The sequence below is a fragment of the Arachis stenosperma genome, chromosome 8 (genome assembly GCF_014773155.1).
Source record: "Arachis stenosperma cultivar V10309 chromosome 8, arast.V10309.gnm1.PFL2, whole genome shotgun sequence".
NCBI lineage: Eukaryota > Viridiplantae > Streptophyta > Magnoliopsida > Fabales > Fabaceae > Arachis > Arachis stenosperma.
The window spans coordinates 2512458-2656636 of record NC_080384.1 but is presented as its reverse complement, the minus strand read 5'-3'; the positions used below and the strand labels follow the sequence as shown (position 1 = coordinate 2656636).

The window sequence follows — 144179 nt, the reverse complement described above, 5'->3', positions numbered from 1 at the left end:
CAATTCATCACTGCTAATGAGAACCCATGCACGCCCTCTACCCCAGCCCTTCATCTTCATCACCGCCGAGAACCATCACACCCAGCCCTCTCTCGTAGCCCTCTATCGCACCCTCTCTCGCACCTAAACGGCAAGCCTCCTCCTCGGATTCCCAACCCTCGCACCCTCTCTTGCAACCTTCTATCGGCGCTTCTCCGTCGGCGCACCCTGCCTCGGCGTGCTCCCTCAGCGATCTCTCTCTCTCGCAAACCCTAAACACTAAAGACGCTGCCTCTCTCTCGCTCCTCCCTCAATCATCGCTTCCTCTCCCCCAATCGGCGCTTCCTCTCCCTCAATCGACGCTCAACCCTCACCATCTCCATCGTTCATCGTTCATCGTTCATCACCCATGCCTTCGAACCCTAAATCTAAAATCACCCTCCCCTCACTGGAACCCTAACTCCCTAAGTCTCTTCTCTCGCTCTCTTCTGTCCCTCGCACACGCCAGAACCGCCGTCGCACAGAATCCCCTTCGCACACGCCATCGCAGACTCGGACGTCTCGCGGTCTCGGTCCAAGGCGTGTTCTCCTCGTCGTGTCGTCTCCATCCCGTGAATGTCTGCGTCCTACTCTCCCGTCCTGTGAGCGTCGCTGTCCTCCGCGTCCCGTGAACGTTGCTGTCCTCCCCGTCCTGAACGCCGCCGTCGTTCTTCCTGATTCCTGGTTTGTGAAATTCTCCTTTTAACTACTCTGTTTTTTAAATCTTCCAGACCTCTCTTCTCTCTGTTAATCTTCTATTTGTTCTGGTTCTATTATTAAATTGGTTTTGCTGTGTTTAATTTGCTATTAATCTTCTATTTGTTCCCCAACTAGTCGCTCATCCCTCGCGCCGTTGGCTTCGGTGGCCGCCATTTTGCTTGCGTAGCTTTAGCCAACTTCATCTCCGACCGCCGTTGGACGAAGAAGAAACCGATTATGAAGAAAAGCAGAGGAGTGGTTGCTCTTCAAATTATCCAAGAGGTACAAATCCTACTATTTTTTAGGGTTTTAATTGATCATATTCATATTTGAAGTCTGAATGAATAAAATTTTTAGATAAATTCATAGTTTGTGACAAATTACACTACAAGAAAAAAACCCCTGGCTTCAGTGGGATCTGCATGGAAAACTATCAAGTCACTACTGGTATATGAATTGTACTGATTTCTTATATTGGAGTATATGAAATTTATTTCAACTTGGATAATGAGATTCATTCACTGGTATTCTTTTAATCTTAGTATATGAATTATACTTTATTATGACACACATGCATTTGTTCGAATAGTACAGATACTTGATACAAGGTTTGAGTGATATGATCGTTTGTTATTTTGTTTGGTTATGATGAAAATTGCTTATTGGAATGGTTTCTGATTTTTGTCTTTAATTTTTTTGGTAAAGAAATACTAAATGGGGGTTTCTTGAGGGTGTGAGTATGTCTGATGCACCGTCACCTAGAACGGTCTTGGTGCAGCAGTGTATCCGTGATAGAGGTGTATTGGAAGTTCTATGCAACTATGATGCTATCAGTCTACTAAAATTAAGGTCTCTTCTATAGTGCCTAACATTTACTGGTGGCAACGTATGAAGAAGCGAGAGATTATATGGCACAAGTGCAAGAAGCATTTCAAGATAAGAAAGAAGACTATCATTGCTTTATGCAACTTCTCCAACTTCTCGAAGATCATTTCTTCTTGCGTGTTTTGTGTTTTGTGTGTGTGTGCAACTGTTCTTTTCCTTTTACTAAATTACTAATCATGCAGTAATGTTTGTTGCCACTTTGCTTTCTTAATTAGTTAATTCTTTCCTTGCCTCTTTTATTAGATAATGGTTACTGTCAGTTGGCAGTTTATAAACTAGCTTCTCTACCGTAGGTAGATGGTGGATGAAAATCTGAGAGTGCACTCAAGACATATTCTAAACTTTCACCATGTGAATGACAGTTCAAAACTCATTTAAAAATTCAAACCAGATTTATTTGTTACTTACCCTTCTGTCTGTTTGCTTGTCCTTCTTTCTTTGCAAAGGTTTGGTCTGAATTTAGTTCTTCATGTGTCTGATAATCCTGTATTTGATTCTTCCATACAGATATTTTCTGAGAAAAGAGGACAATGGAAGGCTGCAACTCAATCACGGGAGTATATTCGATCCTTTCAGCGTTATTATAGCAACACGTACTTGGATGGCAATAAACAAAAAGCAATTAACTTGTAAGAAACAGGGTCATTTGTTGTCATTAACCCGTTTGGAAATTCTAAGCAATAATTTAAATAACCTTATTGTTAAGGAAACTTAGATTTAGAAAATTATCCTTACTAAATTCTCTTTCTTCCTAAATTATTTCTACCCACTTACACTCGTCTATTTAATCGGGAATAAGATTGAAATAAATTTATTAATATTACTTAGATTTCCTAAATAGAAAATTCTTTTTTAAAGAAAAATGGATTTTGCTAAGTGGCCAGAGAATTATTTCCAGTAGGAGGGATTACGTCCAGATAATTGTTTCCATAAGAAGTGATATATAGTTATATACTTATCCTAGTTGCATTATAGTGGAAGATTAAACTGTGTTGCTTGATTTTATATTTGGTTAGGTTCTTGGGCCATTTTCAGCCACAACAGGGAAAACCAGCACTCTGGGAGCTAGATTCAGATCAGTATTGCACTGTTGGGAAACACGGCCCTTCTTCAGTTGATAGCAATGTTAGGTATGATGACTAGTATCTACCAACCAAACTTTCGTTAGCCAATTTTGATCTTTCCTGCGTAATTTCATTTATACTTTCCTATTTAAATCAGCTTTCATTCTCAACTTATTCTCAAATTGAAATAGAAGTTAAGCATATGAAGTTATACATCAACCTTGCTGAATTTGTGATGCAAGGAATTCAGAATTCCTTTGTAGTGATGTTTGTCCAGAATTCCTGTTTGGCATATATTTCACTTAAATTTTTTTTTCAATTTGAGCTAGATGGTTTGATTTCTTTTGTTTCCCTTCTTTGTTTTTTGTTATTTCATTGTGCAATTTCTGATTTATAACTTGATTATTATATTTTATTTGCTCTTTCTACAGTCGTTTGAGAAAAATTAAAAGTGAGTTTTGTTTGTAGTGAAAGAATTTTTTTCTTTTATCAAAGTGTTTGGAAAATAAAAGGAATTATCATTGACTTCATCATCCTCACTTGAGAAGAATCCACTTGTTTTCTTGTTTGTTAATTAAGTATGAATTTGGTGATTATTTGATTAAGGAATGCACAGTTGGTGGCTCTTGGTGGCTATTTAGTTAAGTATGAATTTGGTGACTACTTGATTCCTTTCTTTAATATTTATCATGGCAAGATGCTTTATAATTTGCTTACCTTCTGTTTTTTCGTTATTCATATGATCATAATTGCAGATTATTCTTGAAGTGTATTGTGGAGCTTTCCATTTGATTCCTTTATCCGAGGAAGGCCTAGTACAAGCTTGGGGTGATTCAATGACATTTCTTAATTTCCTTCCTAGAAATTCATTTTTGTTTATGTTTGTAAATTTCATGTACACTGTGGTTGCATGTATAGAGATGACATGGCTAATTTGGTTTGAATTCTATTAATGTAATATTATTTTTTATTGATTAATTTTTTTAAATGACATTTACATATTTTTGTTAATGTTTTTTTAATTATTTTTGGAGTGTATTAGAGTGTGTAAAAAAGCTTATACTAATTTTTTAAATTTGCTAAGGATATAGCCACGCTTTTAAAACGTGGCAGTAGTTTTTTCTTTATCGGCACGCTTTTGAAGTGTATCCAAAACCAACTTTCTGGGCACGTTTTAAAAGTGTGGCGATATGTACACTTATAGGTACGCTTCTCAAGTGTACCTATAGGTTAAGACCTATGGCCACGCTTAAAAAGCGTGGCAAGAGATGAAAGCGTGGCAACAAAAAAAGCGTGCCAATAGATCTACAAAAGCGTGCCGATAGAGCAATCGGCACGCTGGCAGATGTGACCCTTTTAAAAGTGTGCCGATAGCTCAAAAAGCGTGGCGAATAGCTATCGGCACGCTTTTTTGTACTTTTCGGTACGCTTTAAAAGTGTGGCAGAAAGCTTATTTTCTTGTAGTGATAGGACATCTTTTGATTATATTAAATACAAAAATATCAAATAGTTTTAACCTTGAATTTCTTGTAAAATAATTTCTAATAATTTTATTATTATTATTATTATTATTATTATTATTATTATTATTATTATTGAGTGAGTATATATATATATATATATATAATGAATAAATTTATCATTATATTTGTCTAAAAAATACAAAAAATAGTACAATATTATTGTGTAATTAACAATAATAATTATTTTATTTTATTTTATTTTTGGACGGAGGACTATTATGTCTAATAGAGAGAAACGTTGGGGATTGATTTGTACATTAGTTTTTCTTGGGGACTAAAATGTCTGTTTTTAAAATCTTCGAGAACTGATTTGGGTAATTTCTCTGTTGAAAAAGGAACTGGAGACTGATTTGTGTGCCGGAGTAAAATTTTGGGGATTTATTTATATTAATTTTCTTTAGGGACTAAAATATCCGATTTTAAAATCTTTGGAGATCGATTTGGATAATTACTCTACATATTTCATTTATTAATTTAATAATAATATTATTATTGTCACTTATAACAGGCACAGTTGCACAAAGATATTGTTATATAAAGTCTTGGAGTTTGTAATATAGAAGAGTCTATATTAATTAGGAATAATATTTTTACTCTCTTTATATATATATATATATATATATATATATATATATATATATATATATAGGTATTTGTGTGAAATAATGAGAGGGCCGTATAAAAATATTAATTAAAGCCAATATTAAATAGAACAAAAATTCAGCAAACATGACAATAATAAAAAAAATCAGCAACCAAACTGTTTGCTTTAATGTACATGATCTCAAATAATTTAAATCAACTTACATGATATTAAATAATATAACATCAGATTGCATGACAATGACATCAAAAAATATAAGATTCATAACAATAACAAAAAAATAGATTATATCAATTGAACTCAACAAACCAAATTATATAATAATAATAATGAAATTAACATAAGTACTCATTTATATGAATTAAACTCAACAATTCAAATTATATAACAGTAATAAAAAATAGTAAATCAGTACTCACTTACGTTAATTGAACTCAACAACTCAGCTTACATGACAATAATTAGTAATCAACAAATTACAATACAATTAAATCAATTGAATTCAACAATTCAAATTATATAATAATAAAAAAATTCAAAAAATCAAGGTATATGACATCAAATGAATTAACTTAAAGCAGAATCTATGTATATATTAACAAAAAATATAAGTTAGATATTTTGTTAATCCGATATGAAATTCAAGCCAAGTTCAGTGCATTCTCCTAGATCTTGTTGGAGTAGTGTGAGGAACCACTTCCATGTATTTTTACACTCATTGAGAACTACAGCATACGTGATAACAAAAAAGTGGTTGTTGGCGTCTTAACCCATAGCAAATAATAGCTAATCACCGTAGTAACCTTTTAGAAAATACCCATCTAACCCAATTAGAGGTCTGCACTTATCTCTAAATTCTTTTTTACATGCATCCAAACTTATGTATCATTTATCAAAAAGTGGCAGCGACTCCGACTGAGGTATGATTTCCATCAAAGCTGTACTCCCAGGATTATTCTGATGCAGTTCTTGCAGATAGTCACGAATCTTTTCATATTGAGCTTGTTCATTACCTATAACTATCTCTTTAGCAGCCTTCAGTATCCTACTTACCATTTTACCACTCAGATGCACATTGTAATCGTCAATCATGTATTCCATAGCCTGTTTAAGCTTCAAATCAGGCTGAGTAAGTAGCCTCTTCTTCAATTTTGATATTACCCAATGCCTATCAGCTAGGTTGAAACCATAATTTCTAACACAATTGTGTTCATTAACCAGGATTTTCACTTGATAACTACCTTCTGCACTATTTCAAGAAGTCAGGATCAACCAAGGGCACTGCTTACCTGCACATTCTATCCTAACTCTCTTCTTTTCATTCTTGAGATATACTACATCCTTTCCCTCAAACACAAAATAGTCTTTCAGGGCATTCTTAAAACTCTCCATTGTAACGAATGTCTGTCCAACCTTAAATTTAACATCTCCATATCCTGTCTCCTCATTGAATGCATCAAATGCAGTCATTTCTTCATCATCATCCGACATTGAATTGTTAAATGCCTCTTTCATCCTCATATGCCTTCTCATAATCAGAATCTAACTCAACTCTATTTCCATCATTTGTTGCTCCCACCAAATTTTTTCCTAAAGCATTTTCAGGTCCATTACCACCCTCGGTGTCAAGCGTATCAACCCCATCTAAATTCACACTACCTCCTTCATTCTTTTCAACTCTAAGAACATGTGTCCTCCTCCTTTCAGAATACTTTTTTGAAGTCTTTTTTTTGGTTGTCCTAGGAGAAAAAGTTGGGTCACTCTTACTTGGGCCAGCATGATCATTTTTTTTACTTGGGCCAGTTTTATTTACAACTTTTGGGACAGCTTTATCATCTTTCATCTCAACATTTAGGTCTTGAGTAGCTTTTTTTTCTTGCAGCACCCATCCTTCTCTTCTTCTTCAACCTCTTATTCTTTTTTTGTTCTCCACTGTCTTCACTACTACCTGCATCTTCATATCCAGGAGGAAGAGGCTTGTAAGGCTCATCTTTCGTTGTTTCATATCCATCATTTTAAGATGATGAGTCACTCAGAATAACATTCTCAACTTGCTCCTCATTATCCACAACTTCAGGTACATTAATTAGATGATCAAAGTAGATGTGAATTTCATTAGTTTCTTTATTTCTACTCTTGTTATTACTTATTTCATTTATCTCAGCATCACCCTTTATTACATGCAAACCAAACTCAAAGTTAGGGACCATACTATCAAACCAATACATGGTCTTGTAATTTGTGTAACCAAGCTCCCTCAGTAAAGCTTTTAGATAGAAGAGGTTTACCAAATCAATATCAAGAGGTGACCATTTCTTCACTTTTCCATTAACATAATCCATTTCATCTTGTAAATTTCTCTTAAAATTTTCTCTATGATGAAAAATAAAAACTACTTCAAACTCATTCATATGCAAATATGTACATCTAATCAATTTTTACTTTAACACACTAATTATCCAATTATGACAGTGATCTAAACCAATCACAAGCAACATTATTTAGGTAAAAAATTAATTAACCAGCTTTAGAAAAGAGCACATTCAGTGAACACGCCAACATCAACATGCAATTGGAAAAAAAGAGTGAATAATGCTAAACTTTGAAACTATAAAATATTACACTAACCTGGATGGTGACAACAGCTGCCTCCACTCAATGTCGTCAATGACACCATCAATTGTGTAGTTACAATTGTTGTTTGGGACCCAGTCAGCAGCCTTGTTAGCAACGCACTCAACACAATCGACAGGTGCTCTGTCAAACGTTTCTTGTTTTAGGTGAAAAAGAAAACAAGGGTTTGGTATTTCTGTAAATAAGGGTTAGGGCTTGGGAGTTATATGTGACCTTATTAGGTTTTGTTTCAATAGAGAACTAGAAACGATGTTGTTTTTGAAGAATGGAAGGGGACAAATCGACCTCTATCAATTTTTCCTAAGCCAACGTGGCACTTAACTTTGAGTAACCTTCTACATCGGCATCGGTGAATGCCACGTAAGACTTTTCCGTCAACTTTGGTGAGGGGTTATAACGGAGGAGCCGCCTTGTCTCACTTTTATCAGGGACAAGGGTTGGGACAGGTGTAATTTATTGACAGGGATCGCCTTATCCTATTTTAAAATGGACAGGGAGCGAGTTGGGTGTTTGCTCTAAATTAAAACTATCAAGTTTTAAGCATGAAAATGTATGCTTAAATTTTGGGTCAACAAGATGTTATTTGTGAGACGGATTATATGGAAGCGTTTAATTTTGTTACTAATTACCAAGATGTTTTTGGGTTTATTGATCTGTTGGTGCTCAAAATAAGAGATATCATGTATTAAAATTGGCGTGTTGACTTTCGTTTGATTATGTGAGATGCAAACATGGTGGCAGACACTATGACAAAGATAGCGATGAGGTTACAACTTCATCAAGTGAAACTTCTCTTTCCTTGAGAGGAGTTTAAGAGTAGTCTTAAATAGGATTATTCCTCTATTTAAGCAATTCTTTTATTTTTCTTAATTTTTTTTGTTTAACTTATTTAAGTCATAAAAAAATATGAAAATGTATAACTTTTAATAATATTTATAAAAATATTATCAAAATATAATTTCTAAAATTTTTAAAAATATATATTTAATATTTAATTATTTTTCTCACATTTTTTAATTTTTCAAAAATTTACTTGTTATTAATATATTTTAAAATATTTTTCAGCAATATAAACTGATACCATTTGAGGAGTTTATGTTTTTTTTTTGATATTTTGACTAGTTTATGTTTAAATTAATGAAAAAATATTAGTTGTTTTTTAACTTTTAATTTTTAATTAATTTTTTAAAATTTATTATTAATTAATTAATTTAAATATCTACTTTTATATATTAATTGTTAAAAAATTAAAAGGTTTACTTATTTTTTTTTTTTTCTATAAAGACGGAATGAAAGAACAATATTTAAAAGATATTTAGTTGTAGTGTAATTAATGTATTCGTTTATGGTTTGTAAATTTCTATATGATGAATCCGGTAATAGAAATACCAAATACAGTATCATATGATTTAAATAATTATTTCTGTAGTACGGGAAAAAAGTAATTTCATAGCCAGGACATTAGTCACTATTAGCTGCCTTAATTTCAAGAGAGAGTAAAACCTACTTAACTACTACACATAAATTTCGAAGCTGTACTAATCTCTTACATTTTGATCCGACTGTGGTGATGAAGACAAACTTTCGAGAATCCAATCGAGGCGTTGCAGTTTTCTCATCTGTTTAGTTAACCCGTACTGTTAGTGCTAAACGATAACGATCCTAAATTCCCAATCCAGAAAAAGGCAAACCTACTTCACCCTCCATCATCATAAAACCAACCATCTTCAACACGAGATTTTCACTTTTTACCATACTCGTCTAATTTCTCGCGAGTTCCAAGTCTTCTCTCTATCCTCATTCCTCAAAAGTTAAAATTTCAAAGCAATGACCACCGGATAACATCATTGCTTCAAAGAAAAAGAAAAAGAAGATTAAATTAAATTAAAACACGAGTCATAGGAACGGAACGCGGACTCCAATGCAAAAAACAAAGTAGATTTAAAATGTGTTGAGGTCCGATTCATAAATAAAATTTTAGTTAGTATTATTTTTTCAATTTCCAATATTGTAACAGGAAAGCAAAGCGGTATGGTTTGTTTTATTTTCTCCAGTGAGTGAAGTAGGAAGTGTGAAGTGAGTGAGAGAGATAGAGAGAGAAGCAAGCAGCATGGGAAGACCGGCCTCCTGCTTCAAGCTAATTATATGCGGCGGCGATGCGGCGGAGAAGGACGGTTACCGAGTAGCTCAGGTGAGCTTAACCTCTTCATTCGCTTCATCTCCATTGTGCTTTATGCATGTGCATTATTGTGCTCACGAATGAGTAGAATCAGTCAACAATAAATTAAAGTAAATGCTTCAATCTAAAATGTCTCAATTATATTATGAAATTGCAGATCAAGGATTCTAATGATAAACCGGGTTGGAGTTTCCGCAAGAAATCTGTAACTGCAAAGCAACGTGTGCTTAGCAATACTGTGACTGCAGATTCCTCATCTGCAAATAAGGAGAGTTCACAATGTAATAGTTTTAATTTTGAACCTAACGTTGTTGACAAGGTTTACACAACAAATAACTCTGATAAGAAGCCCAATTTATCCTCCATTGAAAGTTCAGAAACGAATGTCATTGAAGCAGAGAGTAAAAAGGACGTGAATCCCCCAGAATCTGCTGTTATCACTATCCAGGCTGCCATCAGAGGGTTGCTGGTATATTTTCCTTTCGAATTTTGGTAACCATGAAACTCCCATGAAGGAACCAACTGTAATTAAAATGTTATGTGTGTTTTGTTGTTTGGTTGTGATCAGGCTCAGAGAGATTTAATGCAGATTAAGAATTTAGTGAAATTGCAAGCTGCTGTTCGTGGGCACTTGGTCCGGAGCCATGCTGTAGGAACCCTTCGCTGTGTTCAAGCCATTGCTAAAATGCAGCTTCTCGTTCGAGCTCGTCGGGCTCAGCAATCACAGGTTCTTCTTTTCAATGGTGTATATTTTAGTTTGCATATAGTTTTGTCCGTCTGGATTTATGAGTGTAGTCATTCAGAGCAATTTTCCCCTTCATAAGTATTGTTACAGCTACTTGATCTTAGGATACTAATTGTAGTTTGTTGACTGTTGCTTGTGAGATATCAATAAAAGGTTTCAATACAGAAGAGCATTATTGCAGTTAATTAATATGCTCTAGGTCCTTCTCGGATATTGATCCTTAATTTTGCCTTGATTTAGGAAAATCAAAGCCACATGAGCAAGTCAAATGTGATGGATGCATCCATTGAGAAGCTGCTTAGCAGTAGGTTTGCTCGCCAGGTATCATAGTTATGGGTTGCTTTAGTTGGGTATTTTTGCATTTACATGTATCTTATTTATATTTATTTTATTTCCACTAATTGTAACCTCCTTTTTTAAACGCATTAAAGCTATTGGAATCAACACCAAAAAATAAACCTATACATGTCAAGTGTGATCCTTCTAAAGCTGATTCTGCATGGAAATGGTTGGAGAGGTGGATGTCTATGTCTTCAAAGTATACTTCAGATGACAAAAAAACAAGTTCCCTGACAGAGGAATCAGAAGTTTATCCACAGACAGCTGACACAAAGCCCAGTGTGGAGGATTCAATTCTACCTTCTAGGGATGAAAAGAAGCCAATTACTCATGATGCTAATAACTTCAGCTTTCAAGCAATCCGCTCTCCATCACCTTCTAAAAAGGCAGTTGAATTTGGTGCTAAAGTAGCCTCAGCAGAAATCGGTTCCTTTAAAGATGAAAAATCAGCATCAGATGTAAGTGCCCGACCAGAGGTTAAATCCCTTCCTCAGAAGCCTGAAATTGATGGTGAGCCTCGCAAACGATCAATGAAAAGATATGCATCAGACCAACTAGAAGCTGAACGAAATAAATCTGGACATGGATCAAGAAAGGTCAGTAATCCTGCATTTATTGCTGCACAGTCAAAATTTGAAGAGCTGAGTTCAATGATAAATTCAGGTAGGACAAGCAGTTTTTCTGATCAAACTGCAGCAGTTGAATCAGAAGCAGACACCTCTTCTGTCAACATGGATATGGCATATAGATCAAAAGAGTTATCTGAGAATTCTGGTCCCTTTTTTTCTAAGCTTGGTGGTTCTCAATGTGGTACTAAACTATCTATTTCTTCCACTCTTGATACACCCAATGTATCCGAGGTTGGTCCTATTGAAGATGACCAAGATGCCAAAGATTTAGAAGGGGTTGGAAATCTTGACAAGAAAACAAACCTTGATGTTGATACCGATATTCCAGGTGCTATTCCATCTTCTCACTTAGCCACTGCTGTTATGGATCAGACAGAAACTGTTGACGAAATCAATGGCATTATGGTTCACTCATCAGTTGCAGTGGACTCTGAAGAGCCTGTTAGCAAGACTGAGAAAAATGCATCTGATGTACAGAGAGATCAAAATGAGGATCCTCTGCAAGGTTTCAGATCATCTCGAGAAGCATCACCTAAAACACACACAAAGGTCCCTGAATCACAAGAAACACCTTCGAGTCAGTTATCTATGAAACCCAAAGACGGCAAAGACAAGTTTAGATCCAACAGTAAACTTGGGACCCCACCAGTGGTTAACAAATCACCTGTAAATGGAAATCATGATTCGAGCTCTAGAGGTCAGCCGAGTGGGAAGCGACGCAATTCATTTGGCTCAGTTAAAGCTGATCACATTGATCAAGAACCTACAGGTAACACAAATAACAATAGTCCTCTTCCCCGTTTCATGCAAGCAACAGAATCAGCTAAGGCCAAAACCAGTGCAAATAACACACCAAGGTCAAGTCCAGATGTGCATGAACGAGATGTTCAAGTTACGAAGAGACACTCGTTACCAGGTGCCACCGGTAGGCAGGTTTCTCCACGCATCCAACAATCGATGTCTCAACCACAGCAGAACCCGAAGGGATATTGTGTACAGCCTCAGCCTACACAAGGTAACTTCTAAAGCATAAGGAATCTTGTAGTTCTGAATCATTGAGGATTTATTCATTTTCTATATCATCTCGTAGATGCATGCACGCACGTATTGTTCTCACATTTCAGAGGAAACCTTTTAAGCAATAGGAGAAAAAATAAAAAAGAAAGATAATAGTGCTTCTTTATATGTTTAATGCTAATCCTTTGAGTTGTTCTTTCAGAGAGAAAATGGGTGAGGTGAATTGACAGCTCAAGTGTGCTGAGTGCTGACATACTTCTACAGTAGTTGATGATCAGCAATGGCGTGGCAATTTAGAATATCTAATTTCGTTTCTTCATTCTCTTTTGAAGGAAAGGAATGCCGCTTCCCTATACCCTGTAACTGCTGCAATCTCCTTTTGAGTCTTTCTTTTTTCTTAGTGTTGTTTTTCCCTTTATCTTTGACTCTCTATTCTTTGCCTCCCCTCTCTGCCTCCCCATATTTGAAGGTGCCCTGTTTTGGTCGGTTCGTAAAAGTGAGTGAGGCTTTTATATGTATATTAACCACTCGATCTGTTTACTTTCCGACAGTGTTTCTAAGAATATATTAATGTTTGTTAAATATATTCTGCTTGAGACAACTTCAGGATTATAATCTAGTGGTACTTTGCCCTGCATTATTCTATTGATTTGAATCGTTTTATCTTCATGAACGTTGCACTACTCTGCAACAAAAAACTCTGGTGCGGTATACATTAATAGACATATTTTACTCAATATTATAAAAGATCGATTTTTTTATTTGTGTCTAAAAGTAAATGAAAGAAAAGAAAAACAAGGGAGAAGAACAAGCCAAATCAACTAGCTGGAACCATATCAAGATTCAAGACTTGTATGATTTTGAAGCGCACTCTAAGGATTCAACCATTCCTAATAGGATGGAAGAGAAAAAAAAATCGATTGAATTTAATCTTGCCGATACACCAAAGAAGGCGTTTTTTTGTATTTTCTTGTTATTAATATTATGGTTAATATTTGCATGCATTTGTCTTTATATGTAATTGATACTTGATAGTTAAGAAGCATCGTAAGATTTGATAAATTTGACTAAATTGTTATCTAATATCAACTTTAGAGTTAAATCTCAATTTGGTCCGATATTCAGAATAATCCCACAATTTTTTTGGTCCCAATTAGAACCCCCAAACTTGCAATCGTGGCTCCGCCTTGCCCCTGCGATCATCTCCATCACTGAAATTGACGCAATTGCATGACATGGTGGACACTACTTAAACGACGGCGCATTGATTTCGCTCCCAAACCTTTTGGAAACCACATAGTGTAAGAGTTTTCTTGATATTTTGCAACTTATGATCGTTGTCGTAAAAAAAAAAGAGAGTTTTAACTCCCAAAAAACTGAAATGACGTAGTTTCCAAAGGGTTTGGGTGCGAAAACAATGCATCGTCGTTTAAGTAGTGTCCACCGTGTCATGCAATTGCGTCAGATTAGCATTCCGATGATGGAGATGATCGCATGAGTAAGTTGGAGCCACGATTGTAAATTTGGAGGTTCTAATTGGAGCCAACAAAATTGTGAGGGTCATTCTGAGCATCGAACTAAATTTTAGGGGTCAAATTGAGATTTAACTCATCAACTTTACATAAAGACAACTGTATATAAATTTTTACCTAATATTAATTATAAAAAATATTAAAGCCATGAGTTAATAATAATTATATAAAATATAATATTGTAGTACCACCATAATTGAATATTAAGATTTTTTACTAATTTGAGTTAGTTGAGTAGGTAGTTTTATTTTTTATATGTTGCAATTAATTAGTTAGTAATTAATTTTTAAATAAAATTTAGATATATGACACAAATAAAAAATAATAAATTTAGATTTTAATTTGACTAATTAATAACTTAAGAAGAATTTTAAGTATACCAAATACATCAGTGTTTTAATAATTTTAATCGTTAATCTCAATTACAAAAATTATATAAAATATATATTAATTAAAATCAACGGTTAAATTACTGAAGCACCAGTAATTGGGTTACATTTAAAAACTTTTCAATGACTTAAATAATTAACTTTAGTTTGAAATTTTAGAATAGAGCTAAAAATATTGGAAAATTCAATGTCACAATTAGAGGTGGAAGTGGGACGGGCTACTCAATGAAACTCGTGGCTTAGGTTTGTTTTATTAAACAGGCTAGACTTAAATGTTTTGTAAAATCTATTAGTTAAAAAGGTTAGATCATATACTTAAAAAAAAGCCTAAGAAGTTCGTTGGTTTAGCTCGTCAAAATATTTTATTTTTGTAAAATAAGTTATTTTTAGTCTAAACTTTCAACTATTCACTTGTATTAAATATAAAACAAAACTAAAAAGAATCAATAATCAATATTAATTTAGATCGTAATTTTTTTATCCAAAAAGAATTATGAATTGTAAGTATGATTATGATATATGACTAAGGATTGATATATAAATAATTTTTTTACAAATTATAAATTATAATTTTAGAATTCATTTAATTTTAATTTAGATTTTTAAGTTTTTTTTTATGAGTTATAATTCATGAAACATACTTTTTTTAATAGGCTCGTGAACTTGTTTGACTTTAAATAAAATGAGCTCAAGTCTGAAAAAAGTCTATAAGAAGTAGTAGGTCTAAATAGAACTGACAATATATACTCTACCTGTGGGTATCCAACCCGAACCAACCTGTTTGGGTAGGGTTGTCTATCCTACCCGCTGCGGACAGGGGAGGATAGTGTGCAAATTTACTTGCGGGTAGAGTAGGGTACGGGTTTAGGGTATATCCTACCCTGCCCTACATGCACCCATAATATATTATATAATATATATGTAAAAATTATGTATGTAGAAAGAAAGTGAGTCTTGTATTCATAATCTTTTTCTTATAAAAACTTGAAATAATTACTAAGTTAGTTGGTGATTATATTATTTATAATTTTATGTTGAATTTCTTTAATATTTTAATTTTAATTTGAACTTAGTTTTTTATTTTCTATTTTATTAATATATATGAAATTTAGAATGGTTGAATTTTATATTTATTTGAATTTTTTTTGTTTCTGCGGGTAGGGTTGGCCGGTCGGGTAGGATAGGGTTTAGAACTTTAGGGTGCAAGTAGGGTTAGGGTTGAGAGATTCTCAATTCACAAGTAGAGTATGATAAAATTTTAAGAAAGTTTTCAATACGCGAATAGAGTTAGGGTAGAATATAAATCCTACCGTATCTTATCAATTGCCAATTCTAAGTATAAACTTAGGTGGTCTATTTACAACATGGGACATGCTTATCAAAATTCATTTTTAACCGTTGTTTTTACTAACGAGATATAGTTCAAATGATATAGTCTTTCCATCTTCATCTAAAGTTTCGGATTCGAATTTTACTCCTAATTTAAAAAAAAATCTCACATCTATTTTAACTATTCACACTATCAATGTGAAAAGTGTTATTTTTATTAGTATTATTGCATAATTGGATGCACATATAAAATTGTTTATATCAAAATTAAATTTATATATTTTTTATTTTCTAAAAATAAGAAAAAATAAATAAAGAGGACGTGACTACGTGAGACGTGAGTAGTGACGAGCTGACGACAATTTAGGTTTGAGAATCATCGTATTATGAAGCTGGCATTTTGGGAATTTTCTCATTAGGAGTGACGATAATTTTGGGGTGAGTTGTTAAGGTTAAGGAGACTAGGACTCTAGGAGTCTAGGAGAGACTAGTGGAAAGGGCAACTTGTTAAAGCAAAGGGATGCATAGGTGGAAATGTGGAATTCTATTTCCAAGCATGTGAATTTTAACACCCAATAACTGCGATACATAGGAGGCTGCTGCAGAGCCCTATTCTTTCTTTCTTTCTTATAACTTAAAAGATATTATATTATTTATATCCTCTCGTCTTACCTTCCAGTCTTTCTCTGCCTTCGTCTTCGTCTTCGAGTGTGTCTGACTAGGGTTTACTCTCTCATCTTCATTCCTTACCCTTAACTATGCGTGGATTACACAAATCGAAAAGAGTTTCATGGGCCTCCGATTTAGATCTTTGTCAGGTAAAAACTAATTACTATCCCTTCAATTCAGTTGCCCACTCCCAATCCGTCAAATTAACAATCCTGTAATCCCTAATTCTGTTTTTTCTCTGTGCGTGCGTGCCTTACCCTTCTCTATTCATGATTGAATGATACTGCCACCACGGCGAGTTCTACCTCGTGTTGATCAAAATCTGATCTTGCTTGAATCTCATAGAAACATGCACTTAATTGAAGTTCTCGTATGGCAGGCGTTAATCATCAATTTATGAATGCTGGTGGACTTCCTAATTGATTTTCAATCAAGCTGTACAACTTTTGATTAAACAAAATAAATCCAATAACCGATTATAGTTTCAAACTTCATCGGAAAAATATAATTAGAAGAAGAGTAAGTGATGTGTTGTTGTTGTATAGGAACAAACACAAAACAGGGCTTTGAGAGATCATTTTTACTGTAACTGAAACTCTTCATAAAGTAATCTTGATAAATTTGCTTTTGAAGTTACTAGTAAGGTCATGAAACAGTGCCAAAAGAGAGAGGGAAAAGAAAAGATCTGTTTTCGTAGAGTGTATTCATAATTGTTGATATGAGACTATGCCACTATGGCGATGCTATATTTGACCATGGCTGCAAAATGTATCCTTATAACCTGTAGGAGAATTACATACCAGATACATGAACTACAAATCAAATTTGCATGATAATGTTATCATTTCCATCAGTACTATACTAGAGCTCTTTTGCAATTTTTCTTGCACCATGGTGGCTTGATGATTAATCATATGGATGTTTAAGATAGAGTACCAGTACAAGTTCCTGTTTCACTTTTATATTGGGGTACCAGTAGGGACAGACATTATATATTTGAGTTGTAGGTAGTTGTGATGTGACTAGGAACAACCTGTAGCAATTGCAATCTTTCATTCTTGCAAAGTAAGTTTGATGGAAGAATTCTATGCAGGGCAATTCAATTTCTGCAGCTTATACCTAAGTAAATCTTACTTTTGATGCTCCGCTAAGTTTTCTTTTTAGTTCTGTCCCTATGATCTTTCATGGTTTGTGTCAATTACAATGATTTTAAATCTTTTATGATGCATTGGAGAGTGATTGCTCGATACCAGGTCCCTTTGTTTCAAGATGTTGCTATCTTTCTTACTATGCCAATTTGTGCTTTCATTTGTTGGACATAGAAAAGGAAAACTTTATTTTGATAAACTAGATCTTTAGTGGTTTGGTGGTTTGAATGTAAATTTTGATTGTATATGGTATAGGTATGCTGCACATGGGGATTGTGTCTCCAAAAACTACTGAATAAGTCTGGGCATTAGATTGCTTTGTTAACTGTTATTGTTCTTTGAATTTGTTTATATTGCTCATTTTAACATTATGTCTAGTTTTCATTGGAGTAAATCCTTTCGAAGCTTGCCACTGTTGTTCAAGAAGATGTGACATAAATATTGGTTTTGAATAAATATTAGAATGAAGTATTTGGGCTAACTAATGGGTTTCGTTTAACAGATTAGGTTATTCTTATCAGAGGAATCTCCTTCTCAAGTTGGTTTAAATTCTCAAGATCACCTCCAAGCAAAGACATCATTGCTATTACCTCCAGGAGGAACAAGTTCTGATGACTTTCTACCTCCTGGATTCGAGGGAACCCAAGCGTCGACCCATTTTGAGGTTGATCTGTCTCAAATACCAGTGTCTAGGTGGACTACACCATGCAAGGTAGTTTTGTTTTTAGGTCGCATGTTAAATATTCTTTTTAAATACTTTCCAATATTCAATGCATGAGTTGGGTTATGGTGTTATTATGATTCTTAATAATCTTGTGATTCTCACAGATTATACTTAATTTAGCGTGGCAAGTGGTGGCTGGGGAAGAAAGCAAGGAGGTAGAAGATCAATGTCAGAGGGAGATGAGAGTACTTGAAGCAATTTATCCCCGCCCATCCTCTATTCCTCCAAAGTTTGAATCTCTTAAAACTCGTACAGTAATTTTTATTTAATTCCCCATTAGTGATGTAACTGTTATTCTTTCTTCTTGCAGCCCATCTGTTTCAGCGGATGTCGAGGCTTCCCAGTGCATTGATAGCCAAACTACCTTGATACCAATTACACCTATGGAAGATGAAGATGCTGCAACTGATTCTATCTCACAATCTAATTCTTTTGAATTACCTCCTGGCATACCAAATGGTCCAAACCCCCATACAAGTGTGCAGTTAGCTCATGGCTCATTATCTGATGCATTAACTAGTGTGATGAAGAATAATGAACATGGGAATTTGATTGATCCTGAATTATTCAATAATATTCTCAAAAACCCAGAAGTGATTGAGAAACTGGTTAGAGATTATGGAGCCTCTAACAGTTTGCAGAGTGCAAATAATCCGGGGTCATCTTCAGTGACATTTTCACATCCATCTCTTCCTAGTCATCAAGTAGAAGCCAGTGCACCAGCATCAGTTACATTTTCGTCTCCTAACTATCCTTCTTCAGGTGGAAATCAAGTAGGACCTGTTTCTACCCAATGGCTTCCTAGGCCTCCGATGAGTCAAGCTACAATTTCTTCTGCCTCAGACGTCTCTCTACCAAAGGATGTAAATTATTACAAGAGCTTAATTCAACAACATGGAGAAGAGAGACAAGAAACCCACCCTTACACTGCTAACCGTCAAATCCAGAGACCGATGGTGAACCATGAGACACCACAACACAATTCTAGATCAAGGGAAACTAAATCCAAGATAATGAAACCTTGTATATTCTTTAACAGTTCTAGAGGATGTCGAAATGGTGCTAATTGTGCATACCAACATGATGTAACATTCCAATCACGAGGTAGTGCCGTGCCTTCGGTACAAAGTTCAAAGAGAATGAAAATGGATAGTGAGATCAGCAGTTAGATGAACTCGGTTATCATTTTGATGGTGTTGGATGCATGTAATGCAACTTTTACGGTCATTTGATAAGTGATTGTGAGCCTTGTTTCTCACTAGTATTAAAGTTAATACATACGTTATTTTTTAATGGAAGGTTCCTTTACACTTTCCCCTTTTTTTAATAATTTTTTGTTGTTTTCGTCATAATTTTAATTACCTTTAAGGCTTTGGTGTTGTAATTTGTTTTAGGGACATGTATCTGCTTTCAATTTCTTGATGCTATAACACTTCAATTACTTAGGCTGTGTTTGGTTTAGCGTTAAAAAGTTAGAAAAAAGAGAAGCACGAGAAGATGTTTTTTTGTTTTAAATGCTAAAGTGATTTTACATCAGATCAGATTCGATCCGCACTATGGTAGGATCGAATTGCAGATTTAGCAGTGATATCCGTTGATCTGATCCGTATAAAAAGTAAACTCTAATGTGATATGAATTTTAGTGCATTGTTTTATGAATTTTATGATATTTTGTTCTTAATTTTTTATGTTGTACTGATCAGATTCGAGCCGCACTATGGTAGGATCGAATTGCAGATTTAGCAGTGATATCCGTTGATCTGATCCGGCAGTGATATCCGTTGATCTGATGATCTGATCCGTATAAAAAGTAAACTCTAATGTGATATGAATTTTAGTGCATTGTTTTATGAATTTTATGATATTTTGTTCTTAATTTTTTTATGTTGTACTTCAAATCAGAATAATTAAACTTAGATCTTGTGTTATTATATATATATTTTTTGTTATTTAAGAGAACTTTATTGATAATATTTTAGGAGTAAATAGGTTTAATCAGGTGAAAAAATGGTAAAACAACAAAATAGCATCTTAAAACAGTTTTTTTTTGAATTATGCGAATATCGTATCCGATCTAATCCGATGAGTGTAGTGTGGATCGAATAGAATCATAGACTATATCCGATCCGATCCGTGTGCAGTCCTAGAAATTGTAGTTTCTGCGTTTAGAAAATTAGGTTAGGATTGAATTTATTTTTTTCTTATTAATTCTGCTCTTTATTTCCTTACTTGTAGTTTCTTTAGTATTCAAATATTTTAAATATATAAGTATATTTTTTTATAAATTTTTATTTTTAGTTTTGAATAAAAAAATTTATTTTTTATTTAACTCTGTTAAAATTTTTAAGTGTAATTTTTGTATATTAATTTATTATTATAATTTTGTTATAATATAAATTATTGATCTAATTAAAAAATAAAGTAAATAAAAAATTAATTATAACTAATAATAAAGTTATAAATAATTAAAATTTATAGATTAAAATAATATTAAATAAAAGAGTACTGATAGTACTAAAAAAATTATAAGTAATATAATTTAATAAAGTATATTTTGATATATTTTTCATATATTATTTTTGTTTTTGATATAAAAATATATTTTGCTAATTTATATATATATTTTTTATTTTAGTAAGTAAATATTAATTTTATTATAAAATTTAATTAATAAGATCCATTTAAATATTTAAATTAAAATGATAGGATAATATACAAATTTTATTTAAGTTGATGTCTATTTTAATAATTTTTTATCTAAAAATAATTTTGAGTTGTGTAATCCAAACGACATTTACTTTATTATAATCTATTATTATATAAAAATTACTAAATATAAATTACTTTAATATAAACTTATTTTTCATTAAAATTAAATTTATAAAATTAATTATCATTTATAAACTCTAATCCAAACACACACTTAATATTTGCTTCACCCTTAAGTTTCGTAATTAGGCTTAAGACTTAAGAGCATGTGCAGAAATTTTTCAAAAATGAGATTGTATGCTTTGTAAATATTAAAGGAAGAACATATCTTTGACTCACAACTATAGCAGGGCAATCTTTGACTTAGATATAAACTTCAATCTTATAGTTAATAGGAGAAGAAAAATTTGGTAAAGTAGTACTTTTTAATTAACTTTTAATTAAGTTTCGAAACATAATTTTTTTTATAATTAATACAAAAATTTTAAAACGGAATACAAAACTTAAAAAAAAGACAATTTTTGGATAAAGATATAAAAATTAAAAAATGAAAAAAAAGAAAAATTATTCTATATTTAGGATTCTTTTGAGGTATTTAATTAGTAGTTAAACAATGACTTAGTATTAGCAAAAATATATATAATTTGTCTTGAGACATATTTTATAATATATATAAAAATAAGAATAAATTACTCAAATAAAATATTTAGGCGAAATATAACTTTTGTAAATTACATACAAAAATACAATTTTTCAGTAAATTATATAAACTGCGAGAGGAGTTTTACGGATTCGAAATATACATAAATTGTGGTAAGGCTCTCGCAGTTTATGTTGAAGAGCAAAATGGCCAAAAACAGTGATAGGAGTCTCACGATTTCTGTGTAAAGTGGAAACGTGCATAAACCGCGAAGGGTCCAGCGGTTTATGCTCTAATATAAATAGGGAGTCTCGGATTATTCAGTTTGAGCCACTTTGAAATTGTTAGCGAGGGAAAGAGACGTGCTAGAGAGAGGGGAAGAGGAAAGTGTGGTGAAGAAGACATTCTAACTTTTTTCGGGCCGAGACCATGGCGGACGAACACAGTCTTTACCGGCTCAACGACGTTGCGCACATAGCCGGCAGCATCAACGAAGAGGTAAGTTTGTTTTCTTTTATTTATTGTATTTCATATAACATTAAATATAGTATTCAGGTTTGGTGGTTTGAACACATAATTTAGGATTGACCAGTTTTAGATTTCAAAGTAATGATGTAAAATTTAGAGAAAGGACCAAAAGTTTAAGTAGAATGATGATCCTCTTGTGTTTGAGATACAGGGTTCAAATTGCAAAGATTGTAGGGTTGTTGTTTAAGTATCATGTTTGAAAACTAAGTTTTAAAATTCTAACTTTTAAATATGTAAATTTAAATTCAAGTATTATAATTTTAGTTGTTAAGGTTTTAAAACTTACGGATTAAATTTTGTAAATTGAACCTAATGCTTGTATTCTGCATTCTTAAATTTTAAGATTATAAATTTTGTAGTTTAGCTTTTTAAATTTAAGATTTAAATTGTAAAATTATAAGTTTAGTATTTGTTTATTTTAAATTAAAGATTTGAGTATTATATTTAATCTTTATTAATTTGAATTTAAAATGATAAGTTTAGTATTTGTTTCGGAACTTGTTTAGTATCTATGGGTTAAAGTTATTAGTGATGGAATTTCATTTGGTTTTAGTTATTTCTCTCACATGCTAGTATTTATAGTATCCGGAGACAACAGAACATGCCTCTGCATGACAGGATCATATCATATCTGGAGAGGACAAGTTTAGACCACCTAGTGAGGCTCAACACGAGGTGGTTTTGGTTGGATGAGCCACTCGTCAGCGTATTCATTGAGAGGTGGCGTCCTGAGACGCACACCTTGCACATGCCATTCGGGGAGTGCACCATCACGTTGCAGGATGTTGCATACCAGTTAGGGTTGCCCGTGGATGATTTATCTGTATCCGGGTGCCTTACATATTTCGAGAAGTTGATATATGATGGCAGACCCGCTTGGGAGTTGTTTCAAGAACTATTTGGCGAGCTTGCCCCACCAAATAAGGTAAAGTTTTTACAGTCCACTTCACCTGGTTCTATGAGAGATTTAGGGTGCTGCCGTAGGATGCTATTGAGGACACCGTATGGATATATGCATGGGCTTACATTATGATGCTGCTATCCACTCAATTGTTCGGTGACAAGAGTGGAAATCGGGTTCATATTCGGTGGTTGCCCTTTGTGGCGAGGTTTGACGAGATGGACAGTTATAATTGGGCTTTGGCAGCATTGGCCTGGCTATATTGATGCATGTGTCGGGTTGTCAACAGAAATGTGATGAACTTGGCCGGCTCGCTCCAACTATTGCAGTCTTGGATTTTCTGGCGGTTCCTTAGTCTCAGCCTGTGGGGATTCGACGATTTTTCTTTTTCATTGGCTTCCAGGTATCGATATATGGGCACTTAGACTTTCAGTTTTAGTTTTTAGGGTTCTAGTTATTAACTAAGTTATTCCCAGTTTATATATTCATATAGGGTTACGCTATGTGTACACCAAAATCAGCCACCAGTATAAAATACATGCTGGAATATAAATATACATTGAAAATAAATTAAACCACACATGTATTTATACATAAATACATTAGTGGCTAATTTTAGTGTTCAAATAGCATTTTCCATTCATATAACATTCTCTTCGTTCAGGTGGGCTACGTATTTACAGACATCCGACCGCAGGGAGAAGAGAGTTATCCAGTGTCGCCTTATTTATGGTTATTTATATTTACAAACATGTACTCGTGTGTGCCTTGTTTATTTTCATGGACTTTTGTATGTCTTATGTATGGTTATTTATGTTTATGAAGATGTACTCTTGTGTGAGAATGACTATGTTCATGAATTTTTGTATGCCGAATCATAGGTTGATAGTTTGATTTAATGAAGTTAGTTTCTTGTACTCAACATAATCATGAACAAAATGAAATCAACTTTACTCAAAAGAATCACAACTAACATAGAGAAACACAAATGATAACCACATTACAGTAAAATGAAATCAACAACATGGGCTAAACATTCATACCAACAACATAATACACTAAAACAGGACAACAAAACAAATAAAGAAAGAACATAAAACTTAATCACAACGACTTGATGCTGATGCTCCGGAACTGTCGACACCATCTTTCAACTTGGCATACAGCTCGTGTATTTTCACCTCCAGAAAACTGTGCCAACAATGAAACAAAACCTCCATGTCTTCGTCCGACCCTATCACAAATGTTTCATACTGCACACCAGTTGATACAACCGCAAGTGAAATCTTGTTGAACACCTTCTTCACCCACTTGGCCCCACACAACCCTACCTTTTGCAATATACTCATCTTTAGCTCTGACAAAGTATTTGTTAAATGGATAAAAACGCTCACCGGTTCTTTATCAGTGAACTTATCACCGTGCCTTTTGCTTTTTTTGATTTTACTAGAGCAGTGGACTAGAACTAAAAGACTCTCCTTATTATCCATCTGTGAAGGTATGAAAATGATTCTCTACTATCACACCACTCCCCCTTGGTTGGTATATATAGGTGAATTTGATGCAAGTATAAACCGCTGGACCCTTGTCGCAGTTTATGCATATTTCGTATTTACACAGAAGCCGCAAGATCCCTACTGTGGTTTCTAGCCATTTAGCATCCCAACATAAACCGCTGGAGGGGTCTAGCGGTTTACGTTCATTTAGAATCTGTGGGACCCCTCTAACGGTTTACATAGTTTTGTGAAAAATTATATTTTTGTATATAATTTGTAAAAGTTGTATTTCGATAAATTTAAAGGCCAAATATTTTATTTTGGTCATTTTTCCTAAAAATAATTTGGCATTTGGTTATGTTTAATTTTTTAGCCAATTTTTTTTACTTTAAGATTTAAAGTTTAACCAAAATAATTATATCTTTATTTATGTCTATAGTTCCTAAAAACCTAGACAAATATCTAAGAATATGTTGAGCTACAATATGTGAAACAAATATGTAAAAATATTATTGTTGAAGCCATATTATCAAAGTGAGTAACAGTATTTTGGGGATGAGACTATATTGTTGTTATTATTTTTTTTTTCAGTCATCACTTAAGAGTCATATATAGAAAAGTAGATTTTTTTTAAACTAATCACCTTAAATAATGGTTAATGTTAAACCTACGCAAAAAATAAATGAATACATTTATTATATAATATACTAAATTAAAGGGTAATTTATATAAATAAATAGTTTAAGACTCAAATTTACGCAGATGTCTTAATTCTATTTTGCATACATGTGTGTTCTATTCATATTTAATTTTATGTATATCGTAGGTGACAAATTCGATTTGGTAGTAAAGGAGAGAATGCTTCGATTTTGGTTTTGCACCTTAGTAAATTAGTACACTAAAAACCGATTTAGCCACAACTATGGGACAAGGTAAATCGAAGTAGGGCAATTCGATTTACTAATAGTAATTCACATTATAAATCGAAGTAAGCAGCAAAACTGCTAAATTAAATCGAAGTAGGATCTATTATACCTTCTAATATAAATCTGACTTAAATCCTAAATTTTAAACCCTAAATTCTATATGTGTGAGGTCTATTATATCTTCTGACTTCCCAAGTATCTTTTCACTATCAAGAATGATCTGAATCAACCAATGTAACCTTTTACAAATTCTTTACACTTTCTATGTTACTTGATGTGATCTGACTCTAGCACTCTATATTCAAGCCTACGATGAATGCTATAACTCTTGACTCTAAGCACACTTTCCTCTTTACTTTGAAGTTGTTGTCCAACTTAAAACTCACTTGGAGCCGATATATCATACGAATCTATTCTTCCAAATCCAAATTTTACGTCCGAAAAACCTTGTTACGCTATGGCCTCCAAGTTTAAAGTAAAAAAATGCAGTGGATACTGTTGCGCTCTGGAACTCAAGGGGTCACCTTGACCGATTGGAATGCTCCCTAAATTCTCATCGCTATCTTCATCTATCATGGCAAACTCCACATCCTCATCATCTCGCAGTGCATCTTCCATAGAATCTGGTTTTTAACCCCTTGTTGAAACTGGGATCATCACAAGAGAAGCAGCCATTGCATTCGTAAGCTCATTGAAGGAACGATTGTCACCAATGTCACAAGCATCATCATTAACATAATTTAAATCAACTATAAATTATAAAGGTTAAAGATGCTATGAACGCTTCTTCAAGTACAACTATAGGCATAGAGCTAAAGGCCATTCCAGGCATTGAGCTAGTTGACTGATGAATCCATATTTGATGGTAATTTTTGGTTGGAATTGAGTGAATTTCATCATGCAAACCTACATTTATTCTCTTAAATAGCATGCTTTTAAGTTTCCTCCTGAATTGTGTTTGATTGTGAAAACATTCTCTTTTGTGCTTAATTTAATCAATTTTTGTTTTATTTGCATTTCATTCGATACCTTGATATTTTTGGTGAGTGATTTAAGATGTAATATGTAAGAATGACTTGGCAAGAATGGAAGAGAAGCATGCAAGAAGGAGGAAATATGAAAAAAACAAAGGAGAAAAGCTTTGCGAAGTGTGTGTGTGCATAGCCTCTTGTGCGTACGCACAGGTACCAGCGCGTACCTTCATTAAAAAGTCACGTGACTCGCATTTGAAAGGCTTTGGAAGCCCAAATCTGATGGCCTAGAGCTCATATGGAGGGGGCAACACTTGAGAAAACATGGCATATCATTAGGAGTAGTATTAGATAGCTTTAGGAGGCTTTAGGTTTAGTTTTTCTCTAAGTTTTCTCTCAACTTTCTTAGGATTTTTATTAAGGTTTATATTCCAAGTGCTATTTTCATTTTTGATCTTGGATTTTTACTAACTTCCATTGTAAGTATTTCTTAATTGCTCTCTTTTATTGCTATAATTTTGTTACTCTTTCTTGTAGTTAAAGATATATTGTTAATATATATACTTTTTGTAATTTTGATTTCTTGTTGATGAATTTGATGATTGATGATTATTATATGCTTGGTTAAATTAATATTGTTACTTTTAATCATTTGTTGCTCATAGTTTCAAGCATTTTTTCAATTTTGTCTTGTTTTATGATTATGCCCACCAAATATTTGTGGAAATGTCAATTTTGATTATGAAGTAAATTTTTACCTCTTGGCTTGGGAGAAATGAGCATATGAGGTACTAGAGTTGTAATGTCCAATATTTAGTGATAATTTTTGGGTTGTTAATTGTTCTTGTTTCCACTAACACTAGCTTTTTGCTAAGGCAATTAGTAAGTTAAAAATTAAAATTAAATAACATTAGTACTTTTTGGTTTAATAAAATTAAAATAAAGTACAAAAATAAGGATAAAAACTAAAAAAATAGATAACTCTAGAGAAGGATAATGTTAAATTTTATGTCATTATGTATGAAAACAATGATTTATTTTACTATATTTATTTTTGTACCAAATAAAAAAAAGTTAAATTTTATGTCCTTTTTTATTACTTATTTTACTTATCTATAGTTGTTTATATTAGATTTTATAATTATTGAGTTATGTTTCAATCCAAAAAAAAGTTATGAAATTATTTTCATTTTTTTATTGGAGTACATCTATTATATCATGATTTTAATAATTGATGTAAAATTTAAAAAATTAAATAAGCATATATTTATTTTTATTAAATTCAAGAGTGAATTATATATATTTCTATAGTAAAGAATAGACTTAACTTTTTTTATAATAATTTGTTTTTCAATCATCTAATTTATAAAAAAAGTCCCATCTTTTTATGTATCCTAAAGGTTAAATATTAAAACTAATGTTAATATTTTTTATTAATGAAACTAAAATAAAACATAAAAATAAACCTTGAATAAAAATAAAAATACAAAATTTTGAATCCCAAAATATAAAATGATTATAAGATAAAAAAATTACTTAACTTTTTTCAGGCAAATTATATTAAGTTTTATGGTATATTTAAGTAAAATGAGAATGATGTAAGAGAAATGGATAAGAAAAAAAAGTTTTTTTTTATTATGCAATAACAATAATCAAAGATGATAGATAGTAAAGGAGGTAAGAGATAATGATAGAAGTTCTGTAAATGTGAATTAATGAGATAAGAGAGAACGTAAATGTATGTGATAAGAGAGAAGATGAAATAGTGGAAGTTTTTTAATGTAAAATAACTGACATATAGTGGGGTAGATTATTAGAAAAGACAAAATTAAAAAAAAATTGGACACCAAAACAGATTTTGCCATTATATACTGTTATAGATATTGACATGATCTTATTTATATCATATTTTCTTAAAATTAAAACTACTATTAAAAAAATTTTACAATGTTAAATTATAAAAATACACAATAAAAAAGTATATATATATATATATATATATATATATATATATATATATAAACCAAAATACATATTAATTATTACAAAAGATATTTTTTACTTAAATGTCATATATATTTATATTTGTCTTCATATTTTTTAAGTGGTAGGCCAAAATATAGATATAAATCTAAAAAGGTCTTCATTTTTCTATAAATAATGAAAAAACAGAAAAAATGAGAATGCTTATTTTTTTTCATTTTTAAATATCAAACTATAAGAATAATTAATAAACAAAATAGGAGAATATAAAAATTGTGTACCTGACAAAAATTTTTGTATTTCATCGTATATATCCTTATTAATAACTTTTTGAGTCTTAAAAAATTGTTAGATTTATTTATTATAAAAATAACTATATAAACGCTTCAAGATTATTCAATTAAATTGATTCCTTAATATAGTAGAAAAAATTTAATTAATTCAATTAATTATAGATTTGATAAAATAATTTAAAAATTAAAAAAATATATTTAAAAATAAATATAGAAATTTTATTAGTTATTTAACTTTTAGGACGTTCAAAAATTATAAATTTAAATTAAATAAGATATTAAAAAATTTATTATATTATTATTATGTGTAATAAAATCAAGATAAATATTTATAAAATAATTATTTATAAATATTATAAAGTTTATTTATTTATTTTTTTAACAGTATTTAATTTAAAGTAAAGATAAAAATTTATATTCAAAGTATTTTTTTATCTTTATTCATAATTCTAATAGATAAAAAAATATTTTTTAATTTTATATTCATATTTCTAATAGATAAAAAATATTTTGTTTTTTAAATTTTATATTCAATTTATTAAATTATCTTTAATTTTATTATTTTTTTAAATTATTAATGTATACTTTTATTATATCTTCTTATTGTATCACACACTATTATTTTCTATCACACACTATTATTGCCTTTTTCTCCTTTCTAATTTTCTTCTTCTCCTCGCACCTTCTCTTCACCCGATCGTAATTAATTATCAGCAAGTACCATTATCGCAACTTTCAATCTTGTCTATCACTTTGATCTATAATCATTTATTGTGTTAACTTTTATGAGTCGTTGAAGTGTTGTTAAAAGAATTGGTTTTTGTGTCTTTTGAATATTTAAATGTATAAATGTAACACCTTAACTATCAAAGCTCACGCTTCTAGCTGCCGACTCTGATAGCTCGAACATTACGACGACTCTTATACTATTTAATACTAAAATATAAGCCTGTTTAAAACTTTAAACCGCAATACCACTCCAAAATACTTTTGTTATGTAACGTACATCCATACATACAATACAACTTACAAAAACTCACCAAGAGTACATACATATATATATAAATAATTTTACAAGCGTTAACCAATACAATTCCTATCCCTCTTACAGAATATATAAAGGTAAAGGCGAGGGAACAATAAGCAATAACTAAAGCAATACAAAATATTATGACAACAACTATATAAACTCATCGTGACTTTTGCGTCCATATCTTGAAAAGGAAAATTTGTAGGAGAGTGAGAACATCATCCTCGAAAGGGTTCTCACTATAGGGTTGCAATATGCGAGATAAAATCGTTACAGTGATTGATAACCAATGTATGTATCTTTTCAAAAAACAACGGTTTACTATAAAAGAGAAATATGAAACCTTTTCTAAAAGAGGAACTGTTCAATTCTTAAAAACTCAAAAGCCTTTTAAAAGGTTTAGCTATACTGAACCAGATTAGTTTTTCATACTTTTCTAAACCAGAAACAGCAACCAACATGGCCTTCGGCCCATCTCATGATCAACCACGGCTCTAGGTCTAAACAACCCAAACAACAACCAATCACCACAGTCTAACAGAGTCTCAGTCGCAAACACAAATAGGAAAGTTCAAGCACAAACATATAGTTACTGCAAGTAGAACAGTTAGCAGATAATCACAAGTAATCACAAAGGCAAACCAAGTACAATATGTACACCCAAACTATGTCACATAGATGCATATGATGCATGCCTGTCCTTGTGGCTGATGATATCATTTGTCGGTTATAAAACCAACCCGACAAGTCCTGGTAGCTAAACATTGGACTATCCCTCTGTCGTGCATCCCCAACTCGAGTTATTCACAAGAGATAATCATAATTCACATCCAACACCCTCACTGGTGTATATTCACGGGGGCGAGCTCATCCAAAACTTTCAGTGTCTGGCCACACTTACGACATAGGGTCAGTAGAGTATCAAGTCTCAACCTGGAGCACGTGGTGGCTAGCCACTGCTTCTACCTAGGAAAACTCGTATCTCAGATAGTTGGAAGTGCAAAATTACAATATCAATAACTCAGCATATATGTATTTATTGTCAGCCATAAATCAACATTCATTTCAGTCATTCAGCTCAAATTCATGACTCATAGTCAGCCATCCAGCTCATAACATATTTCGCAATCAGCCACAATTCATTATCATATACAGCTATTCCGGCTCATAACAAAATAGCACTTCCACCATCCAACATCATCAAATTCATAAAATCATTATTCAAAGCCATAAATCACTTGTTCTTAATTCACTTCACTTTGAAATCAAATTTCAACTCTTTTTAGCCTTGGCTTTAAAGTTCCCATTCCTCAAATCATCTCAGGCTCATAAGCCACTCTTACTCAAAGTAAGTTCCCTTTTTAAAAACAAAGCCACCCTCGACATTCTCTTTTCAAAACTTCCAAAAACCATGACAATTTAAAAGATTTATTTTGAAATGTTCAAAATCATCCATCCAATAACGGGATTTTATAACCAAAGTCCCTCGGTAGAGTCTCAAGTCTTTAGGGAAGGACAACCTATCTCAATTCCTTAAAAACTCATTGAAACTCTTAAAATTATAGATTCTTGGTTCAAGTAAATAAAAACTGAATTTATTATGAAACCTAGTCATACAAAATCACAAGTTCCAACCCAATCCAAAATCAGTTCACTTGAAATGGAACCGGTCCATTCGAATCAAACCACTTTCAAATTTCTTCTTGAAACCAATTCTCTAACCTCTTCCAAAATGTCTCAAACGTAATTATTCAATCAAAAGTCCAATTTTCTTTAAAATCACTAAAATCTCCTCTGAACGAAATCTTTAAGTCCAACCAAGAGCAAAAGTCCTTTTTTATATTAAAATCAATATTAGAACATAATTCTTTCCTTCAGTGGTTCAAATGGTAAAATAATTCATTTCTAAATAAGTCAAACTCAAGACATATAGTTTTCTTAAATAAATTATGCTTGAAAACATAAATATTTTCTTAATAAATCAAATAATACAATTTCTCAAATCCAAACTTTTCTAAATAACTTTTCAAAAGAAGTCTAGGATTTTTATAGAAATTTCGACAGCACCTCCCCTAAAACTTGGACTTTGTCACCCGATTTGGGTCCCAACTAAACCGTTCCACAATCCTTTTCAACGGTCTAAATCTAAAATCAGTTCAAGAGCAAGCTAAATCCAACAGTCACCTCATTTTCATATCTCAAGAAAACCATTTCAAAATCAAATCATTATCAACCGATTAAACTTATTTCCAAAACTTTAAAGAAACAGTTCAGCAACAATTCATTTATCAAAACCAAATCAATTAAAGCAAATCCGGCTGAATCTAAAAGTGTATTCTATTTTTCACATTATCAAGAAAATCAACTCAACTCAAATCAATTCCCAACGGATTAAACTCGATCTCAAATCTTTAAAAGGATCAACTTAAAAAACATTCCATTTCACAAAGCCGCACAACAATCCAGTCAAACAAACATTCATAATCATTCAAGACAATCAAACAATACATAAGACTGATACAATCACCAAATATACATTGTCTCACATCAGTATCTATATGTAATAATTCCAATATATAAAACATAGTTTTCGAAAAAAGCCCCTACTTTAATACGCAAAACCATAACCCAAACGCGTCACAGGAACCCTCTCTCTCAACCCAAAATCACTGACAACCGCAATCCTCAGCTCCAAGCCACTTTCGCAGTAACCACAGCAACTCTAATCGCGATATACAACAATCGAAACTCAATCTTATAGCAATTAACGCCGCAAAACCTCGGCGTATGATAACAGAATAGTAACTAAAGAGCTTTCAAATCGAAAATGCTTACCAAAACGAAGAAGGAATGGTGAACCGAACAGCGGCAGTCTCCGAACCGGTTCGGCGGCAGCCCAGCACCCACCTCAAGCGGCAGTGGTGACCTAAACAACATGTAGTGAGAATGAGGTTCCCAGAGACTCAACGGGAAGGAGAACCAACTTAAAACCCTCACCGACGGAATTTTCCAGCGACGGCAGTGGCGTTTTCTGGCGGCAGAAGCTTCGGCGGTGGTTCCGGTGGCCACAGGACTGCTCCCGGCGGCCCGAACAGTGGCAAGGCTGTCTCCTCCTTCGGCAGCAATAGCAGCGGTGTCTTTCAGCAACCACAAATCTCTGGAAACATTGCAGAAACTTCAGCTAAGCACCGCAGAGCAGCAGATCAGCAGTGACGGAGGCAGACGGCAGTAACATGAACTATCTCAGCCTCGGACCTCTCCCCTTCTTCTTCACACATGTCGAGCTCCTCCTTGTGCGTCTCCTCTCTCCTGGCAGAACCCCATTGACGGCGACGGCGGAATGGTGGCGGTTAGTGGCACGACAGCGACGACTGGACGCAGCTCCTCCAGCTCGTGTCTTCTACTCTCCCAGCGTCGCTCAGTCTCGGCCTTCCTCCTCGACGAGATGTGGCAGCGACTGGGCGAAGCTCGTGGCTCCATGGGTGATGGCGATGAGGCACGAGCTCCCTCTTTCCCTATTTGCTTCTCTGTGTATATCGGTTCGACGGCGACGGCGGTGGCGAAGCCCACCAGTGCCAGCCCCCCTCCCTCTTCTCTTCTCCTCCCTGCCGCAACTCAATCTCCCTTTCCCTTTTTCTGCTTCATTTTTCTTTCGTTCAAGAAGAAGGGGAAAGCTGTGTGTGCTACTGCTACTGGGTGAGGGAAACATTGTGTGCTACAGCAGGGTCTTGGGGGAAAACGAGTAACCGGGTTAGGGTTTCAGGGTTTGGATTTGTTTCAATTTGGAAATTAGGGTTGTGGTAAAATTAGGTTTAGGGGTAGTTTTGTAATTTCAAATAAAAATAGGAATAATATAGTAATTATAAATAAATTATAATCCAACAATAATAATATATAAAATACTATTTATTCATCAATTTCACAAATTATTTTCAATAAAATGTTCAAATCCAATAATTAGAAATAATATCATTAATTTTTCTATTTTCCAAAACAGCAGTATTAATATATTAAAATATTAATTATTCTAATATTACCTCAGCTTCTATATAAGTTGCTGCCTGGAGTGATGCAATGTGCATTTTTGTCAAAATGTATTTATCTTGGGCCATTAGAGTGCACATGTTCTCATACTCGTTAGTTGTGCCATTCGCGTATGTCTTCACTCGCGTCCCCCAGATGTAGCACTTCTGTTTCATATCATCCGTATTCTCATTTATTCCCACAGGAGTTTCAAACTTCCCAGAACTTTCTCCCCCAGTCTTCCTTTGAATTTGTGGACTTTTACTTTCTTCTTTCGCTGCACTTTTTGCTATTTTTTCTACCAAATTCTCTAATTGTTCTAGCAAATTTGCAGCTTCTGGAGATTTTGCCCTTTCTGCCTCCTGCGTTGACGCTCCCTCCTGTATTGATGCTTCTTCTTGGCTTGAATCAGTGAGGCCAAGGCTGAATGATGGCATCTGATCTGTTCTAGGAACATACGATGTTGTCCGTGCCATCATCAATAGGGCAGCAGCGTCTTCTGCGGCTGGATAACTGCGTCATCATGTACAACGTATTATAAGAATAAGAATATATGGATGATAAGCAAAGATTGATTTCAGTCTGATGAACTTACATTTTAGTTGGAGCTGGGGGGGGAGCATGGGTGTGCTTTCTTCAAGTTGTTGGGGGGTTCAGGAGTGCTGCACAGTTACACACAAATTAATCATGGCGTAAAAAAAACTATTCAGGAACAATATACACCCAAACTATTACCAAATATACACCCGAACTGTAACCCAATATACACCCAAACTCTAAACAAATAATACTATTTCTTACGTTTTTGTAGTTCCTTCAATTTGTAGAAGAGGGGTTGGTTCAAAATCTATCTCAGGTGTTTCTTGAAATTTCGGCACAATGGTTGTTTGGGACACTGGCACAAAAACTTGAATCGGAACTCTAAACAAGAAGAAAAATGAAAGGTTAACAACGCCTTTGAAAATAATAAGGTTATAAGGTTGAAATATTCTTGAAAAACTCACATTGCAAGTGCTTCCGACAGTGTCTGTTCTCTCACAACCATCATATTCGAATCAGCCGGCTCACTGGCTGACTGTTGAACCAGACTCAACCTAAAATACACCCAAAGAAAGTCAATAAATACACCCGAACAATTCAAAAGGAAGACAGGATTTGTTTTTTGAGAACTTACATACTTGCAGTTTTTGCTTTTTTTTTCCTCCCTTTTTTTTCTCGAATAAAATAATAAAGGGCTTTTTTTTCTAAAAAAAATATATACAGAATTAGAAGTAGAAGGTAATATAAGAACAAAAGTAACGGTTATTTGAAAGAAAAATTACATGCTCTCTGCCTGCTTGTTTACACTACTTTGTTCTGTGCGTCCTTGAGAGGAAGGATCATCACTTCCTAAGTTCACATCCGGTATTCTAAACAGATTTCATGTTATTCAGAAAAAATATGATACAGGTATAAAATAGACCCAAATGAATGCACAAGATACAACCAACTGAATGGACAATATACACCCAACACAACAAACGAAATACACCCAATTTAATAAACAACATACACCCAACTTGATCAACAAAATACACCCAAATCATGATAACAAGATTTTATTAAATAAAGCTTCTTACGTTTCAGAGGAGACATAGCGACCTTCTGTCAATCGCAGGTCTACTTCGTTCTGCCTGCGATAACAAGAAACAATTATTAGCAAAGAAAACACACTAAAATCTGAAATATACACCCCAACAAGACATACCCCTCTGCAGTAGATTTTTCATCGATTCCCCTTAACAATTCATCTAGATCTTCACTTCCTATTTCATATCTCTCACTACATTTATAAAAGAAGATGTTAACAAAAATAATTATGATGATAAATGGTAATATAGCTTACGAGGTACTGTACCCATCATAGTATTGATCTTCTTCAGGAGATGAATGCTCAACAACAACCTTTTTCTTTTTAGATTGTGTTCTGGGTGGAAAAAACAAGTATGAAATAGAAATAAAAAATTAATTTTATTACAGAATATTATCCAAAGAAGTGCTTACTTTTTTGGTGTTCTTTGTGTCTTTTTCTTTTTCTTTTGCTTCTCCACCGGTGATGATTCTTCGCTTCTATAAGTTAATAAGAGACACTCCAGTTAATACACAAAATCTTTATAATGAGGCCAAAAGAAAGGAGTAATAATTTTAGAACATTACTCATCAGTTGATTCAGATTCTGAATCAGAATCTGAATCCTCTTGACTCTTCTTTCTTTTTCTGGAGTCCATTCTGGAAGGCAAACAATCATTATTTAGAACATACTAAAGATATAAAATACACCCAAATGAATGCACAAGATACAACCAACTTAATCGATAATATACACCCAACTTAGTCAACAACATACACCCAACTTGATAAACAAAATACACCCAAATGGTTCCACAAAATACACCCAACTCGACAAAGAAATTACACCCAAGTATGGTACTTACTTTTTTTCTTTTTTGCTGGATTGTTTTCTTGGTGAATCCTCTGAGTCTTCTTGAGTCTCAGACTCAGAGGTAGAACTGTCACTGTCAGTTGTTTCTGTCTCCGAAGACGATGTTGAACTCGACTTCCTTTTTTGTTTTTTTTTTATTTCTTGTTTTTTTCTTTTTTCTCTATTTTTTTCATTTTCTCTCTTGTTTCCGCCATCTTTACAATCCCCTGAAACATTAGATATTTTAGTTAGCAGCATTCAGGTAAATAAAATACACCCAACATATTACGTTCACTTACCAAAAATTTCCTCTGTTTCTGCACTCATTCTTTCGACCAACTGCTCCTTACTCCAGTTGGCAATACAGGGTTTTGGCGGTCTTTTAGCCTTCTTCTTGCCCTTGTTTTTAGAAAGATGAAAGTAAATTATCATTAGGGCAAAGAGGCAGCCATCAATTGCCTTATTCTTTTTCTCCTTGTAGTTGGTTATGCCCTTGACCATAAAGGTCAAAACATGCCCCCCCAGTTTCGCTCCATTATGCTGTCCATCTTAAAAATTGGGGCCAGGTGCACAGGCGAGATTTTGTTTATTGTTGTTGGTAAAAGGAACACCATTTGTATATAGAGGATGAAAATCCTCTTCATTACCAACGCCAATATCCATCATCTCATCTGTAAGACTTTTGAGGGTCTTACCCTGGAATCTTCTAAAAATTACTTTCTCATCCTCAGAAAGTTTCTTATAATCGACTTTCTGAGGAAATAGATCTCCTACAAAAAGGAAAACAACAAAGTATCAAAGTCGGTTCAAATACACCCAAGCATCAACTTAAATACGCCTAAGCATAAATTAATATACACCTATAGTTTTTAGCGAGTTACCTGTTGCATTGATGCCAAGCGCATCACCTATTTTTCTTGGTGTTATTTTAAAAGAACCGTATCCCGTTTCCAGTCTGTTCTCCCCTAGTTTGAAGTTGTTAGCCAGCTCCCTTAACACTTGGTGATGCACCCTTAGTGGTGGGATGTGCATCAAGCCACCGAATCCCCAATCCCTCACAATTGTTTTCTTTTCCTCACTCATATTTCTGAATTTATCACTTAAGAGATGTGTTGCACACTTAAGGTCTTTTGTTTGATGTAAACAAAAATAAAATTATTGTCAGATATAATTCAATTATATAAAACTGATTTCATGTAAGACATATATTTGTTCTTATATTTCTTCCAGGTTGGTTTCTCGCTGCCATTTTCTCTGAAATGAAAAATACACCCAAAGATATCAGTAAGATACACCCATATATATGAGTCAGATACACCCATTGATAACAGTAAGATACATCCATAAATATGATTCAGATACACCCATATATATCAGTCAGATACACCCATAGATATGAATCAGATACAACCATATATATCAGTCAGGTGTCACTCAAACATGCATCAATATCAAGCAACATTACAAGGTCAACCAATATACACTTGGTGGACGAAATTGTGATTCCTTTGTTATTGTATTTTGTAAAATTCATTGCTTTTTCAACTATGTGTGGACACAACTCCGTTCAACTTAACCAGCAAGTGTACTGGGTCATCCAAGTAATACCTTACGTGAGTAAGGGTCGATCCCACAGAGATTGTTGGTATGAAGCAAGCTATGGTTACCTTGTAAATCTCAGTTAGGCAGATTAAATAGTTTTGGGTTTCGAAAATTAATAATAAAAAGAAAATAAAAGGGATAGAAATACTTATGTAAATTAATAGTGAGAATTTCAGATAAGTGTATGGAGATGCTGTGCTCCTCTTGAATCTCTACTTTTCTATTACATTCATCCAATCCTTCTTACTCCTTTCCATGGCAAGCTGTATGTAGGGCATCACCGTTGTCAATGGCTACATCCCATCCTCTCAGTGAAAACGTTCCTATGCTCTGTCACAGCACGGCTAATCATCTGTCAGTTCTCAATCAGGTTGGAATAGAATCCCTTGATTCTTTTGCGCTTGTCATCACGCCCAGCCTTCAGGAGTTTGAAGCTCGTTACAGTCATTCAATCCCAGAATCCTACTCGGAATACCACAGACAAGGTTTAGACTTTCCGGATCCTCATGAATGCCGCCATCTATCTAGCTTATACCACGAAGATTCTGTTGGGGAATCTAAGAGATATGCGCCCGGCCTAAGGTAGAACGGAAGTGGTTGTCAGTCACGCACGTTCATAGGTGAGAATGATGATGAGTGTCACGGATCATCATATTCATCAAAGTGTTGTGCAACGTATATCTTGGAATAAGAATAAAAGAGAATATAATAGAAAGTAATAGTAATTGTATTAAAACTTGAGGTACAGTAGAGCTCCACACCCTTAATCTATGGTGTGCAGAAACTCCACCGTTGAAAATACATAAGTGAAAGGTTCAGGCATGGCCGAATGGCCAGCCCCCTAAAACGTGATCAATAGCCTCTTAAGATGAAGAATAAAACAAAACTGAGACCAAAGATGTCTAATACAATAGTAACTTATCCTATTTATACTAGACTAGCTACTAGGGTTTACATGAGTAAGTAATTGATGCATAAATTCACTTCCGGGGCCCACTTGGTGTATGTTTGGGCTGAGCTTGATCTATCCACGAGCTGAGGCTTCTCTTGGAGTTGAACGCCAGGTTATAACGTGTTTTGGGCGTTCAACTCCGGGTCGTGACGTGTTTCTGGCGTTTAACTCCAGACAGCAGCATGTACTTGGCGTTCAACGCCAAGTTACGTCGTCAATTTCCGAATAAAGTATAGATTATTATATATTGCTGGAAAGCTCTGGATGTCTACTTTCCAACGCTGTTAAGAGCGCGCCATTTGGAGTTCTGTAGCTCCAGAAAATCCATTTTGAGTGCAGGGAGGTCAGATTCCAACAGCATCAGCAGTCCTTTTGTCAGCCTTTTTCAGAGTTTTGCTCAAGTCCCTCAATTTCAGCCAGAAATTACCTGAAATTACAGAAAAACACACAAACTCATAGTAAAGTCCAGAAATATGAATTTAACATAAAAACTAATGAAAACATCCCTAAAAGTAACTAGATCATACTAAAAACTACCTAAAAACAATGCCAAAAAGCGTATAAATTATCCGCTCATCACAACACCAAACTTAAATTGTTGCTTGTTCCCAAGCAACTGAAAATCAAATAGGATAAAAAGAAGAGAATATACTATAAATTCCAAAATATCAATGAATATTAATTCTAATTAGATGAGCGGGACTTGTAGCTTTTTGCTTCTGAACAGTTTTGGCATCTCACTTTTTCCTTTGAAGTTTAGAGTGATTGGCGTCTCTAGGAACTCAGAGTTCAGATAGTGTTATTGACTTTCCTAGTTAAGCATGTTGATTCTTGAACACAGCTACTTATGAGTCTTGGCCGTGGCCCTAAGCACTTTGTTTTCCAGTATTACCACCGGATACACAAATGCCACAGACACATAACTGGGTGAACATTTTCAGATTGTGACTCAGCTTTGCTAGAGTCCCCAATTAGTGGTGTCCAGAGCTCTTAAGCACACTCTTTTTACTTTGGATCACGACTTTAACCACTCAATCTCAAGCTTTTCACTTGGACCTGCATGCCACAAGCACATGGTTAGGGACAGCTTGATTTAGCCGCTTAGGCCTGGATTTTATTTCCTTGGGCCCTCCTATCCATTGATGCTCAAAGCCTTGGATCCTTTTTACCCTTGCCTTTTGGTTTTAAGGGCTATTGGCTTTTTCTGCTTGCTTTTTCTTTCTTTCTTTCTATTTTTTTTGCCAATTATTTTTATTTTTATTTTTTTTTCACCATTCACTGCTTTTTCTTGCTTCAAGAATCAATTTCATGATTTTTCAGATCATCAATAACATTTTTCTTTGTTCATCATTCTTTCAAGAGCCAACAGTTTTAACATTCATAAACAACAAGATCAAAATTATGCACTGTTCAAGCATTCATTCAGAAAACAAAAAGTATTGTCACCACATCAATATAATTAAATTAAATTCAAGGATAAGTTCGAAATTCATGTACTTCTTGTTCTTTTGAATTAAAACATATTTCATTTAAGAGAGGTGAAGGATTCATGGAATTATTCATAACTTTAAGACATAGTTACTAACTGCTAATGATCATGAAGTAGAGACACAAAACATAAATAAACATGAAGCATAAAAATCGAAAAACAGAGAAGTAAGAATAAGGAATGAATCCACCTTTAGTGGCGTCTTCTTCTTGAAGGACCAACAATGTTCTTAAGCTCTTCTATGTCCCTTCCTTGCCTTTGTTGCTCCTCCCTCATTGCTCTTTGATCTTCTCTTATTTCGTGGAGAATGATGGAGTGCTCATGATGTTCCACCCTTAATTGTTCAACATTGTGGCTCAAATCTTCTAAGGAAGTGTTGAGTTGTTCCCAATAGTTGTTGGGAGGAAAGTGCATCCCTTGAGGCATCTCAGAGATTTCTTGATGATGAGCTTCCTCATGCATCTCTTGAGAACCGTGAGAGGGTCTCTCTTGCTTGCTCCATCCTCTTCTTGGTGATGGGCTTATCCTCTTCAATGGATATGTCTCCTTCTATGATAACTCCAGCTGAGTAACATAGATGGCAAATAAGGTGAGGAAAAGCTAGCCTTACCATGGTGGAGGGCTTTTCGGCTATTTTGTAGAATTCATTGGAGATGACTTCATGAACTTCTACTTCCTCTCCAATCATGATGCTATGAATCATGATGGCCCGATCCACAGTAACTTCAGATCGGTTGCTAGTGGGAATGATGGAGCGTTGTATGAACTCCAACCATCCTCTAGCCACAGGCTTGAGGTCCAGTCTTCTTAGTTGGACTGGCTTGCCTTTGGAGTCTCTCTTCCATTGAGCTCCTTCTACACATATGTCCATAAGGACTTGGTCCAACCTTTGATTAAAGTTGACCCTTCTAGTGTAGGGGCGTTCATCTCCTTGCATCATGGGCAGGTGAAACGCCAACCTCACATTTTTCGGACTAAAATCTAAGTATTTCCCCCGAACCATTGTGAGATAATTCTTTGGATTCGGGTTCATACTTTGATCATGGTTCCTAGTGATCCATGCATTGGCATAGAACTCTTGAACCATTAAGATTCCGACTTGTTGCATGGGGTTGGTTAGGACTTCCCAACCTCTTCTTCGGATCTCATGTCGGATCTCCGGATACTTGATAAACGAATTTTTGCCGGTATAGAAATTATCGAGTAATCAATTGCAGTATAGTCTAAACCGACGCAAAATCCATTATCAAAGTAATTCTATAATCTATAACCGAGAGTATTAGTCCCGAGTCGTTCTTCCCTAGGAATGCTACAAGGATGCATGTTATTGGTTAAGTGGTCTTTTGTGGCTTGAAGAGTGTGGCCTAAAAGTGCTAATAAAAGAAAACAACAATCAATCAATATTAAAAGCCTTGGCCAAGGTTGAACATTGGAAGTTCCATTACTATAGCTTCCTTCAATTGTGATGACAAAGGAGCGTTGCTTTACTTAGTTAACCCCTAATTATAGAGGAAAGTCAAGTAAAAGTAACTAACTTGAGTCACAAGTCCTAGTCTTACCCTAGGGAAGTCTAGCTTTAGTGCACTCTAAGTCAAGTAGCAATTCTCAATTCTTAATCAACAATTGACATCCATTATTCAAGTGTCTCCAATGACTCAACCACTAGGCCAAGTGAGGGGATGCTACTCCATATCTAAAGTTGGCATTTTCTCAAACACTTGGAGAGCAAGAATGAAAGACATAGTAAAATTGAGAAAAGGTTTAGAATCAAAGCAATTCAACACAAGAGACTAACAACAATCAACAATGAACAACAATGAAAATGAGATCTTCAATGAATTAATGGAATCCAAAACAACAAAGTTAGACCTAAGATCTATAAGAATTGAACAACTACAAACACTAATTGAGATTAGAGAAGAGGATCTACAACATGAACAAAGTGAATTGAGAGTTGCAATAGATCTCACCAAGGAATGGTTGAGAATTGAGAAAATGAAGATGAATCCTAGAGAGAAGTTGGAGTTTCTCTCTCTACAAATGTAACTAACTAAAAATATCTACAAAAGATGTAAAATGAGTCTATGGATGTGAATGTGTGTTAATCCCCTTTAATCCTTGGCTCTTATATGCATTTTGGCGCCAAAGTTGGTTGCTGAAACCTTCCAAAATCGCCAGGCACGTGTTGCATTAATGAAGTCATGTGCGATCATCGACGCGTGTGCGCACGGGACGCGCCCCGTGCGCGTCCCTGGCCGATTCCGCAATGTGCGCGCGAGCGCCTTGTGCGCGTACGCGTGCATGGCTGACTTTGCTTCTTTGACTTTTTATGCTTCTCTCCACTTGCATGCTTCCTTCCTTGCTTCCTTTGATCCATGCCTAGCCTATTCCAATCCTGGAATTACTAGCAAACATATCAAGGCATCTTATGGAATCAAAGAGAAACTAGAATTCATCAAAATAAGGCTTAAAAAGCATGTTTTTACACTTAGGCACAAATACGGGAGAGATAACAAAACCATGCTAATTCATAGGCTAAATGTGACAAAAGGTTATCAAAATACTCTAAATTCAATACAAGATAAACCGTCAAATTGGGATTTATCAACCTCCCCACACTTAGACCTTAGCATGTCCTCATGCTAAAATAAGAAGGAGCTAAGGGTTATGACATTTATTGAATGCAACTAGACTATATGAATCCTATCTAAATGCAATTATCTAAGCAAATGGAAATGCTTATTTCAAACAAATCAATTCCCAAGAGAGCATGTGTAAGCACAAGAGCTAGGCAATAGGAATTAAGTCCAAACCACAATTGTATTAAATTGTCAAAAAGAGTTCAAACTTGCAAGAATATAGATAATATGGGTGAATACATGTAATTGAACTTTTGAACCCTCACCGGATGTGTATCCGCTCTATTCACTCAAGTGTTTAAGGGTTAATTCACTCACTTCTCTTCTAATCATGCTTTCCAAAATTCGATTTTCTTCTAACAATCAACATTTATCCAATGCATGCATACATTCATCATGAGGTCTTTTGTTTAGGTTGTAATGGGGTTAGGGTCAAGGTAGGATCATTTATGGTTAAGTGGACTAGAGTTTAGATCTTTAATTAGCATAGACTTTCCCACTAACCTACATAATGACCTATACAAATTCAAACTGCTCTAACCACCCATTCTTCACTTTTTCTTACATACTCATGCATTCTTATTTGATTCATAACACCTATGCATTGATTCCTTTTCATTGACTTCACTTTGGGGCATTTTGTCCCCTCTTTATTATTTTTCTTTCTTTTTCTATATACAATTTTTTTCTTTTCTTTTCTCTTTTTTTTTCTTTTATTTCCTTTTCTTTTCATTTTTTTTCTTTTTTTTTCTTTCAAACTATATACAAGAACATCAATGCATAAGGTCTATACATTTAATCAATACATGAATATGTACCCAATTCCTAAACATGAAAGTGTACTACCCCTTTTATCCCATCCAATGTTCCCAAGCCTCACCAACCTTGAATAATAAACACTCTCACTAGCCTAGGCTAATCAAAAGATCCAAACAAGGACTTTCATTGGTTTTCCGCCTTGGGCTTGTAATGTGCTAAATTGAGAATAAGTTGGTTAAGCATAGGCTCAAAATTGGCTAACAATGGAGAGTAAAAGGTAAGCTATTTGGGTAAGTGGGCTAATGAAATAATGGCCTTAATCATACAAATGCATGAATACAAGAGATAAATTGACATATAGAATCAAGCAAATCAAGGATCACAATCATAGAAAGAGAGAAATTTCACACAAGAATGGAAGATAAGTGGTTATAAAATGTAACCACATCAATAGGCTCAAGTCTCACAAGCTTGTGTTCTTAATTCAATACATGCTTCACAAGGTATGAAATTCAAGCAAGTTTCACCAAAGATTTTCTTTCAATCAATTGGGTTAGTGCCCTATAATTAAACTTCTTGAAAAATCTCAATGTTTGACTAAGCATTGTTGTGATTGAAAAATCCAAAAATTTCTTTAGTTTACCCTTTCCTTTTACTTAAAACCAATTTCTTATGCAAAAAGGGTGACTAAGTTTGTAATTCAAAGTATGATTTCTAATCACAACCACAACTAAAAAGAAAGATAAGCAAAAAATGCATAAAGAAAAATCCAACTAAAAGTATGAAAGCTATCATCTAAAACATCTAAAGATATCCATAAGCATCAAAATATCTAAAATCCAAAATAAGCAGTAAAGATATCCAAAAGTAAACTCAAAATACATCAAATATATACAAAGGGTATGCAAAGTAAGATAGCTAGAAAAAGTGGCCAAAATGTTCACCGGTATCTAATGATGCCACCGGCTACCTCCCCACACTTAAGATCAAGCATCGTCCTCGATGCTAAACCGGAGGATCAGTGGAAGGTACAACGGTGGGCTCTGGCTCTGGCTCCTCATGGGTCTGTGGTGGCTCTGTAGTGTCAGGGGCAACTGGAGGTGCATCCTGCTGAGTCGATGCCTCCACATCCTCCTCCTGATGATCCTGCTCATCGGAGGCCGGAGAGTCTGGTAGCGGAAGTAACTCAGCGCCAAGAGAGATGAGCGCCTGATCCATCCGATCCAGTCGGCGTCTGACATGGAGCCTCTCGCGCTCTAAAAACCGAAACAACCGCTGGACCAGTAGGTAAGTAGGCTCAGGTACTGAAGGTGGGACTGTAGATGAAGATGGAGCTGCTGCCGTGGAAGAGGATGGGACTGCTGAAGGTCCGGCTGTTCCTACCACCGCTCTATCTCTAGATCGGCGTCTAGCCGGGGGTCTCTCAGTCACCCAAGTGCCCCAAGGAAGAGTGACCTCCTTAGCACCGGCCTCTGGCGGCGGTGGTATCACATCATCATCGTGGCTAGGAACATCCGCCAGTGATGCCATACTGGTAATCAGGACAGGAAAAGGCAGGAGGCCACGAATATGGGCTCGTCACATGCTCTGTCGGATCAATCGGGGAAAATAAACTTCCTTTCCCTCCATAACACAGCCAATCAAGAGTAGCATCTCCATAGGGATCTCAGAAAAGTGAGTGGTGGGCAAGACGTAGTGGGCAAAAATCTTCTGCCAAGTCTTGGCCTCTTTAGTCAAGTGAGCAAACAGCATCCCTTTAGGCTTGGTGTTGGTTGCATCCATGACCCAAGTAGCATCTTGTAACCCAATCACGTGCCTAAGCGCCTCATAGTCAAAGGTCATGGTATGGATAGCTATCTCTGCCTGCTGATGGGCACACATGTCATCAGTAATGTGCCGACACTGTAATGCCTCATCTATCGCAGTCTCAGTGATCATAACCTCTCTACCCCTCACCTGAACTGAATCCAAAGTCGGACGGAAGAAGTTGTAGTAGAATTCCTTCACCCAAGATATATTGATATCCCCCAAATCTCGGTCAACAAAGTCTATGCCCAACTCAAGGATCCGACTAGTAATGGACCGTCGGACATCATTGGGGAGGAGCAATTTCTTCTCCGTATTCAACTTTGTTATTCGATATTTGGAAAATCGAAGCTCACAGTAGAGGTTGGAAAACTTAGTCGGATCGGTAGAAGGTAACTGCTGATTTTCTTTTTCTTCGTCATTTAAAGGATTCTTAGCATAATGCTTGTAGATGGAGGGGATAGAAGGTGCAGAGTGTTTTCTTTTCTTGGAAGAGGTGGCTATAGCCTTTCCTTTATCCGACATCCTGAAAAATATGATAGAATATAAGCAATTAAAACACTTAGCATGTAACAAAGAAGGCATGTTCAGGATACAATTGGCTAATAACAAGCATGATGTTGAAATGAACTTGAAAAGACTTGGTAAACAAGTAAGCATAAGTGAACAAGTAAACCAAGAATGTAATCTTCATTAAAGGCAACAACTCTTATTCAAAAGGCAATAATATCATCATATTTTTGAAAGAATTGTTAAAGAGGGTTAAGGGTGAGTGGAAGTTAAATGGTGAAAGAAATTGGTGAGTTAGAAAGGTGGATTAGTGCTATGATGATATTTAGGCTTAAAGAAAAGAGAGTTGCGGTTCATGTTCACAATGAATGATGCAAATCCGGGAAGTGGAAGGGCAACGGAAATTATCCCAAAATTGAAATAAAGACCAAAATGAAACTAATTTTTTTGAAAATCGGGCAGCATTCCGGCTTGAAATTGGACGTTCCCGGATAGCAAAACAGCACAAATAGCATGATCACAACATCAATCAAGTACAGCAGCAATCAGATAGCATTTAGCAACACACATTGCAGAGAGGAGCAACCCAAAATCAATCATACAGCACCCAAGGAAACAAATAGCAAATTATGCACAAACAGAGCACTTATCAGGCCTAGAATCCTTTATCCAACCCTAGCTACCTAACCGCAATTATTTCTAACTAACCTAACATGCAAAATATCAGTTCTAACTAATGACAGAAAATTAACAGTAGCTAACGGAATCAAAATTTACAGGAGTTGGAGCAGAAACCTGGAGCAGAGCAAAAATCAAAGAATGGGGCAGGGGTGTTCACGGCGGCGTGTGAGAGACAGGGCGGAAGGGATGAGTGAGAGAGAGAGAGGCCGTGTGACGGTGGTGGCCGGCGGAGGTTGCGACCGGTGGCGGTGAAAATGGCGGCTGCGGTGGTTTGACCGAAAGGAAGAGGAGAGAGTGCGTGGAGGAGAGAGAGATGGTGAGGTGAATGGTCGAGAGAGAGAGAGAGAATGAGTGGGTTACGGTGGCTGTTGGTGGTGGTGACGCTGCTACGCGGCGGTTATGGGAGAGAATAGGAAGAAGATGAAAATGAGGGAGGAGAGGAATGCGCGACTGCGCAGTGCGCGTCGCGTGTTAGGGTTGTCATCTTTTTGAATCGACGCGGGCGCGCACCTTGCGCGTCCGCGTGCATTGATGCAACTAGGGACCTACGCGTGCGCGTACAACGCGCTTAAGCACGGCTGATCAAAATAGGTAAGGACGCGTGCGCGTACCGTGCGTGCACGCATGCTTGGAGTTGGGCTAGGGGCTTAGAGTTGGCCCAGATCAGGCCTAACTCTCTGGAAAATGGCCTGGAGGTTGCGCTACTAGACCTGCGCGCACGCGGCATGTACGCGTCCACGTATATGTGGCAGTTTACCATAAGGTGCGCAAGCGCGATGCGTGCGCTCGCGTCCTTTTCTTCTCTTGACGTATGGACGCGCACGCGGCATGTACGCGTCCGCGCGAGTTGAGTTGGGCCAGGGGCTTAATGTTTGCCCAGAGCCGGCTCAACTCTTTGGGGCTTGGCTCAAAAATTTGCAGCAGCAAATCGACGCGGACGCGGCAGGTGCGCGTCCGCGTGCATTTCCCTATTCTCATGATCGGCACGCACGCACATAGTGCGCGTCAGCGCGGGTCATGTTGGGCTCAGGGCATAATAGGTGCCCAAGAGAAGCCCAACTCTCTGGAATGTGGCTCGTGGTGCGTCTGCACAGGGATGCGTGCGCGTACATAGTGCGCGCGCGTCCACCCTCCTCTTCTTTTTTTTTTTTCTTATGAAAATGCCTAAAAGCTCTAAATTGCCCAAGGACTCCTCATGGTGCCTACAACTCCTTATTTAGTCAAAACCACACACTTTCTAAAATGCAAGTTGGTTTTGAGATTTATTCTATTTCTACTAAACACAACATACATGTTAATATGCTAGCAACCACTGTACATAAACAAGCTAATGATGAGATGAAAAACTACCTACAATGGTAACTCAAATCACTTATTAAACAAAATTAGAAGAGAGTGGAAAGAGTTTACCATGGTGGGGTGTCTCCCACCTAGCACTTTTAGTTTAAGTCCTTAAGTTGGACATTTTGATGGAGTCCTTGCTAGGGTAGCTTATGCTTGAACTCTTCTTCGAATCCCCACCATTTTTTGCACTTCCAATAGCCTCCGGGGTCCCAACTTAAACGTACAAGGCTTCCAAGGGGGCCTAAGCAAGTAACAAGGCCCCTAAGTTGATAGTGGTCTATGTATGTTCCGGGGTCCCATACTTTATTTGTCAACTCCTTTTCTTCTTGATCTTCATGTTTCCAATAGGGTGACAAACCTATTGAATTCTCCTTGTAACTCATACTCATCATCCTAATCCCATTGAATTTGGCTTCACTCAACTTTTGAAACTCAAAGTTTGATCTTCCATCCTTTATGCACCTTGATTCAAATTGTCCACCAACATCTAATCCGTTCTTACTCTCTAGTCCATAAAGAGTTCTAAGTTGACCGTCCGTTTCTAACAACGCATATTGATATGGGCCCAAAAAATTAAAGGATGAGATGATTACCCACTCAATTTGTAATTGGGACGGCGACTTAGCAAGGAAGATATCCAATGGTCTTGACATTGTAGGTTCCACTTCCTTTGGCTCCTCCATGATGATTTCCATCTTTTGATAACTTTCTTTAAATTCTTCTTGTTTGCTAACTTCCTCCAAACCTTTATCATTGATCAAGTCATGTGTTGGAGGTTGCACAACCTCCTCAACATCGGTTTCACATTCGATGGGAGAAGCTTCAACAAGATCACCATTGTCACTTGATATGAAGTTATTTTCGTTGATGGAACTTCCTTCTTGTTCAACCTCCTCTAGGTCTTCTTCCACTTCTTTATCTTCAACAATCTTCATTTCCTCCGCTTGTTGCAACACACACTCCATTTTCTTACACTCAACTTGAGACTCTAAAGTCTCCCTCATACCACCCTCTTTGGTTGCTTTTTCACAATCATCCGTGAACTCATTTTGCTTGTGATATGAATCCCAAGAATCTATCTTTTGACGGATGGTTGCTTGAAGTTGATCCATTTCTTCCTTGAAACGATCCCTTAATTCTTGTTCCGCTTTACTAACATAAGTAGGATCATATTGCTCTTGGATTAATGGACATTGATATGCTTCCATGGAGGTTTGTGGCGGACAAGGGATATCATGATATAGTTGGAAAGGAGATTCATCAAAGCTTTGAGGTGGGAAGTTATTTTGGTTATTGGTAGAGGGTGGAATTATACGGGACGTAAATTCTTAGAGGGTAGAGGTGAAACTAGTGAATGCGGTTTGGAGCTCTTCTTACTCTTGAAGAATGATATCAAGTGTATCATTCATGGGGACTTGGGTTGGAAGGTAAAGATGTTAGAGTGGTGGTGGATCAAGGGTTGCTTGTTCATAATCGTCATAAGGGTATGCATAGGGGGAATATAGATTTGGATCATATGTAGGCAATTGGTGGGAATAAGATGTGGGTTGAGAATATGATGTATAGAATGATGGTGGTTGAGTGGTATAACCATGATAAGAGTCATCATATCCATAGAAATGATATGCATTATAGGAGGGATTACCATCGTAGTAACTTGAGGGGGAAGGTTGCCATGATGATTGCTCATATGGATATGGCTCCCTTCCTAAGAATTCATCTATCCCATACTGTGAGCCATCATTCAAGTTTTCATCGCCTACAAAATAGTCATAGTCATATCCAAAACCACAAGGACGAGAATTCATAGTGGCAAATAGGAACAAAACTAATAGAGATCTAAAGCTAACAAAAACTAACAAACAAACAAAAGACAAACATATTCACAATATTCACATATTTACATTAACCAAAAACATGGCACTCATGCGCATTCCCCGGCAACGGCGCCATTTTGATAAACGAATTTTTGCCGGTATAGAAATTATCGAGTAATCAATAGCAGTATAGTCTAAACCGACACAAAATCCATTATCAAAGTAATTCTATAATCTATAACCGAGAGTATTAGTCCCGAGTCGTTCTTCCCTAGGAATGCTACAAGGATGCATGTTATTGGTTAAGTGGTCTTTTGTGGCTTGAAGAGTGTGGCCTAAAAGTGCTAATAAAAGAAAACAACAATCAATCAATATTAAAAGCCTTGGCCAAGGTTGAACATTGGAAGTTCCATCACTATAGCTTCCTTCAATTGTGATGACAAAGGAGCGTTGCTTTACTTAGTTAACCCCTAATTATAGAGTAAAGTCAAGTAAAAGTAACTAACTTGAGTCACAAGTCCTAGTCTTACCCTAGGGAAGTCTAGCTTTAGTGCACTCTAAGTCAATTAGCAATTCTCAATTCTTAATCAACAATTGACATCCATTATTCAAGTGTCTCCAATGACTCAACCACTAGGCCAAGTGAGGGAATGCTACTCCATATCTAAAGTTGGCATTTTCTCAAACACTTGGAGAGCAAGAATGAAAGACATAGTAAAATTGAGAAAAGGTTTAGAATCAAAGCAATTCAACACAAGAGACTAACAACAATCAACAATGAACAACAATGAAAATGAGATCTTCAATGAATTAATGGAATCCAAAACAACAAAGTTAGACCTAAGATCTATAAGAATTGAACAACTACAAACACTAATTGAGATTAGAGAAGAGGATCTACAACATGAACAAAGTGAATTGAGAGTTGCAATAGATCTCACCAAGGAATGGTTGAGAATTGAGAAAATGAAGATGAATCCTAGAGAGAAGTTGGAGTTTCTCTCTCTACAAATGTAACTAACTAAAAATATCTACAAAAGATGTAAAATGAGTCTATGGATGTGAATGTATGTTAATCCCCTTTAATCCTTGGCTCTTATATGCATTTTGGCGCCAAAGTTGGTTGTTGAAACCTTCCAAAATCGCCAGGCACGTGTTGCATTAATGAAGTCATGTGCGATCATCGACGCGTACGCGCACGGGACGCGTGCGTGTCCCTGGCCGATTCCGCAATGTGCGTGCGAGCGCCTTGTGCGCGTACGCGTGCATGGTTGACTTTGCTTCTTTGACTTTTTATGCTTCTCTCCACTTGCATGCTTCCTTCCTTGCTTCCTTTGATCCATGCCTAGCCTATTCCAATCCTGGAATTACTAGCAAACATATCAAGGCATCTTATGGAATCAAAGAGAAACTAGAATTCATCAAAATAAGGCTTAAAAAGCATGATTTTTTACACTTAGGCACAAATACGGGAGAGATAACAAAACCATGCTAATTCATAGGCTAAATGTGACAAAAGGTTATCAAAATACTCTAAATTCAATACATGATAAACTGTCAAATTGGGGTTTATCAATACTCATTCTTTTTGAGCTTGAAAGGGACCTCGGGGATCACCTTCTTCTTTGCCACAACATCATAGATGTGGTCTTGATGGCTTTTGGAGATGAATCTTTCCATCTCCCATGACTCGGAGGTGGAAGCTTTTGTCTTCCCTTTTCTTTTTTTAGAGGATTCTCCGGCCTTAGGTGCCATTGATGGTAGTGGAAAACAAAAAAGATTGTGCTTTGACCACACTAAACTTAAAATATTGCTCGTCCTCAAGCAATAGAAGAAAGAAGAGAAGAAGAAGAAGAAGAGAATATGGTAGAGAGGGAGAGATATAGGTTCGGCCAAGGTGAAGAAGAGAGGGTTGTGTTGTGTGAAAATGAAGTGGAATGGAAGGGTATATATAGGGAGAGGGGAGAGGGTATGTTCGGCCATTTAGGGTGGGAATGGGTGGGAAAATGTTTTTGAATTTTTGAAGGTAGGTGGGGTGTATGGGGAAGAGTGGATGGATGTGAGTGGTGAGGGATGTGATTGGGAAGAGGGATTGAGGTGATTGGTGAAGAGTGTTGGGAAGTGTGATATGGAAAAGAGTGATTGAGGTGGGAATATAGTAGGTGGGGATCCTGTGGGGTCCACAGATCCTGAGGTGATCCTGTGGGGTCCACAGATCCTGAAGTGTCAAGGAATTCCATCCCTGCACCAAATAGGCATGTAAAATGCCTTTGCACACCATTCTGGCGTTTAAACGTCGTGTGTTGCACATTCTGGGCGTTCAACGCCCATGTAAAGCATGTTTCTGGCGTTGAACGCCAGTTTCATGCTTGTTACTGGCGTTCAGCGCCAACTTTTCTTCTCTAGGCACATTCCTGGCATTCAGCGCCAGAATGTTGCTTGTTTCTGGCGTTCAGCGCCAGAATGATGCTCTGTTCTGGCGTTGAACACCGGCCAAATGCATCTTACTGGCGTTGAACGCCAGCCTGTGCTTCCTCCAGGGTGTGATTTTTTTCTTCTGCTGTTTTTTATTCTGTTTTTAATTTTTATGATTTTTTTCGTAACTCCTCATGATCATGTACCTAATAAAACACAAAATAACAATAAAATAAAATAAAAATTAGATAAATAAAATTGGGTTGCCTCCCAACAAGCGCTTCTTTAATGTCAATAGCTTGACAGTGGCTCTCATGGAGCCATAAGGTGATCAGGTCAATGTTGTATAGTGCCAACACCAAACTTAGAGTTTGGATATGGGGTCTTAACACCAAACTTAGAGTTTGGTTGTGGCCTCCCAACACCAAACTTAGAGTTTGACTGTGGGGGCTCTTCTTGACTCTGAACTGAGAGAAGCTCTTCATGCTTACTCTCTTTTGTCACAGAGGGATGGCCATGTGCCTTAAACACAAGGTAGTCCCCATTTAATTGAAGGACTAATTCACCTCTGTTGACATCTATCACAGCTCCTGCTGTGGCTAGGAAAGGTCTTCCAAGGATGATGCAATCATCCTCTTCCTTCCTAGTGTCTAAGATTATGAAATCAGCAGGGATGTAAAGGCCTTCAACCTTTACTAGCACGTCCTCCACTATTCCATAAGCTTGTCTCAATGACTTGTTTGCCAATTGTAATGAGAACAAGGCAGGTTGTACCTCAATGATCCCCAGCTTCTCCATTACAGAGAGTGGCATAAGATTTATCCCTGACCCTAGATCACATAGAGCCTTTTCAAAGGTCATGGTGCCTATGGTACAAGGTATTAAGAACTTGCCAGGATCTTGTTTCTTTTGAGGTAGAGTTTGCTGAATCCAGGTATCTAGTTCATTAATGAGCAAGGGAGGTTCACTTTCCCAAGTCTCATTACCAAACAACTTGGCATTCAGCTTCATGATAGCTCCTAAATATTGAGCAACTTGCTCTCTAGTCACATCTTCATCCTCTTCAGAGGAAGAATAGTCTTCAGAGCTCATGAATGGCAAAAGGAGATTTAATGGAATCTCTATGGTCTCTATATGAGCCTCTGATTCCTTTGGATCCTTAATAGGAAACTCCTTCTTGCTTGAGGGACGTCCCAGGAGGTCTTCCTCACTAGGATTTTCGTCCCCCTCCTCCCTTGTGCATTCGGCCATATTGATTATATCAATGGCCTTGCACTCTCCTTTTGGATTCTCTTCTGTATTGCTTGGGAGAATACTGGGAGGAGTTTCAATGACTTTCTTACTCAGCTGGCCCACTTGTGCCTCCAGATTTCTAATGGAAGATCTTGTTTCACTCATGAAACTGAAAGTGGCATTTGACAGATCAGAGACTGTATTGGCTAAATTAGAAGTGTTTTGTTCAAAATTCTTTGTCTGTTGCTGAGAAGATGATGGAAAAGGCTTGCTATTGCTCAGCCTATTGCGTCCACCATTGTTAAAGCCTTGTTGAGGCTTTTGTTGATCCTTCCATGAGAAATTTGGATGATTTCTCCATGATGAGTTATAGGTGTTTCCATAAGGCTCACCCATGTAATTAACCTCTGCCATGGCAGGGTTCTCAGGATCATAAGCTTCTTCAGAAGCTGCCTCTTTAGCACTGTTGGATGCATGTTGCCATCCATTCAGATTTTGAGAGATCATGTTGACCTGTTGAGTCAACACTTTGTTCTGAGCCAATATGGCATTCAGAGCATCAATTTCAAGAACTCCTTTCTTCTGAGGTATCCCATTATTCACTGAATTCCTCTCAGAAGTGTACATGAATTGGTTGTTTGCAACCATATCAATGAGTTCTTGATCCTCTTCTGGCATTTTCTTTAGGTGAATAGATCCACCTGCAGAATGGTCCAATGACATTTTCGAAAATTCAGATAGACCATAATAGAATATATCTAATATGGTCCATGCTGAAAACATGTCAGATGGACATCTTTTGGTCAGCTGCTTGTATCTTTCCCAAGCTTCATAGAGGGATTCACCATCTTTTTGTTTGAAGGTTTGAACATCCACTCTCAGCTTGCTTAGCTTTTGAGGAGGAAAGAATTTATCCAAGAAGGCTGTGACCAGCTTATCCCAGGAGTCCAGACTATCCTTAGGTTGTGAATCCAACCATATTCTAGCTCTGTCTCTTACAGCAAAAGGGAAAAGCATGAGTCTGTAGACTTCAGGATCAACTTCATTCGTCTTTACAGTCTCACAGATCTGCAAGAACTCAGTTAAAAACTGATAAGGATCTTTAGATGGAAGTCCATAAAACCTGCAGTTTTGTTGCATTAAAGCAACTAGTTGAGGCTTAAGCTCAAAATTATTGGCTCCAATGGCAGGAATGGAGATGCTTCTTCCATCAAATTTGGACGTTGGCTTTGTGAAGTCACCAAGCATTCTCCTTGCATTATTATTATTTTCGGCTGCCATCTCCTTCTCTTGTTCGAAAATTTCTGAAATGTTGTTTCTGGATTGTTGTAATTTAGTTTCTCTTAGTTTCCTTTTCAAAGTCCTTTCAGGTTCAGGATCAATTTCAACAAGAGTGCCTTTTTCCCTGTTCCTGCTCATATGAAAGAGAAGAAAACAAGAAAAGAAAGAGGAATCCTCTATGCCACAGTATAGAGATTCCTTTATGTTAGTAGAAAAAGAGAGGGGAGAAGAGTGAAGAAGAATGGTTCGAATTTTTAGATGAAGAGAGGTGAAGAGAAGTGTTAGTAAATAAATAATTAAATAGAAGAAGAGAAGAGGAAGAGAATTCGAAAATAATTTTTAAAAAAAGGGGTTAGTGATTTTCGAAAATTAGAGATAAATTGTAATTAAAATTAAAATTATTAATTAATTAAAAAGAATTTTTGAAAAAGAGAGAGGTATTTTCGAAAATTAGAGAAGGAAAAGTAGTTATGTGGTTTTGAAAAAGATAAGAAACAAACAAAAAGTTAGTTAGTTGATTGAAAAAGATTTGAAATCAAATTTTAAAAAGATAAGAAGATAAGAAGTTAGATAAGATATTTTGAAATCAAATTTTGAAAAAGATAAAGTTTTGAGAAGGATAAGATAAAAAGATAAGATAAAAAATTTTAAGAAAAAGATATTTTGAAAAAGATTTAATTTTTTAAAATGACTTAACTAACAAGAAACTACAAGATAAGATTCTAGAATTTAAAGATTGAATCTTTCTTAACAAGAAAGTAACAAACTTCAAATTTTTGAATCAATCACATTAATTGTTAGCATATTTTCGAAAATATGATATAAAAGATAAGAAAAATATTTTGAAAAATATTTTGAAAAAAAATATTTTTGAAATTTTCGAAAAAGAGGAAAAATTGGAAAAGATATGATTTTTGAAAAGATAAGATTTTTAAAATTGAAAATTTGACTTGACTTGTAAGAAACAACTAATTTTGAAAATTTTTGACTAAGTCAACTCAAATTTTCGAAAATTATGAGAAAAATAAGGAAAAGATATTTTTTTGATTTTTTTGAATATTTTAATGAGGAAAGAGAAAAACACAAACATGACCCAAAACATAAAAATTTTGGATCAAAACACAAGATGCATGCAAGAACACTATGAATGTCAAGATGAACAACAAGAACACCTTGAAGATCATGATGAACATCAAGAACATAATTTTGAAAAATTTTTTATGCAAAGAAAACATGCAAGACACCAAACTTAGAAATCTTTAATGCATGGACTCTAACAAACGAAAAATGCACATGAAAAATAACAAACAACTCAAAACAAGAAAACATCAAGATCAAACAAGAGGACTTATCAAGAACAACTTGAAGATCATGAAGAACACTATGAATGCATGGGATTTTCGAAAAATGCAAGAAAAAATTTTTTTTAAAGTATGCAATTGACACCAAACTTAAAAATTGACTCAAGACTCAAACAAGAAACACAAAATATTTTTGATTTTTATGATTTTCTAATTTTTTTTGGATTATTATTATTTTTTTTCAAAAATATTTTTAGAAAAACGAAAAAGAAAAGAGAAGTTTTGAAAAAGATTTTGAAAAGAAAATTACCTAATCTGAGCAACAAGATGAACCGTCAGTTGTCCATACTCGAACAATCCCCGGCAACGGCGCCAAAAACTTGGTGGACGAAATTGTGATTCCTTTGTTATTGTATTTTGTAAAATTCATTGCTTTTTCAACTATGTGTGGACACAACTTCGTTCAACTTAACCAGCAAGTGTACTGGGTCATCCAAGTAATACCTTACATGAGTAAGGGTCGATCCCACAGAGATTGTTGGTATGAAGCAAGCTATGGTTACCTTGTAAATCTCAGTTAGGCAGATTAAATAGTTTTGGGTTTCGAAAATTAATAATAAAAAGAAAATAAAAGGGATAGAAATACTTATGTAAATTAATAGTGGGAATTTCAGATAAGTGTATGGAGATGCTGTGCTCCTCTTGAATCTCTACTTTCCTATTACATTCATCCAATCCTTCTTACTCCTTTCCATGGCAAGCTGTATGTAGGGCATCACCGTTGTCAATGGCTACATCCCATCCTCTCAGTGAAAATGTTCCTATGCTCTGTCACAGCACGGCTAATCATCTGTCGGTTCTCAATCAGATTGGAATAGAATCCCTTGATTCTTTTGCGCTTGTCATCACGCCCAGCCTTCAGGAGTTTGAAGCTCGTCACAGTCATTCAATCCCAGAATCCTACTCGGAATACCACAGATAAGGTTTAGACTTTCTGGATCATCATGAATGCCGCCATCTATCTAGCTTATACCACGAAGATTATGTTGGGGAATCTAAGAGATATGCGCCCGGCCTAAGGTAGAACGGAAGTGGTTGTCAGTCACGCACGTTCATAGGTGAGAATGATGATGAGTGTCACGGATCATCATATTCATCAAAGTGTTGTGCAACGTATATCTTGGAATAAGAATAAAAGAGAATTGAATAGAAAGTAATAGTAATTGTATTGAAACTTGAGGTACAGCAGAGCTCCACACCCTTAATCTATGGTGTGCAGAAACTCCACCGTTGAAAATACATAAGTGAAAGGTTCAGGCATGGCCGAATGGCCAGCCCCCTAAAACGTGATCAATAGCCTCTTAAGATGAAGAATAAAACAAAACTGAGACCAAAGATGTCTAATACAATAGTAACTTATCCTATTTATACTAGACTAGCTACTAGGGTTTACATGAGTAAGTAATTGATGCATAAATCCACTTCCGGGGTCCACTTGGTGTATGTTTGGGCTGAGCTTGATCTATCCACGAGCTGAGGCTTCTCTTGGAGTTGAACGCCAGGTTATAACGTGTTTTGGGCGTTCAACTCCGGGTCGTGACGTGTTTCTGGCGTTTAACTCCAGACAGCAGCATGTATTTGGCGTTCAACGCCAAGTTACGTCGTCAATTTCCGAATAAAGTATGGACTATTATATATTGCTGGAAAGCTCTGGATGTCTACTTTCCAACGCCATTGAGAGCGCGCCATTTAGAGTTCTGTAGCTCCAGAAAATCCATTTTGAGTGCAGGGAGGTCAGATTCCAACAGCATCAGCAGTTCTTTTGTCAGTCATTTTCAGAGTTTTGCTCAAGTCCCTCAATTTCAGTCAGAAATTACCTGAAATTACAGAAAAACACACAAACTCATAGTAAAGTCCAGAAATGTGAATTTAACATAAAAACTAATGAAAACATCCCTAAAAGTAACTAGATCATACTAAAAACTACCTAAAAACAATGCCAAAAAGCGTATAAATTATCCGCTCATCAACACCCAACAAATTAATCCATATACACCCATAGATATGATTCAGATACACCCATATATATCAGTTCAGAAATATACACCCAATATTTTATGCCATATACACCCAACAAATTACTGCATATATACCCACCAAACTACGGAATATACCCCCAAAAATGAGTTACAAGAACAATAACACCTACAAAAATGAAGAAGAACAGTGTAACATAGAAGCAAGAATAACAGTAAAACCTAGAACATTAAAAACTATAAAATGAGACGTAGAGCAAAAAGAACAGTAAAAACTAGAAGAACGTAGAAGAACAGTAAAACCTAGTTCGAAATCTGGAAAATATACAGGAATGGTAATGTAACGTACCTTGAGTATTATACGTTTATTTACTCTGGAGATTCTTGATCGAGAGTTTTATGGTGTGTTGATGGAGTTTTCGAATGTTAGCGACGAGTTGTATATCTTGAGTTTCGAATGTTGCTCGAAAATGGAAGGGTTGCGTTTTCTCTGAATGGCTTTGAGAAGTGGAAGAAGTGGAAGAGTCTTTCATTAAGGGGCGGTTTACGCGAAGAGAAGCGTAACCGTTTGAGTGGGAGTGCGTGATGTTACGCTCCATTCAATATCAATACACGCGCGTATAGAATATTTGTGGGCTGGGGGCTTGTAACACTTGTAAGGCCTTATTGCTTGTATGTGTAGCACGCCCCTTTAAAAAATTATTAACTAATTAAAAATATAAAATATTTTTTATTTTTTAAAATACAAAATATCTGATTTTTTCTTAAGAATCTATTTACTTTGTATATTTTAGATAAAAAGAATTAGATGTCCTATAAAATATAATGAATATTTTGAGATTTATTTTTTTTCATTTTGTTATTGACTTATTTATACTAGTGTATCAGTAAACATTGATTTATTTTTTATTTATTAAATAAAATTTAATTTTAATACACTGTTATAAGTCTAAAATAATAATAATAATTTTTTATATTGATTGTAATAATTATCATCTAAAAAAGTGAACGGGATTAAAAGATTTTGTAAGGTATTTTACATGTATCAAATAAATAAAAATAATAAAGTAAGATTTATTGAAATAGTAAATCGTTTATAATTGAATTAAAAGATTTTGGGTTTAAGCTATGGTAAAATAATTCTTTTATAAATTATATATAATAAAAAATATTTTAAAAAAAGAAAAATAATCAAACACCAAACCTTCTCATATTCTCGTTATATAAGTATAAATAGATAGATATATATATATTTTCTTACTATTTATCTTCTTAGTTGACAAATTGTATGATAACATATATTTATGATTATGTATGATAACATATATTTATTATTTTTAAATATTTGTGAGAAATTATTAAAAAATATAAAAAAAACCAATTTAAATACTAATCAAATTCTCAATTTTTTCTTTGGCGTACTAGCAGTCCTGATAATAAAATATATTATATGTATCAACTATCCTTTTTTCTTAGTTTTTTTTTTATGTTATTTTAATTTTTTTCGCTTTTAAAATGGATATTTCTATCAAAAAGATATATTTTCATATGATATCCACCTTCTTATATATAACCCGAGAAAAAAAGAAAAAACTACAGGATTTCCCTGGTAAAAATATGATTAACCTAAAGAGAATTGCGTGAAAACGAATTAAATATTAACAAAAAGAGAAGTTGACAAACAGATAAACGAACGTGTGTGTATATATATATATATATATATATATATATATATATATATATATATATATATATATATCTAGAGAGAGATAGAGGACGAAGGAAGGCAAGAACGAAATGTTCACATTATAGGTTTGTTATGAATCCTAATATCTACCATAAAAGAAAGGGAAAATATGCAGAGCAGAAGAATGGAATTTCAGAATGAAACAAAAGAAATTAAAACAAACTAATTAATTAATAATTATTAAGCACGTTCGCCACGGATACGCCTGGCAAGCTGAAGGTCCTTGGGCATAATGGTAACTCTCTTGGCGTGGATCGCACACAAGTTTGTGTCCTCAAAGAGTCCCACTAGATAAGCCTCCACTGCCTCCTGAAGTGCAAGAACCGCATGGCTCTGAAACCTCAGGTCCGCCTGTAATGTTAAACAATTTAGTTAAATATATCGAATTATTTAATAATTTTTTGCTGTCATCACCATGTGAAAATAGAAACTTTGAAAAAAAAATGAAGACCTTGAAGTTCTGAGCGATTTCACGAACGAAACGCTGGAATGGCAACTTGCGAATCAGAAGCTCGGTACTCTTTTGGTATTTTCGTATCTCACTGAAACAAAAAAGGTAGAACTGTTCCATTAGAAACTGATGAAATCAAATAACTTGAGAGATAGGAGAACGTCGTTAATGCACGCAGTAGTGTTACCGTAGGGCAACAGTTCCGGGGCGAAAACGATGCGGCTTCTTCACTCCATATGTTGTTGGAGCAGATTTCTTCGCAGCCTAAAGAGGATTATATCACTTGAAATCACAATCGTAAAACGAAAACAGAAAGGAATAGTTATGAAAACCCTAGGTAGCAGGAAAGTGTATTTACCTTCCTAGCGAGTTCCTTTCTAGGGGCCTTGCCACCGGTGGACTTGCGAGCAGTTTGCTTCGTGCGAGCCATGGGAGATGAAAACGGGAGAAAACTGAATTTGGAATAATGCGAAAAGAAGAATGATTAAAGGGGGTTTATATAATGCAAGTGAATGATGTGATTACATTGTTGGGTCCTTATGATTTGTGAACGTGGGCTCCGATCCAAGATTTCAACGGTTATTAACGGAAGTTTATTAATTAAAAAAAAAGATATCTTAAAAATTAGTAAACTTAAGATGGATATTAATAATTTTAATCTGTGTACTTATTCCTCATTGGTTGCTTCTGACCAGACAATATTTTTCATTGGTTGCTTTGTGAACGTATGGATTATTACTTGAAAAAACACAAATTAAATGTTTTTTTTCTTTCTTTTGGTTAAGATCTTTTTGGCAATTAAAAATTTAAAATGCATCTTATCTAACATGTCACGAAGAAACAAGGTAATATATAAAAAAAACCATGTAATTGATCAAGTAAAATTATTATTATTATTACTATTTTACCAAACATAGGTAGATTTAAATATTATTATTATTATTATTATTATTATTATTATTATTATTGGCTATCTAAGTTATCTTAGACAATAAAATAATCATTATCTTTTAAATTTTTATATAATTCTCAATTCTTTATTTACCACAAATTATAATGAATCAGGATTAATTAATCTAAAATTAAAATCTTCAATAATCTAATAATCAAATTATTCTAAAATAAGATTTCATTTTACACATTATTTTATTTTTATTATTTGGATATTTACTCTCGGAGATTATTCTCTTAATTTGTTTATAATCACCATCCATATTGATACGAAGAAGAGTTCAATTTTTCTTTTGGTAAATGTTTTTCGGCATCATATGAAAAGGAAAGGGAACATCTTTATTTCACTTCATGGATATTGAAAAGGACAATAGATTATTTGACATGATTCATCATATGTTTATTTTTCGATAAGGTAGGTAGATTTTTTATTTAAATAAATCCTTTGCGCCTCTCATCCGTTAAAATTACATTAACTTTTTAATTAATTTTATCTTTTACAAAATCCTTTTTTTTTTCTAAAAGACACTTTTACGTGTTTTTATATTGTATAAAATTATAAATGTTTTTATACTGTCATTCAATTAGATTTACGTATTTAGATTATTTTTTAATTTAATAATAAATTTAAAAATTAATTATTTTTATTAATATAATAATATATGCTTAAATAAATTTATAATATAAGTGTACAAAAAATTAAATTTATTATTATTTTTTATAGCTACCAAAACTAATTAGTTACATAGTACTTTTTTAACAAATCTGACCTAAAATCAATAGTGAGAATAATGATTTAAAAGCAATATCCTTGAGCATGAGATCAGATCAAATTTTTTTGAATACCATGAACAAACCAAGTCACATTACTACCGACACACATGGTTGGTTTAGAATTTAAATATTCGTTTTATATTTCATTAATCAGTGATTTTACATTTAAGTAGTCTTTTAGATTGAAAACGTATGATGTACGGATATTAACAGTTTGACATAAGACACAACATAATACGGGGATATCTGATACATAAATTTTAAAATTTTATAAGATATAAAAACACAATATATATATATATATATATATATATATATATATATAATATTTTTTAATAAATTATAATAAATTTTTTATATTTTATTATTATTTGTTACGGATCCGACCCACGGATCCCGGACCCATGTCCGAACCCGAACCCGGCTTACCGGGTCAACCCATTTTCATCTCTCTAGAGCTCCTAACCAACTTTTGAATTTAAACGCCCCTCTTATCTTAGCCAGATAAGATAAAGATAAGATATTCACCATCACCTATAAATAAGAGGACCCAGATCCCTCTAGGTAATCATTCATTCCTCACACCTTATACCTCTTAGATCCATTCTGACTTGAGCGTCGGAGTGTCTTTGCAGGTACCTCCCCTCCGCTCCATCTGGGCCATCCAACATCCGATCCAACTCGCAGGTTCCCGATCCTCCTCTCAACTCGTATCAGAAGCATTCTGTACATTGGCGCCGTCTGTGGGGACCTGCTACAATCCGACCGGATGGAGGACATCCCGGAGGATAACCCATCAAGCCAGGACGACTCCCAACCGCGTCGTCCGGTCTCAGAACACCGTGAAGCCACAAACCAAGCAAAAATAGCAAGCACCATCCACCACGCAAACGAACACGTCACGACGGACCCACAACATCCCGAGAAAGCCAGGGACAAAGCGGCACAAATCATCCAGGATCTCTGTCTCCGGGTCCAAGAACTTGAAGGCAAACTAAACAACAGAGAAAAACACAATAACGAGCATGGAAGCCATGCAACTTCCAGGTCAAGATCCCACCAAGGCAGATCGCCAATTCGGCAACACAGTAGGAGAGATGATCGCAGCACCTCACGCAACCGCAGACGCGAGAAATCACCCGAGCGAAGATACGACAAGAAACACCATCGCAGCGCTTCTCGGGATCTAAATCGTCAACATGATTCAGATGAAGACCGGAGATACCGAAGCACCAAGCGCACGAGAAGCGACCATACCATAATGGGAGCTACACCCTTCACGGAAGAAATCTTAAGAGCAAAACTCCCCAGAGGTTTTGACAAACCCACCGACATGAAGTACGACGGAACCAAAGACCCTCAAGAGCACCTAACGGCCTTCGAGGCCAGAATGAACTTAGAAGGAGCATCCGACGCAGTCCGATGCAGAGCCTTCCCAGTAACCCTTGCTGGCCCAGCGATCAAATGGTTCAACGCCCTCCCGAACGGATCCATAACTAGCTTCCACGACATCACAAGAAAATTCATGGCCCAGTTCACAACCCGAATCACCAAAGCCAAACACCCCATCAGCCTGTTAGGGGTCACACAAAGGCAAGAAGAATCCACAAGAAAATACCTCGACCGCTTCAACGACGAATGCCTGACGGTCGACGGGCTCACGGACTCCGTTGCCAGCCTCTGCCTAACTAACGGACTCATGAATGAAGACTTTTGCAAACATCTCACCACCAAACCAGTGTGGACCATGCACGAAATCCAGAACGTCGCCAAAGATTACATCAACGACGAGGAAGTCAGCCAGGTCGTCGCTGCCAACAAACGGCAGCACGTCGCCACCCAACACGGCAACCCGACTCCCCGTCATAACGCACCACCCAAAGAGAACCAACGAGACCACCTTAAACCGACCCACCGACCACCAAGAATAGGAAAATTCTCCAACTACACTCCCCTAACAGCACCAATTACTGAGGTATACCACCAAATAGCAGATCGAGGCATCATCCCCAGAGCCCGACCACTCAAGGAAAGGACAGGAGGAAACAAAACCCTCTACTGCGACTATCACCGCGGATACGGCCACAAAACACAAGATTGTTACGATCTTAAAGACGCTCTTGAGCAGGCCATACGAGACGGCAAACTCCCCGAGTTCGTCAAAATCATCAGAGAACCAAGGCGCGCCGACAGAGACAAATCACCAGAAAGAGAAGGACGCAACCCAAGAACCCAAAAACCACCCAGGGAAAACACCGAAGAAGATCCGACCATCATAGTGAACGTCATCACGGGCAAGGACGTGCCAAATAAGTCAAAACTAACAATGAAAAAAGACCTCAAGATAATGGCCGTCAAAAACCACGACCCAGTCACCTTTGCCGACAGCACGATAACCTTCCTGCCCGAGGACTGCCAGCACGGCACCTCGGCCGGAGACGCCCCCTTCGTCATATCAGCCCGAATCGGAACAGGACTAGTAAGAAGAATACTCGTGGACACGGGTGCCGACTCCAACATCCTCTTCCGAGGAGCCTTCGACAAACTCGGGCTCCACAACGACAACCTCCAAACTCATCGCCACGGCGTCACGGGCCTCGGAGATAACTTCCTCAAACCAGACGGCTCGATTACTCTCCCCATCACCATAGGAACAAGCAACCAGAGAAAGACGATCCTATCCGAATTCGTCGTCCTAAAAGACTCCACAGCCTATAACGTCATTCTCGGGAGAAAAACAATCAACGACTTCTCGGCAGTCATCTTCACCAAATACCTTCTCATGAAATTCAAAGCCGAAGACGGCACCATTGGAACTATTCACGGAGACCGAGAAATTGCAGCCGAATGCGACAACAATAGCTTAGCCCTAAGGAAAAAATCCCAAGACGCGGCCGGAATATTCCTTGCCGACCTAGACGCACGGCTTGACGGCCAACCTAGACCGGAACCAGAAGGGGACATGGAAAAACTACAAATAGGGCCAACCAAAGATGAGTACACGTTCATCAACAGAAACCTCCCACACGACCTCAAAGAAGAACTCTCGCAACTTCTGAGACAAAACAGAGACCTATTCGCATTCACACCAGCCGATATGCCGGGAATAAGTCCCGACCTGATGTCTTACCACCTGGCAGTAGACCCCCTAGCCAAACCCGTGGCGCAAAGAAGACGGAAAATGTCACCAGACCGAGCCGCCGAGGTCCAAAAACAAGTAAAAGCCCTACTCGAAGCCAACTTCATCCGAGAACTCCCTTACACGACCTGGCTAGCCAACGTCGTACTAGTTAAAAAGTCTAACGGGAAGTGGCGAATGTGCGTTGATTACACAGATCTCAACAAAGCATGCCCAAAAGATGCCTTCCCCCTACCAAACATCGACGGACTAGTAGATGCAGCATCCGGACACCGGTACCTCAGCTTCATGGACGCATATTCCGGCTACAACCAGATCCCGATGCACCGACCAGACGAAGAAAAGACAGCATTCATCACCCCAGACGGAACCTACTGCTATAAAGTAATGCCCTTCGGCTTGAAAAACGCCGGAGCCACCTACCAGCGACTCGTTAACAAGATATTTCGCAACTTAACCGGAAACAAAATAGAAGTCTACATCGATGATATGCTCGCCAAAACGGAATCCGGTGAACAACTAACCGACGATCTAAAGGTCATAATGAACACCTTGCGAAAGCACCAAATGCGACTCAACCCAACAAAGTGCGCCTTCGGAATGGAAGCAGGAAAATTCCTCGGATTCATGATCACACAACGCGGAGTTGAGGCAAACCCGGAAAAATGCCGTGCCGTCCTCGAGATGACAAGTCCCAAGAACCTCAAAGATATCCAAAAGCTCACCGGCCGACTAACCACACTATCCCGGTTCCTCGGAGCCTCGGCACAAAAGGCAATCCCTTTTTTCAAACTTATGAAAAAAGGGATTCCGTTCAAATGGGAGAAAGAATGCGAAGAAGCTTTCCAACACTTCAAAAAGGTCCTAACAGAACCTCCAATCCTCGCAAAACCTCAAACAGGGGAAACACTATACTTGTACCTCTCCATAACGGAAGAAACAATCGCAGCAGCACTCGTCCGGGAAAACGAGAAAAAGGAACAAAAGCCCATATACTTCATAAGCAAGGTGCTACAAGACACGGAAGCCCGTTATTCACGACTAGAAAAACTGGCTTTCGCACTCCTCTCGGCATCCCGACGACTACGACAATACTTCCAGGCCCACCCCATAACGGTCCGAACCGACCAAACGGTCAAACAAGTATTACAAAAACCCGACCTAGCAGGAAGAATGCTAGCATGATCCATCGAGTTATCCCAATTCCAGATCAGGTTCGAGCCCCGAAACGCCATCAAAGCACAAGCCTTGACCGACTTCATCGCCGAAATGACTCCGACCAAGCTGACACCCGAACCATGGAAACTGCACGTTGATGGCTCATCAAACTCCACTCACGGAGGCGCCGGAATTATACTCGAAAACCAAAATGGGATCACAATTGAACAATCAATAAGATACGACTTTCCAGTATCAAATAACCAAGCAGAATACGAGGCCCTTTTGGCAGGCCTAAACCTAGCTCGGGAAGTCGGCGCCAAGGTACTCGAAGTTAACACTGATTCCCAGGTGGTATGCTCCCAAATCAACGGGAGCTACCAAACCCGGGACCCCCTGCTCCAACAATACCTCAAAAAAGTAAGTGAAACAAAAGAAGGATTCGAAAACATCTCCATACATCACGTCCCCAGGGAGCGAAACGCCAGGGCGGATCTACTTTCCAAGCTAGCCAGCACGAAGTCAGGACACGGCAACAGATCGCTAATACAGGAGGTCGTTAAGTCGCCTTCCGTATCAACGGAAATCAACGCACACCTAACATCATCAAATCGGGAATCTTGGACATACCCGATCTTGCAATATCTCCGCGACGGAATCCTACCACCAGATCCGAAAGAAGAGAGGAAAATAAAAAGAGAAGCCGCTAACTACACCATCATAGCAGGACAACTATACAAACGCGGATTCTCGCAGCCCCTACTTAAATGTGTAGAACCCGAGGACACGGAATACATACTCCGCGAGATCCACGAAGGCTGCTGCGGTCACCACATCGGAGGAAAAACGCTAGCCCAAAAAATCATCAGGGCCGGCTATTTCTGGCCCACAATCATTCGAGATTCCATACAACTCACAAAAAGCTGCGACAAATGCCAAAAGCATGCCAATATCCACCAAGCCGCCCCACACCAACTCAGCGTTATATCGGCTGAACGGCCATTCGGCAGTTGGGGAATCGACCTCGTCGGGCCCTTCCCCACGGCACCCGGCCAACTTAGATATCTCATCGTCGCCATAGATTACTACACCAAATGGATTGAAGCCGAACCCCTGGCCTCCATCACGGCAACCCAATGCCGGAAATTCGTCTGGCGACAGATCATTACTCGGTTCGGAATTCCCGAAGTCATCATCTCCGACAACGGAACCCAATTCACGGACAAAAAATTCAGAGAACTCTTAGAAGGATTGCACGTATCCCATCGCTTCAGCTCGGTAGAACATCCCCAAACAAACGGACAGGTGGAATCCGCCAACAAAGTTATCGTCAAAGGACTTAAGAAACGACTTGACGAAGTCAAAGGATTATGGGCAGACGAGTTGGGATCAGTCCTATGGTCATACCGAACAACACCCCAAACGAGCACGGGAGAAACGCCCTTCCGACTAACATACGGCGTAGAAGTTGTCATCCCAGTAGAAATCGGGGACCCCAGCCCCAGAAAAACGGTTGGAGGTAACGACGAAGAAGCAGAATGAGACCTCATAGACGAAGCAAGAAGCATAGCCCACGTCAAAGAATTAGCACTCAAACAAAGGATCAGCCTAAGGTATAATCACGGCGTCATCCGACGAGAATTCGCGGACAACGACCTCGTCCTACGACGAAACGATATCGGCCTCCCGACCCCAGGAGAAGGAAAGCTCGCACCCAACTGGGAAGGACCAAACAGAGTCAAGGCCGTAATAAGAAAAGGAGCATATAAACTCGAACGACTAGACGGCAGCGAAATACCAAGAACTTGGAACGCAGCCAACCTACGAAGATACTATACTTAAATGAGTCCCCCATCACTTTTTAAGACACCATTTGTTTTTTTGTTTTTCCTTTATTTTATCTTTTAGAAACTCGGGTACTCTTTCCCTCACGAAGGGTTTTAACGAGGCCCAACCATTTAAATAAACTTTTTTTCAAGTAACTATCACTTCATCCCCATTACAAGCCATTACTGTCCCTCAAAAGCACGGAACAAGAATACGGCCATCGCTGGAGGACTGATCACCCTCCAGCCCGAACACACGGGTACCCAAAAAACCGACCAAACGAACGGTTATGATAAGCGAAACACCTAAGGCCCGAACGGCTAAACAAAACATCCCAAAAACGGATCATACGAAGACCCAAAAAACGGTCATAAATTCCACACAAAACAAAGTTACGGCTCTCAAGCCACTAGAAACAAATCTACACAAAGTTCAAAACTAAATACAAAGCAACTATTCAAATATCAACAATCCGCCCATCACGGACGGTCTTGAATGCTCCCGTCACAGACACATCCACACCAGGGGCCAACACCCGAAATTGCGCCTTCATCGTCTCCTCGGTTGCAGCAACGGCATCCCCAGCATCAGCCAACAAAGCCGCTTTCTCCTTCTTCAGGGCTTCGACCTCAGCCTTCAGAGTTTCCGACTCGGCGAGAAGCAAGGCAGCTTGAGAACTCGCATCCGAGGAACGTTTTCGCTCTTCAGCCAGTTGAGAAAGAAGCGAAGTCTCAACACCGGCAAGACGGAGTATCTCCGCCCCGGCATCCTCCGACGACTTCTCCGCCTTCTCCTTTGCAGTCTTTGCAGTCTCAAGCTCTTCCTTCAACTTGCTCACATCGGTTTGGGCCTGCCGAAGCTTCTTTTCCAACAAACCCACTTGAGCCATCACAGGCTCGGCCTTCCGAACAACCGCGGCAGAACGAAGAAGAGCACGATAAACCGACTCAGCCTGAAACGAGACGTCACAACCATCAAAAAATGACTCCGTTCCAGGCATTAAGTGCTGATCAATGAAACCCGTAGCATCAAAACGCCGGTCCATCACACTAGGGACCAAGCCCTCCTCTTCAAAAGTCTCACTACCCGGCTCCTCCGTCCTACTCCTCTTCCGAGAAGCCTCGGTAGCCGCCAGCACAACGACTTCCGGCGATCCGGGATGAGCTTCAACGCCAGTGTGCACCCCTGAGGAAACCACCTCCTGAGGAACAGCCTGAGAATCTGCGGCCGGAGTCGGAGCCGGAGAAGGAGACGACGACCCCTCCTCCCGAGCCAACGCTGCCTTCAACCTCGCCAATGTAGTCAGCCCACCAGCCATCTCAACTAAAAAGAAGAAACAAGAAAGGAGTTTAAAAAAAAAAAAAAGGGGAGCGAAACACACCAATATATGTCCGACACGCCTCAGGATCCCCCATAACGTCTCGAGGATTTAACGGGCGTTCACCAAACAAATGCCACAAAACTTTGGCGATATCCTTATCCTCCCGAGACAAATCATCGTAGGAGATCTTAGTTAAAACCGACGGCCCGGCACCAAAATTCCAATAGGTCGGAAACCGGCGCTCGCCCTCCAAAGTAAGCCAAAACGGGTGGTGCCCCCGAACGGGGCGCACCTTAAAGTACTCCCATTTAAACCCATGAAACGAATCTTCAAACAACCCGAAGATCCGGCGATGGGGCTGAGCACGAAAAGACATATATCCTTTCTTGTGCTTCCCCTCCTTAGTTGGAAGAGTGCACAAGAAAAGAAAGAGGAAAACGGGAACCGAAGCCGGGAGCTCGAGGTACTGGCACACCAACTCAAAACACCGAACAGCCGCCCAGCTGTTCGGATGAAGCTGAGACGGTGCCACGGAACACCGGCTAAGCAAACCCTGAACAAAAGGCGAGAACGGGAACCGCACACCGAGCCGAGTAAACATGGACTCATAAACCCACATCCAGTCCGGCACGGTGGGTGAACGGAGGTTCAAGTAGCAAACGCGCTCGTCGGCATCAGGAAGGACGAGCTCGTATCGCCCCTCCTCTTCACCACCGCCACAAATCGCCCCCTGATCGCGGAGCCGTTGGAGATCATCCTCCGTCATCCGCGACGAAACGCCCCATACATCACTGGTCACCCAACCGTAGCGATTGGGGACGCCCCTGGAAGGGGCTACCGGGGCACCCACACTCTCATTTCGCCGACGCTGCATACCTAAAACAAGGGATGAGCACCACCATCAGCCTACCAACTCCGCACAATATCAAAAAACAAAAACCTAAACACCACTACAGTCAAAGTAGGAAACGGCGGTGCTCAGCCCCTTCCCCAAACTCGACAGAAATACCAAAACACAGCAAAATAAAAAGGAAGCAGATAAAACAAAGCATGGCAAGAACAGAAAAAAGCACACACAGACAAGCGTACGAAAGGAAAAGCAAAAACAGAATATACCAACCTGGTAAATTCAGAAGAAAAACTCGAAGGAAAATAGGAAAATGAGGCAGAGCAGAGCAGCACCAGGAAGCAAAAATCACCAAGGAGTTTTTTAGAAAATGAAGAGTTCCCTTTTTGAAAAAAACGGACGAGGGAATAAAAACCAAAACGGTTTCAAAAAGCAAAAAGACACAAATAACCCTGGGCACAATGAATAACTCACGGGGGCAAAAGAGGGAAAACCCCCCACCATAAATGCCCCCTCGGAAACGTAAACTAATCAATTACGCCTCGAAGAACGCAACAGGCGCAACAGGCATGGTAAGGTCACGTCAAAGACCAAAGATACGGTCAGAACGAAATCCTTTACCAAAACAAAATCGAGGAACCGGTCTCATCACCAAACGAGCACCCGACCAGCGCCAAAGACGCAGAGGAACGCCTCGAACTCTTAGCGACACACCGAAGTCATTCGCTCCGTCGCTACGGGGGCAACTGTTACGGATCCGACCCACGGATCCCGGACCCATGTCCGAACCCGAACCCGGCTTACCGGGTCAACCCATTTTCATCTCTCTAGAGCTCCTAACCAACTTTTGAATTTAAACGCCCCTCTTATCTTAGCCAGATAAGATAAAGATAAGATATTCACCATCACCTATAAATAAGAGGACCCAGATCCCTCCAGGTAATCATTCATTCCTCACACCTTATACCTCTTAGATCCATTCTGACTTGAGCGTCGGAGTGTCTTTGCAGGTACCTCCCCTCCGCTCCATCTGGGCCATCCAACATCCGATCCAACTCGCAGGTTCCCGATCCTCCTCTCAACTCGTATCAGAAGCATTCTGTACATTATTAAAATATAAAATAATTTTTTAATTATATAAAAGTATTTGAAATAATTTTTGTTTTAATAAATAATAATATATATTATTTTTAAACTTATTTTAATAATACATATTAAAAATAAAGCTGGACATATTGACACATGATGATATTTACGTGTATTTAAACATGTTTAAAGAATAATTTTTTATTTTTTATCAAGATACAATTAGACACAACAAATACGTATATCGAACGAATATCAATAAGTGTCGTATTTAAAATATGTTCAATATACAAACATGATAACTCAATAGAATATCCGTGTTTCATAGTTAAAAACCATTTGTGTAAAGAGTTATACACACTATCAAGTTTTTAATGCTCAAACGTAACAAATAAATTATTAAAACTTCATTTCAAACATTTAGGCACCATACAAAAATTTTTAAAAGATGAAAACGACAAAAATATTCTTGAAATATTAAAAGAGTTCGACAAATATAATAAATCATCGAGTAACTCAGTTCTTGGTTTTGCCAATTTCTTTTTAAAAATTATCTTTTTATATTTTGAGATTTTTTTCTTAATATTTAATTTTTAAAATATATTTTTAGTAGCTTATTCCAAATATTCTTATAGCTATTAGAAGATATAAGTAATTTGGGAGTAAAAAAATAAAGCAAACAAATAAAGAAACTTGGCACATTAGTCATATTCTTTGGAAGGATATATTAGATTTTTGTTTCCAGTATAGCATATTAATAATCAAATAGAGTTAGAAAGTGTATTGAAACATAATATAAAGAGGAGGAGTTAAGTATGATTTTGGTATTTTTTTACATATAAAATTGTTTTTAAAATTTAATTTGATTTTAAAATTATTCTTATTTTAAAGACTAAAATTGTATAGAGGTGATGGTAAAAGCAGAGATAGATGTAGATCGTGGACAGCTTCTTCTTCTTCTCTTCTCTCTTCTTCTTCTTTTCTTTCTGGAGCAAAAACACTTTTTTTTATAATTTTTTTTATTATAAATAATTTGGTCTAAAATTTTAATATTTAAGTAAAAATAATGATTTTAAAATTTGATTTTAAACATTACGGACAATTTTATATAAAAAAAGCTTAGGAATAATAATAATAATAATAATAATAATAATATATAAATATATTATTATTATTATTATTATTATTATTATTATTATTATTATTATTTGAATGAGTTTTTGTGATTTTTTGAATTAGATAATGACTATACCAAATGTTGATTTTCGACGTCATGTATGAAAAGAGGAAAAAAAATAATTAGGAGTGATAAATAATTTTTTATAGATCTTATCATTTTGTTTTAGATATATTCTTTATATAAATACTTTATACCAGATCTCATTATTCTATTATAAATTTTTTTATCTCATTATTCTTATTGTTGCTATCATTCTCCTATCTTCAACATCGTGATTATATGTTTCCATCTTTTTCTTACTTTTATTCACTACAATTACAAATTTTATAGCGTTTCACTGCTGTTATTAATTTCAGCATAATTTTCACCTTCATTTTTCTTTTTTTTTTTTTAGTTTACTTACCAAACTGTATTCATTCTTATATATTTTTAATTTGTGTTTCACATATAAAATTTTGTCTCAACAGGTTAATTTAAAAAAAAATATTTTTTTATTTAATTATTTTTAATTTTTTTTATATGTATGTATCTATCAATAATGAACGAAAAAATTCTCATAAATTATTTTGTTAACTCATTTTTATTTTTTAAATGATTTTGTACGAGATAAAATTATTTTTAAATTTTTTAAATTATTGATTAGGTAGAATAATTTTGTTAAATTTGAGTACATCAATATTTACCTTTTAGTTAAATCTTATTTTTTTTTAAATTATTTTGTATTTAATGATGTTATTTTTTTAATCTTTTAAATTATTGATTATGTAAAATATTGTAATTAAAATTTGAGTACATAAATATTTATTTTTAAATTAAATTAAATAAATTATACAAAAAAAATTTGGTAATTTTATATTCCACAATATTATTTGTTTGGCCTATAGCCCTGATTTTTTTATGAGTTTAATTTGATGACATTGCGCAATTAGATACATGTGTAAAACTATTTTACATTCATAGGACATTAAAATAAAATTCTTATTTGATTGACATAAAAAATACGCAAAAAAGAAAATATATGCAACTACCAATGATTTGTTAAAATATTAAAATGTTTATTTCCTAAATTATTAACGATGTAGAGTTCTGACATTTAAGTACATGCAAATTTGTTTATAATTAAATTAAAATAATTAATTTATATTACAAAAAATTAATTTAATATTATTTATTTGACATATAATATTGATTATTTGATTGGCATATAAAAGATATAAAAAATCTGTATAAAGTAAAAAAGCTCTCATGAATATTTTGCTAATTATTTTTTGAATTTTTAATCAATTTTATATTGATTAATATTTTTTTTACTGAATATTAGATTGACATATAACATTAAAGATGTGATAGGATAATAACATCTATTAATTAGTTTTGTTAAATAACCTGATAACATAATAAACATTTAAATTTTCTGTTATATATTTTTTAAGAGTTTCAACCTTCACAATATTATACAGGCTAATTTAGATAGCCAAAATAAAATAAAACAAGTAACAGCAAGAAGATATAGAATTCTACTATTTGTTATATGGTACAAAAATAATATAATAATATAATAAACTGTAATAAAAATAAAGTAAAATAAGTAATAACAACAAGATATAAAATTTTACTTTTTGTTCAGTAGTACAAAGATAATATAATAATCTCATAAATTGTAATATTCTGTTACAAAAGAACATAAAATTTAATCAAAAATACTATTTGTACACTAAATAAAATAAGCCACTAATATATTTGTGTATAAATATATGTGTAGTTTAATTTATTTTCAATGTGTATTTGTATTTTAGCATGTATTTTATACTGATAGCTGACTTTAGTGGTTGATTTTGGTATACACGTAGCATAACTCAAACTAAATATTATCCTTTACATACATCCCACCTTCGGAGGCCAAGGATTACACGAGGGAAATCCTTCTAAGGAATTTCAAATTGGCCAATCTTTCTAGACTAAGGAGGAAGTTGTGTTGAGTGTTAAGGATTATAGCATCCGTCGTGGAGTTCAGTATCGGGTGATGGAGTCAGATCATCTTAAGTATCATGGGAGATGCAAGGAGTTTGGAAACGGCTGTACGTGGTTGATCCGCATCACACTTCAGCAACGTAAGGATAATTGGGAGGTTAGTATATGTACAACGGACCTCACACTTTCTTGGCCACTTCGATTTCGAGCGACCACTGACAGCTCGATCACCACATCATTTGTGTGAGGATCTTTCCGTTGGATAGGGCAGATGCAGCGGTTACGATAAAGGTGTTGTAATAAGGTACTGAGGGAACCTATGGATTCAGACCTAGTTATAGGAAGGTGTAGATAGCAAAATAGAAGGTATTTGCACAGATATACGGAAATTGAGAAGAGTCATATGCCGAGTTACCCCGTTGGATCCTTGGGCTGCAAGCCACGATGGACGGAACCTGGCATTGTTGAAGACTTCTCCGGTGTGTGTTGGTGATCAAGTTGATGAGTCTACGAGGTACTTTCATCGTCTTTTTAGGACATTCCCTCCGTGCATTGAGGCATTTAGACATTGCAAGCCACTACTCAGTATTGACGGGACTCATCTGTATGTGAAGTATGGCGAGACTTTGCTCCTGGCTATCGCGCAAGATGAAAACTTGAATATCTTTCCTGTTGCCTTTGCACTTGTGGAAGGGGAGAATGTGAAGTCTTAAGCTTTTTTCTTATCCCATTTACGTCAACATGTGATCTCACAAGAAGGCATTCTAGTGATCTCTGACCGGAAAAATGGCATTAAGGCTGCACTTGAGGCACCTGACAGTGGTTGGCTACCACCTCATGCATATCGAGCGTATTGAATTCAACATGTTACAGCTAATTTTGCCCTCAGTTTCAAGGATCATGATGTGAGGCGACTGCTTGTGAATGCAGCGTATGTCAAGACTGAGGCAGAGTTTGACTATTAATTTGATATTATGAGGACCGACAATGGCCTTTTTTCTATCAGGCAATTCTACAAGATCCCAAACTTGGTTATCCGCCATAGAATTCATTTCATCCTTTATAGCATCTAGTCATAAATTGGAATTACAAATTTTCATTGCTTGTGAAAACGTTGTTGGGTTCTTTTCATCACAAACATCATAGTCAGACTCAACAAGATACTCTACATAGTCACTAGAAATTGCAGACTTTCTTATTCTTGTTGATCTTCTTAATGCTGCAACATTAACCTCTTGTAAAGGTAGTGGCATAACAGGTTCTCCCTCTTCTTGAAGTTGCTCTTGAACAACATTTTCATTATGAAGAGTTTGATCCTCTACTATATGATCTACTTGAACATTATCTTCATTATGTGGAATATCAATAATAGGTTGTTCTACATTAACCCTATCTGTATGGGCATTGTATTGAATAATCACTCTTGTACATAGAGAGGTTTGACAAACATTATCATTCTCAACAACTTTAAGAGGATGATTTCTCATACTTTCTACATCATGCTCTAAAAATCTTGCATTTCTAAATTCAACTATTTTACTTGAATGGGAGGGACAATAAAATCTGTAACCCTTAGAATTCTTTGCATAGCCAATAAAAGAGGCACTTATCGTCCTTGGGTCCAACTTTCTTTCTTGTGGATTATAAACCCGAACTTCAGCAGGACAACCTCAAATGTGTATATGATTCAAACTAGGTTTCCAACCTTTTCATAGCTCAAATGACATTTTAGAAATTGCCTTTGTTGAAATTCTATTTAATATATATGTAGCTGTCTTAATGGCTTCACTCCACAAGGATAAAGGAAGATTGGAGTTGCTAAGCATACTCCTCACCATATCCAGCAAAGTCCTATTTCTTCTTTCAGCTACACCATTTTAATCTGGTGTGCCAGCCTGCCAGGCATGGTGTATTGTGCCACAATACCACGCTCTTGAAGATACTTTACAAATGGACCAGGTGCTTATCCACTTCCAATATATCTCTCGTAGAATTCTCCACCTCTATCTGATCTCACGATCTTAATTTGTTTTTCGCATTGTTTCTCTACTTCAACTTTATAAACTTTAAAAGCGTCCAATGCCTCATATTTATTTTGAAGCATATAGAGATACATATATCGTGAATAATCATCAATAGAGGTGATGAAGTATTTCTAACCACTTAAGGACATATCAGGACAACATATGTCAGTGTGAATTATTTTTAATATGTCAGAACTCCTCTTAGTACCTTTTTGAGAACTTTTGGTTTGCTTCCCCTTAATGCAATCCACAAGGATTAAAATTAGTAAAGTCTAAAGGTTCAAAAACTCCATCACTTACTAATTTCTTCATTCTCTCAATAGAGATGTGTCCCAACCTTCGGTGCCACAACATGAAGAATTTTCATTCATATCATTACCATGCATAACCATAAAACTAGATGGAACATTATTAGCTAAATAGATTTTAAATAAATCACCAATTAAAGTACTACGTCGAATAATATTAAAATTTTTAATAATGTCAATAGAATCATCATAAAAATTTATACATAATCCTTATTTTATAAGCTTAGATAAAGAAATCAAAATTTTAAAAAAATATGGAATATAATTTTTTTTCTAAATCTTTAATACAACCAGTACTTAATACAAGCTTAAATATTCTGACAGCTTCCACACGTGAACGCATCCGATTGCCCATATAGATGCTCAGTTCACTTTTTATCGGTTTCCTTTTCCTTATGAAACCCTGCATGGTATTTGAAATATGAATTTCAGCACCAGAACCAATCCACAAAGTACCATGACATATTTCAACAAAATTAGATTCAAAACACACTGAAAGAATAAGTTCACAAAGGTTAGTACCTTTCTTTTCAAGCCAAACTGTAAATTTTGGACACTCCTTCTTCATGTGTCCTTTCTTTTTATAAAAGAAACACCGTGCACCTTCTTTCTTCGTAGGATAGGATGCAATACCCTTTTCTTTTTTCTTATGAGCTTGCTTTTTACCACCCTTATTTGTCACTAATAGTACACTTTTACCAAGTTTCTGAATTAGCCTTCCTTCTTCTTGCACACACATCACCAGTAATTCATTAATGGACCATTTTTTCTTATGTGTGTTATAATCTTAAATGGTCTTTACTGGGCAGGAAGAGAATTCAGAATAAGATGCACTAGAAATGAGTCAGAGATCTCAATCTCTAAACTTTCAGTTGTGCTGCAATGTCTCTCAACCTCATGATGTGTTCACGCACACCTCTGATGCCGGTAAGCCTCATGGATGACAATTATGCCATTAGGATGCTTGCAAGTATCTTACTAGAAGACTCAAACTATTCATCAATAGTCTTCATGTAATCCTTGACATTTCCACAATCAGAAATTGAACCTCGGATGCTAGCTGAGATACGAGACTTAATGAACATCATACCTAAATGGTTCGATTTCTCCCACCGTTCGTATAATGCTACCTCGACTCGAGAACTAGCATCAGTAGGTGCCGGAGGCTCTTCCCTACGAAGAGTATAGTCAAGGTTTGTACACCCTAAGTGAAAGAGAACCTTATCTTTCCATTCTTTATAGTTGTCATAACTTAACAAATGAACTTCAGATACAATTTCAGATATCATTACTGCTACAAATAATAGATCATGCTAACATTACTCAACTTTAAATAGGCACATCAAAATCTATAACATATGATAACACATGATAATGCAATTCATATCAAAATAATATGAATCATAGTGTCACTAAAATCTACCTGTAGGCAAAGATTTTAATACACATAATATTCACTATATTAACTAAAGTATTGAAACTAGAAAGTAAAATACTACTTCTTAATACCTGTAGACTAGTTAAGAAGTAAAAATATTTTCTATTTCAACCAAATTATATGTTAATAATATAATAAATTCCTGTGAATAAGTTTATTATATAATTCACAACAATTATAAATATATCATATTAATATTTATATAATTTTTTTAAATATAATTATTATCAAAAATGTTGTGGCTACTTCTCAATAAATCATATATTAATCACATGATATGCAATAAAAAAATTTATATGGCATGCAAATATAATTATCATTATTGAATGAATAAATGCAGTGACATAAGCAATGATAAAAATGAAAATGATCTAATGGTCAAATATTTTGACAATATTTAAAAGATTCAAGTTCAAATCTCACTCAACACAAATTTTACAATTTTATAGCAATTCAAATGAAACCCAATATAAAAATCAAAAGAAATAAAATCAAAAGAAATGGTTCAAGGAACTTACAAAACCATATATAAACATGGTAGAGAACCATATATAAATATAGTAGAGAAAAGCCATTAAAACAAAAAGTGACACACGCTGTATACGTTCTTCTTTACTTTTTCGTTTCCCATTTCATTTTTTTTATTCAAAATGAGAAAACCAAGCGGAATCATAACGGAATCATGCCATTATGAAGAACAACTACAAAACAAATTTGGAGAATTCCTTTTAGGAGTATTTTCTATTATTCCCTCTTCTTATGGTGCATCAATTTCAATTTCAATGGTTTTTCTTATTTGTTTCAAAATTCATACTATGCATTTTTTTTTAAAAACAATTAATCAAAATAATGCATAATAATTAAATTTTGAAATGGCCAAACAGAGACAATTTTGCTCTGATAGCACATGTTATATATTTTATAATAAACATCTAAACTTTGTGATAATTGGTGCACGAAATTGTGATCATCAACAATGGCGCCAATAGACTCGGAGCTCTCAAACGTGAATCACACTTTGTCACAACTTCGCACAACTAACCAGCAAGTGCACTGGGTCGTCCAAGTAATACCTTACGTGAGTAAGAATCGATTCCACGGAGATTGTTGGTATGAAGCAAGCTATGGTCATCTTGTAAATCTCAGTCAGGCGGATTTAAATGGTTATAATGGTTTTCGAATATAAAGATAAATAAAACATAAAATAAAGATAGAGATACTTATGTAAATCATTGGTGGAAATTCCAGATAAGTGCATAGAGATGCTGTGTTCCTGTTGAATCTCTGCTTTCCTACTGCCTTCATCCAATTCTTCATACTCCTTTCCATGGCAAGCTGTATGTAGGGCATCACCGTTGTCAATAGCTACTTTCCATCCTCTCAGTAAAAATGGTCCAAATACTCTGTCACAGCACGGCTAATCATCTATCGGTTCTCGATCATGTCGGAATAGAATCTAGTGATTCTTTTGCGTCTGTCACTACGCCCAACAATCGCGAGTTTGAAGCTCGTCACAGTCATTCAATCCCTGAATCCTACTCGAAATACCACAGACAAGGTTTAGACTTTCCGGATTCTCAAGAATGCTGCCAATAGGTTCTAGCTTATACCATGAAGACTCTGATTAAGGAATCCAAGAGATACTAATTCAATCGAAAGTAGAACGGAGGTGGTTGTCAGGCACGCGTTCATAGGTTGAGAATGGTGATGAGTGTCACGGATCATCACATTCATCAGGTTGAAGTGCGAATGAATATCTTAGAACAAGAATAAGTATGAATTGAATAGAAAATAGTAGTAATTGCATTAATACTCGAGATACAACAGAGCTCCACACCTTAATCTATGGTGTGTAGAAACTCCACCGTTGAAAATACATAAGTGATGGTCCAGGCATGACCGAATGGCCAGTCTCCAAACGTGATCAATAGTCTCCCCAAAAATGATCTAAGGAAAGCTAAAGATAAGACGCAGTCAAAAGACTCTCAATACAATAGTAAAAAGTTCTATGTATACTAAACTAGTTACTAGGGTTTACAAAAATAAGTCTTAGTGCAGAAATCCACTTCCGGGGCCCACTTTGGTGTGTGCTTGGGCTGAGCTTGAGCTTTACATGTGCAGAGGCTTCTCTTGGAGTTAAACGCCAAGTTGTAATGTATTTTTGGCGTTTAACTCTGGTTTGTGACGTGTTTCTGGCGTTTTACTCCAGAATGCAGCATGGAACTGGCATTGAACGCCAGTTTGCATCGTCTAAAATCGAATAAAGTATGGACTATTATATATTGCTGGAAAGCCCTGAATGTCTACTTTCCAACGCAGTTGAGAGTGCGCTATTTGGAGTTCTGTATCTCCAGAAAATCCATTTCGAGTGTAGGGAGGTCAGAATCCAACAGCATCAGTTGTCCTTTTTTAGCCTCCTATCAGATTTTTGCTCAGGTCCCTCAATTTCAGCTAAAAAATACCTGAAATCACAGAAAAATACACAAACTCATAGTAAATTTCATAAATGTGAATTTTGCATAAAAACTAATAAAAACATCCCTAAAAGTAGCTAGATCCTACTAAAAACTACCTAAAAACAATGCCAAAAAGCGTATAAATTATCCGCTCATCAATAATAAACCCAAAATTTTTTAAAGATAATTATTGACAATAAACACAACAATTTTGTGATGAAAAACATAGAAATATTTTGGCAATAAACACAAATTTTATGACCATAATTCAAGTTACATTTCTAAAAAAATTTGCATGAATGATCAAACACAATTTTTTTAAGAATAATGTTAGGTAACTAATTTTTTAAGCCAACATTAGTCAATTACAAACATTAAACCTTAAAATTAGTTAATATTGACAAACTAAAAGTTAGTTCTCTATAATTTTTTAACAGAAAAAAAAACGATGACAGAGTGTATGAGAAAAAAAATCTTGAATACATATAGTTTAAAGTAAAAAAATAAAAAAAATAAAAAGAATAAAAATAAAACACGAAATCTCAAAATCAAATAAATAAGTGTATAGAAAAGAGCTACTAGCTTTGGATCTAACCACACAAAACTGATTTCTTGCATGGATTTAAATTTATTTTTATTCATTTATATGCACTTACAATAAATTTTTTTTATAATAAATAAATAAATAATTAAAAAATTAATAACATTCCCACTTTTGTGTACATATGCTTGAAAAGGTTTTAAGACCTGTAATCATAGTGCCCCTGAATCACTTACAAAAATAAATAGTAAATCTAGAATAATTAAAATAGACTCCATAGAAAAATTACACGGAATGATGTTCAATTGTTCACACATCGTTTAAAATTATTCAAATGAATAATTTATTCATCAAGTATTTTTAGCTTCATATTTATTGAGTTACATTGATCTGACAGACAATATTTTGTAAGCTGTTCTTTTGTCTTCCTTGTGAGTGACTCTTATGTTCTTGAAGCATCCCAATTATGATTCTTGAACAATCACAAAGTAAAATGTCAATATATCATAGGATAAGATTAGCGCCATCAAGTGTTAAAAGCACCTTATATAGCTCCCCAACAATATCTATGGGATTTGATCTTATCCAAATCGATTTGAGCAACAAGAACGCACGGCTTCATGTTTATCAACGCAGCTGCAACTATTTTTTCAGTTGGTCCTGATCAAAGAGAAGATTAAACCAAAAAATGACAAGTAGAATAAGCTATGCCTGCCACTAAAAAGATTAACATTTTCATAGTGGAATATTTTATGTGCAGAAAAGAGAAGAGCTGGATTACCTGCTATAAAGGAGTTTCCATAAAACGTAATCTCACTATTCCCATGCTCAGTCTCAATTACCTCTTTTCCTATCTTATTTGAAGCTACAAGAGGTACCTGCATTTATTAATCTAGTAAAAAGATATAGTAGCCCTTGGCAAATTGCAATTTTACATGCAGAAAAAAGATTATCAAAAATAAATTTCCTTTTCTCTTACATTCAGCAAAGCATGTATCAGATTGTTTTGTTTTAAAGGTTCAATGCGACAACTACCTTCAAGATTAGGAGTCGTAAAGAGAAATAATTGTAAGCATGGAATGCATGCATATATTACATAAATGAGAAATGGGAGAATACGCATCTCATCAGCATGCCTTATAATTATTAAAATTTGAGTGGTTAAGTAGTACAAAATTCTACTAAATTAACCCCAGCATGTCCTTGTATTACACGCTTCCAATGGTCACGAGAGTCAAGACCCTGATCTTGTGGTTCAGAACCAATAGCAGTGGAATAAAATAAAATCTCTGCACCTTGAAGTGCCATTGCCCGTGCTGCTTCAGGAAACCATTGGTCCTAGTAAATAACTGACATGAAATAAGAGTTGTCAACTTTATTATCTAATTCCTTCCTTCATCATAGTTTAGTATCAGAAAGAACAATAAAAAATGTAACTTTGAATATTGTTTTAGATAGCTAGTATAAAGCTAAAGTAAAAATTAGCATTTTTAGAAAGAAAATTTTAGAGATTCAAAATCCTTGAATAAGTCTTAGAAATCTTCCTATGAAGCGTACACGTAAAATGAACAGAATGTAAATAGTCAATAATCACAATTTCTTACCAACTCCAATCTTTGCAAATTTAGTCTAGAAAATCTGTTATGCAAAATACCAATGTTACAAAATATTCGGTAGTTACAAAAAGAATCACAAAAATAAAGCTTTCAGCTAGCCAACTTTATCCACTCCTAGTTGAGTAGAGTCTAGAAGATGCCACACTCTACGACCAACCCAAACTCTTCCAGCATTCAAATCCAGATTATAAGCGTTCAAATGCTGTTTGACATCTTTTGGAATGTTAGAGAAAATATCATGAAGATTCCATTGACCATATTTCCAAACGTCTTTAATAGTTAAATCAAAGTCAGATATATGTACAAAAGGAACAACTTGAGTAATTGGGCCCTCAATACTCCAATTGTTAAACCAAAAAGACTGATTAAGTGACCCAATGCACCAAGAGAAGGCATTCTTAAGAGCACCAAAAGCCTTTGAGATACTCTTCCAAATATGAGAAACGTTGCAAGGGACAAGGCCATCTAAAATTCCCTCATTTCTCATATAAGTGAATGGATAGTTTGGTTTCACTATTATTATGATTGGTTTATAGAAAAATATAAAATGAAGAATAAGCTTCACAAAACAATGCATTGAGAAGCGGTCTCTCTTTTAATATATTATAAAGAATAAATAGTCATTTTGGTTTTGGAAAGATTTTGATTTTGACAAAATGATCTCCATAAAATGATAACAACAAAATAACAAAAAATATGTTTTATTTGACAAAATGATCTAAATGTTAGTCAATAGTTAATTTTTTTAGTCAACTGTTAAAATTTGAGATAAATACCAAATCATTATTTAAAAGATTCTGACACTCACAAAATAGTACCTGACTTTTGTTATTGACCAAATGTACTCTTAAATTTGTCGAAATACATCTTCGATGAGAATGATGTTGAGGTGGCCACTGTATTTTGATAATATGGTAGCCTTGTTAATGTATAATATCTAAGTAATTAATTAAAAATTCCACCCTGAAAAATCTAGTGCATTGAGAAGGGGGATCCTTCGCTAGATTTTCCAAGTTTGGGGCAATTCTTGGTGTAAAGAGTGCGTTGGGGAGGGAAGGGACTAGGGTTCCAGAAAAGGGGAGATTTTGGTGTTTTAATTTTTCACGTTGGATTGGGGTGTTTAATTAAAATTCCAACTAGGTATATTCGTTAATAAGGCTGCAATCTCAACAAAATACGGTGGCCAATTCAACAGCATTCTCTTCCGACGAGTTTAAGGGCATGCTTGTCAAATTTTAAAATTATTCAGGGACTATTTGTCAAAACAAAAGTCATGTACTATTTTATTAATGCCAGAATCTTTTTAGTACTGATTTGGTATTTACCTCGTTAATTCTTTTATGATTTTCCTAATATACCCTCATCTTTTTCTCTCTCAAATACCATCAGCGTCATCCTTATCCTCTTCTATTCTATCCCACTATCACCACCTTATATTGCTGCTCTCACCCATTTTCATTATTATCAACTTCTATTCCACCCAATCTCACTGTCACTACACATTATCCCATCCACCACCGCTCACCCATGATTGGAATCATCATCTATTACTGCCAATACCATCAAACCCCATCCCATTGCCACCAATCCACTTTACTTGTTGCACCTTCATCCATGGATAATATTGTCGTTCTCATTACACTCCACCCCATCCCTCGCAGCCTCTCACTACCACTACTGTCACCTTCAATCTCTACTATCAAGTACTTAATCCTAACTCTTCCATCGCTATTATGCACCCAAAATTATCATTATAATCATTATCATAATTATGAATAATAATAAATTGATAAACTGAAATTGTGAGAAAGAATCTAATTGAAAATTGAAAGGGAGAGAAAGAATGATAAAGAATATAGAGAAAGATAGCAAGAAAATTTTTTAAAGAAATAGAGGTGAAAGTGGTAGTTAGTGAGGGTAATAGCAGCGATTGAAAAGGTGTGACAGTGACAGAGTTGTAGGATTGATTGTGGTAATGGGTGCAAAGCGATGATAATGGAATGGTGGCATGGAATAGAGTGGTTCGAAGTGAGGGAATTGGTGGTGGGTGATGGTGATGAAAAAGGGAGAGAGGGATTAGTAGTGGATAATGATGATAAGAAAAAGGGGAGAGAGGAGCTTAATGATAGATGATAGTGATGAAAAGGGAGGCGGGTTGAAGAAAGAAAAGGGGTAGTAATTTTATAAGAGAAAATAAAGGTAAATCGATAATTTTGCAAGAATTTCAATAGTTAACTAAGTAAAATAACTATTAACTAAAGGTGAGTTCTATGGTATAGAATGAAAGTTTTTGACTTTTTTCTACATATGTATGTTATTGCTGTTACCTAAAGATTTTGACAATTGTCTAAATAAATATTGTTTGAAGACAAACACTGCAGAATAGCAGTTGACATAAACCATATTTTATCTGCTGCTGGCATGTGATGGTTTTTGCTACACTATGCTAATTAGTTTAGTTTAGCCTTAGTTTAGCTTAAGTCATTAATTTAGAAGATATTGGGCTAGGGGCGTTTGGGCTTTTTATTTTCATTGTGATTGGTTTTTGTCATAGTGGTATCACTAAAAACCTGGAAGAATTAAATAAAAGAATTAAAATTAGAAAAACAAGAAAATAAAAGATTATCCATTCCCATAACAAAATAGGTTGCGTTTAGTTCTTACAACAGGATAAGATAAGACATTAAAAATAAGATATAAAGAATAGAGATATAAAAATTAATATTTTTGTATTTTATTTGATGATAAACTAGAATAAATTATAAAAATTTAATTTATTTATATTTTTTTATTCAAAAAATTTAGGAAAAAAATATAATAATAAAAAGTATAATTATAAAAAATTAATAAGAATAATGAAAATAAATAAATAAATCGTATCTCTCGTTAGTATCATAGTGTCTTTCCGGTCAAGATAGATACAAAATATATTAATTCAGTGTCTCTGGATACAATATTTCTATTTATACATGTTTCATCTACCAAATATGACTTTGTGTTTATGTGTCTCTATGTATTCTGTCCTTATAAACAAATGCAACAATAATTACTAGAATAGGGACTTCGAATCTCTACCACAACCATAATTTCTCAAATCTCGTTATTTAGTAAGTGAATATGTCGAACAATTTGATTTGAAAAATTAAATAATTATATTATTAATAATAAAAATCAATTCATAATAATTTTATACCTTTAATGGTTTAAAAAAACTAAATTTTTCAAATTTATATTTTAAAATTTGTAAAATAACATAAAAATAAAAATATTTTCAAAATATCAAACTAAATTACAAATTTTAATTCCTAACTTTACACTCGAAATCTTAAATTCTTAAGAACATACCTAAACTCTAACTCCAAATCCAAAATGCATCAATCCTAACTTAATCCTAAACTCTAAATCACAAATTCTACACCCTCAATCCAAAATAATAATAATAATAATAATAATAATAATAATAATAATAATAATAATAATAATAATAATAAAACTCTTCTCCTCATTCCTTGTTATTTTTTATTCATCTATTATTTAAGTGATCCTTAAATTAGTATATTTCGACATAAATAGCAATATTATTTTTTGCTAACAAAATATAATAAACAGAAGTATAACAGTAAATTAAAAAGAATTGTTATCTAGAATCAATTTCTCTCTCTATCGATCTTTAAAATAATAATAAAAAACTATTTTCATATTAATTTCAATTTGAAATAATTTTTATTTTAATTTTGCTTCACACATTTTATTTTTAAATTATATAATTCTCTTTCTATAAATGAAATCAAATATCATTTTATTAAAAAACTGTTTCCATATGTTTATTTATTGAGTAAAAGCCCTTTCCGGTCCCTAACCATTTACCCGATGGACGACCCACCCCCTAAGTAATTTAAAACCCCAAATCGGTCCCTATCAATGATGGTATATGGACATTGAAGACCCTGCAACCGGTTCCCAGCAGGTGACATGCTGATCTGTCAGTCACTTGTCCACCTGGATTTTTGTCCTACATAATTAGGACTAATCGCCCCCTGCACCTTTGAAACGATGCGTTCCATGAACTCCCATGTACTCCCATGTACTCCCATGTACCCCCTGCTGGGTCAAATTGATTCATGTACTCCCATCCTCCATGGCACACACTTTTAAATTTTTCCATTGCCGCTTTGAACTGCACCTGAGTGGTGCACTTGGCAGCATGCCATAACAGACCCTTTACCTGCTTGTTATTGAACCTTTGTTGAAGATTCTTCCAAATATGCAGCACACAATTTCTGTGGTGTGCATAGGGCATGACTTCCTTGGCTGCACGCATAAGTCCCTGCAAAGATGGTTTACAAACCAAATATAATGCACTTATGACATAAAGACACCAATAACTACACACCAATTGCTGGGAATAGACATAGACCAATCATAAGCCACTTAACCGTATATGCATAAACTAATAATGAATGTATTATGTTGTGCAGAATTCTACTAACCAAAAGCTAGAAATTAAACAACACGATTACAAACAAATACTAACCCAGGTGACAATTCACAGATTAACAGATTATTTTCTATGGAAGGGATACCAACAATTGTAAGGGAAGATGGTTAGATTGGTTGTATTTACTACCAACTATGTTGCTGAATTTCTTCAGTTTAACAAGTATAGCCTTTTGCTTCAATTAGCAGATATTCCACTTTAAATCTAAACAAACAACTAATTAACACATTCAACACAAGTCTACATTGTGCAGAGTTACATTCATAAAACATACATTATATCAGAATAGTATAGGGACATTGTAGTTACCTTCTGTTGGTCGGACATCAGATTCCATCCGCGCACTTGATGGTCTCCCAAATCATCCTGAAGCCGCGTCAAGAACCACATCCAGTTCTCTGTGTTTTCAGCTCTTGTCACAGCATATGCAATAACGAATACATGGTTGTTAGCATCAAGTGCCATTGCAGTTAGGAGCTGCCCTCCGTAATAACCTTTTAAGAAGCAACCATCTAGGCCTATTAGTATTCCAGATAACCTAATCCCCTGAAGAGTTCTTCCAAGTCCTTCTTGTTGACAAAATCAACATCCATCGGTGGAAATTTCTCAATCTTCCCATCTACATAGCGTAACACTCCATTTGAATCTTTCTCTAGTCTCCCACCGTGATGAAAAACAGGGGCAACAAACACAGACATCTGTAAAAAACCAAATCACAACTCAGTAACAGAGCTAAACTTCAAACACCCTCAACAGCAACTAGGCTATCCTGTCTATCCATTAAGCATTCTTAATGCATCAAGCCAACACAAAGGTACAAACTTTCAAACTTAACATCACTTTCATACTTTCACAACAACCCTAACTCATGAAACAAACCTACTGCTTCACCCGATCCACCCATAATCACCATGCAGGGGAGAACTCACATATCAAAGCTAATTTAACCCCCACTACCTGACATGAATCAATTTGACCCAGCAGGGGGTACATGGGAGTACATGGGAGTACATGGGAGTTCATGGAACGCATCGTTTCAAAGGTGCAGGGGGCGATTAGTCCTAATTATGTAGGACAAAAATCCAGGTGGACAAGTGACTGACAGATCAGCATGTCACCTGCTGGGAACCGGTTGCAGGGTCTTCAATGTCCATATACCATCATTGATAGGGACCGATTTGGGGTTTTAAATTACTTAGGGGGTGGGTCGTCCATCGGGTAAATGGTTAGGGACCGGAAAGGGCTTTTACTCATATTTATTTTGTTTTCGATTTTTTTTACTGATAACACATCCTAAAAAAACTTTCTGTGTACAAAAATTTTAACAGATCAGATGCACTTTACAAATAAAAAAGATTACAATATTCATTCCTCACTCAACAACCCAACATAAAACCTAATCAAAACAAAAATTGCACCCACAAAATGCCAAAAAGCCTAATCAAAACAAAAATTTTACCCACAAAATGCCAAAAGCTCAATAACTAACTAATTTGGGTTGGTCGAGTGGTCAACTCACTCGTCTGCTTAAGTAAGTGTCGGGAGTTTGAACCTCACCTTATGCATGCAGCAACTCATTGGCCAGCGGCAAACCCTTAAATGGAGCTCAGATTTGTGATGGATTAGTCCTTGACCTGTCGGATTGGAAGATACCATTTGGGTAAACAAAAAAAAAATTAAACTCTCCTAATTAACTCACTCCAGACAAACCTCTTGTCTTGTCATTCACCGGTAGCAGAAAATGTCTACGCGTGTAGTCACGCAAACCCATGTGTCACGCAATGAGTTATACCACGCAATTTTCTTACCGAGTGTAGTCACGCAAACCCATATGTCACACAAGGAGTTACACCACGCAATTTTCTTACCTGAGAAAAAAATATCACTTCCCCACCATAACATTTACCATTCTATAAATCCCAAGATCACTCCCATCAGCATCAATTATGGTTATTGAATTATAATGTGCGTTGTTTGCTTTCTCAAAGAAGCTAACTGGTATGACTATGCTTAACTCTTTTGCAAATTCTTGCATCCTACATTACAAAGGTTGAAACAAAAATAGAATTCATTACAGAATAACACAGACAAACAGTTAATATAATTTATTAATGAATCATTAAAGTTTAAAAGAATAGTGAATTTGTGAGAAAATAAAACTAATATATATATATATATATATATATATATATATATTGAATTTAAAAATAAGAATAATTTATATTAATAAATTAATTAAAGACTAAAATTATACAAATTTTTTGAATAGAAATTGGTTTTATATATGTTCTAAATAGATTTATATAAATCAAATCAGGTAAACTCAATTTTTAAGTATTTACATATGAATCGAATACATACATAATAAATAAGTATGAATTAAAATAAAAAAATTATTATAATTAATTTTTTCTTTTAATTCATACATTAAAAATTTTTAATGTATTTATTAAAATAAAATTTGTATTTAAGGTTTATAATAATAATTTATAATTGTATGACTATAAAAAATAAAAATAATAAAATATAAAGATTATTATTTATATTACAAATTCAAAAAATATATATTTAGAATCAAATTTTTGTATAGACATTAAATATTTATATGTTAAAAATAACATAAAAAAATAATGGATAAAATAAAAAATGAGATAGGAAGACAAATTCTTTTGAGGGATGAGAGATAATAGATTTTGTTGGGACATTTCTGGAGGTGAATTTTGTTTCAGATGAAGTCCTAACATTCACCATATTTTTAATTATTATTATTGTTGTTGTTAAAAAAATGTTAGAGAATTATCAGAATTTATTATTTTTAATTATTAATTAGTTATTATTTATTAATGTTTAAAAATATGAAATAAAATATATTATTGAATTACTAAACTAAAATAACTAAACTAAAAAAAATTGAGTTAATAACTAAATATATATTAACAAAAAATAATAAATTTTGATGATTTTTTAACATTATTATTATTATTATTATTATTATTATTATTATTATTATTATTATTATTATTATTATTATTATTATTATTATTGGATCAATTCTTTACATTACCAATCCAATGCATCTACTAACAAAAAAGTCCAACGATAACAAAGGTAGCGTTTGTTTGTAGAGACACGACAGAACAGGACACTGAGACAAAGACAATAGGACAGAGACATTAAAAATTATGTTTTGTGTATCGTGTTTGGATACGATGGATAGGACACTAATGTAATGTCTAGTATTATGTTTGGATACACATGGACAAGACTAAAATATTATATAAAATGACTAAAATAGCCATGTGATTCCAAATTTTTTAGTATAAACTAATTTAATAAATAATGAGAGTACGTAGGAGTACAGACAGTGGAAACTTGAAAAAAATATTTGAAGCAGTAAAAAATTTTAATAAAAAATTATATAATAGTATTTATATTAAAATAAAATTTATAAATATAATTATTTTTTTTAAATTTATTATTAATATGTAGGAATACATATGGTTAATATTAACAAAAAAAATCTGAGTTTGATTAATAAAAAATTTCATTTAGGTTAATAAGCCAAATTAATTTTAAATACAAATCAGTTTTTAAAAAAAATCTATTTTTAAATGGAAAAAAATTAATTTTTGCACATAAAAATCTATTTTTATTTAGAAAATTAATTTTTTTATCTAAAATTTTATTTTTCTTTTCAAAAAATTAATTTTTCTTTAAATTATATAAAATCAAGTACAATTTATAAATTATTTTTTAGCATTTTAAAATATCAATTTTACCTTTATAATATTTATCTTTTAAAAGTTTCCAGACTAATTATTTTTGTTATTATTTTTATTACAAATCAAATAATATAATATAAGGTTAAAATGACGTTGAAGTAAGAATGATAAGAAAAAAGAAATTATCCAGTCCAATAAAAATTTTTATAAAAAGGAGAGAGTACCTGAGAAAAGAAGAGAAAGAAAAAGAACGTAGAGATAGAAATTAAAAAAAGAGTATGGAGTAAAAAAGTACTTTCTGAAAACAACGCAAAATAGGAAAAATAAGAAGGAGTAACAGTGGAATAATAAAAATAGCACCATGGACAAAAAAGAAAAAAATTCATAAAAACAGTCCGTGTCCCTCTTCCAAATCCCGTGTCCATTATTGTCTTTCGTACAAGAGTGGACACAAAAGTATAAAAAACTGTCCCAGAGACAATATGTTCAGTGTCCATGTCTTAGCTTCCAAACACTTTTTAAGAATGTGCTGTTCATGTCTCCGTGTCCTGTCTCCGAAAACAAACGCTACCAAAAAGATTAATCCAATTCTTATAAAAGATTAAACCCTCAAATTAATATACTATTTGGCATAATTATCTCCCTATACAAACATTCTGTCCACTGATATTTCGGCTCAGTTGATGTTTCTCATGTTATATCAAAATCAACACATCTCCTATATATTGTGTCCAACATATTTTAGCAGGTGCTAAAAAAAATCATTTCAGTACCTTAGCATTACCCTAATTTATAAATTTATATTGTTTGGCTGCGTATATTATTAGTATTGATTTTGTGTCAATTAACAATTATGCTCTTCTATAAATGTGATCTTTCTCATTACACAAGAAAATTTGGGATTAATGTGTTGAATATATCATTCTTGCTCATTAAAGATATTACAAATAATTCGATGGTGCTGCATGACATTATTGTGCTTTTCAGTGCTGAGAAGTGAGAACTATAATCTCTATTTTGGAAAAGAAAGGGACTACCAATTGAATAAAAGGACGCCGTTTTGTTTATTTGGAAAAAAAAAAAAAAAACCAAAACAAAAGCAGAACCATTCGTGAACCAACCCCCCCCCCCCCCTCCTTCTTCCCCCAATCATTCTTGCACTCCCTGGAGATCTCTGAAGCAAAGCAAAACCCTAGCCCTTCATCGCCGCCACCGTCCCCAGGTCCTCCGCGGCGCCGCTGCTTCCTCTTTCCCGTGTTGTTTTCATCTTCGCTGGCACGTCGTTTTCGTCTTCCTCTTCCCCAGGTAGCTCGGCACGTCGTTTTCATCTTCGCTGGCTTCTCGGCATGGAACCCAGGTTAGTGGCCCTGCTTTCAATTCTTCGACTCCGTTTCTTCCTTTTAATTTCTGAATGTTCGGTGGTCTTCTTCATTTGAAGTTCTGAAATTGTTCAATTTTTGTTCCATTTTTCTTGTAATGTTTTGTAAATTGTAATTGCCTGCTGCTGATGGATCTGTCTTGTATTTGCTGGTTGCTGATGGCTGTAAATTTTTTTTTTCAAATTTACTGATGGCTCGATGGCTCTGTTAGTCTGTTGCTTTCAATTCTTTGCTCTGTTACTGATGTCTCGATGGCTCTTAATTTTTTGGTTCAAATTTACTGATGGCTTTGTTTGTAGTTGTTGGTTTTGCTGGGTGAAGGTTTAGTGTTTTGGAATGTTTTATAATGTGCTAATGTTTGTAATTGCTGGCTTTGTTTGTAATTGCTGGGTGAAGGTTTAGTGTTTTGTGATTATTGGTTAATGTTTTGGTTTAGTGTTCTCTCTTTTTCAGATTTCCCTTCTCCCTGTATTTTTGCATGTTGCTGAATTGGTAATCAATAAATTTGCCTTTTTGCTGTAAATCGGGACTTTACTAGGATTTGTTAAATTTCTTGCTGTAACTTGAATTTGTTGCTTCCCAGTCACCGATTCAGGACAGAATGCAAAGTCAGTGCTTGATTGATTGGCTTTGCTCACTGATTGTATTTGATGATAAATTTTAAATTGATAACTTTTAAATTTTAAATCTGCACTTCCTATGTTACTGATTCATTGTTCTTTCAGTGCTTTTTGTTGTTGTTAATCATTGTGATGAGCTTTGTTAAAATTTGCACTGCCTATATTACTGATTTACTGTTCCTTCAGTGCTTTTTGTTGTTGTTAATCATTGTGATGAGCTTTGTTAAAATTTGCACTGCCTATGTTACTGATTCACGGATTCATCCCTCTTGTCATCATCATCGGCATGAACTCCGAACCAAAACCCCAACTCTCTGGATAAAATTGTAATGAAAGCTGATTGGGGCTTTTTCTTCTACTTAAGGTATGAATCAGAATGATGAGGCCAAGTTGTGAATACACAAGTGTCAACGGACTATAATATATATTGAGTTTGTGACATTAGAAGGGTGTAATAATAACAATAATGGAGTCATGTTATTTGAATATTGAGGTTTAACATTTAAACTCTCAGCTTTTCAGCCCTATTTGATTCTTCATCTCAGGCAATTGAATCGAATCAACCAGGCCTTCCTTTTCTTTTTCTTTTAGTTGATTCTTAATTTTTCTAATATATGTAGCTTTCTGAATCAAGTGGATCAGATTATGTAGTTTTCTTGATTTGAGATATTTTCGGAGATGCATTAGAAGAGCTATTTTATTATTATGTTTGCTATAATAATATTCACATGTTGTGTATGCTTGTGATTGTTTCGGTGTTTACATTTTCTTTCCAAGTCACTTGCTGTGGTTGTTCTTTGAGTTAAGGCTTTGTATGTGTGTGTGAGAATATATGATAATGTTGAATGCTGTTGCATCTAATAGGAGTTCTGGAGTATCCTCATATTTGGTCCTTTATAATTTATTTATTATTTTATTCTAAAACAGTTTTTTCGATTGAACCACCGGTTTGACTGGTTAGACCAATAAACCAGTAAACCAGTGACTAAAGCGGTTTGATGACCGGTCTGGTTTTCAGAACCTCTGAGAGAACAACCCATTCTCAAAAATTTATAATCCTAGTTGGAAGAATATTTCTAACTATTCTTTCTACATTTAAGTTTAACTGAAAACATATTAGGATTTATCTTTGCAACATACTAATACATTTTTTCTTTCTAATCTACTTTCACTATTTAATCATTCTTCGTCTTATCTGGCTTCAATTGTTGTTTCAGATTTAGATTAGTTGGACCCAACAATGGGTTCTGATTCAAATGTGGCTGGGTCATCATCGCCCAGTGCAAAGCGCACCAGAGATCCTGAAGAGGAAGTTTATGTTGACAATCTTCGCTCTCACAAGCGTTACCTTAGCGAGGTATCCATTTCGTTTTTAAATTTGGCGACTTTTTTTCTTCTTTTTTATGGTTTTGTTTTATTTTAGTGGTCTGTCTCTGACATAACTTTTAGAACATTTTCCCCGCTATCTTAACTATACATTTTAACCTTTTTGTTGGTGTTTTATAAGGAAGTGGTTGAGATTATGAGCATTGTTGTTGATTTATTGCTTGTATCAGTTGTAATAGGATGATCATTTGCATCTTCTATCTTGAATAATAAGATTGCATTGCCAAATTGGTTAGCAGATATTATATGTATTTATGAATCTCAGCAATAATACATGAATAAACTCAACTAGCCCATTCCTAGTGGATTTGTTGTTTGTTTAAAAGTTGCTAGATTTGGTTAAATTACACAGTGCATTTTTGCATGACTGAGCTTAAACACAATCTCATGGGTTTCCTTTTTGTTAGAAAGATATTATTTGCCTGGATCATATAGAATGTATGTTATCAGGAGGTGGTCAACGTTGATGTTTCTTTTGTTCATCTATACTCTGCAATCCAATGAAATGCACTAGAATCAAATTAGAGTCACTCAATCGATGGTTTTCCTGTTCAGATAATGGCATCCAGTCTTAATGGACTGACGGTTGGTGACTCTCTTCCGGATAATCTAATGGACTCTCCAGCCAGGTCTGAAAGCATGTTCTCTCTTAGGTAAAAATCATGGCCACTTTCTTATATAGGTACCATATTGTCCCAGCTTGGAGTGTTGTCATCAACTATTTTGATGGATGAGTTTTTTTTTTTTTTTGGTAGTGTTTCATTGATGAGCAAGCTTCTACTTGCTCTTTAAACAAGTTACAGTTAATTTATATTGTTTGGCTGTGTATGCTAGTATTGATTATGTGTCAATTATGCTCTTCCATAAATGTGATCTTCCTCATTACACATGGAAATTTGGGGTTAATGTGTTGAATATATCATTCTTGCTCATCAAAGATATTGCAAATAGTTGAGCCTAGCACTCATTAGAGTTGCTGTAGACCTGGAGACCTTTTTCGATGGTGCTGCATGACATTATTGTGCTTTTCAGTGCTGAGAAGTGAGAACTATAATCTCTATTTTGGAGAAGAAAAGGATTACCAAACTTTTAATTGTTATTGTTTTGTTGGAAAATAATTAATCATGTTTATCAGTTTATATTCCTTAAACATAATCTTGTAGTTCATGTGAGTTCCTTCGTTTACATGGTCAAACACTCCCTTTTACTATGTGCCTCTAGTTTTCCATTTTGGTAGCTTTGTGGTGTAAAACAAGAAGGGAAGATACATGGGTAGGAACTGCAATTCAAGAGCAGTTTACTCTATAGCTATAGTGTATAATCCGGAGTATTCATAGAGAGCATATTAGCATAATGAATGGATTGTTTTGAGCATGCTCTAGTAACAATTTTACGGTTTTTCTAATGAAGAATGACTATGACAAAATACTTTGCCATTCTTAGATAGACAAGAGCTTATTCTATCTACATTCAAATAAATACACATTTTTATCGGTTTTATTTACTAGGATTCGTTAGCACTTAGGCATGTCAACACATGTGGCCTGGGGCCATAGACGTTGTTTGGTCGTGTAAACACTTTATTTGTGGTGCAGTCATCTTGCAGTTATATTTATAGCAATGTTTCCTCTTGTTTATATAATTTGAAATCACTTTATAAACTAACAACTTTAACTGCATACACATACAAAAAGGTATATTTATAACAAAATACATGTTTCATAGCCTTGGAGCAACGGTTGAGTTGTCTCTATGTGACCTCGAGGTCACGGGTTCAAACCGTTGGGATGCTTGTGCACCGGGCTGCTCTGTTATATCCTATAGATTAAAAAATTGACCACCGGGCTGCTCTGTTATATCCTATAGATTAAAAAATTGACTATGTTACGTGTACACCAAAATCAGCCACTAGTATAAAATACATGTTGGAATATAAATACACATTGAAAATAAATTAAACCACACATGTATTTATACACAAATACATTAGTGGCTGATTTTGATGTACGAATAGCATTTTTGTTAAAAAATTGCTACATCCTCAATTCCTCATGTGTATAATGTCATGTATGCATTTCCATATCTAGTGTGTTAGTTTATGATTCTCTTTGAGCTTGAAAATAAATACAACAGATATAAAGGAATCAAATTCCCTGATGCTCTAATTCTGTCTTACTATTTTGTGATGTTGTCCCAGTGTTCTTTTTTGTTCTCTATAGTTTACTGTAAAAACTAAAAAGGTATAAAAGTAGACATTTTTTAAAATAGAAAATGATAACTCTCTTGCAGCAACAGTGAACTACAAGCAGCCTTTTGTATAAGCAAATATGTTCAATGCTCCTGTTTCTAGCAAATGTTTCAAATAAATTTTGTTTAATTTACTTTCAGGGATGATATGTCTTGGCAATATTCACCTATGTCAGAAGACTCAGATGACTTGAGGTTTTGCGAGACCCCATTGCACGCTTGCCCGACCCAACTGGACAGTCTTCCAAGCAGTCCAGTTTCTTCTCCATATAGGTACCAAAAACCACAGAATGCATCCTCTTCAGCACCTTCTAGTAGTTCAATTGCGTCGCATAGCTCAACCGTCTTGGCTGTCACATGCTCCCAGCCTCGCCAACGAGGGTCAGATTCTGAGGGCCGATTCCCATCATCTCCAAGTGATATATGCCACTCAGCTGATTTGAGAAGAGCTGCACTTTTGAGATCGGTGCAGATGAGAACACAACCTCCCGGATCTACATCCATGGAGTTGCCGTTTGGTTCTTGCCATGAGCCTATACCTAATGTAGATACCGAGGAACGATCATGCTCGTATATGAAACCACTGGATGACGAGAGGGAATATCAGATTGAAGAGTGTTCGGCAATCAGTATTTCTGAACCGGAGTTTAACCCTGATGACAATAAGTCAGGTAGGGTCTTAGGTGTGAATGCAAAATCAACTGACTCGTGAGTAGAGTTGTAGTGTTCAAGTGTTGCTTTAGTCTCTCTGTCTTCAACATGAAGCGGCTGCTTGTGTGTTGGTTCTGAGTTCTGACCATAGAAGGAAAGTGTTTTATATCTTCAAGAGTTTTCATTCCCCTCGACCCAATTTTTAGTTGCTTGTTGCACTTGAGGAAACTAACACACGACTAAATTCATACCAGGAAAAATGTTATTCAATCATGTAACAGTTGTCTTTTAAGTTTATGATCGAGAAATTAAATCAAATTAACTAGCACATGAAGTCTCACCTTGTTAAATTTATTTTGTATAAGGGGAAGTCTAGTATCGATAAATATCACGGGAGTATGAATTTGTACCTGAGTTTTCTCCCAAAAGTAGAAATATTTTTTCTCTTTTTTGTTAATGAGCGTCCTCATTCTTAGTGCAAGGATTAAAAACAATTCAGTAACCAGCTCGAGTATCAGTAAACAATAACTAACTATCTTAGTGTAAGGATTAAAAACAATTCAGTTAACCAGCTCGACTATCAGTAAACAATAACTAACTATTAATTGGGTCGCAAATAAACAAAAAAATATTTAAAATTATTGTAAAAAAAATCTAAAATCTAACAAAAAAACATTCAGAACGTAGTAAAAATAAACATTTAAAATCATTCTAAAGAACTTTCAAAACCTAACAAAAAAGTTTCAAAATTTGAACGCAATAAAAGGTCTTTTAATTATGGTAAAAAAAACATTATTTTTAGATGTTTCTTATACTTGAATTTCAAATATTTAAATTTTAGAGGTTTCAGATGTTTTTTTTTTGAAAATGTACGACTAAAAATAAATGAAAGCAAAATATTAAAAAAGGCATAATTTTGGATGTTTTTTATTTCTGGATTTCAGATATTTAAATGTCAGATTTTTCAGGTATTTTTCTAGAAATGTACAATTAAAAGTAAATGAAAAGTAAGCTATTAAAAACGAAGGCATCATCTCGGATTTTTTTTATACCTAGATTTTTTATGTTTAAATTTTAGAGATTTCATATGTTTTTCTGGGAATGTACATTAAAAAGTAAACTGAAACAAACAATACCTTTAAATTTCGGATGTTTAAATTTTAGAGGTTTCAAATGTTTTTTCTATGATTTTGGATGTTCTTTTTAACGATTTTGATTTTTTGTTAGATTTTAAATTTTTTTCAATAATTTTAGATGTTTTTCTGTTAAATTTTGGATATTATTTTTTAAAACATAAGAAATAAAATTTTAAAACTAAGAAATAGAATCATCTAAAACCTAAAAAGAAGAAACATCCAACATTACTAAAAAGAATCAAATTCCAGTTATGTCATAAGATGCATCTTGTGTGTTGACAACTGAAACTTGCATCCCGGTCAAGTGCTGAGAAGTCATACTTATCTGCTGGAACATGAGCTTATTCTGTGCCAAAATAGCATCCAGTGTGTCCACCTCCATGACTCCTCTCTTCTGAGTAGTCACAGTATTTACAGGGTTCCTCTCGAAAGTGTACGTGTACTGGTTGTTGGCAACCATCTCAATGATTTCGTTTGCCTCTTCAGGCATCTTTTTCATGTGTAGTGAACCACCTGCGGAGTGATCCAGTGACATATTGGCCATCTCAGAGAGGCCATCGTAAAAGATCTCCAGCTTGGTTCAATCTGAAACCATGTTGGGAGGGCATCTCCTGATCATCTACTTGTATCTCTCCCAGGTCTCATAGAGGGACTCTCTCCCTTTCTGTTTGAAGGTCTAGACATCCACTTTAAGCTTACTCGGCTTCTGGGGTGAAAAGAACTTGGTCAGAAATTCAGTGACCACCTTGTCCATGTGTCCAGGCTCTCCTTGGGCTGAGAATCCAGCTACAGCTTTGCTTTGTCCCTTACAGCAAAAGGGAATAGCATGAGCTTGTAAATCTCGGGGTTCACTCCTTTTGTCTTAACAATGTCACATATTTGCAGGAAGTCGAATATGAATTTGTTGGGATCCTTTTGCGGGAGTCCATGAAACTGACAGTTCTGTTGCACCAGAATAACTAATTGAGGCTTGAGCTCGAAATTGTTGGCACCAATGGCAGGTACAGATATACTGCACCCATAGAAGTCAGATGTGAGTGCAGTGTATGAGCCAAGCACCTTCCTTTCTTACTCTTCAGCGTTCGGATTGTCTTTATTAGCTGTCATAGTGGTCTGTTCAGCTTCCTTCTCAAGGTTTCCTTGGAATTTTCTCTAGCTTTGTAAACTTTAGCTTATTGCAAATGCCGTCTCAAGGTTCTTTTAGGTTCAGAATCAAATTTGAGAAGGGGTTCTTTGTTCTTTTTCTTGCTTATAAACAACAAAAAACAAAAAAAAAGTGGGAGTCTCTATATCAAAGTATAGAGAACTCCCAATGAGATATCCTAAAAGAACTAAAGTAAAGTAAAATAAGCAACTAGCTAAAAAAATTCAAAAACAAAGATAAACAAATAACCTAAAAGGATTTTTGAAAATAAATTAAAATAAATAAAAAAATTTTGAAAAGAAAAGACAAGATCTAAAGGGACACCAAATTTAAAATCCAAAATTAAATAAAAATAAAATAACTAAAACAAAATTTGAAAATAAAGAGAAAAATAAATAAAGATAAAATTGAAAATTAAGGAGAATAAACAAAAGGGGAATCAAAAATTAAAAAGAGAAATAAATAAACAAAAACTAATAAAAAATACCTAATCTAAGCAACAAGACAACTGGTAGTTGTCAATCACAAACAATCTCCGACAACGGCGCCAAAAATATGGTGCGCGAAATTAGAACTCGCACAACTTAACTGGCAAGTGCACCGGGTCATCCAAGTAATATCTCAGGTGAGTAAGGGTCGATCTCACAAGAATTGTCGGACTGAGCAAGCAATGGTTATCCTATTAGACTTAGTCAGGCAAATAGTAAAAAGGGAGTTGTTGTTGTAAACGTATAAAACAATAAAATAGCAAATAAAGAAAGCAAATAAGAGTTTGGTGTAAAACAATAATGAGAAAACAGTTAAGGTCTTGGAGATGTTTATTTTTCCGGATTAAAACGTCTTACTAACTATTTTAACAATGAATGATTCATTCTATGGCAAACCATGAGTGATTAAACCCTAATCTCTTAGTGATTTAATTTTTTCTAACCTTCATCAAACGCCACTCTGTGGTCACTCAATTCTGATTAGAGGGTTAGTTCAGAAAACTAGTTTAACGCCACAAAAATCCTAATTATCCAAAACTAACAGGATTTTATGTCACATATCCCAATTAGTTAATATTATTAGCAATTTAGGAGGAGTGTTTTCAAGCTGTAGTTCAAGCAAGATAACTCTTTCGAGAATCACAAGAACTCATGTAGAAAAGGGTCATACTCTCGTTCCACCCAGTTCATAAGATTAAAAGCAAAAACAACACCTTAGAATTGAATCAAACATAAATTAAAATAGAAGAATAATAATCTTAATCCATAGAAATAAATAGAGTTCATAACCTTAACCAGGAGGTTTAGTTGCTCATAACTTACAGAAAAAACAGAGTTCTAAAAAGTGCGAAAGGAAGAAGATTATGTTCGAACCCCCTATTAGGGTTAATCTTTTTCTTTAAATACTAACCTCATAATAAATTCATGACCTAAAAGATATTATTTATAAATAAATATTATAAAAAGAAAAAAAATAAAACTAATAAGTGTTAAATCCACTTAGAGGCCCAAAGAGGTGTGAAACGGACTGTTGCTGGCGTTCAACTTTAGGAATGGGCATTGAATGCCAATGGGGGAAGCGTGCGTCTCTAGCTTGTGCCCCCTGCTGGCGCCAAATGCCAGGTGGGTGTTTAGCGCCCAGGGAGGGTGCTGCCAGCATTTTCCTTTCTTGTTCCACGCTTCTCCAAACTACTCCGAATTTCACCTATAATAATAAAAACACAAGAAAAACTCAAAGTAGCATCCAAATGTGATTTTTGCATAAGAAAAAATCAAACTTAGAATTCACATACTATTTTTCCTAATATCACAAACTAATAAACTCACTTCATTTTAGTGATTATGATCTCATTCCAACAATATATTATTCCTTGTCTTCAAATTTACTCGTCTTACTATATTCTATTTTATATTTTTCAAGATAAGTTATCATATGCAAAAAGGAAAGCAGAAGAAGGAAAATGCTACGATAGATAAAGAAAGGAGAAACCTCTTCCTCCACCACAACAGCATGAAGATCCACCAGCTGAAGTTGGCAATTTGTTCAAGTTTTCGCGTCCCTAATCGTAGAAAGCCCACATAAAACTGTGCAAAATTTAAGCGTGGAATGACTTATAACGGCAATTGTGATTGTAAAAATGCTTTTTTCAAACACTTTTATATTTTATTTTTCTTATTGCTATGTCTTTTAGATTTTTTGTTAATTATTTGGTTACTTTAAATTTTCTTTTAGTAGTTGTATTTTACTTGTTTTCTATATAATTTAGAGTTTTATTTGTATTTTTATTTAGCATGGTTTGTATATATCTTTTTATTGTTATTTTAGTTGTGTATAGATGAACATGTGATAATGTAATCTTGGTAATTTTCTCTATATGTATGAAATGATTGAGATTTGTAAAGAACTTAGAATTTTAATTTTCATTCAACCAACTCTTTAAAAAAAATTAGGGTACTAGATTAAAATAACAAACTTTCAAGATAATTTTTTTTATAGGAACATCCCATTTGATTTGGGTTAAAACTTTCTTTTAAACTTGTTTAAACTATAATTGTGGAATATAAATGAGAACTAGAACACACAAATTAGTACTACAAAAAATATTAGTAAAAATGGCACTAATTTTATGGCGAGTTTAAAGAACTATCATTATGTTTGTTAATTTCAGTGGTGCTAACTTATGCCATAATGCTCATGATTTTTGTGGTGGCTTTTGTTAATTGTGGCGGTTTGGAATCGCCATAGAATTTTTTTTTAAACTTGAGTGATGTTGCATATGACTATATGAGAGTGTGATTAGTATCGTTGGCTTGTTGCATATGAGAAATGAGTTAACTACCAAAAATGTCCTTAAATTATTCAAACACTGATAAAAATACATCTAAATTTTATTATTTATCTTTAAATAATTTAAAAATATAACAACAATATCTAACATTAAATATATATTTCTCAAAAAATACATTAGAGATTAAATTTTGATGTAATTTTTTGCAAACATGATTACAAAAATGAGATATTATTATTTTTAAAATTTGTTAATTTTTTTTTAAGTATATATTTTTTTGTAATTTTTTAAAAGTATTATTGATTATTAATAAAAAAAATTATAAAAAAATATATACTTACCAAAAAATTAACAATTTTTATGTATAATAATATTTTATTTTTATAATCATATTTATAAAAAATTATATTAAAATTCAATCTCTAAAAAATTTTTTAAAAATAGATATTTATTGTTAGATATTATTATATATTTTTAAATTATTTAAAAGTATTTTTGTCGATACTAAAATTCGGATGCACAACTTATAAATAATTTGGGGCGTTTTTGGCGGCTATCCTTTAACTAATTTCTTGCCATTGTTCATCTTCCACTGATTTGTTATTCAACTCCTCGCTGTCGCTCATTCCTTCGTTGCAGCTCATCTCGTTGCTGCAAGCAATGCCGTTGTCGCTGCCTTCAGTGAGCTTCTACGATTCGGCTTCAATCTGAAGATTTTTCAGCATTCGTCTCATCACCATCGTTCATCTCCTCGCCATCGCAAGAAACACCATTGTCGCTGCCTTCAACGAGCTTCTAGGATCTAGTTCTCAATCTAGCTCATCTCCTCGCCGCCACAAGCAATTCCATTGTTGTTGCCTTCAGTAAGCTTCAACAATTTGGCTTCGATATGAAGATTTGTCACCGCTCATCTCACTGCCGTCATTCATCTATGCACCATCGCAAGCAACACCATTGTCGCTGCCTTCTAGGATCTGATTTTCAATCTGGCTCATCTCCTCACCTCAGCAAGCAACGCCGTTGTTGCTGCCTTCAGCAAGCTTCAACAATTTAGTTTCGCCATCTCTGTCACTTCTAATAGGTAATCTACTTAATCTTCTTAGATTTTTTTCTTCCTCTTTGTACCTTCAGATCTAGTTCATGCTCTAATGGGAAGAAACAAAGAATGCTGGTTCTTTTTTTGTTATTGTGTATTTTGATTTTCATTGATCTTTTGTGATGTTGTTGTTGTTGTTAGCTTGTTACTGCTGCATTTTCTGTTGTGTTGTTGTTTTTTTGCTTTTGATTTTGTTTAGTTTGAGACCTAATCTGTTGTATTAAACTGATAATCTCATAATCTGCATCATTTGTCCGAAATTAGTACAACACAATACTTTACTTTTTCGTCAACAAAAGTCATGCCATTGTGGAGGAACTGATTGGGTTTGGAGCAAGAGTGCACGCGTGTGCAAAGAACGAAGCTGAGCTCACTAAGTCTCTTATCTAATAAAATGATTCTGGTTTTGAGGTTATTGGCTCTGTCTGTGATGTCTCTGTTCCTCACAAGAGGGAGAAGCTGATGGACTCTGCGTGTTCTCAATTCCAAGGGAAACTCAACATCCTTGTAAGCTCTCTTCTTTCTCTGCATTTCATCTATTTGATATTATTCCCCAACTAACACTATTGTGTATGTTTTGAATTAACATTAACTGATACTTCAATACCGGTATAGATAAACAATGTAGGGACAAACATTAGGAAACCAATGAGAAACTCACTGCTTCAGAGCTTTCCAGACTAATGGGATACATATGTGTAAACAAAGAGGAAAATATGTGTAGAGGTAAACGTATGTACATAATTCGAGTCTATAAAATTTCAAACAATAATAGGGAAAAAAATTTTAACATTCTTATAGTTGAAACCTTCAAGCTGCACTATAATTTGAAGGTGCAAGAGGATGACTTTGTTGGTTTAATTTGAAATCTTGTTGGTTTCAGTCCTGGTCATATTGCTTGCTTATTAAGTATAGGATTAGACCACAAATTATGTACAATAAATGTATGTATAGAATTTGCTTTTTTATTATGATTTTCTCAATACTAATAGTAACAAAAATTAATTAAGGACATAATAAACTAATAGTTAAAGCATTCACAATGCACCATAATTTTAATCAAGAAAACGAAAGGTCTTTACTGTAAAACTCTTAATCACAAAAATATACTGAGTAGGCACAGGAAGGTGGCAACACCACCAATGTCAATGAAAATACCACTAAAGGAGGGACAGTATTAAATTCTGTGGTGAGTCCAATGTATAAGAATAGATATGTTATATTATTTTGTTGTTTGCTCTCTGTAACTCTTTAATTTGTCACAGACCAAGGCAAGAAAAGCCAAGAAGAAATTGCCAAAATTCTATAAGAGTTGGAGCAATGGCCCAATCTCAGAGTGAAAAAATTCCACTGTCACAATCTGCACCCCAAGCTGAGAAGGTCATTTTTAAAACATCTGTTTGATGCTGTATATTATTGCATATCAACTTCATAGACACTTTCAGTTAATTAATTTAGTAAACTTGTAACAAGCTGCAGGAGAAAACTCCAATGACAATCCTAGACCATTTAGAAAGAAACACCAGATTGTTAAGCCCACAGCTCCATGTATTGTACCCCCACCCGTACCAGCACCAGTACCAACGTTATGGTTCAAATCTCAACTTTCACAAGCTTCAAACCTGAGACTTCACAACTCACAGAACTAATGCATTGGGCCAATAGCTGATATGACAACTCCAAGAAACAAGAATGGTGCAATTTCTACAGAGACGATGGCTACTACATCACGACTTCTTAAATTTGTGCCTACACCCGACTTTAGGCCTCCAGGACTTAGGCTTCTTAAGCACCATTGATAATGTTAATAGGGTTATAGAAATGTGAATTGTTGTTTTGTTATTTTGGATGTCTAATTTGCATCTTTAAGACTTGAAGTGATACAATGGTATTTTGGCTGTTTAGTTTTTTTTATTTAGGGCCATGTTACTGCCCATGCTATGCTATTTAAACTATGAATAGATAAATAGCTTGTTAAGTATCAGTATGAATATAACATATGAACTTGTATGCTTTATATGAAATTAGTTAAATCCATGCTACATGTACAAATATTTACTGCACAATTTTGAATTAAGTTCGGGGAAGAAACTTTGAACATTGATAACAATAATTCATTTTCATTTAACTTCAAGAGTGTTAAAACACATGATTTTATCCCATTACAAAAAACTCTTGGCTAATCTAAAATTATTCATCAAGTTCTCCACAAAATTGTCGTGAACAAGCAGGCAATAACAATTCCACCAAAAAATACAAAAACACTACATCCTAAACTCAAACATCTACTTTCACCTATTTTTAATCTACATTTTTCTGATTGATTTTTTAATCCAATCAACCTATCCTCTAGCTCTTTCACCTTATTATCCACCGCATCACTTAGGTCTTCAAATCGATTATGCTTCTTCATCAATACCCCCTTTGAGATTGTCTTCACAGCATACTCATTCAATGAAGAAACATAAGCATCTAACCATAGTTGTCAGAACCAAACTGGTGATCGAACCGGTCAAGTTATTGGGTCACTAGGTCATTGGTTCAACCGGTGAGTCACTGGTTAAACCGATAGAACCGGTCGTACGTAAATAAAAAATTGAATAAAGTGACAATTATATCCTTAAAATTTTCGACTTCAGATTAATTAGCCCTTGAAAAAAAAAATAAAGTACCAATTTGGTCTTTCAAGATAGTAAATGATGAACACATCATGTCCCTCCATTAATTTATCATGTGAAATTTAGTGATAATGCTTATATGTCCCTACTAATTAGTCCTAAGTCGAAATCTTCGAAGACCTACTAACTCAATATTCTAAAAAATTTAAAATAAATATCTTTACTAACATTTTAATATGTAAATATAAACATTAAAATATTTTATACTTATTTTAATAATTGCCTAGCAAAGAGGCATGGGTCACTGGATCACTGGGTCAACCAGTGAGTCGCTAATTCACCCGATTGACTCGGTCATAATTAAATAAAATTATAAAAATAAAATTAAAAATTAAAACTTAAAATATATGTTTTAATAAATATATTAATAACAATCAAATATCAATTCCTAGATATAATTTATGATGCAAAAAAGATAATAAATTAATTATTAGTATAAAATATTTTTTTAATTTAAAAGAACACAAGAGTGAAAAAAACATAACACAATAAAATTTGGTATTAATGTGAATTCATGTTTAAACAAAATAAAAAATGAAATTCATTTAAATTTAGTATATAATTATCTTTTGTTGTATATATTAACGAGAAACATGTTGGTAGAGTAGCATAAGAGGAGACCTTGCATGCATTAGGTTCCCTGTCCAAACCCTTTGGTAATGCTTTTTACCAATTTCGGGACAGCGGAGCACCTACGGTGGTTTGTGGCCTGCGAGTGCATCCGTAGATTCACACGGGTCAACAACGGTTCAGACACGAATCGGCCGGTTTTTAACGAATTTTACCACCGTTGACCTAGTCAATTGCATGTTCGGTCCACAGCATCAACCGAACCGACTAGACTATCGATTTTTCGGTCGAACCTATCGGTCCGATCCAGTTCTGATAACTATACATCTAACTATGCAAAGAATGAGCAATAAACTTCTACAGTCTACAATTTAAGTTAACTTTGTAAGACTAATAGTGAGTACAGAATTGAACCAACCAAAACATTAATACCATGAATATATATATATATATATCTTGAAGTAAGGGCAACAAAATAGAATAGCATGAAATCTGCAATAGCATTTTGGGAAGACCCATCTCTTCTTCCTCCAAGCTCCAATACTCTCACTAGAATTCAACACTAGAATTCAACATGTTTGGAGGAGGCAGAGGGACAAATCAACCCCTGTCCGTTCTTCCTAATTCAACATGACACTTCACTCTAAATAAATGTCCACATCAACGCCAATAACTACCACATAGGACCTTTCCATCAATTTTAGTCAAGGGATACAATGGAGGGGCCAAAATGGCTCACTTTAGAGACGGACAAGGGCCTTCATGGATGTCTTGTTTTGACAAAAATCGCCTTGTCCTAATTTAGAATGGACAAGAACTAGGCTCGATGTTCACCCTAATATATGTTAAATATAGAATACATATTGAGAATATGTAAAACAACATATATAAATATACATAAATACATAGTGATTAAATTAATAATTGATTTTTATTGTCCACGTTATCAACATAAATAAGTGGAGAATAGTAATGAAATTACTAAGATAGCATTCACTCATTCATTCACATGATATAATTACAGGCATCGAATAGATTCATAAAAATTATTTCATGTTCGAGGAGGATATAATTCCCAAAGCCCCACCGTTGTGTCTTCGGAGGCAGAGGCCATAAGCTTACAATCATATGAGTAAGTTACAGCATTGCACTGCACCATTGACATTTCATGCAAATAAAAAAAATGCATGTTAAATAAATAAATAAAATATAGTCTAATCTGCATCAGATATATAATGTAACAAACAACAATGACATACCGTTGCATGGTGATACTTCAGTATTGCTAAAGCATTTCCTTTGCGGTAATTATATATCCTTACTCTGCCAATAAGTGATCAAAGACATATTAAACAGCATTGTTTTATTAAAAATATGGATTAGTAATGTGGCAAACAAATTATTATAAATCATCCTTAGCTTGTAACTAAAATGGAATAATTTTCGGAGCATGGAGGAGTTTAAATAATATCAAGACAAGTAAAATTATAGATCAAGTTAAAGAAAAGAGTAAATGAATTCAAAACCTGTGGTCCCAACCGGCAGTTGCAGCAATTTTTTCATCAGCACGAATTGAAGTGCCTGATATGCCAGGTCGCTCCAAATTGATTTCTTTCTTGATTACACATATACCCTTAAATCAAAATGATACATAAATAAATAAGAAAAAGAAAGACTAACTGAAAGTGCATAGAAAATAACCATAGAATACAATCATGTGAAGTGTCATCTCATCATCTCATTTCTAATATTACATTTCCGCTTGACCGAATTATAGTTACTCTGATATTTGTACTGATCACACATACCATCACATTAACAGCAAATCCATATTTCATTGTATTGCTACTTAATACTTACAAGTAGCTTACTTATAATAATTGATTGTAGAACATGTGTTTCAGCAGAAGAAGAAAATATAAAAAAAATGAATGAATTTACCGAAGAGTGGTCCAAGCTATACATTACAATCTTGTCATCCGCAGCTCCTGAGATGCCCCCACTGCATGACCCATCAATACAGATGCTCAAAACTGAAAAATTGACCAGTTATTAACTAAAATTTGTTAAACGAAATTCAAAGGAGAGAAGAGTACAAGGACACTGAATTAAGTACCTGGTTCAGAATGGAGCTTTACAGCGGTTACTGGAACTCCAGGATTTCGTACATCCCACCAAAGCATGGAGCCATCCTCATAACTAGAACATTTGGAATACAAGTATGAGATGGTTGTCAATTTCAAAGGAGTTAACTTGGATTTTTGGCAAATTAGAAATTGAAATCCGATGTTTAAATTTCCAGAGTTCTAAAGCAAAACAACATTGGTTCAATGATCATAACAATTTGAAATCATAGCTTTGAACAATACATAAATTTAAACGCCATCTCATAAACAGAAGTCCAGCAGGGACTGGGAAACTAAATCTGTAAGAGATTGACATTTGACACAAAAATATTAATCGTTGAATTCAACATAGTCCCAACAACTTAGTGACAGAACCACACACATGCAACCAGAGAGGGAGAGAAGAAAGAGCATCAAGAGTATACCCGGCCAAGACATTTAGAGATCCCTGTGATTCAGATGGTAAAAACAATTGAAGTGCCATGCACATCCCTGAGAAGAAAAGTTTGTTTTAATATCCAAAATGAGAATAAAAAAGAGAGAGCAAAGCATAAGAAATACTGTAAGGGCTTAACTACCAATTATATGCAAAAATTGATGGAAATAAAGGATGCAACAGCACACTAGCAGGAGAAAACGTAAACAATGATGAAAAGTTTAGCGCTTGTCTACTTTCCTCTAGTAAAATGCCAAAGTTTAATGGGCATCTTACTTGAATCATATATTGAAAATCATAATTATATTACAGCACAATCTAGCCTGAGAAATATGTGTTTACAAAATTGATGGCAGAAAGATGAACCACAAAAATCATATAGGCCAAAAACTAACCTCTGTCTTTGTTGCAAACTGAAGAGCTACTAGGGTTGCTTGAAGGGAGTCGTACAAATCTTTCAGCTGATTTGAGATCCCAAATTTCGACCTTCAAAGAGTGAAAATCCAATGATCATCAAAGTCCGTACTTTGGGAAATGAAAGTAATACATATATGAGGAAGACATACAAACCTCAGACGGGTTCTCCCCTGCTAAAGCCACATACTGTAGCCCGTCAGCATACATATTTTCTGTGACGTAATGAGGTTTCTTCAATGTTAGTATGTTACATATAAAATATACAGTTTATTTAAGTAATGTGAAAAACATTTAGGAGAACACAAAAGGAAATGAAAGAGCCCGAATCTAAAGACAAGGAATTTGGTTCATCAAGGAAGCATCTCCAAAGTCTTTTTGAATAAGTTAAAGGACACAGGAAATTGTTCAAAATGAAAGTAAATAAATAAATCCAAATCTAATCGAATTTGAATTTGATTTATTAGAGCAGAAATGAAGTCACAGCTCAATGTGTTAATGTTCTAGGGTTCTGGTATTGTAAAAGGATAGTAGAAATTCCAACAATAGGTCCAGAGTGGCAAAAGCATCACCAAATTTATCAAAGATTCATTATAGACAAATACTTGCATACCTTCGAAACTTTGAGAAGAACTTCTATCGTCAAGAATTTCTATATGAGATCGTCGCCCTAGTTCTTTTGTAGGGAAACATTTAGGATTCTTGACAGTGGAAAGCTTGCAAAAGTGATAAGTGTTGGTCTTGATGGTAAGCAGTGGACTCCTGAAAATGCCAAAAAATAGTAACACGAAGTGATTGTTCAGGAACATCTGTGTAGCCTTATATTACCATTTCGGAAAAAGCTATAGCCCTATGAATTTTGATAAAAAAAAAAAGGGAAAAGAGAAGAGAAAAGAGGGATATTTGAAAATAAAGGTGAGTGAGTTGAGTACCTAGACAAAGCAGCATGAACAAAGTCCCAAACTTTAACAGTTCCATCCCTACCCTGGCTACATGCATAGCATACAAAATCATATGAATGAATGAAATGAATTCCTATGAAGCAACAGAAAGAGTTTCAATGAGGAAGAGCACCTAACGAATTTATTGGTTCCAAGGGAAGCACTAGTGGCGACAGCAACAATCCCGTGGGCAGCACTGTGTATCCTGCAATACATACAAAAATAACCCAGAATCAGAATTAGAGATGTACATAGTAATGATTTGTAAAGATTGATAGAATACCAAGAAGAAGAGAGAGTTCGATGCTGAAGGGTATCCCAAATGCGAACTTCACCGTCAACAGAACTGCAACAACAACATCTTCAGCTGAAGCCACTCAAGTTAACTAAGGAGTGGATGAATAAATAGCTACCCAGAGAAGAGAATGCGATCAGAGGGATGAAAACAAATGTCCGTCACGGAAGCACGGTGACCCCGTAGCACCGCCACCGGATCAGGTGCTGCTGTCGCCTTCTTGCTCATTCTGCCACTGGGATGTATTTGCTGTGAAAAGATATAACAAAAAGAAAAGAGATATGGTCATGGGAAAAACTGAAAAAGTACTGTTGGAAGTAACTAATTTTTATTTGGAATTGGGTCTGAGATACATTGGGCCCAAAGTCTAACCCAACAGCAAGAAAAGCATAAACACAACCCATTTTAGTGTGTGTTTAACTGTTTATAGAGAAAGATCAAATACAGCTCGAGTTTGTGATGTAATAATAACCGCTCTAATTACTAATTATTTACACCATAATTCAATCGAAATAATCGTTTTATACTAAAATAATAAATAAAATATGAGTCCTGTTAGAGAGTTAATGGAATATTTGTCCAATGTGTACAATGGGCTGTATGAGTTAACAAATGAACATCACCTATACTATTCAGAAACTACTCATCCCAAAAACTTAAACTGATTCTTGACCTTTCTAATCTAAAGCTCTGATACCATGTCATGATAACACTCATCCTAAAAGCTTTAGCTGATGGGAAAAAGATAACACTACTGGTTATATCTCTAATACTGAATCAGACATTTCTAAACCTCCATTATACACATTGTACAAATATTCCATTAGCTTCCTATACTTCCTCATAAAATATATATAACCATTTCTAACCATAAAAAATTTGTGGTGGCAAAATTAAACAAGAAAAAATTAAACTAACAAAATGACCATGAAAGATGAGTTCTGTTGGACAAAATACTCAATTGTTAAATTTAAAGTTAATTATGTTAAAAATCCTCTAAAATTTCCAAATTACCCTTTTTTAATCATCTTCAACCTTTTAATTCCTCCACTCATCTCATTCCTTCAATCTCTTCCACTACCATTACTCCTTTTCTCCTTTTATTTTTTTGGTTGAACCACATTCAATATTCAAATTGCATTGTTTTAGAATCCCACTTTCTTTTCTCTAACTATCACGAGCCTCCCTTCTCCACTCTCACCCACACCCACACCCACATCCGCCCTCACTTGTTGCAAATCTTGGCAAACCACCGCTGACCAAACACAACTCTACCACGTAGTCTTCGGGATTGCAGACTCGTCAAAGCTTTTGGAGTAGAGGAGGAACTACATCAAGCTATGGACAAGGCGAGCGAGATGTTCGACATGGTATGGCTGGACAACAAGGTTGCCTCTTGTGGGAAGGGAGAGTGGCTGCCGCCGGTGAGAATCTCAGACAACACTTCGAAATTTTCACACACGAACCGGCAGAGACACCATTCAGCGACCAGTCAGAGACGTTGGCACTGGAAATGGGGAACGCGCGGACAACTTTGATTCTTAGGGTTCCATTGGTTGGGGTTATGCTTGTTCAGATTATTCCATTGATTTTGGTAATGGGGTGGCTGAAAGTTTGTATTTTTCAATTGTTTTCAACTTGTGTTATTTCTTTGGTTTTTACTGAAAAATGATAAGACTAGATTAAGAGTGAAAAAGTTCTGCAGGTTGATTAATCACTAATAAGCTAAACATGGGATTTATTGAACTTGGGAGCCCAATGTTTTGATTGCGGTGATTGAGGTTGTGAAATTTGTGGATATTGAAGATGTGCATTGATTTAGAGGACGGTGGGTTTGAACTTTTATAGAGTATAGTCTCTAGTTCTGGCAAGAGAAATTCATAGGATGAGGATTTCCATGATGATTTTGGGTTTATGGGTTGTTGAGAGTAATTTTTGAAACTGGGTTCAATCGTCATAGTGGTCATGATCAGAGTTGGGAGGGAAGCTCTAAAAATCTTTGGTTGGGAGAGGCATAGCTTGAAGGAGGAAGAAAAAAGCACGGATTGAGAATTCATCTTTCATGGTGGTGGAAGAGGCTGAAGGAATCAGAAGAGTGGAGGAGTTAAAAGGTTGAAGATGATAAAAAAGGGAATTTTAGCGGATTTTTAACAGTTAAGTTTATATTTAACAATTGGATATTTTTGTCTAAGAGAACTCATCTTTCATAGTCATTTCGTTAGTTTAATATTTTAAAACATAAGTATAGTCTAATATAAATTTTAAAATATCATCCAAACTAATACTAAGATCAAAACAATATAAAGAAATCCAATGACAAAAACAATGAATTAAGATCAACAACATAAACTAAGATCAAAACAACAATAATAAGATTAAGATAAAAAATAATTTATCAAATTAAGAAGTTATCAAAATGTTAAGAACACCACAAAAACAATTTATCAAATTAACAAGTTAATAAGATCAAGAATATAACAAAACAAGGTAATAATCAAAACAAGTTATAATCAAACAAGTTAATCCAGCAAACCAACAACAAAACAAGAACTGGAATAGCAACCAAATTAAAGCAACAACCAACTAAACAATAACTGAAAATCAAGAGAGGAACGAGAGGGAGCTGGAGCTTACCTGAGACTTTCACACGTTCTGAAAATCAACAGAGGAGGGAGAGGGAGCTGGAGCTTTATAACTCAACGGAGATGGCTGAACAGCGGCGGAACGGAGGCTGAACAGCGGCGGAACGGCGTCTGAGCAGAGGCTGGACCACGGGACGGAACCGAAGCTGAACAGAGGCTAGAAGACGAGGGTTGGAGCGCGGCGGAACAGAGGCTGGACGGCGGCGGAAGCACGGCGTAACGGCGGCGGAAGCATGGCGAAACAGAAGGGAAGCTCGTCAAAACAGCCGGAATAGAGGCGTTGCGACGACGTTGGAGCAACACGGACGGCGTCGGTGGCTGGACAGGTTGAAGAACGGCGACAAGATGGAGGTTGCAACTTCCTCTGCTGCCTTCAGAGATGGAGGTCTTCTAGAGTTGAGACTTGAGAGAGAGGCCAGAGAGCTGAGGGAACTGGGGACTGCCGGGCTGGGAGAGTGGGTTAGGGCTTTTTGTTTTTTTTTTCCCCTGATTGGTGTAAAACGGTGCCGTATAAAGCTTTTCTTCAAAAACTGGTCAGACTTTGGTTCGGTTCGACCGACTGGTTCCTGTCCGATTTAAGACCAATTTTTGGTAGGCGGTTTTTCCATTACCCGAACCGCTGCAGACACCGGTTCCGGTTCGAACCTGTTTCCAGAATCTTGAACCTTTGAGAAATGTGTTGTGATAAGAAAAAATTGAATGCCCATTTATAAAATTGAGCTGCTAAAGTTTTTAAGAGAGAGAATAAAAATTATTATATAAGACCAATTTTAATAAAAACTGAATTTGTAAAGCTATAAATAAGGCTTTATAATCTTATGTATATGATACAATCAATAAAAACAATAGATTTTCTCTCTCATAATATTCTTTCTCTTCATACTATTATTCTCTTATATACTTTATTTTTATTAAATATATTAATATAATAATTTTAGTAAATATTAGTATTTGAGTTATCTAATTATATTTTATATTATATTTATTATTTCTTATTTATTTATTTATTTATTTATTTTAAGAATAATAGCCGATATTGACCGGCAGGGAATAGATTAGGTTCATATTCTGCATGAATGTGCGTCACTGCGCGCGTAAGCAGCAGCAGTTGTTAAGCAATAAGCATGTTTGACGCTCCCCAAAAGTCTTCTGTTGCCTTCCCTTTTGAAAAGGGAAGATTCATACAAGGCTCGTTCCAGTTGCTGCTAAGTGCTAAGTTGCTAAATAATTTGTAGACAGACTATTCAAAATATTTTCCTCATTGCGTGGAGCGTAATCATCCGCTAATTGCTTTGCACTCTTTGACATTATTTAATCAATTTTGAAACCGAAGGTATCAATCATCGACCTTACCTTGCTTCGAACAGAGACTGAGGAGATTCTTACTTCTTAATTCGTTAAAACACACAATTAGGCTCTGTTGGTCTGCAAAAATGGCCGGAGAGAATAGCAAGAACGACGTCGCAGTGTATCCTCCCAAAACAAGACGGTTGTGGCCTTCTCTTCTCCGTTGGATTCCGACTTCAACGGAACACATCATCGCTGCCGAGAAGCGACTCCTTTCTCTCGTCAAGTTAGTATTTTTATCCATATTTCCCCTCTTTCATTATTTTTACGCTCCTAATTCCGAACCCTAAATTTCAATCAACTAATTTGGTTTAGAAGTATTTTTATCCATATTTGTTATGACTTCTGATTTATGAGTTACGACCATATCAATATGCACCATCAAACTTTATTGAAAATCATGATCAATTTTCAGGTGAAATGACAATCATTGCTGAACTGTTTTTCATTAGATGAAGATGCTATCTTTAAATTTATGCTCCTTTGGACTTTTGTTTGACTTAGCATATATCTGGTATGAAATTTTCTGTCTGATTCACACATTAAAGTTACATTTTTATTTTGATTGGCAGGACTCCCTTTGTTCAAGAACATGTTAATATTGGCTCTGGTCCTCCTGGCTCTAAAGTTAGATGGTTCCGTTCATCAAGCGACGAGCCACGGTTTCTTAACACTATTACGTTTGATAGTAAAGATGACTCCCCTACGCTTGTAATGGTCCATGGATATGCAGCTTCCCAGGGTTTCTTTTTTCGCAATTTCGATGCTCTTGCAAATCATTTCAGAGTCATTGCTGTTGATCAACTTGGGTGAGTTTGACTTTTTTTAATGGTCTAAAACTACATTTCTGAGTTATTTCTTGCTTTGCCTGGTCTCATGCTCCATTGTGATGTAAAAATAGATTTCTAATTGAATATAGACTGCTTAATTCAGTTAATTTAGCATTTTACATTGCACCCTATTTGTTAAGCAAAAACGACATGAAACGGTGATGGTGTTATTTTCATTATCTATTATTACCTGTTCTTATTTTTATTTTATACATTTTGAGGATAGAGGAAGAGTCAAAGTGAGGTTTACAACTTTTCCCTTACTCGCTGTCTTGCATCTGTTTATTGTAGCTGGGGTGGATCAAGCAGACCTGATTTTACATGTAGGAGCACTGAAGGTTAGTTAAGTATTATGTGTATATTGTCACTAGATAAAATGCAATTTTGTGGTTAATTTGGAATTGAAAGGTTTTACTTAGTTACTTATCTTAAAAGTTAATGGAACACCAACTTATGATTTGTTGCTGATACTACAGAAACTGAGACATGGTTCATAGATTCTTTTGAAGAATGGAGGAAAGCCAAAAATCTGAGCAATTTTATACTGCTTGGACATTCTTTTGGTGGTTATGTTGCTGCCAAATATGCACTCAAGGTGAATCCCTTCCCACATTTTATTTAAATGCTACATAGTCATGTCTCTTTTTTTTTTACTTCTTTATTTAACTTTGCTAATGTCTGTTTCAAAAATTTTTATATAGCACCCTGAGCATGTAAAGCAATTGATTCTGGTGGGACCCGCTGGATTTACATCAGAATCAGATCCAAAGGCTGAGTTCATTATGAAGTTCCGAGCAACGTGGAAAGGAGCAGTTATGAACCATCTATGGGAATCTAATTTTACGCCTCTAAAAATTGTCAGGTGAAACCACTTTGTTCCATAACATTTTCTTTTAGGAAGTTTAGGTTGCTTTGCCATGCTTTATTAAATCTCGGAGCTCTCTAATTGTAAGGAGTTTATGTTCTCTTCATATACATTCGGGGATTATGCAGTATGGATATGGAACACCTTGATTTAAATACTTGTTTTTGTTTCATATGTTAATCATTTTTTATTTTATTTAGTTGCTTCTTTTTTTAAGAATATTATTCCTGTTCTTGTGGCAGAGGTTTAGGTCCTTGGGGTCCTAATATGGTCCGCCGATATACAGGTATGAGGTTTGGTACGCGCGCACAAGGGGAAATACTGACTGAAGAGGAATCAAGATTGCTCACAGGTATGGCAAGATAACACATTGATATGTGGATCTGGTTTAGAAGTAATTCACATAAGACTAAACTCTAATTTCCATTTTCCTCTCTATTATAGATTATATGTACCATGTATCAGCGGCCAAAGCTAGTGGGGAGCTGTGCTTAAAGTACATTTTTAAATTTGGTGCATTTCCTAGGATCCCCCTCTTTCACAGGTTTTATGATCATTCTCCTCCCTGTTTATAATTTATTATTCATCTTTAGCTGGCTATATATTTAGAAATGATAAAGCTGCTGGCTTGCCTGTGGGGGTTGTGTGTAATTGCATCTAATGAATTGTATATATCTAATACGTTTCATCAAGAAAAACACATTTGCACTGTGACAACACTAAGGGGGAAAACAAAACATAAAAGAAGAAAAGAAAGAGTAAATGGGATAAGAAGCAAAGTCTACTTTTTTTATTGACATTATCAAGATAATTTGTTGGTAAATTTCCAAACTTTCTAAGAATAATGCGTATGATTATGGCCTTAAATGAAGGTCTTATTGAGTATTTATCTTAGGTTCAAATGCGAAGTCCTGTTTTAGTGTGCACTAGGCTTAAGGGTAATGCTTTAACTGGAGTTCTTTGGTGTTACAGTGCCTCAGAGTGGAAAGTACCCACCACATTCATATATGGTTTTGACGACTGGATGAATTATGAAGGGGCCCAAGAAGCTCGCAAGGATATGAAGGTTCCATGTGAAATCATTAGGGTCCCCCAGGTATAACATTCTCCATTTTTCTGAAAGCTATTTTTCAATGATACTGTTGGGCATTAACAAAAATAGTTACTTGTTACAGGGAGGGCACTTTGTGTTCATTGACAACCCAAGTGGTTTCCATTCTGCTGTGCTTTATGCTTGTCGAAAATTTCTTAGACCTAATACAGACAATGAATCTCTTCCTGAAGGGCTAACCTCTGCATAGAGTACAATTTTGTGCCAATCGTGTCTATATTATTTATTTCGTTGTATTCACAGGACCAATGCATGTGGTGGATGTGGTAAATTTGTTCTGTCAAAGCAAAATTAGGATAAACTTTGTTATTCTTTATAGATGATTATTATTTAAACAATTCAACCACGCAAACAGAGGTGTTGAGAGATCTATTCTTTTACAATTTAAAGCATATATTATATTGATTGAACCAAAATAATTCCAAGAGTTGCAACATCCATAAATTGGGTTATGAACTTTTAAGTATTCTAAACTAGCATAATGCTTCCGCGATCCAATACATTAGTTCCTATTTAAGGAGTTTCTCCTAACTAAGGAAACGAGTTCAAGAGAGGAGCACTGTTGCAATTATTTTTGAAGATCAAACATAAGCTTGTAAGAGGAGGGGAAAAAAACAATGAAATGTGCTTGGTTCCCTACACTTTCCAGTTTTCAGTTTAGTCTTTGCCATCATATCTTACGTAAGCTGTCATTAATTGAAGTTAAGAGTGACAACGACCCATCAATATTACTCTTCTTTTCTTTGGTTACAAATCTATCAATCTTTCAATACACTTAACTAAATACGTAGAGTCTGCAAAATGTCATGAGCTAATAAATTCCGGGTTTGAAGTTGTGGGCCATTATTTTATCAGACGTTTGGTGTTTCCTGCCTGAAAACAAAAGGAGGAAGGAGGAATTCACAAGAGCACATTAACGCAGTTCTGTTAGTTTTTGTTGGGCAGGGCCATTGCCATGCCATGCACCCTGCATGCACCTGCACCACCCACTATTCATTCATTTTAATTTTAATTACAACATGTTGCTGTTGTCGTTTACAACCCGAATCTGTCAGTGACTTGAATTGGATTCTTCATTTTATTGGTCCCGTGACTTTGCCTGTGACAGTGGACATGCATATATCTTTCGTGCTAACATAAAATTTCTTCACAAAATTATATGACTGCTATTATGCACTAGGGTCCACGTGCAACCTAGCCCTACCCCTATCAAAATCACACAATCCTCTTTATTCTTCCACACATTTTTTCATTTTTCACAGAATATTTTTTCCCTCTTTGTATAATTTTTTTTATACGTTACAATTTTTTTTTTCTCACGTGGACGTCGTCCCTTTTATGCTATTTTTTTTTTCCAACACATGAATTGAATGGTATTCTTGTGATCGTTGGTGAAATATCAAATATCAAATGGCAAAATTACACATATAAAGTGTTGGTGGTACCGGTTCGCAGAGAAAATAGCGAAAAATACTCTATCTCTATATAAGTATTTAGTACAGGAAGAATTTGAGAGGCATCGGATACACTGATATTTCAATAAATATATTTATAATTAAAAAAGGTTCAGAATCCAAATATAAAATTTTACAAAATTATTATTTGTATATTAAAATTAGCTGTTAAAATCAGTTATTAATATATTTATATATAAATATATGTATAATTTAATTTATTTTTAATAGTATTTATATTTTATTATATATTTTATACTGATGATTAATTTTAATAAATAATTTTGGTATACACATTCCTGTGTTTCTTTATCAATATTCAATAGCATTTTTTAAACAATATTTAATCAGGTTTTTCCTGGCTGGCTGCTACCTAGAAAATAAGAAAATTACTTCTTACTTAGAACCAGAATTTTCACAAAATAAATAAAAAAAAGGAATTAACGGTTACTGACTGCCTGCACTGGACAAGGTTTTCTGTATATATTATTTTCCATAATAAATCAAAATCATACCAATAAATTAATAAGTGAAAAACAAAATCTGATTTGGACAAACTGAGAGGTCCCATTCGCCAGTTTTGATGAGTATTTGTCTGTTTCTGTTCCATATTATGCCAAGCTCCATGTTAGATTAACGGTTACTTTCCAATAGCTTCCCAGATTGACACGTGTCAACATAGCTTTCTCCAATTCCACGACAACAATACAAAATCGATATATATATATATATATATATATATATATATATATATATATATATATATATATATATATATATATATATATATATATATATATATATCAGAATCAACCAGCAAAATAAATTATATATTAAAATATAATACATATTAAAATTAAATTAAATTACATATATATTACTAATTAATCTGGGACTAATTAAACATAAATATATTACTAATTAATTTTAGAGACTAATTTTAGTGTTCAAATAATATTTTGATACAAAATAGCTTCTCCTTTTGGCGGGATAAGGCTCTCTCCCGCTTTGACCATAAGTCAACATGCGGATAAAAATTAACTACTATCGTAATCATAGTAACCGAACAACAAAGAAAAAAGAATGATTAGAAACTACAAAGCAAATTTCTACAACAACAATTAACGAGAATAATGATTAGATTTGATTGGATAATTAAAAAAGAATCATGCAGGGGAAGGCAGTGTTGTAGGATCGGCGGAGGAAGGTATATCGGGTCCGACGCGACAACCTTCTAGCATGAAAACAATGTCAGGCATGGAAGGGCGATCAAGAGGGTCAGGTGATGTGCACAACAGAGCCACCTTTATACCCAACAAGAACTCTTCCCACTCGGAAGATTCAGGATCAATCTCAAGCAAACCAGGTTCCAACAACTCCGAAATCTGACCCCTTTGTAACTGCTTCTTCACCCACTTCACTATGTCCTCATCTTGCGTAAACATCACTGGTTTCTTCCCAGTCAGAATCTCCAACAACACGATCCCAAAGCTGTATACATCTGCTTCTTTCGTTGCTTGCCCCGTTAATGCTGCTTCCGGTGACACATAACCTAAGCTACCAACTGGGGTTGAAGACGATGAAGCTTCTGCTGCTGCTGCTCCTGCTATGGTTAATCTCTCTAACCCGAATTCGGACAAATGGGCCTCGAAATCTGCATCAAAGAGAACATTTTGAGGCTTCACATCACCATGAACAATTGGCACCGAGTGCAAGAAACTTAGCCCTCGAGCAATGCCCAGTGCAATGAGGTGCCGCATTGGCCAATTCAGCACATGTCCGTCTTGTTGCGAAGCTTCTTGAAGCAATGTTCCTAAGTTCCCGTTTGGCATGTAATCATACACAAGGAGCCTCACATCTGGTGCTCCTGCGTAGTATCCACGAAGAACAGTTAAATTTCGGTGCTTTACTTTTCCTAGTGACTCTGCTTCTTTGCGAAACGTGGCCTCGTTGATGGATCCGTCAGTGAGGCGGCGAATGGAGAGGACCATGCCGTCTTGATAGGAAGCTTTGAAGACAAGACCGTGTCTCCCTCTGCTCAGCACATTCTCCTCATCAAAGTTTCTTGTTGCTTCCAATGTCTCCGCATATGTGATTTTGTTGTTGAACATTACTAGCTTTGGTCCTCCATTTTCACCGCTTCCTCTGCCTCTTTCTCCCGTGCTTGTGCTTGTGGGGCTTCTTTTCTTCTCTCCGGTTACCCCTTGCCGGAGCTTGTTTCTCCATCTCCAGAGGCTGTAAACGTAGCCGCAACAACACAGTGCCAAAATGATTAGTCCAGCCACAGCCACGCCTATGAAGATTATTAGTCTTCTCCTCTTTCTCCTTCTTACGTTTGCGCATTCTCTATGCAGAGGCTTGCCGCATAAGTTTTGGTTCAATGCAAACACGGAAGGGTCATTGAATCTTGAACCAAGCATTTGTGGAATCTCACCCTCAAGTTCATTGTTGGACAGATTTAGATTCTTCAAACCATTAATTTGAGAGAGGCTAACTGGAATTTCTCCATTCAATTGATTCGAGGAGAGATCCAATGAGGACAAGTTTGATAATTTGGCCAGGGATTCTGGTATATGACCTGTGAATTGATTATCATCCAACAAGAGTGAAATCAGAGCAGAACATTGTGATATTTCATTTGGTATATCACCCTTCAATCTATTGTGTCCCAAATTAAGCTCCTTCAAATGTGAAAGGAGCGAGATATCATCCGGAATGTTACCATCCAAACGATTTGAATGCAGCTCCAACACTTGAAGTTGAGAACAATCACCAATCTCAGGAGGTATTGAACCTGAAATGCTGTTGTGAGACAGAGAGAGAACACTCAAGGAATCCAGGAATCCATAGGTTGGTGGAATTTCCCCAAAGAATGCATTATGAGTGAGATTAAGATACTGAAGACTAACAATGCTGCTGAAACCCTCGGGAACAGAACCACTCAATTGATTCTCTTGAAACGCAACAACTTGCAAACTTGGCAGACCAAATAGTTCAATTGGCAATTCACCTGAAAGGTTCTGCTTGCTCAAATCCAACACAGTTAGCTTCATCAAGCTTCCTAGCGTAGCAGGAACCTTTCCGTAGAATCCACATTGACTTAAATTAAGAATCTCCAAAGCTTTCAACTCCCCAATGATATCAGGTAAAACTTGACTGGAGAATCTGTTGTTGCTGAGATTCAGAGCACTCACATTCCCTAAATGCATTATCTCAGGGGGCACAGTGCCAGTCAGATTATTATTGCTTAAATTCAAAGTCTCAAGCGCAGAGAGTGTCCCATAACTGGCGGGAATAAAACCGGTGAACACGTTTCCAGCGAGTGATAGCATCTTCAAGTTATCAAGTTCGGCAAGAAATGAAGGAATAGAGCCAGAGAATCGGTTCCCCTGAAGATCAAGAACCCTTAAAAACCTACAATTCACAATGCCGCTCGGAACTTCTCCGTGTAAAGAATTATTCGCCACTCTTAGTTCCTCCAGCATGAAGAGGTTTCCGATATCCGAAGGTAGAGTGCCCGAAAACGAGTTTCCAGAGAGATCTAGAACTTTCAGTGACGTGGCACTAGTTAACCAAGAAGGAAACTCAGCGTGAACAACGTGATTCTGTTGAATGTCAAAAACTTCCAAGACGCTGTTGATGACGCAGTTCTTTGTACTTTGCGGCTCGGAAACTCCCGTGAGAAAATTAAAGCCAAGCTTAACGATTCGAAGGGACGAAGAACCGCACAACAACGAAGTGGGGACCGAACCTGAAAGGTTATTCGTTGAAAGGGACAGAACCTGAAGCTTCGGCATCGTCCCCATTGTTGAAGGGATTAACCCTCCGATGGCATTCTTCTCGGCGCTGACGTGGACGAGGTTGGTGCAGTTTGCGAGAGCTGAAGGTAAGGTCCCATGCAAGTTGTTGGAATCAAGCCAGAGATACTCGAGCTTCTTTAGAGCTCCGATGGTGACCGGAATCCCGCCGGAGAAGCCATTGTAGGACAAGTTGATTAGCTGGAGCTGAGATTTGGAGGAGAAGTTCGCCGGAATGTCGCCGGAGAATGTGTTGGATGACAAGTCGAGGTACCGGAGGGAGTCCGTTATGTCGCCGATGAGTGTTCCGGAGAGAAGGTTGTGGGCGAGGTTAAGTACCTGGAGGTTGGTGAGGTTGAGGAGCGGCGGAGGGAGGTGGCCGGAGAGGGAGTTGTTGTGGAGGTAGACTGCGCGGAGGAGGAGACAGTCGGAGAGGGAGTGAGGGATAGGACCGTTGAGGTTGTTGGAGTGGAGGCTGAGCCTCCTGAGCTGAGTGAGTTTGGAGAGCGAGTTAGTGAGTTGGCCACCGAGTTCGAGACGTGGTAAGCGTAGGTCGAAGACTCGGTGATTGTAACAGAGGACGCCACGCCAGTCGCACGGCGCTGACGGCGTTGAAGGGTCCCAGCCGTCAAGGGAGCCCATTGGATCCCGGAGGTTCATCTTAAACGCCGTTAAGGCCTCGATCTCGGCGATGGTTACTGTGCTCCTAGTTTGTTGGGCGCACGTTAAGGTGATGGTTATTGTGGTGAAGTACGCCACAGCCGTGAAGATGAGGAATGTAGCCGTTGTTAGTGCCATTGGAAGGAAGAACAATGTGGGAGCTGGCAACTCAGTAGCAAAATACAGTGCTAAGGTCTGAGACTGGCGTCTCTTGTATTTTTTATTTCTTTTATTATTATTTTGGGAGCGTTGCTAATTGCATTTTTGTCCCCTGTTCCCCACAAACCACAATATCAGTGTGTGCGCTCTTTTCTCTTTTATCTTTTTCACCTTGCTTCGGTTTAATTTGCTTTGCTTGCTCGCTCGCTCTATTCCCGAAACGGTTCTCAGAAGGCTTTTGTTGGCCTTTTTTCTACTATGAAAATGTGATGTTGGGTGAAAAGACCATCTTATATATCCGTAACCGTAAGGAACGAAGAAAGGTTTCTTTGTGCTTTTAGAGCCGTGGTATTATTATATAATTATATTTCTTGTGAATATATCTTAATATCTATTTGTAGTTTTTGGTGTTAGGCCCACCATCCATATTTATTGTTTGGTGGCTGTTTCTCTGTACACTGCTGTTATTAAGTTTATGGTCATTGGTGCTGTCATGACTTTTGACTGAAAAAAGTGAAAATCCTCATACGAGATAATAAAGGACAAAAGAAAATTAATGGTAACAAGATTAACAAAAGTAAAAAGAATAGTACAAGTGTGCAAGAGAGAGAGAGAACTAAAAAATAAAAATAGAAGGGAGTTGGGTGACTAATTTTTTTTATATATCGTTTTAGTGTTGATGTAATTTAATATTTAACAAATTTATGAGAATATTTGTGACACAAATAATTTGTGAAGGGTATATTATAAAAAAAATATTTTTTTAATTTAAAAATTACAATTCGCAAATGGAAAATTATAAATCACAAGATATTTTTTATTTATAAATACAATTTATAAGAATATATTGGCATTCCATAAAAGGCCTATTATCGATTCTCAAATTTCTATTTAACATCGTTCTATTTAATGTATATTATTATGTAATATCAGAATAAAAAATTAGAGGTTTGGGTAAGTAAGGAATAAATGGGTACGTCTAAAATGAGCGCAATATTTATGTATTTATTGGATGTGTCATATTTATATATATTATTAGAATTTATTAGATAAAAATTAAAGGCTAAAATAAAAAAAAAACATTCATGCACTCTAATAAATATAGAATATTTTAGTACATAAATAAATATTTTAAATAACAATATCTTAATACATAATACTTTAAATGGCAATAGAATATTTTATTCTTAAATAATTAAATATAAAATATATAAATACAAAAAAATATGAGTATTTTTTCATTGAGATTTATTATTATGTAAGAAATTTTTATAATATTAAAATAATATTTAGATGATTTTTATATTTATTAATATTAATTATTGATTATTTTTTAATAAATAAATTATATTATAATTTTATGTTAGTTCATAATTGATTAATGATTAATGTTCATGAAGTTATGTTACTCTAAATTTTATATTTTATAAATATTTTATTTAAATATAATTTTTTTAACATACAAATGTATTATTTTTAATAATATCATAATTTTATATTTTTTAATTATTCTAAATGAATATTTTATCAAATACTAATTAAAACCATTCTTCCATTTGCTTTTACTAATCTATTTTCTAACTATTATATAAAATTAAAATCGTATTAATGAATTTAATATTAAAGTTAATTTAGCTTTTTATTATTTAGAGTGTTTTTCAATCAATAATTTTTACTCTTTACTCTTCTTTTTCAGTTTTATTTTGAATTTTAATTTAGTACTCAAAGGTAGTGAAATTCCATTGATATGGAAATAAAGTTATAAAATGGTCAATAGGGTAGAATAAGTAAAATAATGTGATACCCACATTGCAACATCCAAATAAAACAACTTAGGATTTAAAATGTTTATATTTCTTTTTTTCGCCGTCTATTCTATTATCTATTCTATTATATAAAAATCAAATTTTTACCTTTAATGATAGAATCAACGGAGCATGCTTCTACTTTATTTTGTTTAACTCATTAAAGTCAATTTGAATTAATTATATCAACTAATTGATTTGAATAGATATTTAAGTATCACACAATTTAAAATTATGTATATTAATTATTTAATTTAATTTTTATGATATATAAATTTAAGGAATAAATTAAAATAAGCTAATTTATTACTTATTTAAATTGAATACAACAAATATAAATTAATTTAGTTAAAAATTTACTACTTTCTAATCTTCTATACATAAAAATGACAAAACAAAATTATAAAAATAATCTTTTTATCACTTTTGCTATTTTAATTTTATTTTCTTTGCTTTTTTATGTATAATTTTATTTTATATTAACTTTGTTTATTTAATAATAAAATATACTCATATTAATTTTATCATATAATAATATATATTTTTCCTATATTAATCAAAGAATTTCAATAGTTATCAACTACATCTAATAGAATGACTGAGAAGTGAGAACTACGAGAAGTTAAACCGACGTTTAAAATGCTGAAACAAAGAAAAGAAAATAATGGATATATGATTAGAGAAAAATGTATAATAATGACAAAATATACTAAAATTGGATTTTTTCTCCAACTAATAAAAGTGAGGTGTTAATTCCTCATGAATTCATTTTTTCTCTAAAATGAAATCACTATTTTTTTTCTAAATTTATTTTAGAAAAATATATTTATTATAATTATATTACAATTAACATTTAACGAATAATGCATAATTATACTAATTTAGAGAAATATTTTTATTATAATTATATAAAATCAATATTTAATACATTATCAACTAATAAAAGTGAGGTATCAATTCTTCATGAATTCATTTTCCCTCCAAAATGAAAGTACTATTCTCTCTTTTAAATTTATTTTAGAAAAATATCTTTATTATAATTATATTATAATATTATATTTTTTTGGTGACTATATTACAATATTACAATTAGCATTTAATAAATAATGCATAATTATAATAATTTAGAAAAATAAAATAAAATCCAGTAATTTATCTTCTGACTGCACACATGTATAGAATAACTTTTAAGAAGGAGTCATGTATAATAAATACAGTCGATGATTGTAAAACTGTATACTAACATTGATATAATATTATTTCAGGTATATATTTTGCAGGCATCAAAGAAAAGTGTTGAGTTATTTTTTAGTAGATTTAAATTATGTATTATTTATTAGAAAATTTTATGCATTAGAATTCTCTAATAATTTATTATTTATTTTGAGCTAATTTTGATATGTTCTTAATTACTTGACAGTAAAACAACGTATAAAAATTTATTGGTGGGTCTAAGTATTATTAAGTTATTTATGGTCACATTGAATATATATATTTAATTTATTGAAGAAAATAGATTACTAAAACCAATTAATAGCTATTTTAGAGTTAATATATTTAACACTAGCTTAGAAAAAAATAAATAATACATAACATGTTATATTTTTATTAATCAAATTATTAAAATTTAAATTAATCTTAACAAAATAATTTAAAATTATAATTTCAATCTTATCACGTGCATGGCCCGGGTTAATACACTTATATCAGAATAAAAAATTAGAGGTTTGAGTAAATAAAGAATAAAAGGGTACTCTAAAATGAGCGCAATATTTATGTATTTATTGGATGTGTCATATTTATATATACTATTAGAATTTATTAGATAAAAATTAAAAGCTAAAATAAAAAAAGAACATTCATAGACTCTAATAAATACAGAATATCTTAGTATATAAATAAATACTTTAAATAACAATACCTTAATATATAATACTTTAAATGGCAATAGAACATTTTATTCTTAAATAATTAAATATAAAATATATAAATACAAAAAATATGAGTATTTTTTTATTGAGATTAATTATTATGTAAGAAATTTTTATAATATTAAAAAATTATATTAAAATAATATTTAAATTGTAACATAAAAATATAAAATAATTAAAATTTTATTTTGTATTACTTGACAAATGATTAGATTATTATATTCAAAATTTATTAACTAACTATTTTTGTTAAAGATATTATTATATAATATAATTTTTTATCAAAACATTTAAAAAAGATAATTTATTTAAAATATTATATATAATATATGAAAATATTAATTTTTTTATTTTTTAAATTTTTTAGAAAAAATAGAATAAATAATATAATTCTAAATACATGTTTCTCACATTATATATTTATTTATATTAGTAAAACCTAAATTAATCAAAATTACGTAATTAAAAATATAAAACATATAAATACAAAAATATAAATAATTTTTATCCATTAAAATTAATTATTATGCAAAAAAATTTTATAATATAAAAAATTATAGTAAAATAATATTTTAAACTATAACATAAAAATATAAAATAATTAAATTTTATTTTATATTACTTGATAAATAATGAGACTATTATATTCAATACTTATTAACTAACTATTTTTGTTAAAAATATTATTATATAATATAATTTTTTATCAAATATTTGTCAAAATATAGTTTATTTAATATAATACATGAAAAGATATTTTTTAATATTTTTTAGAAAAACTAAATAAATAATATGTATTAGCTACATATATATATATATATATATATATATATATATATATATATATATATATATATATATATATCATATGTGTGTGTAATCGTGACTGTTATAGAATTGATATATATTCTTTTATTTTTTAGACACTCTAATATATATGTCATTTTTTTTATTTCCTCTTCTAATTTTTCTTGTTCATATTTATTTTATGGAAACATTAAGTAGATGATAATTTTAAATTATTTTTTAGATTTAATATTTATAGTTTCATATATATAATATTTATAATTATATATTATAATAAGATAATTTTTTTATTTTTCTGGTTAAATATTTTATTCTCTAACTCGACCAAACTTTTATATATATATATATATATATATATATATGAAAATTGGTGTACAAATATCTTTTATAAAATATTTTTTATCATATATAATTAATAAAAATATATTTTGTTAAATCTGAGAGTAAAATATATAATTTTTTAGTTTTAATATTACAAATTTAATATATTATCTAATTTTAATGTTATTATATTATTATAATTATTTAATATATAAAAAATTAATAGATAATACATACATACATATAAAATTATCACATATTTTATTATATAAAGGTAAAAATTTTGTATTTTAAAAAATATAAAATAGATAAATAAAAAATATAAGTATTTTTTATTTATTAGGATTAATTATTATGCGAGAAAATATTTATAATATTAAAAATTATATTAAAATGATAGTTTAAACTATAATATAAAATATAAAATAATTAAATTTTATTTTATATTAATTGACAAATAATTAGATTATTATATTTAAAATTTATTAACTAATTACTTTGTTAAATATATTATTATATAATATAAGTTTTTATCAAAATATTTGTAAAATTAAAATTTATTTAAAAAATTATATATAATACATAGAAATATTAACTTTTTTGTTTTTTAATTTTTTTGAAAAAATTAAATAAATAATATAATTTATTTTTTTTCAATTTTTTTAGACAAATCCATATATATAGGTGTAATTACATATAATAACTGATATGCATTTTAATTCAGATAGTATATAGTATATATATTATTTTGGAAAAATATAAAAAGAAATAATATATTTATATGATTATATTTCTGCAATAGTCTGACTTTGTATACAATTTAAATATTTTTAATTACATAATTTTGATTAGTGTAGGTCTTACTAATATAAGTAAATATATATGTGATAGGCATGTATTTAGAATTATATTATTTATTTTATTTTTTTAAAAAATTTTAAAAAGTAAAAAAATTAATATTTTCATATATTATATTTTAAATAAATTATATTTTTAAAATATTTTGATAAAAAAATCTATTATATAATAATATTTTTAACAAAAATAGTTTGTTAATAAATTTTGAATATAATAATCTAATTATTAGTTTTTTCCTTTTTAGTTAACAAGAGAAAATGGAAGGAGATGGAGAAAAATGGGCTAAATTGCATTAGAAAAAAATTGGTTCCCGAAAGCAATTCAAATATATCGTACTCATGTTATTATTTTCGATTAGAAATAATTGTATACTTTTTAAAGTTTAGTATTCAAAAAAATTGTACATTAAAAGCTAAATAATATTGTGTTTATCAATAATAATGTTATCATTCAAGATGAAAAACGGTGCAAAACAATTATTGTAATGAAAATACAAAATATATCTAGTATTCCAGACAAATAGTCACTTGAGAAAATAGTTATTAAACGAGAATTTGATGTTACAGGATGGCATCCGATTCTAACACAAATGGAAATGACATTAAGACGAGAAATTGTCATATCCAACACTAAAACTACAACATAAAAGAAATAAATCACATGTAACAATAACTCCAAAATGTAGGAATAAAAGAGAAGGACACTCAATAAGTAAATTTCGAATTACACATACTACTCAAACTCTTAGTTAACTTTAGTATGGGAGTGTCTTTAAAATTGTTCTCCCAGTCTAGTTCTGCACGTGCTGAAGCTAGGATCTCCGACTCTACCCCTCCAATTCAGGAACTCGTTCCTGGTACGAACATTTGGCGCCATCAATGGGGATCCTACTTCGCCAAAAATCATGGTTGAGCACATAATTCACTCCACAGTCAACTTAAAAACTCCTTTGAAGAATCAACATTGGAAAGACGAGCATAAAACCGATGTCACTTCCAACCACGAGGAAGTTCCCCTTGGATATGTGAACCAAGGAGAATCTAATCCAGAAGCCCGTAACACGGAAACTTTGCCATTTCACTAGATTAGGAGATGATTACCATCACCCTATGCAGGAAATGCGACATCGGGTGCAAAAATTGAAATGCCACCATTTGAAACTAGAACGGCGGTTAGTTGAACACTTGTTATCTAGGCAATCACGCTCCCGGAGTCATCTAGCTAGGGAACATGATGAGCGTAACCCTGGAAACTCTTAACAAAGGCGGGATCTCAATTGGTGGGAATCGTGTTCACCACAACGTCAAATGGAAGAAAGGAGGTCACTTCGACGACGTGGCGATTCTCGAAAAACAGATAGGTGGGCAAGAAAAAAGTCACGATTTGCCCAGTCTAAAAGACGGTAGATTCCACAGAGGAGTCCAAGTCCTAAAAGGCATAAAAAAATTCGAGAATACGTGATAATGGGGCAAACGCCATTTGCTTCTCATGTCCTTCAGGTACGGTTGCCAAAATATTTTGACAAGCCTACCAACTTGAAGTATGATGAAAAGACAGATCCTTAGGAGCACATTGATGCTTTGAGGCAAGAATGAATTTAGAAGGAGTCGGTGACACGATCCGATGTAAAGCCTTCTCGGTGACCTTGTCAGCACCAGCCACGACGTGGTTTAATACACTACTTTCCAGATCAATCTCCTCCTTTGTCAACATTAAAGTTAAATTCTTAGCTCATTTTAGTAATAAGAGAACTTAGGCTAAGCACCTAATTTCTTTGCTGGGGATGGAGCAAAGGGTAGGGAATAGCATACGAGATTATCTAGACTGCTTTAATAAAGCACTCCTAGAAGTAAGCACGCGAACCCCAACGGTCGTGTGCTTGTGGTTGATTGCTGACTTGTTGGAAGAGACTTCGGAAGGTATTTAACTTTCAAGAATGTGAAGTTAATGGAGAAAATTCATCAGATCTCTTGAATACATGCGAGATGAAGATGTTTCAAAGGTAGTCTTAATGAAAAGAAAAAACCTGGCATCATCGCCTAACAAAGCTGGGAGTTCAAGACAAACCCCATCCCTAAATCCACCAACTCCACGAGTTGGGAAGTTTTCCTCTTACACACCTTTGGTGGCCTCACTTACCGTGGTATATCAACAAGTCTCTCATCGAGGCATACTCCCAAAAACAAGGCAGATTAGACCTAGAGCCTTGTTAAACAAGTCTCAATATTATGATTACCACAAATTCTATAGTCACAAGACCGAGGAATGTATTGATTTGAAGGATGCCTTAAAACAAGCGATCCAGGATGGTAAGCTCCTCGAATTCGTCCAGAACATAAGACTGCTTAGACAGTACAACAATGACGAAGATCGAGAAACCAGAAATCCTAGAAACTCCAGACGTCTAGAAAATTCAGAGGACACTGCTCAGGTCATGTCAATGTGGTTGTTGGAAGGAATATATTGCCTAGATCCAACAATGCAGTGAAGAGGGATGTCAAAGCCACAATCTCGAAAGTTCTCAAGGTAACTAGCATTCTAACAATGTAGTATTCGACAGAAGATTTTAAGTTGCCACATCAGAAGATGATGAGACCTTAGTGATCACTGCTAAGTTAGGTAATGGCATCGTGAAGGGGATCCTCATTAACATAGGAGAAGACTCAAACCTGCTCTTCAGGAACACATTCGATGCTCTGGGTTTAAAGGATCAACATTTGAAGCCCCATCTCCCTGGGGTCATTGGGCTTGGAGATTATTATATTAAACCTGACGGGGTCATTGACCTCCTCTTCACAATAGGATAAAGTGTCAATGTGAGAGCAGTACAGTCCGAATTTGTTGTCCTTCAAGATTCTACAGCTTATAATGTGATCTTAGGAAGGAAAATTCTCAATGATCTGTGTGCGTTCATATCAACAAAATTTTTGGTGATGAAGTTCTTGACCGCAAAAGGTCGAGTGGCAACTAGCCTAGGAGATCGGATATCTACTATTAGATGCAACAAGGCCAGCGTGACACTCAGGGATAAGGCTAAAGAATCCAGTGGAGTGTTCCTCATCGATTTAAACTCCCGAATTCAAGAGAATGGCATTTAGAGAAATTCTAGATTAGCGATGCGTAACTCCCTAACTTTTAGCACCCCATGATCAGATTAAAAGGCCAGGCGCTACCTACTTCTACTCTTTTAATTTAGTACTATATTTATTTAATATTAAGCCTTCGCAAATACAAATCGAATTTGTAATTATGAAAACGAAAAGCCTTTTACTTTAAACCACATAATCACATAAGTATAATCACACAATATATAATATATATAACGTTATTCAACAATTCTCAATACAAGTCATGTCCCTCTAAAAACTCAAAATAACAAATGACAAGAGGTAAAATCTCAACTAAACCAACAACAGAAAATATAAACATGTATAAAGCTTTGTAGATCGATCACGGCTTCGCGCCAAAACTTCCTGAACCTGTCATTAAAAAGGAAAAATATGTAGGGGGTGAGAACATCGTTCTCACAGGCTCTCAGTAGGGAAGGGAATACCATCAAAGCAAAGAAATACTTGCAAATAGAAAGAATTTCATTATAAAAACAGTTTACCCTTGAAATAACCTTTTGAAAAAGTTTTATGGGAAAACTTACTTTGAAAGGTCGTAAATAAACTCCTTTAATTTACAAATCAGTGAGGTGAATAATTTAAAGAAATGAAAAGGACCAAAGACATACCTAAGGACTTCTTACCCAACAACTTACATCGCTCATTCATATCCATCCAATACATAATTTAGAGAAATAAGGCAATACTTAGTCCTTCCTACCTCAACCTCCATAATCACATATCAGAAACAACCCTCAGCATCATCACCGTCAGCATGAAGGATCTCTCAGTAGTTCAAACACAAGCAAGACAAGCAAATAAAACACAAGTATATTCAAGTAACGCAATTAGCACATAGGCATTTAACATGCACAACTAAGCAAGCCATGACAAGTAGCAAAGTCAAACAAGTCAAACAAATCCAAATGATGCATGTTTGCCCTATGACCGATGAATCTCATTTGTTGGTTATACAGCCAAACCCAACATGTCCGGTAGCGAACCCTAGACAGGAACACCATAACACGGAACAAGTGGGAGCAAACTGCAACCCTTGCATTTTACCCGCGTAACCCAGAGCAAGGGGGACAACCTCAGCCCTTGCCTCTTACCCATGCAATGTTACGATTTTCAACCCAGAGCAAGTGTCACAAAATCAATCCTTGCATTTTATCCGGTGTCTCGAACCTTTACTCGGAGCAAATGGACTACGCTACTGCATCTTACATAGTGTCTCAAACCTTTCTCCGGAGCAAGTGGACAATGCACTACATCTTACCAGGTGTGTCAAACCTTTACCTGGAGCAAGTGGACAATAAAAAATGTATCTTAATCAGTAGTATTTCTTAATCAGATTTAATATCATTTTCAAATCTATTCTAATACCATTCTACTTCATTCATAAATCATAATTAAAATCAATCCTCATCATTCGTCATCATCATGACCAACCTCATCATCTTCACTCAAATTCAATCATCATCATATTCCTTAAAATAACTCTCTTTCTCTCTACTCTTATGTTTAATTCCATTAAAACTTCAAGCTCACTCTCCTATTCCCAAACCCTTGAATTTATAATTAATTTAATTTTTAAAATCTTTAGCTAGTTAATTAAATCTTTTTTCATTGTTATTAAAAATCAAATGAGTTAAAATCACGAATTAACAAAATCATAAGAATTCAATTTTCTTTAAAAGTATTCAAGACATATCTCTTTTGATAAAGTTAATCAAACCAAACTCATTTTCAAAATCATAACCAACATACAATCTTCAAATTCTTAGAAAAATTTTGGCAGAACCTTCCCTAAAAATCAGAGTTTACCACTCTTTACGGGTTCTCTCAATTCAACCTCATCCTAACAAAATCAGCATTTCAAATCAACATTTTTAAATTCGTCATTCAAAATCAATTATTATCAATTTCAATCTAGAAATCAAAATCAACATATTCAATTATTTTCACCAGATTCAAAAATCAACCAATCACAACAAAAAAATCGTTTACATCACAGAGATTCATTTATTTGCTTTAATTCACTAAATTCATCAGGTATTTAATCCTAAAATATTTTAATTTTAAAATAATTCTCTACCTTAATTAGCCGCACTTTGCATAATTAAACGCAATAAATTCTTTTTTGTCCGTCACTTCTTTATTTTCTTAAATTCTCTTCTTATTTTTATATTTTTAACCTTTTTTTATTCCTTGTCTAGTAGTCATCTTCTTTTCACCAAAAGATAAATTTTAAATTCTTCATATTTTTTTATATAGCTCTCCATGACTCTATGTATCTTCTAATTTCATTATTTCTTTTTTTGATATTTTCAATTACAAATTTTAATTCAAATAATTATGTGTTTTATTCTCTTCATGATTTTATATATTTTATTTTATTCTCAATTTATTCATTCTTATTACTTATATTTTTATCTTTATTCTATTACATGTAATTATATTGTATATAAAATTTTAAAATGAGTTGATTAATTTACTAATTTAAAATATATTTTTTGTTTTAAGAAATAATAAAAAAAATTTAATTATAATATATAATTAAACAAATGATTAAAATCTTTTATCTAATATTATATTAAAATTAAATTAAAAAATATATAACAAATTTAATTATTTTGAAAAGAAAGAAAGAAAGAATTGTAAATTAAGTTTCTATTAGTTTATATAAACGTACTTTTTATATACAGATTTAATTTTTTTAATATTTATATATAATTTTAGTTTCAAATTATAAATACTAATGTATTATTAAGCGTTAATGTGCTAATTGATTTAGTCTTTTATTATTAAATGTGTATAAAAAATTAGTTAGGATAATAAATTATCTATAATTTGATTAAAATGTTTTAAGTTCAAGTTTTAGAAATAAAAAATATTTTTTATAAATTATATATAATTAATAGTATTTTAAGAATGAAAATATTCACTAACTTTTTTTAATTTTTATATCTTCATATAATTAATAATGTTTAACAAAATTTATTTTAGTATATATATTTTTGCTCCCATTTCTAAAATTTTATGGGTCCGTCACTGCTTTTTTCCCTTGTCCGGCAATAGCGGCAGCTGTATCCACAACTTTGTTACTTCCACAACAACAGCAACAACCTTTATTTCAACAATGCAATTCCTGGAACTCGATCTTAGAACGGTAACGTCACGAAATTCTCAATAACAGATAACCATAATGCTAGCAGTGATAATTTTAGAAGAGGGTTAACTTACCGCAACAAAAGAACGAAGCAGTAGAATTTAAACTGACTCGGCAACAGCTCCGATAACGGCCAGAAACTCCGATAATTCAGCCGCAACCTTAATTTCGACATGAAATCATCGAAACTCAACCCACACTCAGGAAGAACGACAGAACAAAAATGCAGTAGCTCCGACGGTAACCACTGGTGGCAAGAACTACAACGAGAAGCTCGACAACGGTGGCTGGCCTCAGCAGCGGCGGCAGAAATCAAAACGGGACATAACTCTAGCAGCTAAGGAATCGCAATGGTGACGGCAACAGCTTCTAATGGCGACAAGGGCTCTGGTGGCGACGCAAGTGGCTTCCTTCCTTTCCTGTCACGTCGTCTCGCTCTCCTCAGGCTTCTTCTCCGGCAGCAGTGTCTTGAACGACAGCGGCGATGGCGGATCATCGTCGTTTCCCTCTCGAGTGCCTTCTTCTTTTGCGATGGCGATGGTGACGTGGACCTCACGATGATGATGATGACAGAACAGGACACGATAGAACGGCGACGATGAAGGCTTCTCCCTCCTTGCATTTAGTCTCTCACGCATGTCTCCCTCTCCCCTTTGCAACAGTGATAGCGACGTTGGCACCCATCCCCGTCAGCGTTGTTCTCTTCCTTCCCCTCTCCTCTCTTGCCCATTTCTAATTCCCCCTTTCTTTTCTTTTTCTCTGCTGTAGGGGGTATGTGTTTAGGGTGAGGGAAGGTTATGGTTAGGGTTAGGGTTTTAATTTTTGGAGAAAAGGGTAGGATAGGTATTTCTAATATAATTGGGGGTATGGTAATTGAAAACTAAATATAATACAATTTACTTATCTTTAAAAAATACTATTTATTTGTTAACTTGCAAATTATTTTTAATTGAGTATTCTAATTTAAAATTATAGATAAATAAATTAATTTGTCTTCAATTCATAAAATCAAACTAAAATCCCAATTATTCAAATTTAAATAGTCGAAACCTCATTATTTTCAAATTTATAAAATTTTAAATTGTAAATGAAAAAATACTCAATAATTATAAAATTAGATAAGACCTTAATTTATGTCACACTCAATTTTTCAAAACCTGATTCAATCACCCTTAATAAAATAATTTTTGAAAATCGAGCTTTAACCTATTAAAATATATCAAAACTAGGACTTAATCTAACTTCAAAAAGTTAGGGACTTACACGATATACTCGGCAATGTACCACAGAAGTACACCATGATCAACAAAGAACTTCTTTACCTCTTGAAGTCGGAACTTTAGAATTTCTTGAGAGATAACGTAGATTTATTTGCTTGGAAACCTTCTGATATGCCTGGAATAGACACAATGTTCATGTCCCATTAGTTAGCTGTTAACCCTAAGTTTAAGTCGGTTGCTCAGCGACGTCGTAAGATGTCGCTTGACTGAGCTGTCGAGGTTAAAAAGCAAGTCCATGGATTACTGAATGTTGGGTTTATTTGAGAATTAACTTACTCAACATGGTTGTCCAATGTAAAAGTGGCGAATGTGTGTGGATTACATGGATCTAAATAAAGCTTGCCCAAAATACTATTTTTCTTTACCTAACATTGACAACATGATTGATTCGTACTCGGAATATCGGATATTAAGTTTTTTAGATGCCTATAATGGTTATAACTAGATTCCGATGCATAAAGCTGACGAAGATAAAAAACTTTTATCACCCCTGAGCGGATTTACTGTTACACTGTAGCGCCCTTTGGTCTAAAAAATATAGGGGCAACTTATCAAAGGTTAATAGCAAAAGCTTTCAAGCAGAAGATTGGGAAGAATATAGAGGTTTACATCAATGATATGTTGATAAAGACAAAGGATGATTCCGATCTGATTGCTGACTTGTAGGAAGTTTTTAACTACTTCTGACTTCACTGGATGAGGTTAAACCCAAAAAAGTGTGCATTTGGAGTTTGGAGAGGTAAATTTTTAGGATTTATGGTTACTCAAAGGGGAATTGAAGCTAATCTCAAGAAATGTCAAGCAGTTATAAACATGTCGAGTCCTTAGAATTTTAGAGAGGTTCAAAGGCTCACAGGTCGGTTGGCTACATTATCAAGACTCCTAGGGGCTTCTGTAGTAAAGGCCAAACCATTTTTTAAATTGATGAGGAATGATGTGGAATTTGCATGGACAGAGGAATGTGAAGCAACTTTTCAATATTTTAAGAACTTGCTCTCATTTCCTCCCATCTTAGCAAACCCGGAACATGGGCAACCCTTGTTTTTGTACCTATCCGTGACCAAAGAGACTCTGGCTTTGGCTTTGGTTTTAGAGGATAAGGATAAGTATCAACGTCCTGTGTATTTTGTTAGTAAAGTTCTTCAAGGGCCCAAACTACGATATCCAAAGATGGAAAAACTTACATTTGCTCTACTCACATCGGCTCGTCGGTTGCACCAATACTTCCAAAGTTATTTAGTAATAGTGCGAACTGACCAACTAATCAAGAAAGTTTTACAAAACCTGACTTGGCAAGTTGAATGGTGAGTTGGTCCATATAACTATTTCAGTTCGATGTACTTTATGAACCACGATCCGCTATTAAGGCTCAAGCGATAGTAGATTTTTTGGCTGAAATGATACACCTAAACTCCAACATACTGATATGGGAGTTTCATGTGGATGGAGCCTCCAATTTTAGGTATGGAGGGGCTGGTCTCATCCTAACTAAGGGTGAAGACATGGTGATTGAGGCCTCTATCAAATTTGATTTCTCTATCTCGAATAATCAGGCTGAGTATGAGAATTTGCTTATAGGATTAGTGTTAGCTCGGGATGTCAGAGCTACAGAAGTGACCATTTTCAGTGATTTACAGTTGGTGACATCCCAAGTTAATGGAGAATACTAGGCATGGGATCCGTTATTGCAATGGTACTTGAAACAAGTACATCAAGAGGCACAAATTTTTTATTCCTTTTTAATTAAACATACCTAGGGAACATAACACATGGTATGATGTATTGTCCAAACTAGCAAGTACTAAGCCCAGAATAGAAAATCATAGTCTGATACAAGAGGTACTTATAGAATCTACTGTAACAAAGCCCGACATCATGATTTCCCATTCGTCTGGTCTTAGTATTTGGATGGATCCAATATACACATATCTAGAACACGGGATCTTGCCCAGTGATCCTAAAGAAGCAAGGATGTTACGATTTAAAGTAGCCAAGTATACCATGATAAATGGTAGGTGTATAAAAAGGGTGTGTCCTAACCATTGTTGAAATGTTTAAGTAACCAACAAATAATATATGTGTTACAGGAAGTTCATGAGAGATGATGTGGATATCATTTGGGAGGAAAGTCATTAGCTCAAAAGGTCATTCGAGCAGGATACTACTGTCTCACTCTCTTCAAAGATGCCATGGAATATGTGAAGAAATGTGACAAATGTCATCTACACAGCAACCTCTACCAAGCACTTCCTCACGAGCTTGTGTCCGTCATCCCGACAAAACCATTTGCTAAGTAGGGCTTAGATTTATTGGGGCCCTTCCCATAGGGACTGGGTTAGGTAAAATATCTTATAATTGTTATAGATTATTTTACCAAATAAATTGAAGCCATGCTCTTGTCTAGTATCAATTCTGCTCAATGCCTGAAGTTCGTTTGGAGAGAAATCATTGCAAAATTTGGGATTTCTGAAACTGTAGTCACAGATAATGGGACTCAGTTCACGGATTTGAAATTTTGGAAACTATTGTCTGGTTTGGAAATTTGACAAATATTTGCCTCGGTTGAACACCCACAAGCAAATGGACAAGCCGAAGCTGCTAGTAAAGTGATTTTAAATGGGTTAAAAAAGAGATTGGATGAGCATTTGGGTTCCTGGGCAGACGAGGTATGGTCAGTTTTGTGGTCATATCGAACTATAGTCCAATCTACCACCAAAAAATACCTTTCAAACTCACTTATGGTGAAGAAGTAGTAATCCTAGTAGAACTCGGGGAGCCGAGTCCAAGAATGCTTCTAGGAATCGCGAGAACTCATGAAAGCATGAACCTGATTGATGAAATAAAAAATATGGCTAACTTAGCTGAGCAGGCTCTGAAGCAAAGGGTGGCCAAGAGGTACAATACCAAGGTCCAATCTAGAAGTTTCCAACCTAGGGATCTAGTGTTAAGATAGGCTGATGCCGGGACACCAGGAATGCGAGGTAAGCTAGCTCCAACTTGGAAAGGGCCTTTCAAAGTAAAAAGAAGTATTGGAAAAAAAGGAGAATACAAGTTAGAAACATTGGATGATTCTGAGGTCCCGAAAAGTTGGAATACAACTCATATAAAGAGGTATTACTCTTAAAAAATCGCATTACGCTAAGAAATTTTTATTAGTAGAATAAAGTCACTCTTTTCCTAGGCACTTAGGTTTTTTTAATGAGGCTTCTCTTGTATTTGGTAAAGTGAGATTTCCTTGCGAATCTATACTATGAATAACTGTGGGTTTCTTCTATAAAACCTTATATTATGTTTAAGTAATTATATTAGAATTTCAGAATATCTTCTTGACAATTGAATTTGAGTTGAAATTAAAGCTCGAAAGAATAACGATTTGAATACTAGACAAAAACCAATATTGCAAAAATATTAAGCGACAAAAACGTTAAGTTAATCTCGAAGACGACGGGAACACATAAAGTTAAATCCCGATAACAACAGGAAGAGTACTACCAAAAGTGCCAAAGTTCCTAAGTGACAAGTTCTAAACACTTGCACGAATATTATAAAAATTACAAGATAGAAACTGATGAGCGGATAATTTATACGCTTTTTGGCATTGTTTTTAGGTAGTTTTTAGTAGGTTCTAGCTACTTTTTAGTATGTTTTTATTAGTTTTTAGGAAAAATTCATATTTCTGGACTTTACTATGAGTTTGTGTGTTTTTCTATGATTTCAGGTATTTTCTGGCTGAAATTGAGGGAGCTGAGCAAAAATCTGATTTAGGTTGAAAAAAAGGACTACTGATGCTGTTGGATTCTGACCTCCCTGCAGTCGAAATGAATTTTTGGTGCTACAAGAGTCCAATTGGCACGCTCTCAATTAGGTTGGAAAGTAGACATCCAGGGCTTTCCAGCAATATATAATAGTTCATACTTTGCTCGAAGATAAATGACGTAAACTGGCGTTTAACGCCAGTTCCATGTTCCATTCTGGCGTTAAACGCCAGAAACAGGTTACCAGTTAGAGTTAAACGCCAAAACAGGTTACAACCTGTTGTTTAACTCCAGAAACAACCCAGGCACATGAAAAGCTCAAGTCTCAGCCCCAGCACACACCAAGTGGGCCCCAGAAGTGGATTTCTGCACTATCTATCTTAGTTTACTCATTTTCTGTAAACCTAGGTTACTAGTTTAGTATTTAAACAACTTTTAGAGACTTATTTTGGATCTCATGACATTTTTAGATTTGAACTTTGTACTCTTTGACGGCATGAGTCTCTAAACTCCATTGTTGGGGGTGAGGAGCTCTGCTGTGTTACGATGAATTAATGCAATTACTTCTGTTTTTTATTCAAACACGCTTGTTTCTATCTAAGATATTCATTCGCACTTCAATATGATGAATGTGATTATCCGTGACACTCATCACCATTCTCAACATATGAACGCGTGCCTGACAACCACCTCCGTTCTACATTATATTGAATGAGTATCTCTTGGATTCCTTAATCAGAGTCTTCGTGGTATAAGCTAGAATCCATTGGCAGCATTCTTGAGAATCCAGAAAGTCTAAACCTTGTCTGTGGTATTCCGAGTAGGATTCAGGGATTGAATGACTGTGACGAGATTCAAACTCACAAGAGTTGGGCGTAGACAGACGCAAAAGGATCAATGGATCCTATTCCAGCATGAGTGAGAACCGACAGATGATTAGCCGTGCGGTGACAGCGCACCTGGACCATTTTCATTGAGAGGACGGATGGTAGCCATTGACAACGGTGATCCACCAACACACAGCTTGCCATAGGAAGAACCTTGCGTGCGTGAAAAAGAAGACAGGGAGAAAGCAGAAATTTAGAAGACAAAACATCTCCAAAACTCCAACACATTCTCCATTACTGCGTAACAAATACTCATTTCATGCTCTTTCACTTTTTACAACTGAAACTAAAGAACCCTATTGGTATCCTGACTAAGAATAATAAGATAACCATAGCTTGCTTCAAGCAGGCAATCTCCATAGGATCGACCCTTACTCACGTAAGGTATTACTCGGATGACCTAGTGCACTTGCTGGTTAGTTATGCGTAATTACATAGTGTGAGTGTAATTTTTGTGCACCAAGTTTTTGGTGCCGTTGCTGGTGATTGTTTGAGTTTGAACAACTGACGGTGAATCTTGTTGCTTAGATTAGGAAAATTTTGTCTTTTGGGTCAGAGTCTTTTATTTTCTTTTCAAAAAATTTTTAAAAATATTTTTTTAATTTTTAGTTTTTCTGTGAGTTTAATGTCATGTTTTAAGTTTGGTGTCAATTGCACGCTTTTCTTTGTCTTTCAATTTTCGAATTGCATGTTCTTTGTTCTTCCTTGATCTTCAAATTGTTCTTGTCAATTTTTCTTGTTTAATCTTTGGTTTGTCTTGTTTTGTGTCTTGTTTTGTTTTTCTTGTACATTTTCAAATTTTTAGTTTTCAAAAAAATTTTATTTATTAAATACCTTATTAAAACACGTTAAATTTATAACTCAGTTGGCTAGAGCGTGGGTTTGTGTTCTTGGCAATTGGGTATCTTCCTTTTAAAAATTTTTTCAAAAATAATTTTTATTTGATTAAATCTTGTGCCAAACTTTAAGTTTGGTGTTCTCTTGTTAAATTTCTTTAATTTTCGAAAATTTTATTTTGGTTTTCTAAAAATTTTAAGTTTGGTGTTCTTTCTTTTGTTCTTGTTGTTCTTGTGAGTCTTCAAGGTGTTCTTGAGTCTTCTTTGTGTTTTGATCTTAAAATTTTTAAGTTTGGTGTGCCTTGGTATTTTACCTCCAAAATTTTCGAAAACAAGGAGCATTGGATTTAAAAATTTTAAATCTTGTGTCTTTTGTGTATTTTTCTCTTTCATAATAAAATTAAAAAAAATCTTTTCTAACTTTTTTAAGCAAATATTTCGAAAATTTTCATAAAAATTCAGATTTCAATTTCAAAATTTTATCTTATCATATCTTAGTTATTAAGATTTTAAAATCATATCTTTTTCAAAAATATCCTAACCACTTTCTATCTCCTCACTTTTTCGAAAATTTTCATAAAATATTTTCAATTTTTTTATTTTTTATTTTAGTTTTTATTTTATTTTATTTTATTATTTCGAAAAAATTTTTATATAATAAAATAAATCCACGTCATGTCCCTTTCTCCATCATGGACATAAGTGGAAATGAACAGTCCAGAAGGACTCTGGGGTCATATGCTAACCCCACTACTGCTTCATATGAGAGTAGTATCTGTATACCCTCCATCGGAGTCAGTAGTTTTGAGTTGAATCCTCAGCTCATTATCATGGTGCAGCAAAGTTGCCAGTATTCTGGTCTTCCACAGGAAGAACCTACTGAGTTTCTGGCACAGTTCTTACAAATTGCTGACACAATACATGATAAGGAAGTAGATCAGGATGTCTACAGATTGTTACTATTTTCATTTGCTGTAAAAGACAAAAGTAAGAAGTGGTTAAATAACCAACTTAAGGCTAGCATAAGGACATGGAAACAGCTGTTAGAAAAATTTCTGAATCAATATTTCTCACCAAAACGGATGACACAGCTAAGGCTGAACATCCAAGGCTTTAAACAAGGAGATAATGAATCTCTTTATGATGCCTAGGAGAGATACAAAGAGATGCTAAGAAAATGCCCCTCTGAAATATTTTTAGAGTGGGTGCAGTTAGACATATTCTATTATGGGCTTACAGAGAAAGCTCAGATTTCTTTGGACCACTCAGCTGGTGGATCTATACACATGAGAAAGACGATTGAAGAAGCTCAAGAGCTCATTGATACAGTTGCCAGAAATCAGCATCTGTACCTAAGTAGTGAATCTTCCATGAAAGATGAGGCTAAAACAATAACTATTGAACTCAGTCCTACAGAACAAGTTACTGAATTCAATAAGCAATTAGATTTTCTAACAAAACATCTAGCCGAATTCAAGGAGATACTATAAGACACAAGAATGGCTAATATGAATATGGAAGTGCAGTTGAAGCAAACAGAACAGCAGTTATCAAAACAAATAACAGAAGAATGCCAAGCAGTTCAATTAAGAAGTGGGAAAACATTAAATACCTCACTTCAAGGCAGCAGGAAGCCAAGAAATGAACAAACT

The 144179-nt window shown here is 34.6% G+C and overlaps 9 protein-coding genes, 1 long non-coding RNA gene and 1 pseudogene across 13 annotated transcripts; 6 read left to right on the top strand and 5 right to left on the bottom strand.

Moving 5' to 3' along the window:
* The first annotated feature begins 8983 nt into the window (after positions 1-8983).
* LOC130943446 (protein IQ-DOMAIN 32-like) lies at positions 8984-12966 on the top strand. The gene is made up of 6 exons (XM_057871320.1): positions 8984-9618; positions 9764-10075; positions 10175-10333; positions 10592-10672; positions 10783-12334; positions 12539-12966. Exons 1-6 carry the CDS (start codon positions 9538-9540, stop codon positions 12556-12558), a joined length of 2205 nt encoding a protein of 734 aa, XP_057727303.1. The 5' UTR covers positions 8984-9537; the 3' UTR covers positions 12559-12966.
* A 3189-nt stretch (positions 12967-16155) lies between these two features.
* On the top strand, positions 16156-19438 carry LOC130946724 (zinc finger CCCH domain-containing protein 6). The gene is made up of 4 exons (XM_057875565.1): positions 16156-16404; positions 17906-18115; positions 18232-18356; positions 18438-19438. Exons 1-4 carry the CDS (start codon positions 16345-16347, stop codon positions 19294-19296), a joined length of 1254 nt encoding a protein of 417 aa, XP_057731548.1. The 5' UTR covers positions 16156-16344; the 3' UTR covers positions 19297-19438.
* A 40295-nt stretch (positions 19439-59733) lies between these two features.
* Positions 59734-60624, bottom strand: LOC130944307 (histone H3.3-like). The gene is made up of 4 exons (XM_057872576.1): positions 60510-60624; positions 60339-60415; positions 60152-60242; positions 59734-60051 (listed from the first exon to the last, which is right to left on the bottom strand). The coding sequence occupies exons 1-4, from the start codon at positions 60579-60581 to the stop codon at positions 59881-59883; spliced, it is 411 nt and encodes a 136-aa protein (XP_057728559.1). The 5' UTR covers positions 60582-60624; the 3' UTR covers positions 59734-59880.
* Positions 60625-62645: 2021 nt separating this feature from the next.
* On the top strand, positions 62646-66200 carry LOC130945243 (uncharacterized). Its single transcript, XM_057873975.1, has 2 exons — positions 62646-65194; positions 65300-66200. The coding sequence occupies exons 1-2, from the start codon at positions 62646-62648 to the stop codon at positions 66198-66200; spliced, it is 3450 nt and encodes a 1149-aa protein (XP_057729958.1).
* A 15476-nt stretch (positions 66201-81676) lies between these two features.
* Positions 81677-83275, bottom strand: LOC130944491 (N-carbamoylputrescine amidase-like; annotated as a pseudogene).
* A 1075-nt stretch (positions 83276-84350) lies between these two features.
* Positions 84351-88445, bottom strand: LOC130944490 (uncharacterized). Its single transcript, XM_057872829.1, has 3 exons — positions 87596-88445; positions 86832-87115; positions 84351-84516 (listed from the first exon to the last, which is right to left on the bottom strand). The coding sequence occupies exons 1-3, from the start codon at positions 87749-87751 to the stop codon at positions 84351-84353; spliced, it is 606 nt and encodes a 201-aa protein (XP_057728812.1). The 5' UTR covers positions 87752-88445.
* A 3672-nt stretch (positions 88446-92117) lies between these two features.
* Positions 92118-97788, top strand: LOC130946876 (uncharacterized). 2 transcript variants are annotated; one of them, XM_057875759.1, is made up of 4 exons: positions 92118-92365; positions 94225-94364; positions 94949-95046; positions 96782-97786. In XM_057875759.1, the coding sequence occupies exons 2-4, from the start codon at positions 94248-94250 to the stop codon at positions 97350-97352; spliced, it is 786 nt and encodes a 261-aa protein (XP_057731742.1). In that variant the 5' UTR covers positions 92118-92365; positions 94225-94247; the 3' UTR covers positions 97353-97786. The 2 variants fall into 2 exon arrangements, with proteins under 2 accessions (XP_057731742.1, XP_057731743.1); XM_057875760.1 differs by lacking the exon at positions 92118-92365 and adding an exon at positions 92392-93371 and having other exon boundaries at positions 96782-97788.
* Positions 97789-102933: 5145 nt separating this feature from the next.
* LOC130946737 (uncharacterized) lies at positions 102934-105425 on the top strand. The gene is made up of 4 exons (XR_009072351.1): positions 102934-103428; positions 103708-103950; positions 104709-104823; positions 104923-105425. It is a non-coding gene; the product is annotated as an uncharacterized LOC130946737 (long non-coding RNA).
* Positions 105426-107603: 2178 nt separating this feature from the next.
* LOC130946337 (protein DECREASED SIZE EXCLUSION LIMIT 1) lies at positions 107604-114285 on the bottom strand. Of its 2 annotated transcripts, XM_057875034.1 has the most exons (14): positions 113538-114285; positions 111022-111152; positions 110892-110954; positions 110742-110813; positions 110600-110656; positions 110281-110429; positions 109824-109882; positions 109649-109739; positions 109243-109309; positions 108808-108890; positions 108633-108724; positions 108218-108324; positions 107951-108014; positions 107604-107841 (listed from the first exon to the last, which is right to left on the bottom strand). In XM_057875034.1, exons 2-14 carry the CDS (start codon positions 111129-111131, stop codon positions 107743-107745), a joined length of 1113 nt encoding a protein of 370 aa, XP_057731017.1. In that variant the 5' UTR covers positions 111132-111152; positions 113538-114285; the 3' UTR covers positions 107604-107742. The 2 variants fall into 2 exon arrangements, with proteins under 2 accessions (XP_057731017.1, XP_057731018.1); XM_057875035.1 differs by lacking the exon at positions 110892-110954.
* Positions 114286-114650: 365 nt separating this feature from the next.
* Positions 114651-118103, top strand: LOC130945242 (probable 1-acylglycerol-3-phosphate O-acyltransferase). 2 transcript variants are annotated; one of them, XM_057873974.1, is made up of 10 exons: positions 114651-114878; positions 114960-115118; positions 115465-115701; positions 116014-116060; positions 116199-116317; positions 116424-116584; positions 116830-116939; positions 117032-117131; positions 117560-117683; positions 117763-118103. In XM_057873974.1, the coding sequence occupies exons 2-10, from the start codon at positions 114979-114981 to the stop codon at positions 117886-117888; spliced, it is 1164 nt and encodes a 387-aa protein (XP_057729957.1). In that variant the 5' UTR covers positions 114651-114878; positions 114960-114978; the 3' UTR covers positions 117889-118103. The 2 variants fall into 2 exon arrangements, with proteins under 2 accessions (XP_057729957.1, XP_057729956.1); XM_057873973.1 differs by having other exon boundaries at positions 114683-115118.
* A 2198-nt stretch (positions 118104-120301) lies between these two features.
* Positions 120302-123747, bottom strand: LOC130944489 (probable LRR receptor-like serine/threonine-protein kinase At4g36180). The gene has a single exon (XM_057872827.1). The coding sequence runs from the start codon at positions 123745-123747 to the stop codon at positions 120319-120321; it is 3429 nt and encodes a 1142-aa protein (XP_057728810.1). The 3' UTR covers positions 120302-120318.
* Between the last annotated feature and the right edge of the window lie 20432 nt (positions 123748-144179).

Excerpts from the sequence above, each read along its gene's own strand:
- LOC130945243 (XM_057873975.1), top strand. The coding sequence starts at position 62,646 with ATGGAGGACATCCCGGAGGATAACCCATCAAGCCAGGACGACTCCCAA. Across the intron at positions 65,195-65,299 it reads TCTAACGGGAAGTGGCGAAT|CTTCATGGACGCATATTCCG; the intron begins GTGCGTTGATTA and ends CCGGTACCTCAG.
- LOC130946724 (XM_057875565.1), top strand. The coding sequence starts at position 16,345 with ATGCGTGGATTACACAAATCGAAAAGAGTTTCATGGGCCTCCGATTTA. Across the intron at positions 16,405-17,905 it reads CCGATTTAGATCTTTGTCAG|ATTAGGTTATTCTTATCAGA; the intron begins GTAAAAACTAAT and ends TTCGTTTAACAG. Across the intron at positions 18,357-18,437 it reads CCATCCTCTATTCCTCCAAA|CCCATCTGTTTCAGCGGATG; the intron begins GTTTGAATCTCT and ends TTCTTCTTGCAG.
- LOC130943446 (XM_057871320.1), top strand. The coding sequence starts at position 9,538 with ATGGGAAGACCGGCCTCCTGCTTCAAGCTAATTATATGCGGCGGCGAT. Across the intron at positions 10,334-10,591 it reads GTCGGGCTCAGCAATCACAG|GAAAATCAAAGCCACATGAG; the intron begins GTTCTTCTTTTC and ends GCCTTGATTTAG. Across the intron at positions 12,335-12,538 it reads ACAGCCTCAGCCTACACAAG|AGAGAAAATGGGTGAGGTGA; the intron begins GTAACTTCTAAA and ends TTGTTCTTTCAG.
- LOC130946337 (XM_057875034.1), bottom strand. The coding sequence starts at position 111,131 with ATGAGCAAGAAGGCGACAGCAGCACCTGATCCGGTGGCGGTGCTACGG. Across the intron at positions 110,657-110,741 it reads GGAACCAATAAATTCGTTAG|CCAGGGTAGGGATGGAACTG; the intron begins GTGCTCTTCCTC and ends CTATGCATGTAG. Across the intron at positions 108,725-108,807 it reads AAAGCTCCATTCTGAACCAG|TTTTGAGCATCTGTATTGAT; the intron begins GTACTTAATTCA and ends TCAATTTTTCAG.
- LOC130944489 (XM_057872827.1), bottom strand. The coding sequence starts at position 123,747 with ATGGCACTAACAACGGCTACATTCCTCATCTTCACGGCTGTGGCGTAC.
- LOC130945242 (XM_057873974.1), top strand. The coding sequence starts at position 114,979 with ATGGCCGGAGAGAATAGCAAGAACGACGTCGCAGTGTATCCTCCCAAA. Across the intron at positions 115,119-115,464 it reads CGACTCCTTTCTCTCGTCAA|GACTCCCTTTGTTCAAGAAC; the intron begins GTTAGTATTTTT and ends TTTGATTGGCAG. Across the intron at positions 116,318-116,423 it reads CTGCCAAATATGCACTCAAG|CACCCTGAGCATGTAAAGCA; the intron begins GTGAATCCCTTC and ends ATTTTTATATAG.
- LOC130944490 (XM_057872829.1), bottom strand. The coding sequence starts at position 87,751 with ATGGCACTTGATGCTAACAACCATGTATTCGTTATTGCATATGCTGTG. Across the intron at positions 87,116-87,595 it reads TGATGTCCGACCAACAGAAG|GGACTTATGCGTGCAGCCAA; the intron begins GTAACTACAATG and ends CCATCTTTGCAG. Across the intron at positions 84,517-86,831 it reads TGGAACGCATCGTTTCAAAG|CGATGGAAGAGTTAGGATTA; the intron begins GTGCAGGGGGCG and ends GGTGCATAATAG.
- LOC130944307 (XM_057872576.1), bottom strand. The coding sequence starts at position 60,581 with ATGGCTCGCACGAAGCAAACTGCTCGCAAGTCCACCGGTGGCAAGGCC. Across the intron at positions 60,416-60,509 it reads GAAAGGAACTCGCTAGGAAG|GCTGCGAAGAAATCTGCTCC; the intron begins GTAAATACACTT and ends AATCCTCTTTAG. Across the intron at positions 60,052-60,151 it reads AAATCGCTCAGAACTTCAAG|GCGGACCTGAGGTTTCAGAG; the intron begins GTCTTCATTTTT and ends TTAACATTACAG.
- LOC130946876 (XM_057875760.1), top strand. The coding sequence starts at position 94,248 with ATGGGTTCTGATTCAAATGTGGCTGGGTCATCATCGCCCAGTGCAAAG. Across the intron at positions 94,365-94,948 it reads ACAAGCGTTACCTTAGCGAG|ATAATGGCATCCAGTCTTAA; the intron begins GTATCCATTTCG and ends TTTCCTGTTCAG. Across the intron at positions 95,047-96,781 it reads GAAAGCATGTTCTCTCTTAG|GGATGATATGTCTTGGCAAT; the intron begins GTAAAAATCATG and ends ATTTACTTTCAG.